We start from the raw sequence: 144179 nt of genomic DNA, 5'->3' as shown, positions 1-144179 counted from the left end.
GTGGTTGATTTTCTTTCCAATCTCAGAGGTTTTGCAACAAGAGTTTCATTGATTGCTTTTGTAAACAAGAAACAAACACAATTCAACATTTCCTGCCAAGTAAAAAAAAAAAAAAAACCCACAAAGATATTGAAAACCACTTTCTACAACAAATTGCCCCCTCTTGCATGGGTAACTGCTGTCTCCTGTTTGTTGTTTTTGTATGACCAGAAAACAAGTGTCTCCCAAGAAGTTGATTTAACATTGCCTGACATCTAAAGCCTTTGAGTGGGCCTGATCAAAGTTATATCTGCCTGACATTTAGAATTGTTTTCTGCAAGTAGGATTCACTCACTAAGTTTTTATGGCATCCTGAGTAGTGAAGAGGAAGTAGAGTTATTGCTATTGCATTTTTGAGACTAACTATTTCACCATCCATTCTCAAAAAAACTCTTTTCCCTTAACTTTAACCGGCAACAATCTTTGTTATTTCACTTATGATGTAAAAGGGGATTTAAAAAGTCTTCCTTCTTACCACCTTTTTCAATCAAACTAGAACTAGAAAAGTTTTTTACTGCCGTTATGAGAAAATGAGAAGCCATAGCCTTGGAGACTGTATTTTTTATTGCTGTAGACAGGCTTCCCATCACTCTTCTCAGTTTCTAAGCAACTCAATTAACACTGCAACAGCCATGTGCCTTTGGTGTCCCGCTTACTTGAGGTTCACCTTTACAGGCAGGCATTTAATAACCCTACTTACAGAGAAGGGTGTGCTTTTACCAACCTGAGAACATCTTGAAAACTTGGTAAGACTGGTAACAAAATAAAATGTAAAGAAAATTTTGATTATCAAATCATTCAAAGTGTGTACATCATTTCTTCTCGCGTGCATGTGATTGATTCAAACTGGTATCTATCTATAATGCAGGAAAGGTCTGCGTGCGTATGTTTGTGTGTTTGTGGAGCGAATGTCTCCCCGACACGGTGTCTGTTTGACCTGAAACTTTGTCAATGGCTTCAAAATACCCCAAGTGTGAGCATCCATTTCCGTTATTTTGGAGTAATTTGTTCATTTCAAAACGTTTATTTTAATTTTATTTTGCAGGGACGGCACATTCATGTTCACCTAGAAGTGAAACCTATTCAGATTTTGACCTCAGTGTGAGGGGCCGCTAGCACACCATCTTTATCTATTTCACTGCACAGCTAAAATGCACAAAAAGACAAGAGAAAGATACAAAAATACACAAAATGACTCCAAAAACATACATTACAGAAAAATACAGCAAACGAAAAAAATATAAAAATTAGTTAAAAAGAAAAAAACATTTATCATGCGCATGTTAGAATTAAACCAAGGAAATTGCACACTATTTTACTTTGCACTCACATATATACCTCTTTATAAACACTAGAGACAGGTCCGGAGTGGTTAATCGGGAGGACCGGGACAATTCCCGGTGGGCCGGTCTGATGATTGGTCTGCGAGGGCCGGTGTCACGGACTGAGTTTACCTAAGATCGATTATGAGCATATATGAGCATGCAACCCTAACTCTAACCCAGACCCTAACCTAATCCAATAAACAAATAAAACATTTGTCCGTTAACTTTGAAAACAAAAATAAACACAACTGAATTATTATTTTTTAGCAAAAAATCATTTTCCGGTAGTGTGCATATATGCTCATAATTGATTTCAGTACGAGGTAAACTCAGTCTGTGACACTGGTTTCACACAATCCTCAATCATAACACTGTAGATCACGCTAGTCACTTCTCCTCCACTGGCGGCTCTTTCCTTTTTTTGCTGACTCATTACATTCGTGCACTCTGTCAGTTTCAGGGGTGTCCAAACGCGGTCCTGGAGGGCCGGGGGTCCAACAGGTCATTAGCAAGGAAAGGTCATTAGGAAAGCGGCTTCAGGATATCAGAAGTGTTGGAGCACATTCACCCCTGGTATAGACATAAGTACTACAGATACACCCCTCCCATTTGCACGCCCACAGCCCATCAGCCTTGAATCCCTACTTAATTATGCTTAAAAAAAAAAGAATCTGATTCTTTTCTGAATCTTAATTCATCTGAACAATTTATTTTGAATAATTATTGCATTTTATATGATTTGCCATCTTGTTTTTAATAAATTAAGAAGGGGACCTAAGATCTCATGTTCATCCAGTCTAGTTCTCTTATAAGTGATGCTGAATTAAAATACATTTAATGAAGTGAAAAATAGAAAATATTTTTTCTTTGCAATGTATTTGAGCTGTATTACTGTTCTAAAATATGTGATTGCAAATTGTGCATTATTTTCTATGAGATTTGAAAAATAGTCCAATTGTTTTCAAAAAAAGGTTGCTTTTTTTTTTTAACCCTTTTTTTCTTTTTTAGCATTTTATCACAATGGGGGGCCCTGAGAGTTTTTCATTTTTCTAAGGGGGATACAGCAGAAAAGGTTTGTATTTGTAACCACTGCCTTCATTGATAAGTGTAGAATCTGCTATTGTTGAAAAGGACGTGTTGTAAAGACCAATGGTGGAGATGTGCGCTCATCTTGAAATATTTCTACATTTTGAAGCAACCCTTACCTGCACTGAATTGAAACACTTTAGAACAATCCACTGAAATACAAAACTTTACAGAACAGCATGCTATTGTAGACTCAACATGTAAAGTTAGAACACGTTTATTATAATATGTTTTGATCTAAAGTGGGCCGGTCTGAGGTACATTATGAAGCTCCAGGGCTGAAAATGAGTCCCACCTGACTACAGAATACAGAGTATGTACACCTCTTTGTACATCCAACCTCAAACACATACTCATTTGGCCATAATTGACAACTCTACTTAAACCCCCATTATATGAATACATACATACTTCCGACGGGCACTGTACTAATCAGAGGCAATTACATTTAGCTGACGCTTTCATCCAAAATGATGTACAGCACAAGCAGTTACGGTTAAAGGACTTCCCCAACATCCCACAGCGATGGCCCAGATTAGATTCGACCCAGTGACCCTCTGATTAATCATTACTCCACCACTGCCCTGGATCAATTGGACATTACAGGTACCAACTAGGTGATTAACAAGTCAACATAGGTGACATGATGCTTGTCAAGTCAATCTCAATTTTGTGCTGTTCCTGACTTGAAAATAACTTCTCTTCACAATTGTTTCCTAGACTAAAAAACCAGACCTTCAATTACTTCTTTCTTTTTATTCAAAGTATTGTCTGTAGGTAAGTACATCAGCTTATAGGTGCAGTACAAGAACAATTAGACAACCTTTCCTTCCTTGAAATCAAATTTAGCTTTTCTTTGTAACCTTTTCCAAGTATTTCATTTAGTTTTTACAGTTTTAAATCAGTACCATTTTTCTAAACAAGGTTTCCCCACTTTCAATCTTAATCAGTTAAAATAAATTATTGGTTTTTTTAACTTGCATTTTATCAACCAAATTTTAACAGTAATATCTAACATGTGTGTATGGTATTTATTTGCCCAGTCTTAAAGAATTAAATCAATATTTATAATCATTCTTTTTAACCACACGTTTTTAACAAAATCAGATTGTTAAAAGTAAGTAAACTTAATACTTTAATTCAGGTATTTTTAAACGTTTTCAAACCACAGCCTTTTTAAGCAATGCAGATCATTTTTAAACTTGCCTATGGGATTTAATCAACTACTTTTAACCATTTTATCTAAACTTATTTGTATTTCACATTAACCAAATCTAGTTTTAACTACACAGTAAACATGGCACCTGATAATAGCTTAAGCTTACAACTTTAAATTGAACAAGTATTAAACTCGATAAACATTCTTTGCACTACCTGTTAAACAATAAACAAGTTGTCAAACTTTACAAATAAATGAACAAAAAAATGCATTCAACTTAAGTTTCCATGCGAAACAATGTTTAAGTCTAAGTTTCCTGAATGCTTTTGAATGAATTGTCCTCGCAACAGAAGTTTATATGAAGCCTGTGATTATTTTGAGGTGCTTACCAGCTGTCCATCCAAACATGTAAAGAGTCTTTGCACATAAAAGTTCAATCCCAATTGAAGGTAAATAGCTCTTTCTTCTGTAGGCTGCTAAACATGCACTGCCATTGTCTCAGCTCACCCACAGTGACTGGTTTGTGTCATTAAAGGAATCAGGTGTGCACACTCACAAGTGGGAGGGGCTTCTATTTGGCCCCTTCCCTGCTAAGCAGGAGGGAGGGAGGCAGCTCACAGAACAATGCTGAAGCAGCTTTTATAGTTCATCATTTGATTTCACATAAGGAATTTGAAGGAGTCACAAATCCAGTTCAGAGACACTTCCATCCTGAGAATAGTCCATACATTATGTATTAAGAAAGAGGAGTGAAAAGAATCAGACCTCTGTAGCATCTGGAATCCTGTAAAAATGAAAAGATGGTCCAAATAAAAAGAACCAATTGAATGCCTTTATGTCTTGTCCTGCCCACGCCTCGCTCTGTCCCATCCTTCTCCTGCATGTACACTCGACAAGTGACTCTCGTTCCTGGAAAACACAAATAAGGCACATCGAGGGCCTGAAAAGTGATGCAGAGGTTGCTGTATTTCTGTTGGACAGATAGGTGCCAATTCCGTGGGTGCTTCGGGGTCTGAGCACCCACGTAGAGCATCGACATGTGCCATGCAGCCTACACGTTTTGCAAGTGACCACTCCAGGGACAGTGCTACACCGGGGCTAGGGGGCGCTGTAGCGCTGTCAGGAATTTGTGTAGCCCCAGCTAAGCTCCTTGAGCAATTTTACATTGGGGGGTAATTTATTTATTATTTTGGGTCCCTAGATAATGCTTATCCTGTGCGAATGGGTCTTTAAGCTGTCATTTTGTACACTGTATTCTTGTGTTGTCAGTGTGTGTGTGTGTGTGAATGCGCTGGTAGCTCTACCAGAGTGAGTGAGCATGTGTGACCGGAGCAGATCGATTAGATAAGCTGTAGCAGTTTCAGTGATTGGCAAAATAAATGTTGCAGGTGTTGACTTTTAAAACTGGAGTCCCGTGTCCTACTCAATGACTGCTGTGAAGCGAGGGAGTTAACCTCGAAGCTGAGAATAGCTTCGGCCACAGAGCAAAGTTAGTCTCCCCTGTGTCTCCATGGTCTGAAGACGGGTTTGCTATTGCAGGCCAAGAGTAAATTTGCCCATCGTGGGATGAAGGATTATCTTATTTTAAATAAACTTTGATGAATAGGCTTTAGGTCATCTACAAAACGATAAATCAGGCTGAGTAACATGTAGCCAGTTGCACTTTTAAAGGTTCTATTAACTGATGGTGAATATGATCACTCTTATAAACCCATATACAGGTATTAGTATATTCTGGGTCTGTCGGGAAAGGGAATGGGCGACACATCCACTCCTCTCTCCGCATGATTTTTTATATGCTTGTATACATTTGCAGTGTTACCACTGTTATCTTACAGACTTTTACACAACTTACACTTGAGCAACAGCACTGACAGACACAGACAGACAGGTTGCTCTTTGTTGAAACCAAAGCAGTCAGTGCGCACAGGAAAGAAAACGAAACTCGTGGCTCAATCTTACACCAGTGTCGGTCTATTCCCAACGTTAGTATCGATACTATCGATATTTTTGGACCGATCCACACACATCTAGTGAGCACACATAAGAGCAAACATAAATCGGCGCCCCTGGGACAGATCAATATTTGTTTTGCTTCAGGTGGAAGAAACAGTGAATCAGACACACCAACAGGCACATACCGGGTCAAGCTTTAGACTGTTCCAATGCACATGGGTTCATAAATCAAAGCACAACAAGGAGCTGTTCCCAAGTTGACCTCCACACATGGTAGAAGGTAGCGTATTTCTTTATAAATCAGAGTCCTATCCAGGTCCACCTGCTGCATTCTTCACCTTACACTAATAAATTACCTCTAGTCATTAAGATAAATATTGTAATATCCTGTCATAGGTATGACAATTGGTATTACATTTACAATAAACACAGGACTTATACCAGGTGTGTTTATATTTATACAGCTTTACAATAGTCTCATTCTATAATTACAAATGAGACTTATTCAGTAAGGGTCCTATTCTCTGGTCTGGACTTTTTTACGCGCCTGCAGTTACGCGCTTCTCTCCTGCGCGTATTCTCCAGTCCAGGCTCCTGACACGCCCACCGCGCATAAATCAACCAAAAGCGCGTAGTCTGTGAATGAAGGAGGTCTGAAGCAAAGGAGGTGCACTGGGCCATGATGTCATTTTTTTTGGGCTGTCTAGAAATCACGGAACATGGAGTTTTCCCAATGCTCGTAAATGTCATTGAAATCCTTAAAAATTATAAAGCCTGACCTGCCGATTCCGATTTTGGCCGATCCCATTTTTTTTTTTTTTTTTGTTTTTTAAAGAGCATACACCAATATTCCAATCTTATTTTATTGTAAAACATTTATCTCAAATATAAATTAAAAGTTTAGAACATTGCTGTCCAAAATACTAAATTATATCACTTTCTTTAGTCTCTGTCCAACAGGTTCCACTACAGACATTTTCAGCTCATTGCCAAAAATAAAGTGCACAGCGGTATTTTGGTTTAACAAATAAAGGAAATCACAGAATTTGGTGTAGATGATGAAATAATAATCTAGAGGACAAACTAAAAAAAACATCTTAAACCACCAATAAAATGTAGTGCAAAAATAAAAATAAAAAATGTCATCTAAAAATAATCTGCAACAGTTTACAAGATAAAAGTCAAACATTCTAAAAGATAATAAAGTGCATCATGTGTAACATTTTCATAAGTCAATGTGTAATGACAGAATGAACATGGCACAGGTTAGTTGTTCTCACACTTATTACAGTCACTTGTTCATTAATTAAGCTTTTTATTCATGTACAAAGCCATAAACGCCATCATTTTCTTCATCGTAGCTTTGCTCTTTTCACTGCTCATAAGCTCTAACAGCACTCGACTGGCTGTTTGCTCCGTTAGCTTTAGCATTAGCTTGATTTCTAGCTTCAAATGCTCCACACTCAGCTGTGTGGCGATGTCTTATAGTGAATAAGGTAGTGTTTTGTTTGCAGCTCCACCAGGAATTACAAATTGCGATCCTTTGCTCTCTTTTTTTGTGTACGACTTCCAAACTGCGGACATGCTAAGCTAATCGTGCCACCGATCCCCTGTGACTTTTGTTGTTAGCAGAGGCGCACGCACATGCACACATGAGCTGGTTGGCGGGTCTGTCAGTCATCTCACAGGAGAAGAGGACAATGGCTGACTTTATGATGAACTTTAAGACGTTTGCGGAGGTAGAAAAAATCAGTTTCATATGCAAGGATTTGTCAAACCCCAAAATAAGGGAAATCGACATGCCGATCGATTGGTGCATCCTTAGTTAAAATCTCTCTTTTCCCCTCATATTAATGCCAGATTAATGTTTGTTTGTGTGGAAAGCCTGATTTTATTAACTTCTTACATTCCTGCATTCAGAAATGATCAGCGCGCATTAGTTGTCATCATCTGTCATCATTGTTATTTACTCTTGTAGTGAATCAAACTGTGGCTTTACGCTGTACACAGTGTTGAAATAGTTAAGCATCAGTCTGACGTCTGACAGAGTTTCATTTACTGAGCTGCCGCAGCCGACACACCCCCTTCTAGGACAAGTGGACGGCAGTGGCACAGATAAAATATAATTAAATGTAACACATTTTGTCCCGTTTAGAACTGGTAAATGCGAACATATTAGAAATGCTGATGGTCAATCCTTTGGCATGCTTGTGTGAGTCCCCCCACCTCTGTGACAGCGTGACACTGTCAGTTTGGATAGATTATTTCTGGGAGTCTCTCCTGTAAACTACTCTATTGACTTCAAACACTTCCCCGATTCTGACACTAGTAAATTCTTAGAGAGCATTTGGTTCATTTTTTCAGCTTCTTCAACATGTGTTCTTGCATTTTTTTAAAAAAATTTTGGCCTTGTTTGATTTGGCGTTTTGGCTTTTTGGTTGTGCTTGAAACATTCTAAACCGATAGAAGACTTTGAATAATATCGGTGTGCCTGCATCATTTTGTCTTTTATTTCTTACAAGAAGTTCTCTTGCCAAGCCATGTAAATTTTGCTACCATAATGTGTTCTTGCACAATCTCTGTTTCAAGAAAACCCTGAAAGAATAGGTAACATGAGGTGTTCAATGTTTGTAAAAAAAAGTGAAATTTTAAAAGTAAAAACTTGATATTAAAGTTTTTTTTTTTTTTTTTTTTTTAGCATTTCTTACAGAGGTTTGTGTATATGATGGTTCCCTGTATGAATAATATTTTATGTCACATGATTACCATAATATAATACTGGTAATCCCAGAGGTTGGTAGTTTCCCCTTGATAGCTGTAAGAGGTATCAAAATTTGCCAAATGTACATGATTTCATTTTCTATTTCAATTATTTTTATATTTGTGTTGATTTCCCAGTTGTCAATTTTTTATTTAGCAGTATTATTTTACACTTGGCTTCACTGTTTGGCACAGCCCTGCACAAATTTAAAACAGTAAATTAATGCACCGACATGGTTGAACAATAAATCAGTTTCAAATACCATTAAAGCACCACCAGAACAACTGTTCGTCGTGCTGCACATCTATCTCTCCTTCCCACACACGAGAAGATACATTTGCAAATCCAGAACATATTAATGAGTCGCCTGCTTGTCTTTCTTATCAGTGTTTATGCTCCAAAGTGTGGATTCTCTAAGAATAAAACTCAATTAAATTTCATCTTTAGTTGTAGTTAATAAATTGTTAATTATTTTTAAATCCCACTTGTACCACACAAGGAAAATTCAAAAACATAATCCCAGTCAAGAACTTGCATTTATTTGAAGAAAAAAGTAGTTTTAGTTTCTTTTTGCATCTCTTAGAGCTGCTTTACTCTATTCCATACACAACCATATGGCGGTCAGGCTTGTTTTTTGTATTAAAGAATATTGTGACAATTTTATGATGCAACTTTAATGTCTATTTTCTTTTTAATTTAATTGTTGTTTTTATTGGGATTAATATAATATAAAATGTGTGTCCTTTTGTGTAATACATAGACCACTGACATCAGAATATAATACAAAATGTGTGATTTTGTTGAACTCCATGACCAAAGCAAAACCTCAAACAGGCACATCAGTGGTAAACACATCACACAACACAATCACAGGGAATGATCAAAGATTTTGATTTATAAATCAATCAACCACAGTTTCTGTTTGCACTTTACACTTTTTCATGACACACAGAGGAGGTAATAAAATGGCAGATGAATAAATGCACAGAAAATGAGTGATTGTCCCATACGGACAGCAGTGTCAGGGGCAGTGTTGAATCTATCCTGGCAATGAATCAAATGTTGTCATTGCTTTAAACTTTACCATTAATTTTTGATGTTTGTGCCACACTTTATGATAGATGATCTCATTCATCCACATGTACAACTGTATCCTTCCACAGCTTTATGTGCCGTTTTCTCCACAAAAAAAAAATAAAAAAATAAACATGCTTTTGTTATTCAGACAATGCTGTTAATTTAAAAGCATTGCCATGCACCTGCTTCATGAAAAGCATGTGCTTCCACAGATGTGCGCAGCAATATTTCTTCCTTATAGGTAAGTTCACCAAACCATTTTGGGAAGTGCTTTGTTCGTATAACCAATGAATTTTGTACTCCATCCATGAATGGGTTGTTCGTCAGCTCTGCAGCAGCCCGGTAATGACGTTTTTATTTGAATTGCAGCTACTCAGGATTATGATTTATTTGTTCTGGGTGCCATTTTTCATAAATTTTATTAGCGATGAAAGTGTTTTTTTTTTTTTTTTTTCAAGATTACATTTAATCAAAAATGATGTACAATAAAAGGGACTTTCTCAACATCCCCCATTGATGGCCCAGGTTGGTTTTCAACCCGTAACCCCCCAATTGACCTTTCGCAAAACGGGATGTCCGTCATTTTCCTGAGTTGATCTCGTCTGGAATGGCTGGAAAAAGTCTCCCGTTCCGTCATAGTAACTATTTTTGGAGCAATACCTGCACAATATCTTCCAGATCCAGGCAAAAGGGCTTACAATATGCTTTGGAGGGATACATTTAACATGTTAAAATAAACAACGAAGGGGACATTACAACTATTAAAGCAAACACATACCGGACCAGTCATGCTCCTGAAGTTCTGTGAATATATTTCTTATATCATATTGTTCGTATCCTCCTTAAGCTATAAGAGCTTTACCACAGCAAATGGGGATCCTAATAAAACAAATTGTTACATTGGCTAGCTGAAGCTACAGGTGACCCAAGGCTAATAAGATAGCAGCTATTAACGCTGCTAAGTGGTAACAAAGATTGGGAGACTTGTATGTTTCAGGAGGATGTCGACTGAAATATTGATAGCAATATGGTAATATGATAGTTGTTGTATAACTGCATACCCCAGTTGTCACTGTCGTGAATGTATAGTTATGTCACCTTATTTAATCAAAATCAGATCAAATCAAGCATTATTGTCATTTTGCTGAACATACACATTAGTGCAGACAAGATGAGATAATGTTAAAAACATACACATCTCCCATACAACACATACATGCATACTGACACACACATCCCTGAGACGTTTTTATAGTTTTATAATTCATTGTAGACACGCTCCAGTTGTGTTTTCGGCTTTGGGAAGGGAAAGAACGCGACTCCCCTAGCTAAACTCTTGGGGTACCTGGTATCTGACTTGCACATGGCTACACCGCTGTGCTTTGATATCTTAAAATATGTCTTAACAACTGTAACCAGTCAGAAACTTTTGAGAGGATCTGACTCTTTTCCAGCAACAATATTTTTTGCAATATGTGACCTAATAAGAGACTCTACCTTCTCATCTTAGTAGGTCAGTTTGCATTAGTTTACCAACTCAAGCAACAGCGGGTTTCAGATGAAGATAAGCCCTCCCTCAGCTCCCCCACCGTAAGTGTGGAAACTGTATTATTACATTGCGTTAGTGACTTTTTATTCATGTGTTTGGAAGTTCATTAACTGTAAGTTCTAAGACGTTAAGATATTTGGATTTCCCAATCTAGTACACTTGGGAACACATTAAGGTTGATTACAAGTTTGAAACCCTTGACCTAAGGCATTGCGCAATTGTGTGTTTGACAGTAACGTGCATAGTAAATGGTCCATGCTGCAAATAGTCAAAAGTCATTACAGTAGAAATGATGATTAATACATTAAAATAAATTAATATCAGAATCAGAATCAGAATCAGAAATGTTTTATTTGCCATGTACAGTTTTGAGGACAGTACAAGGAATTTGACTTGGTGGTTGGTGCACAAAAACAAGCAACAAAAAGAAATAAAAGAAATAAAAACAAAACAACAAAGAACAACGAACAACCCAGCAACAATAATAATAATAATAATGATAAATATAAAGGATGAGGGATAAATAAAGAATAGATAGAGAATAAAGGATAAAGGATAATATGTTCTAGAACTCTTACTCACTTGTGGTTGGGTTTTACAATTCCCATCTTTCTTGACACGTAATATTTTGTCGCAGCCAGTGCTCTCCCTCCATGGACTCAAAAGGTTGACGGCTTCGGCTGACTCAGCCAGGTTCTACAAATCTTCATTGTGCTAATTAGATCCTTTGCTGTCTGTTCGACTTTTATCTTTCCCACATCTCTGCGCCCATCTAATCCGGTCTTATCTGCAGGCTCCATCTCAAGGTGATTGCTGAGATAGTTTCTGCGATGAAGTTAAAAGAACACTGTTTCAGAGTAAGCAGAAATAGGATGTTGCTTTCCCTCAGTCAAAGTTGCGTAAATTATGAGTTTGCATATGGGTTCTTTTGAATGTGTGTGCATATAGCTGCAACCACCCAAGGGAAATACTGTCAATTGGTCTTAAATGTCATTCTGTCCCTCTAGGCCAGCGTGAAGAAACACAATTCTGATACTCACAAACAATAAAGTTGAATAAAAACACACAGTTTTACTCAAAACCTAGACATTTTATTTGTTGCTCTCTAAAGGTTTATCATTCTCACTTCCAGCGGTGTTGGTTTCATTTTCATTTTACTCAAACTGTTTTCTGTTCACATTTATTTTGTTACATTTAAAGCAGCTCAGGGACTTGAATAGCTACTTTTATGCTCTAGCAAACTTTGCTGTGAGAAAAGGTCCAGATGACTTGGATGAGGTGTTAGACTGTTACCACTGTAATGAGCATCCATTTTATGCTGCTAAACACAAGACCTACTCATAAGTGGTGGCCATAGACTTCCTTTTTGTGTGCAGGGGGAAAATGCCTGCAGCATTTATGTCAGCCAACAGTGTGGTTGGAGTAACTCAAAATATGTCTGCTTCCACATCTCTCCCACAACCAGAACTTCAAGCAGAAACTTTACAATCATGACATTACAGTAAAATTTTCCACCGTGGCAAAACTACGCATGTTCACTCTGATCTACAATCTCTATTTGAGTCGGTACTCAATGTGTTTTGCTTTTTTGGGACTACCAAGAAACAAAAGAAATCTGGCTGTTCACTCCTAGTTTTTAATTCTCATGCAGAATGGTGAAAAGAGATAAGCACACTAGTGAGAAAAAACTGGAGTCAGTTTATGCATAAGTTAAATGTGGAAAAACAACTATTGCATGGCTGGGAGAACCAGTCTCTGCCTGTAGAAGAGTGACAATGTTAATTTCAGGGGGATAACATGTTGACAGTTACGCCAAAAAGTTTAATTTTGAACACAAGTATTTTAAAGCTGTTGTGGGTAACAAGTTTCTCTGCCCTGAAATCAGCCTTGGAAAGATAGTTTTTTCAATCACCATGGCTATTTCATATTAAGTGCTGAACAATTGTATTGATTAGAAGCAGTATTACCAACCCACTGCCTCAAAGTGGTAAGCAAAGGGCAAACACATTTGAAAAGGAAAATCAATATTATGCATGCTAAGTTATTACATGTGTTTGATAGCTTCAGTCTGCATACAAATATCTACTACCAGCTGTATTCATATATCATCACATCTGTTTAAGAATCTCAATGATTGGTGACTGGTAAGGTTGCCATGGTGACATATCCAAAGACTAATGTGTTGAATAAGGGATAAAGGCTGAATCCATAATAATGACTTGATCACCTTTATTGTTTGATTTAGTTAGTTAGTTAGTTTATTTTTCAACAAACTTTATTTGAAATATTATAATAGCAAACACCAAATGCAACCTTAGTCACATTGTTTTACAGTACACTGCCATGGTGATTCATTTGGATTAATTATTGGAACGTTTTTATAAACTCATTGAATTGAGGTTATTGCTTAGAGAGCGACCTGGCAAATAAACGGCTGACAGTCGTACAATTTCAAACAAGACAAATACCATATAAAGCCAAAGAAATCCTGGAAGAAGAAAGTCAAGATAATCTGTCTATCTATCTATCTATCTATCTATCTGTCTACAGTACTGTATCTATCTAAAAATAGTTTAACAGGTCCCAGGTTCAATTCCTGGACAAGCCCCCGATATGTTACAACCCTCTCCAGTATCTAAGTCTAATGCTTCACACATGATGGAGTTTGCAACATATAAAAAATGCCAAAAACATATTGCATGTTTTCAGGTGATTTTACATGAAAAATAAGATCAGAAAATGAGCATAGCATTCGTTCAGGCAGGTCACGGACGTCAAGCCAGCCACACCTCCAATCAACCAGCTCCCTATTGGTCAAAGGATACAGGAAGCACTACTTAAAATGCGACAGCTGCCTCTTACCTCCTCAGCAAGTATCTTGCAACCCACCTCAGCCGCAACTCCTCCAGGTCAGTATATATCCAACTAACTGGGTGTAATTTTTTTGTCGTTAACATATGCTCTGATCTGTTCCAGGGAGTTTCTGCTAACCACTCTCCTTTAGCCAAGGCTCAGAGAAGGTCAGGGAGGAGTGCTCTCCCTACCTTCGGCTTTCCACATGAGATCACGGAAAGGGCAAGGAGGTCCTGGAACAGACCCATACCGCCAAATATACGATTGCATGCATATTCACGTAAAACTCTCAAAGCCACTATATAAATCCTAATACACATTTATCGTAAATCATTTTTTTTGACTGAAGTGGTCCTGACTGAAATATAATCAAATCAAAGAAACAAAAGAGAATGGGGACTCTGGCTGAACTAAAATAGGAATGATGCCGGGCCAGTTCACACACCCACAAACCAACCACTAAACTATATGAAAGTTGAGCAAGGGCAAGGGCAAGTTCTCTCTACATGTTGTAGATCGGCTACAACAAATCATGGTCTGCTGCTGCCTTTTTTAGGAACACCTTTCCCTATCGTTCTACCTGATTGCTGATCTGAATCAGGTGTTTAGCTGAGAGAGGAAGCAGGAAGGGAAAGCTGAGAGAATCAGCTCAGCCGTAACGCACCAATGTCTCGATCGTTGGGGTAGTCGTGGTGATCAGCCATACATCACAATCTCCTGATATTATACAATCATTAACCATTCTGGGTACTTTCTACAAAAAAAAATGGTTCAGAGTAATTCTTGTTCAGACATCACTACTTTGAATTAAAAAAAGAAAGCCTGCATCTTATTCCAAGTCTCTGCCTTCTGGGATTTCCTTCACAAATCAGTTACAAAAATAAGTTCCAGTCTCTAATGCAAAGAAAGACATGCAGCCTAAAATGATTCACTGTTGAAGATGTGCATCATGTATAGCAGTTTAATTATTTGATATGAGTTCATTAACACCCCTATTATACTCAAATATGACTAGCCCATTATAACCTTGGGGTCAATCTGACCCTAGGGATATTTGGCTCCAGAAAATGATTTTCAGAAACTAGTCGACCAAGCTTTTGTGTCAGGCACTTTGTTTATTTGTTGAAAACATAAATAACTCCTTGATAATGAAACCTTCACCTGTTCTCTAGCGCCGCCACCAGGCCAAACTTTTAAATCAGAATTAATTTATACTGACTAGTTTTCATCCAAATCTTTTCTAATTTGGGGTGCACATTCACTATGTCTACCCTGCTGTTGAAGTGAGGAAAGGGACCATTATATATTTGCATTTTTGGAAGGGATTGTGTCTGCTGGAGGGTCAACACACTCATCAGATGAGAAATCAGTCTTCTTCAATATAATCCGTCTCAGAACCATTCTCCTCTACGTCACTTTCACTGTGTAAACCTTTTCCTTGAGGACATTTTCAAGAGAAAGAGAAAGATCATGTGGATTGCAATACACGCAGAGTACAGTTAGGAATGATTTGGATAAAGGGCTGCCATGCAAGCTTTTATATGTTTGCTCCCTTCTTAGTTTGGATGAACTACCAATGTCCTTGCGGGAATATCCCATCCTCCACAGTGTGGGAAATATCAGTTCTACCTTGGCAGGTATGAATAGTAGGTCACAAATACACACACACACACATTCATGCCCATGGTGTGGTAAAGTTCTCATGAGAATGTTGTCCCCCTCCACCTCATGTCATGTATCAACTCAAAAGTGTAAACTCTGCCCCTGCAGGTGTGGGAATGTAAGGTCAGACAGACAAGTGTTAGACAGCTAAATCAGCTTGGGGTCAAACTGACCCCAGATGACCACCAATGTGTGCAATTTATGTTCAGCAGATTGAAAAAAAATCATAATGATCATTTAATGCTTAATCAGTTGTACCCATCAAAGTAGGCCATGAAATACAATGAATATATTGAATGATAAACATTAAATGGGGTCAAATTCACCCATGGATAATAGAGGGTAAAAATAATAATTTCCATTAGCGGCCAATCACTATTTTAGGGGTATATCTTTATATTCAGCAGAATCAAATGCATTGCATACAATAATGCAACACACTGACCAATCTTTTTTAATGTATTGTATTTAAATGACACACCATGATACAAAAGTCAAGCCTCTGGCACCTACAGAAAACAGTGTCTATACTTTATCAATAAGATTTAGACATTGACATAAAACAGAAAGACACAAGTCTACGTTTTCAGCACACAGCCTATAAAACATTCAAGGCTTGATTTAGAAAAAAACTTAAATATAAAATACTTTTATTAAAAATTCATTTTCACCACATGCAAACTCCCTTTTTAGAGATACAATACAAGAACATTTGGTTTTTCTTTTTTTTAAAAAGGATGCTTCATTTTTTATTACAAGATCTACTTTTAGATTTCTTGCAGTGTATCACCACATCAGAAATAAGCTGTGTGTGCAGTACCAGTCTGGTACTGCACACACTGCCAGCAAAAAAAAAAAAAAAAAAACATGAGTAGGAAATGCCTGAATCGCCCACTGGAAAGCAAAGAAATGCCTGTTTTAAATCTTGACTACAAGTCTGTCAATATATTTTCTTTGTAGTTGATGCAAAACACTGAACATATGATGCCTCAATATTGAAGATTTAGTCCTTTTTTGACAGTAGATGCAGAAATAAAAAGCTCCATCTCTTTTCTTCCTGTCCTTTATTCCTCCTTTTCAAATACAGGTAAAAGTCATTACATACAGGTTTGTAACATTTAAATTGACACAGAAACTTTGTATCTCTTTGAGTTGTCACCACCTTTTAAAACCAACAGTTTACCCATAACCCCTCCAAAATGGAAAAAAAAAAATCCTGATGATGCACAGCTCTTCTATGTATTTGTTTGTGTGACTTTTAACCAAAGCTCTTCGAAAAGTATCAATTATTTTCATTTTAACTGTTCCATCAATGTAGATGTAGTTGACTTACATTATTACCTTTGCCAAGGAAGTAATATTTTCACCGGCGATTACGGATTACTTCACTGTACAACATTTTATCCAAAGATAGACCTCAGATTTTGATGGGCATCCAGATCAATATAGTGATTCTAGATCAGTTTGAACAATCAAAACATCTAACTCTCATCACTGGCAAATACCTCGATACCTAATTCATTTATCAAATTTGACTCAGTTATGTCAGGTTGGGTCTTCATTTATCCAACCAAGTTTCACCTGGAACAATATAGTATGGCCATGAATTTGGACATACTATATTGTTAATCATGGCAAAATACATTTCTTGCAAGCCTTTAAAAGGGACATATTATGAAAAATCCACTTTTGCAGTTGTTTTGATCACATATGAGGTAACTTGAGTGTCCACTGGCACACAAAATGTGAACTAAGACCATCCAGTCGTTTGTTTGCGTTCTGTGTAAGTCTTACAACACAGAGAAAATGGCTCTGTTTCAAATTTTCTGAGTTTGTGACATCACAAGCGAAGAAAATACACTCCCCTCTGCTGGTAACTCCACCCATGGACTCCACCCCTAGTACTTGTTCTATTGCCTCGTATTGCTGGTCTGACGTGTTTGTGGCACAATTAACACAGTGGTTGAACAAAACAATTAATTATCACCTTAAATGCACTATTCCTGTAGTTAGAAAAGCAGAAGAGGAGGAGGAAAAAGTGAGTGTGTGCAAAACCGGGTGACAGGGAAGAGAGAGCTGATCACAACGCCGCTTTTTTTACGGTTTAAATGATCAACTTACGGAGTTACTAAAGGATGAGTTCACTCAGAATGTAGGCTTATTCACGGAGTTAACCGCTTAAATTTTGTCTTGGTAAGTTGCAGCTGCAGCCGTGTCACTATAGCGGAGCGGGAGGGAGAGGCTGGTGGCTCGGCTCTACACACTACACACAGTGAAGGACAGGGCAGGGAAGGGAGAGGTCTATGCAAATCCAAGGACACACCCCCCAGAACAGAGCGCTCTCACAGAACTAATTTTTACAAGGTTTTAAACCTCTTCTGTTGCTTAATTCGTGTCATGTTTTGACCAAACAACAGCATAGTAATGTCATTTAGACCACAGGGAACTGTTTTAAAAGGTGAACATTTTTCATAATATGTCCCCTTTAAAGTGTGAATAATTGTGGTACCATGATCAGGGTCACTGGTTCAGATAACTGCCAATATCTGGCAAAGAGGAGATTTTGCACTTGGTGGAGGTTTGCACCCTGAGGGGTGAATTCATTAAGATCTGAAATAAAGAGTGGTGAACCAGATGTGTCCCAAATCCTTTGGTGGTGATGTTTCCTCACCTGCTGTGGGGAATTCACTAACATTGCGGCACTAATAGGTGCACGTATAGACATGGTTGAGACCATCCTATTTAAATGAATGTTTTGCTCATTCAGCATGAAGAGGTGAGTACACAGAAACACAAAATTACATTTGAAGGAGTTCAATTAGAGGGTGGTGGACTTCTATGTCTGCTGCACAAACATTTAATAATGTAAAAAACTAAATAAACAAATACATGTTTTTTTCTTTTTTTAAACAGCTTTAATACCTAATGATTTTTCCCCCTAATTTAATGTGGCTGTTCTGTCAGGTCCTGTAACTGGCAGATTTGGACAGACACCGTCCTATTGACCTGTTACCATTGATAATAAGAATAATAATGCATTGGATTCTATATAGCGCTTTATCATAGACACTCAAAGCACTTTACAGAATTAAGACATTATTCTTTCATTCCACATTTAGTGGTGGTAAGCTACAATTATAGCCACAGCTGCCCTGAGGCAGACTGACGGAAGTGAGGCTGCCATAATGCACCATTGGTTCCTCCGTCCACTACCAACACTCACTCACACACTACATTGATACTAGGCAATGTGGGTGAAGTGTCCAAGGACACAATGACAGATACCACTGGAGCGACTGTCCCCCATTGTGGCACCTGGAATTCTCAGTGGTCTCCAATCCAACTACTAACCAGGCCCAGACCTGCTTAGCTTCAGAGATCTAATGAAATTGGGCAATGACAGGCTGGTATGACCACAAATTAATGCTAAAGATCTGAGTTAATGCAGCAACAGAGTCTGTCAATCAGTCGATCAGTACCATTTGAATATGATCCACTGAGCATCATTCAGCAGGTCTGAGCCCCTCAGCTGATTCTGGTCTGATGCTCCTGATATCAACGCCACACGAGAGATTTATGGTCAAAACATTGAGAGAAAGAGACAGGAACTCATTGGAGCGGTGCGTCCGGAGCGACAGCCATGAATCTCTGCGCACAACATCCTCTCTGCACCGCAGCCACACTGGACTCCACATGTGCCGCCTATTTTCTTATACTAGAACGGTTAACTGGAGTGTTTTTTTCCATCTCTGCTGTGTTTTGTGTCAACATTTACTGCAGCTGATCTCTGTGTGTGTGTTTGCACCTGCAAACCGGTCATATTATTTTCCGGTGCTAAAACAATCATCGCAAACAGTTCCAGGTTTGATGAATTGCATTGCATCTACAGCATTCAGTTATTTGCCTTTCCTCCTCCCATTTTTTGTGCCCATTATGAAATCTGCCTACTTCACATAGTCATCAGAGAGAAACAGGCTAAATGGATTGTGGGCACATAATGACGCGCAGAAATCGCGCAGTCCTGATTCCCTGGGGTTTGTACCCCTTATTAGCGCATAGAGTGACATTTGCACACGTTTTAATACCCCTAAACCTTTAGTGAATCCATCCCTGAATGCTCTTGTTGTGTTTTTACAGGTTTATTGACTTCAGTCAATAAAAATAACAAAACTAATTACAGTTATGATGCCAGACTCTCCCTTTTTAGTAAATTATTACCATCATATCACAAATTGACTGTAACTTTGTAAATTTATAATGTGTTTACATTCTGGAGGAACATGTGCCTCAATGGTTTTCTATCAGATATGAATACCTTCACTTTAAGAGGTCAAAGATTCATGGGCAAGTGACTCATCCTTTTGGCTCTTATTATAATTCCAGCTGCTAACTCAGCATGTCACTTTTTAATTAGTTAGTGTTTGTGGATATTGATGGTACTGAACTTGTGGTGTGCAGCATGCTTTTCATCAAACCTGATAACATTTTAAGCCTGAGAAACACTTGACGAATCAACTTGAGAATTAAAGTAAGTAAGATATACGATAATAAAATGTGATTCAGAGTTTCATTTTTGTTTTAAAGTTCAAGCAGTTATTTAAAAAAGAAAGCACAATTGAATCACTCTTGCATGCTCAACATGTACGCTATATACAGTTAAGTGTAGTAGTCCTACAGAGAGAGGAGACATTATGAAAGATCACATGAGACATTTATTGCTCATTATTCCCTTCAAAAGGCAGAGCCCCCACGAGCACAGCTATAGCTGCTTTGATAAGCCAGCGTGGTTAAAGCGTTCACTGGGCATGTGGTTAATGGCAGAACTACAGCCACGTTTGTGCCTGAATCAATGGTGCTACAGTAAATGTTTAACTGTGAGTACTGTTTAATACTCCGATTTCCATTAGTCACAAAAGGGCTGAGTTCAGCCGTCAGCGTTTCAGATGTTGTCGAGTTATCAGCAGTACACTAAAATGAAGCACTTCAGTCAATCAGACAGACTTTATTTAAAATTCAACAACGCTGCAGCAATTTGGATTTAAATAAAGAGAGCACCATTCTCTTAAATCCAAGCATACGACAATTAATGATAACCAGAACTGAGAAATGCTGACTGTAGAACTCTTTACTTACAAACGAGGAAATATATTGCTAAATCAGCCAAATTGTATGAAATCACTGCACTAGCATGACCTCCTCATTATCGTGGAATGAAGTCATTACAGTAATAACCCAGTGTGGCCATTGTGGCTCTCCTGGCCTCATGGTTTGTGCCGTAACAACGTTTCCTACCTGCTTTATTCAAGCTATTAAACAGACCTATTCTCACATTGATCTTCCTCCTCCTCATTAGCATCATCATTATCATTTGTTACACTTTAAGAAATTATTAAGTGCTTCAAGAACACGTATAATCTCAATGTGCATGCATATTACCCCCACATTACTACAGAATGTGATGATCAGCATTGAAAACATTAGCTCATAACAGCCGTTTCATTAAATTTATTGATCCTCTTTAGAGAGAAATAACCACACATGGCTTCCTCCCATAGGACTGAGGGAAGTAACCTGGAGAAAATGCACAATGAATTATTTTACTTCTTTTAAAATGTACTTAAGTACAAGTAAAATGATTGATTTAGAAGTACCCATAAAAGCAACTCAGTTACAGTAACATGAGTACTTTTAATCCGTTACTTTCACCTCTGCATACCAAATATACTAACTATATTTAAAAAAGCTTGAACCCAGGACCTTTAAATACTGAATTTATTTGACTTTGTTGCCCAAAGTCATTATGTTTCATTCTGACACGTTGATTTGCACTCGTGATTTTCTGTCTCCCTTCCTGTCCTCTGTTTCTCACCCTCTCCCTCTCTCTCTCTCTCTCTCTCTCTCTCCCACTTATACACAAACACACGTTCAGAAGGGTATGGGGCGTTAATTTTCAAACACTCAAATATGACACGACATCTTTGCCAACAACATGTCACTAAAACAAAACAGCTCTGAGGGGAGAAGGCTTTAGAAACTTTAGTGTTGCTCATAAAACAAACAACAGCACAACATGCATCTGGGGAACACATTGGGACCAATCTGATTTTTTTTTTCACATTTGGTGTCTACGTACAGCCAGACAGTCGGTGAAAAGGTGAAAACTCCCATAGTCGATACATGGCTGCAATCTAATTAGTGTTAACACTTAACTGAAATATTCAGGCTGCTTGCATAAACAGATTCAAAGCTTCAAAGCCAGACATCAGACCTAGAGCATTCATTTTTATTTCAAAGATGGAAATATATATTGGAACATGGCCGAGAGAGTCAGACAGCTACAAACCATTTAGAACTAATGACAAATATGGACTGGTTTATTTAGCCGTAAGGCTGCAATAAACAGCCAGTTATGCACTACTGGTTATAGTTTGTTTATAATGTGCAGTTGGTTTGTGTTACATTAAAGATAATGTTCTCATTCTTATGAACATGGCTGGGTTCCTATTCAGCAGGCGTCACCAACTTTTCTGAAAGTGTGAGCAATACAAAGCTAGTGAATAGTCCAAAGGGCTACCAGTTGAAAAAGCACTACATTTTCACATTTTCACTTTAAGTTTTAATTTAATTTATGCAATAGTTTATTGCTCTACAGGAAATCATCATGTTTCTGTTTTACTACCCACTAACAACTTTAAATAATAAAATATGTACATGTTTGTACAAGTTAACCATTAATGTAATATTTTACAAAAAACCTATATTATCAGAACATATATTATCACAACCCATATCCCAAATCTGTGACACCTAAAAACATTTTCCACAATGTTTTAATGAAAATAAACATACAACTAATAAAGTGCAGCAGTATGTCACTCTACCAAGGCACTGGCTACATCTGTCTTTTGCATTTATCTGTTTGGGTTTCAAGCCTGGCAAGTAAATCAGAGTTCCAGAACAGTCCTGAGAGCACCTCACATGGTCCGTGTGGGCTACCTGGGTTACAATGACTCTACAAACGAACACTAGAATTTGATCACAAGATATAAATGAGGTACAGCCATTGGATGCAAGGAGTTGGTAAAAGTAGTTTTGCAGAGTCTATTGTTAAGTGAGGGGCGGCCCATAATGTATTACAAGATAACATTATTTTAACTGTCTCTATTAACCACTGAAAAGCTTAATTTTTGCCTGTACTTATAAGCAAAGAGAACCGTAATTCACATAATTTGTAGCCACAGAGGATGAAGCAATAAAATCAGTGCCATTAAAAGAATTTTCAGAGATGAAATTCATTTTCATGCAATTATGAGTCTCAGATAATTCTTGACACTCAGGTACCAAGCATTAAGAGGGGGAAGTGCTACGCCTTCATGTACAAACACACATGCACATACACACACACACGCACACACACACATCTACCCACCCACTCACACACCTCCACATGTTCACAGATTCCCACACGAGTTGTACACACTTTCAAACCTCCACCTCTTCAGGCATGACTGAGTGTCGTCAGTCTTGTTAGTGCCTTGTCTTCACAGGAGAAGGTAGTTAATTAAAAGTGCATGTGATGTTTATTAAGATTGCTACCAAGTCATCCGCCTACGCTTCGCCAAATCTATTTTTTAACCTTTTTTGCACATTCCAACAATTTCAGCAGCACGAGCTGTAGATAATTCCTCTCTTATCACCCAAGTGTGCATTACTTAGTTTGAACTTAGCAAGGGAATTGAGAATGTATGAAAATGATCACACCTCTTCCATTACTTGAATTTTTGTATCCCATTAGCATCAGGGATTTTTGTAGTATATGTGTTTGAAGTGTGAGGATCCTTGTATTAAGGATGTCAGGGGTGGCCTCCCACGCAGCAATTAGAAGTGTTGGGAAGGTGTGCGTGTATTCATATGATATGACACATGATTGGTAGCGTAGAGGTGCATAGGCAAATGGCATGTATACTTGATGCAACGACAGGTCGCACATCTGAAATGATAAACTTTCTTTTGATGAAAAATTTGTAATGCCTCTAATTTTTCTCCACTGCTTCTTCACGCGTTGCCTTGATTATTACTTCAGCATATCCATGAATGACACGGGGCTCATAGCTGCTATGTAGCTCTTTAGTTTTTTCTTTAACTGCACAAAATCCTTATAAATAGACCCTCGGATCAAGCACACATTTCTTTAAAACACCCGACCTCAACCCACAATACATTCATCGATTTTAAGTATTGAGAATACCATTACTGCTTTAAAAAAAACTTGGGAAAACTTGAGAAATGTATGAGATTTCATCCAATCGCACCAGCCCACCCATCCATGTGCTCCACTTCCTTTCAGAGAAGATTGAAAAGTCTCTTAGAATCTTCCGCTCATTTTTACGCCTGTCACAGATCTCAATCATGGCAAAATAGCAAAAGTGTGCTAAGAAGGGTGAGTATAAATCAAACACTTTATAATTTAGTCCATTGACGTTGGGAACCCCAAACGCTATTACTTGCAATGACACGCTGGCAAATCACCATCAGAACCTTCCTGTCAGCTTTTAAAGAAATTGACTTCATCTTTTAGACAAAGGGAGGCTTTTGACAGTTGGGGTAAAGAGGAAGACAAGGACACGGCTGAGAAAGAGTGATGGGGTGGGGGAAAGCACAGAAAAAAAGGGGGAGTAGGAGAGAGGACTATGGATAAGATGAGAAGATGAGCAGTAATTGCCTCTATTATGTAAAAAGGAGAAACCGGAAGGGGGATGGTGCATGGAGGACTTGGCAGTGAGATATTATAGTCACACCTTCCGACTTTTCAAAAGTCACCTATGGTGTCAATGTAGTGCCTACCAGATGTGAATGCACACACAGCTGGACTTTATGATCAAACCATTAATTCCCTATAGAATATTTGGCATATATTTTATGGCCACTTAGTTCCTGTATATTCACAGACACTCCCAGCTCAATGCATTTGTTCAACCTGGTTTTTAAGTCTGAAGGATAGAAGTATCGTCATAATCTAACTAAAAAGCAAGGGAGGTCTGTGTGTGTGCGTGTGTGCATGTGGAGCAAATATCTCCCCCGACACACCCCGTGTGTGTATCTGTTATTTTGGAGTAATTTGGTCATTTCAAAATGTTTATTTTAACTTCATTTCACTTCTGGATGGCCCCGAAATGAAACCTATTAAACTTTTGACCTCAGGGTGTGAGGGGACGCTAGCGCACCATCTATATCTATTTCACTACACAGCTCCTCACCCGAGCAAGAGTCACGTGTGCGGCCAGAGCCAATCGCTGCGCACACAGCCAAGCAGACACAGACTGCACACACACGAGTGAGAGAGAGGTAGATAGTTTAGACCAAAACACAGGAGCTCTCTGAATAGATCATTTGAAACCGTCAGCCACTGGTGAGTCTTTTGCAGACACGTTTCCCATTGTTTAAACCATATAACTGTTGCTCAATAACGCGCTGTTTTACTAGAGTCGGTTTTGAACTCAAACTGTTCAATACTCACTCATGTAGTTTGGAGCTGTACGTTTTGTTTTGCGCAGTTTTGCTACATTTGTGATTGGCGCTACAATGTCTATGGAGTTGGTTATCAGCGTCTCAAACATTTCACGAAACACACACACAAGGTATTTATTTATTTAAATATAATAAATGAGTAAAATAAAACACAAAAAAATGCACAAAGACAACTGAAAGAATAAAAAATACACATACACTACATTACAGAAAAATACAACAAAAATATGAAAATGACTCAAAAAACACAAAACTAAATATTTATACAAAAAATACACAAATTGACAACACAATCACACTAAAATGGCAACAAATAACTATAATTATACAAAAAATGCACAAAAACACAACAGAAAGATACACAAGTACACATAATGACTCCAAAAAACATACATTACAGAAAAATACACCAAACAAAAAAATATAAAAGTGAGTAAAAAAAAACAACAAACACATTTATCATGTTCATGTCCCATAGAATTAAACCAGGGAAATCGCACACGCTGTTTTATTTTGCACCCGCAAATAAACCCCTTTATAACACTACAGAGTACAGAGTATGTACACCTCTTTGTACATCCAACCGTTGAACACATACTCATTTGGCCATAATTAACTCTACTTAAGCTTCCACATGAATGCATACTTCCGACGGCCACTGTACTAGTTATAATAAAAGCAAAAAATAGCTTCTGATAGGAAGATCTTATATCTCTGTTGCATCCCATCTTCACCTATATTTTGCGTGTTCAGCTGCCGCCTTCTTCCACCTCCTCTTGTCCTTTCACTCAGAGGACCCAAAGGAGATTTATCAGCATGTTGTTTCTCCTTTTCTCTCTCTTAACTTTCTGCTGCCTGGTAAACTCTGCTGCCATACAGTACCTTTGCTTTTCCTGCAGTAATCAGAGTTCCTCCATTACTTTCCTGTCGGCCTTTTCTTCTCTAAAACACGTTGGTGGGGTTATTCTTTTAAAACCTTTTTCCTATTTCACAAATCTTGTTTGCTATATGCATTCACTTGCATTTTTACTCCCTCATATGTTTTTGTTTCATCTGCCTATCTTGCATCATCTAATAATATTCACTTACAATCTTTATCTATATTCTTTACTGTGTCCCTTTTGCCTTTCTTATTCTCAAAGTTTCAGTTTATTTGTTTGTTTCAGTCTAACAAAAAAATATCCAAACATAAATATCACAATTTAAAATTATATAGCAGGACTGAAACAGGCAAAAGCAAAAATGCTAATATGCCCAACATAAATAACATTCAAGTTACCATTTCCAATAATACACACTGTCACAGCAAATTTACGGTTGTCCTCATTTGAAAACATGATTTGTGCTCTGGTTGAATGATGAAGTCCAGTAGAAGCATAATGATTTTATAAAAAAAGGATTTATTATAAACTAAATGAAAAGGGGTACAAAAAAAGGTCTTCCATCCTGTAGTAAGGGCAAGCGGCCGGCAACTAACGGAAAGTTTTCTGAGCACTCACTTTTACAGATAGGAGGAGCCCCACCATAAGATGAGAAGAAAAGATGGGGTGAAGGAAGGAACGAGTGGAAAATCACTGTTACAGAGTTCTGCTTATCAGAGTTTGTTGCTGGCACTGTGAATACAGCACAATCTGTCTGTACTGCGGGTAATCTAATCTAACATGACTCAGCAAAGGAGCAACGCCTGTTCAAAAGTACAACGATATAATGCAGTCATCATGTATAAACACATGACAAATTGTACACATGAACACACATGTGATGATTTGATGATTGATATAATATTTGTCCTAACAACACAAAATAAATGCAAGCATTCAAGAAGTAGATTTGAGTTGCCTTATTTCAAATAATGCATATATATATATATACACACACACATGCACTTTCTTTTATATACAACATTTAACATATAACACAAACATATTTCTGCTGCTTCACATTACTCTCTAAAGTATATTGTGACTTTTTTTGTTGAAATTAAATAGTGTGTCACTCGCTTTTATTTCTTTATCAACAGTATTCTACAATTTAACCCCAAGAACAGACAGAAATCTTCGTTTAACTTCTAATCTTGTTTTTGGTAAAATAAACATAAATTCATCTCGTAGGCTGCATTTACTGGTCTGTAGTGAGAAGTATTTTTGAATGCCTTCTGGAAGAGTATTTATTTTTGCTTTGAACATTATCTGTGTTATTTTATGATAAACAATATATTTAAATTAAAATTTAATATGTTTTGATTTAACAAAATTGGATGTGTGTGGAAAAGTGACATAGGCCTTACTTTTTTAATCTCATTCTCTTGATATTCCCTTGCATACATCCCCTACATATTTCTTGTTTACCTGCTGTGTTAGTGCCAGTGGGTCTGTCTGTCAGATAAGCAGCCTCGGTGTATAGCCCTCAGGTTCCTGACAAGATATGGCCCCATGCGTTCAGGGATGACCTACAGCCAGGAAGCCTTTGAACCTGTCAGAGGAATAGGCGGCTCAGAGCACAAGATGGCTGCCAGCGGACAATGTAAGATCTAAAAAAAAAGAACAGTTTAAAGTAAGATTGTTGCTTAGACACATTGGAGAGGTTTGACCTTGTCCACCTTGAGCATGTTGTCAAGAGATGTAGACTGGAAGAGGTTCACAAAGGGGCAGGCAGAGAAAGTGGTCGACATTGGCAAAGCACAATGATTGAATACAGCAAAAAAACATGCTTATAAATCAGCACAGGCGTGGAAAAAAACAAAACAAATCCTACTTAGTAAAACTATTTGACAGCAAATAGCCTACAACCACTGACACGCCAAGGCTCATGCACATGTACACAATAACTGTTCATACGTTTCATAATGGAGAGAGTCATCATTATTCTAGCAGGAACACATCCGCCCAAGCACATTCACTCAGAATACCCAAGCAGCCGCCCACCTATAGTAACACATACACACACACACCCACACACATCCACCCAAATGCGCGGGGGCACACACACACACACACACACACCCACGTACACACAGTCCCTGTGGGCCTCACGGTGCTACGTTAGTCTTGTAGTAGGGCCTGTGGCTCTTACCAATTAGCAGAGCAGAAGAGAGAGATTTAAAACATGATGACACCATGGTGTTTTTTTATCCCACAGGCCACAGAAGCCCCACAAGTACAGATCACAAGTGATCAAATCACATCAAAGCACTAACACAGGCCAGATGACAAACATAATGTACTTACCTCCACATTGATAACTCATCAACCCTTTAATTATCAAGGGTTGCAAATGCAGTAGGTGTTGAGGTGTTGAGAGCGGGCAGGTGGAACTGGATGGATGATGGTTATCAGAGTACATGTCACTGGGATTGCCTAATAGCAGTGAATGTACTTAAGTATGACATAATTTGTTTTACCTTGGACACTAACAAACCTCGCGTGATAAGAGGAAATTATTGGCAGTAATTGGCCACGTTCACATGAGAGCTTTAGTTCTCTAAAGTAGTACTTTAAAGCTGAATAATTTAATTCCAAATTAAACTTAAATCCGAACTAGGTGGCTGGTTTATTCCAATTTTAATTCTGAATTAAATAATTCCTTTATCCTGTAAACACTACATTCCCCTTTAAGTTAATTTTGGTCATTCTGCGCATGCGCGATGGTGAGGACATGGTGATGGCCGCCCGGACTCGAGCTGAGATTATATATTGACGAGCCTTAGAAGATATGGATATAATGAAAAGAGTGGATGGACGGAAGCATCAACATGCAGACTTTCACACAGACACACACGGACTTATTAAACACGCACGGACCTCGGTCCTCGGAACCGGCTTCACCAGACGTCTAGCACTAAGACCCGGAGACGGAGTAAATGCGTCCTTGTACTGCATGCACTGGCTGTAATATCAAAAATATATTATTGTACTGGTTGTTAGAGCTACTATCTTCTATCCAGGGCGCAAATATTTATTCCTGGTGATTTTTTTCCGGAGTTTTACTGATCTTTTTACCGGTGATTAGTTCCTATCTCCATTCCGCTCAGCGGACCAAACTGAAACCGTGAGTAGTGTCGACCTTTTGCTTCAAAACTATCATCAAAATAAAAGTGAAAACCATTCTCTTGTGTGATCTTCTGTGTTACAGCTGACAATAAAAGGTTTGTTGTGTTTTTCCTGATAGACATGATACTGTATGTCACGTTCGTCCGCTGTCCAATCAGAGCCTTCCCAATCCCCAGACCTAAAGCGGAATTGAATAAAGCGGTTTTCCATGTAAACCTCAATTCGGGACTTACTATTTCCATGTAAACACGAAGCAGAACACTTTAATTTCGAATGGTTTAATTCAGACTAATTTTAAATTCAAAAACATAATGTAATCGTGGCCAGTGATGCTTCCTGTGGTTCTGTAAGTGTCATAAGATGGTGAGGAGTTGGAGGACCCAGATGCAGAGAAAGAAGGCAGCAAGCAGGAGTAAAGCTTGTAATTTCAGTCCATTTAATAATTAACTCATTGAGTGCCAGCCATTGTCAGAATTTCTACCCCCCTCAGGGCTAGCCATTTTTGTGCATTTTGACTGATATTTAAAGACCCACAGAATATTTTGTCCTATGACAATCTGAATTCTGACACCAAAAGATAGATTAACGTTTCTACTTTAATCAGAAAAAAGAATTTTGTTTCTAGCTTGTTTTGTTCTTCTGTAATCCGCAGTTGAATAGAGGCAAGTTTTACACAAATTTACTTTAATTTTCTGTCTCGTAAACTTCTATCATCCAAAGGTGCGCTGCTGCCACCTTCAGGGCACAGTTGGTCATTACATGAACACAGAAGCCTTATATTCACAGTAGAACTCCGTCACAGTGTATCCTAGCAACTTCCATGAAAAAACGTAATTAACGTAATGTTACGTCTTTGGCACTGAGCATTTTGGATTTGAAATGACGTAATATTACGTCAATGGCACTAAATTAGTTAAACTCAAAATCACAAATTCTCAAGGACACAAAACCTTACCTGAAGATCTGGGCTGCTTCCGAATAGTCCCTCCTATCTCCTTTTCCACTTTTTCCAAACATTCCCTGTCAGAGTGAAGCTATCTTATGACAATCAATCACAACACGCTAATTTAAGTCAAGTGTTTTCAGCCTCGGTATGTGTACGTTCACATAAAAGGAGTGGAGATTGCAGCGTCTGACCAATCAATGGAGAACCTGGTAGAGCGAGTGTCTTAACAATGAATGGAGGAACAGCTTATGATCTTAAACAAATATAATAAATTTAAATCCATGATGATAGCGAAGAGCAACGGTGTTAGTGCAGCGCACCAGGAAGCGGAGCTTTTATACTTGCTCAGATCTGATCCACTTCATCACTTGGTCCCAACCAGGTTAGGTGTTGCTTAAGTTTAAAATGATGAATAATTGACATCCATAATAAAGACCAAAAACAACACTGTTGTTACAGAAAAGGCAGGAATTAAAGAACCCAGACAAGAAGCTGCTGACACTGTTAATGCGTAAAAGCGTGAGATTATTTATATTAATCCATTGAATAATAAACGGATAGTGCTCAGTTTCACACGCGTTTCAAGTATACCTATTTATCACACACAATGGGTTGAGAGCACATTGTTTCACAGACTGTAGTAATGTTCCTGCTAATACAGTCAGCTTCACTAGCGTATGAATAAACAAAAAAATTAATTATTGACTTCACCCGTCCGCCCAAACGGAGACACAGGCTTCATCAGCTGACTATAGATCAGTCCATCAGATATACTGTAAATCTATATCTTTCCTAAATGATGTCATCAGTAAATGAAAGGATTGCATCGATGTCTAAATATTCTCTCTCCTGTCAGCTGTCAGATCAGATCCACACAGTGACGTGTTCACACATCACCTTTTATTGGACAGCTCGCTTGCTAAGAGAACTGATTATTCAGGAGGCGGGACTTCAGCACTCACTAAGACCCTAGCCAGAACAATACCATGGTGATTTAGCTCCGTAAGACGTTAGCCAGCTTCGTAGTCCAGCACACACTGATTAAATCCTGGAAGTTAGCACGATAAGAGGTAATCTCGCTTCGTAAAATAGGCCCTCTGTGTCCAAACACTCAGCTAATTAGTGAGGGAGGCCGATTAGGATGGATGCACACCTGAGGGCAAAAAAGGAGGGAACCTAATCGCTCACACCACAGACACACTGACAAGACTCGGAGTGAAAACACAAGCAGGAACATACGAAAGCACAAAAAGACAAGAATTAACAAAGATCATAAAATGAAAATAAACAGGGACTGAAGAAAACAGATTGAGGAACCCACACAGGGTTTAAAAACAAAACCTTACAGAGACCATGACACTATGTTGGTCATGCAAGCACAGAACTTCCCTTGGCAACCCATTAGGTATTAGATGGGTCTGGGTAAGAACTGTTGGTACAGTATTGCTTAGGTTAAAGCTGCAATATGTAACTTTTTATGGTATCATTTGGTCAAAAATCCAAAATCCTCTTTGAGCATATTGTAATCAAAGTGATTGGAGTTGACAGTGAATATATTCTCCTTCTCCTGGCCCTGTAAAGTGACATTTGGAAATCCAGGAGTGTGAAGCTCCTAGAAGTTGATTCAGCGTTCACATTCACTGAATATTATTTGCTGATTTTGCTCATTCCTCACTTGCTGCTGGAGCGCAGGGAACAAACATAACTGCGTGCTTCAGTCAGGTCTGCGCTCCACGCACGGGCCGCCTGGTCTGGTCTACATACTGTAACGGACTGGGTTCTATGTTCTGATTATGTTCCACTTGTGCGTATTCAGTGGTGAACTGATGCTGAGATTTTCCATGGCCGAGAAGGCATCATGGTTACTTGTAGCTTTTTCTGCCAATGTGTGTCTTTGTTTACATGTGTTCTGATTGTTGATTGGCTGGGAGTCTGGGGAAAGGGCGGGCATAAGCGGGGAAAAGAGGGAACAATTCTGTTCCCACGGTGGTGTGAGTGTATGACGGTGTAGGACGGTTCTTTGTGTGTTTGTTTATCTTTGGCGTTACTACGACCTCCATTAAAGCCTGTAAAACTGTGATAACGGCTCGAGTCACATCATTACAATACCTTTTGGGCTGCGGTGAGTGTGTGCGCGCCCTCCCCCTCTCTCCCCCCTCGCTGTGCGAGGCACCGCGCTATTAATCTACCGGCTGCAATACGTTCAATAAAATAATATTTTACGTCGGGTTTGCTTCGAGCTCGGGCCTACAATTTAAGTTAATGTGTCGGGGCGGGTCGGGCTTTATGCCCGCGGGCTCGGGTCGGGCTAAATTTTTTGGGTCCAATCCAAACTCTAACGGACGTCACAATAAAAGTTTCCATAACAGCGCTAGACACAACAGTTACACGGCAAATCAAGAGGAAAAAGGCAGACCGAGGTGGAGAAACAACAGTTTAAAGGCACAAACATACTGAGGAGGAACGGATCGCTTTGTTTTCCCCATGGATCCTCCGTGACTGTGCAGGGTTGGACACACTAACACACAAACTGGTGTCAGAGAGAGAGTGATAACAGACGTGCGTGTAAACCAAGAGAATCTTATTCAAGGTGAATTAATTATATAGTCGGGATGCGGAGTGATAGTTACAGGAAGCTGTAATTATCAGGAAGCAGAGATCTGTGTCTGCTTGTGGCGGGGATGAGCAGACGGCAGCAGCCGCTGCTCAGGACAGTAACTACAGAGTGATACGGGCATTCATGTTAGAATCTCTAAAACACCAGAAAAATATCCAATAACACAAGATAAAGTCCATACACTTGTCACTAGTCCATATTGAGAAAAAAAGTTGCAAAGAGCATTCACAAAAGACGCCGGTAAGGGAGGTTGAGTTTCGGTTTTGGTTTGAAAACGGAGCAGAGACAGGATTCTGCAAACTGCAGCTTTAGGAGTGGAATTAGTTTAGTTGTAACAGCGGATAACATTAGAGCACTTCAATTCAATTCAACTTTATTTGTATATTGCAAATTACAACAAAGTAATCTCAATGCACTTATCAAAATGTAAAATTCATAATGAGAAAGAAAAAACCCAACAAGATCCACATGAACACACATTTAGTGACAGTGGGAAGAAACAATTCCCTTTTAACAAGAAGAAATCTCCAGCAGAACCAGGTTCAGAGGTGGCAGCATCTGCTTTGACTGGTTGGGGTTAGTGGACAGAATGACCAACAGAACAGGATAGAGAGATAGAACATCAGAGTGTCCTAGACTAGTTGAGCCGTGAACCACAGATCAGGAACTGCCATCATCAGCTTCGCGACACCTGAAAAAGAGCAGTTCGAGAAGGGCGAGGAGAAGGCACTGACTGCAGAAAAACATGATACATTATTATCAAGTCAGCCTGCCTTGGCCTTGAGCCTCACTCCCAGTGGCCTAGTCAATACTTATTATAAAAATGACAAATCTCTTCCCGTTTATTGGTAAGCTAACAGCGACTCCAAGGACTGTACATGCGACCGTTTACAGACAAGCCCATGTCCGCTCTAGCGGTTAGATTATGTTATGATCCAGTCCTGTTTATGCGGACTGTAAATCATAACCAGCTACATCAGAATTTGAATCTCTTCCTGGTTATTGAACCAGTAAATGTGACTATTTACAAACGAGCCCATGTCCGCTCTAACAGTTAGGTTATGATATGATGCAGTCCTGTTTATTGCACTGAAGGTCTAAGTTGGGCTTTGACTGATGTCTTTCGTTTCGTTCAGATTTGATTCACAAAGATATTTGTGACCCTGGCAACAGATGCCAACTAAATGATGAATGGATGAAAAAAAATCCTTTATAAATATACATTACCCAAGGCAGGAACAACCAGAGAAAAGGCTATGCGAAGAAATTATTCGAAAGCTTTAATAATAAATAATGGATTAAATCCTGATGTACAAACATAGGTCTTTAATTCTGAATGGTTTTAGGCCAACCGGCCTTACTGGCCTTGAGGACCCTTAATTAATCAAATGTGATCCAAGTATTTGTTTTTATAAATGATGGCTTGCTATTTGTATTTGATTAAAAGTTACCAGTCCATTTTCTGCTAATTTATACTTTGAAACAAGCTGCAGTGGCATCAGCAGGGGGTCTCAAAAATTGTCTTTGTTGTCACAAAAAATGTAGTCAAGAAATCTGGGCTTGAACTTTATCTTGATGTCTGTCTGCAGCGTGAAGATTTAAAGAATGAGCTTTTTTTTTAGTTCAAAGTAGTCATCAGAAATATGAAAGAAGACCCTGTTGGGACTTTGAATTATTTCCTGTTTATATAGCATTTAGATTGCATGACACCCATTTCCCCCTTCTGTCTCCCACACTCTCGCTCACTTCACACTGTCGTATTCATGTTTTCTTTTGGTTCCACTACGTTCTCAGCTTGGTATCTTCTCTCTGTAGGAATAGCCAGCTATAATAAAGATGACAGCCCCTTACTTCACTTGTCTGACCTTGTATAAACACAGTATGTGATCATGTTACATGTTAAAAGGATCCTGTTGAACTTCTGAACTTTATGTGTGTAGTTCTGAGTTCTGCTTAAAGGCAAAGTACCCTGAGGGTGTCACAGTGAAAACCACTCAGAGAAAGGATAAATAACCTTCATATCCAGGCATTACCTCTTTGTTGTCTTTTGCTACCTCGGTCTCCACAGGACTCTAGAGGGAAGGCTTTCTATTCATCAATTTTTCATGCCTCTTGTGTAGTTTTAATCTTTAGAAAGGGTGCAGTCTAAGCTCTTTACTGTCCTGCTTCCCCTAAAAATAAAACAGCCTTAATATCATCCACTACCTGCAACTCTCCATCAACCCTTTGCCTCAAGAGGGGGTTATTCATGTATGTACTGGTGTGCACGTGTGTGCGTGTATATGTGAGCTTTTAGCCTTCATTTTCTGCATGTGTATTTACACGTTTGTGTGTTCCTGTGTGCATATCGGAACACGAAATAAATAAATAAATACTCAACTCCTTTACTCATCTCTTCCCGGAACAAATGCTTCCTGGGTGAATTTTGCTTTCAGACACACAGTCCCCGTCAAACAACGGTGAGCACCATCGTCACGCATGTGAACAACAGGAAACACTCTCACAATAGATTCACAGAGGACAGAAACATTTGCACTAGTCGTCTGCTCGCCCTACTTTGGAAGACATGATGTTCATTGCTTCTAAACATGTGTGATGAGAATGAAACATTATTGGTATCATGTCAAGAATGAAGTGAAGTGAAAGGAGGGCAAAGAATGCAAGACATTGGTGGTGTAGGAGCTGAGGGGAGGGGTTTACGGGTGAGTGATTTTTCCCTTTGAATGGTGCTGAGCATATGTAATTCAGTCATGGGTATGTGGTGTTTTTATTGTAAGCTTTGAGCAGTTTACTTCATGTACAAGTGTGTGATATGCTATAGTGAACATATTAATATAATGCCAGTATAATGTCCAACAGTTATATCTTTATACGTAGCATCTTTCAGTCCCTCAAAATGACAAGAGGGTTAAAGGGACATTAGTGCATAATCTTATTAACGCCGATAATAAGGCCACCATGGTTTATCCGAGGCAGTTCCAGAGCTATAGTACATGGGCATTAGCGTGGTCCAACAATGCAAACTTTAAGCAGCTTTTTCTCCACAAATTTCATTTTGTTCTATGTCTGCCTACTAACATTTATGCCAATTTTCAGCTTGATTGGTGAATATTATCAGAAGCCACTTTATGTGCTGACTGATCAACAATTGACTATTTTTGCTGGAATTGCTTAAATAAAGCCACATCTGGGCCTTTTGTTGGTCTAAACAAGGCACGTAAAACACCGGAAAGCACTAAGTTCCATGGTATGATAGGAACAAGCAACCAACCAGCTCTAACCCAAGTGATCAATATGAATGCATGCACCATCATCCAACCATGTGTTACTCTCAGTGGTATCAAACTCTCGACCATGGATCTCGTATACCCCGCTCATCCAGTGTAGCTAAGCATGCTTAGCAGACAGCTGGTCAGTTCCTTTACCAAGCAGCCAAATTTAGCACTCCTTCTACTTTTGGCTGTTATAGTCTTGATCAATTAGCAGTTAGTTCTTTCACACGTCACACACTCCCACAATGCATCGCTCTCCCACGTCACAGTCACATGCATTTTCTCACATTCGCCACCAGGGGGGGAATTGCAACACGAAGGATTATAAACTACATAATGATAAAGTTTCGCAAGTCAGAACTGAAGTGCAAATTACATAATAAATGAAAACAATCTGTAGATTCCACACAGCTTTTTTGTTACTGAGATCAGCAAAAAGAACATCAAAGACTGTTTAAATAATCTTGTAATTTTAATATTGCATTTTTCTACAATAATCTTACATTTTAAGTGATAATCATTAGCAATAATAGTGTATTTATTATTTTACAGTAGCAATGTTTTTTGGACAATTTCTACCTAAATTGAAGTATGGGGCTAAATTGTGGGGCTTTGAGTGACCTCTAAACAGCTCTCAATCTGCTCCATTTTTGCACTGCATCTTTCTTTCATGACATAGAACATTTTGAAACTTGTGGAGCTGGGTTACAATACACTTTATTTTTTCCATTATATCATGGACCACCCAAATGAGCATATACAAGTACTTAACTGAGTTTCCATAGTCCTACCCGGAGGAATCTTTGAGGGCCTACAAACTCTGGAAGGGTACAAATGGACATCATCACCAGACACAGTGATAAACCGTTATTACTTGACAGAAAGTAACATGCAGACATCAGTAGAAAGCAGTAACAAAATGATTCGTTTTGGAATTGTTAAGATGAACTACAAATTTTAAATAAAATTCATTTTAAAGCAGTGAAACTTTGAATATTAATTTGTGCCAAAACAGACGGAATAATCAAATCAATTACAGACTGGTCTAGACAGTTTATTATTATTATTATTATTATTATTATTAGTAGTAGTAGTAGTAGTAGTAGCAGTAGTGGTAGTGGTAGAGGGAGGAAGAATATTAATTTATTTATATCGTGCCAAATACAACAATAAATGATCTCATGATACTTATAAAAATAGAAATGGTAATGATGAAAAAACCCAATATTTCCACATAAGCAAGAATCAATCATGGTGGAGAGAAAATACTTCCTTTAACAGGAAGAAACTTCTGGCATTAAGAATTATACTAGTATTGGTATTATTAGTAATAGTATTATAGTAAACTACCACTGTAACAGATATTGTTTTGGGCAGTGACGTGCAGTCAGGGTAGGCAAGGTAGGCAGTGCCTACCCAAGGGTGAATTGATATTTTGATTATTTGTTTTAATTATGATAATTATAAATGATTTATTTTTCCATTTCCAATAGCCTACAGTACCTATAAGTTTGAAAGTGTCCACATTTTGTGCGTTTCATAGCCCAAATTACTAAACATTTCCTGGAACGGCTGCCGTCTCACTCCGCTGTAAGGCAGGAGGAGGCCACGCCCCCTCCCAAAAGCACACGGCTGCTCTGCCTCTGTTCCCATAGCGTGTTTTTATGTGTTTGCGCATGCGCAGTCAGTTCCCCAAGATGACAACTATTTACGTCCAAAGGCAGCTCTCAACGCTGCCTTTGAACGTAACCGTGCTATGCTAAATGCTATACGTACGTTCACAGTACATTAGTGAATTGATCCCATGTGACCGATGCTGCTACGTTCTCTCTCGCTCTAGCAAGTGGACGGGATTACACTACAGGCAGGATGACAGCACTAGAGATGATAGAGAAACTTTTTTTTGAGGAAAAACAACAGCTTTTAAAAGATGGGAGACCAACACCTGAGCTACCAGAGCTTCAGCAAATGTAAGGTCAGAACATATTTCATACTTTTCACAGTGAATGGAACAAAAGGAAGGATTGGCTTTGTGGATGCTCCTCACTGAGGCTGTTCCGAGTTGTCATTTTCTCCGTGTGTCTGTGTTTCCAAAACAAACAACGAATGTGCTGCCGTGTCATGAGATATATTGAGTATGGCTGCTATTAAATAATTGTTTATGTTTCTTTAATGATGTTTTATTTTGTTAGATGGATAAATGCTTCTTCATGTGGATCTTGTTGGGTGTTTTCTTTATTATTACGAATTTTACATTTTGATGAGCCCATTGAGATTACTTTGTTGTAAATTAACACTTGCCAGCAGAAACATATGAAATTGTCATTTGTGGTCTCAATTTGCAACGTGCCTACCCAACCCTAGTGGTCACGGCACGTCACTGGTTTTGGGGGATCTCTGGTAAACAGAAATAAAACAGTAAACAATGTTGTAAATACGTTTATTTTGTCTGTAAACTAGATTGCCGGTTTCTGTGGGAGGTGAAATAATATTCTAATTTGGTGTAGTGCTTGGAGGATACAGATATGTGCAATGTTCTGTATGTTTTTAATCATTCGGATTTTTACAGCTGTAAATAAACTGCTGTACAAGTATGTGTCCTTGGTGTAACGGCCAAACTGCTATCCTGTGGAGTCTGCTCTTATTTTTCCAAAGCTGCACAGGTCACACCTTGCCTCTTTTTGTTAGTGTACGTGGATAACATCATGTAATGTATCCTTCATCTCAATATAACTACATGGCCTGGGGTTTTAGTAACATTTCTGATCTGTGTGCAGCAGTGCAGAGGCCATCCGCCATCCTAATTGAATTATAAGAGTGCAAAAACAGGCATCAGACGGGATTTTTGTCAGACTCGCCCCTAAGCATCCAGTACGCAGGCAGGCGGTCACTGGTTATTCAGGGAGAGTCAAGCAAGTTGCGTGTAAATGCAAGAGTCAAAGTGCAAACAGAATGCATGTGTGTGTGTTTTTCTGTGCACGAGTGCACATCCAAGCCATTGTGCATGTGTGTAAAAGTGTTTGCCACGAGGCTCCAAAGAGAGCGCTTTAAATTCCGTCTCAGTGGGAAGTGTGATTGAACACGAACCCTTTTGCCGGCGGTTCCAAAAGCTGCAACAACACAAGTGGCGATAAGAAGAAATGGCTTATTTTGCCCTTATTTTTTTCATAGCATTGACTAAATTATTCTGTTTTTCTTCGTTTTATTTTGTCTTTCGTCTTTGAATTGGCTTTTATTTTCTGGATTTCACCAAATAACCTTTTGAAGGTGTGTGCTGGTGTGAGCTTGGTTGAAGTATATTCCGTGCTACTGGACATCATTGTGTGTGTGTGTGTGTGTGTGTGTGTGTGTGCGTGCGTGCGTGCTTGTGTGTGTGTGCGTGCGTGTGCGCGTGCGTGCGTGTGTGTGTGTGCGTTATATGCACCATCTGGTTATAGACAGACTTGAGTATGGATACAATCACAACAGATTAGAATGAGGCGGATGGGGAAAGCTCCTCTTCTCTCCTTGATTTAACTTGTCCCTCGTTGTCTGCTCTGGTTCATTTACCCCGCTCTACTTCTTTTTGTGTTCGGGCAAGCGTGAGTGTGTTTTGTTTCCGAACGTTGAGCTTGTCCTTGTGCGTGTGTGTGTATGTGTGTGTGCCCAAATTTCTTTTCTGAAATGTCACAAGGAATGAGTATTTTGTATTGCCTGTAATTGAGAGCTAGTCACCTATTGGCTGCTAATGGGACATGTTTAGCTTCTGACACTGTGGCCAAAATCATGAGTGACCTGCGGTAATGGTATCTGATAGTAGTCCCCAATGGATCGGTATGCAATGAACAATGAACAATGATATAACGAGTGTAAACACTCTGCTGATTAGAAGATTAATAAGGCTAATGGGAGAAAACCAGTGTCAGTTTAGGCTGGGGCACTGAGACAACAAAAGGGAGATCGGGGAGAGTGGCACAAAGGGGAGAGGGAGATAGTGAGGTCAAAACCACAAGGGGGTTTGTGTTTGATTATTTATTTTTTTTTGGCATGATGAGGAATGTGTGTTTTAAAGCTGTGTTTCCATTACAGAGTTTCGCAAAATAAAAGCGCTGCTTCTAAATGTCGACAAAGTATAATTGCACTTTAAATGTGTTTCCGTTGAACGTTGTTTCAGGCAGGAGCCTCATAACTCCCGTGAAATCTCATCTGTGAGACTTTGCACGATGAACTTTCTCAGAACCTCCTTATAACACTCCGTATTCCTTTGTTGTATCACGTCTAATGTTGCAGTAATGATTTTTAAGTATAATGCTGACATGTCCCGGTCTCCTCTTCTGTTTACACATACGCGCCATGTTTTCTCCGAAAGAAGTGGTCATGTGACCATGTACATCACATTCTGTGATGTGTATTTGCCGAAAAAGTGTTTCTATAGCGCTTTTGCAACACATTTTGAAATTGATGTTTCCATTACCAGTTTTAATTGAGCTATTTAGATTTTGCAAATTTCCAAGGTTAATGGAGACACAGCTAGTGAGGTCAAAGCCACAAGTGGGGTTTGTTTTTGATTTTTGGCATGCTGAGTTAATTGTGTAAGTGACATGCAATACATGGGTGCATGACTTTTTGTTTGTGGGATCTTGTCAGTGTGAATGGTGTGTTTGAAATTGACGCTGTGTGAAAGAAGCTAAGTACAAGTCGCACAGTGTGAGTTTTCAGAGATTTGAAGCTCTAGAGTGACGCTGCTACTGCAGAGCTTTCTGTCCTCCGCTCTGGACTGCAGAGTGGGCGGGTCATAACAGCTGAGTGTATCTTGCTGACAGACTGATTCCCTGTTGTTAGAATGCGTATACACAAAATGTAGCTCACAGCGGACTTGAGGCTAGATGAGAAAGTGCTACAAATTGACTTTGATGGGATGTCATGGTGCGAGAAGTGGATTTAGGCTCTTTTTTAATCTTTTCCCCTGGAGAAGGTCTGGTCAAAGTCTTTCACACATATTGAAAGTTTTATTTATTGATGTTGCCAGACATTTTAATCGCTCATGTGTCACAAAGCTTTTTCTATTTGCTGGTTTGGGAAACTCAAACCACAGAGCAAAAAAGTTGAGACTTTGATATGATCCCAGTCTGGGATCATGTCACAGGGGTGGCTAAGTCTGTTTATTGTGCATCACAGACTTCTAATAACAAGGCCACCTCAACTGAAGGTGAGCGTTCACATCTGTGAAACATTAATATTCACTTTCTTCTTTTAAACCATCACTGCATGGAGATAATTCAACAGCTCTGTCTCCTGTGAGTACATGACAATTTTATTTTCAAGAGTGAAAACTGATCTGAATTAAATGATCTAAATTGGAAAACCCAAAGAAAAACTCAAATTTAGACTCGTTAAGATCAGAGGTAACAGAATCTCCTTCAACACAATTGCCACGTGTTTGTAAAATTAGTTTTGGATTAAGATCATTTGCCAGCGAATTAGATACATACACTCTGACAAAATAAACACAGATGTTCAACCAAAGATAGCCAAGATAACCAATATATAAATAACCCAATACTAGAAGTCACGATTTAAATAAAAAGAAAAAACAGAACTTGAATCAAAATCAAAGAAACAAAAAGGGACTAGAGATGCTGGAACAACATATGGCAGTTGCACCCTTCCAACTCTGTATTAAACTAATAAATGGCAAAACCTGAAACCTATATCAAAAGAAATCAGGAAAACAGGACTATACACCACAAATCTGAACTCCAAACTAAACCAACATCTACTATATGGTACTCAGCGTCCAGCAGGGAGAAGCAAAACCTCTCACCGTAAACCTGCTGGTGGTAGTGTGTGACTCTCCTCTTTTTCTTTCCTCAGCCTTTTTATTATCTACTTCCCTCTGCCTCTCTACTAGATAGCTGATTAGGCTCAGGTGTTCAGCTGACAGAGGAAAAGGAAGAGTAGTCTGAAAGGAGTAGAAGGTATCAACTATAACAGTTTCAAAATACAAGTGTTCAAATATCTGCATGTTCTGGTAGTGGTTAGGTCGACATGTCATTTTTCAAAGATGTGGTTAGGTTGAGTATGAAAGTGAAAGCACAAATAGAGAGCAGGGAGAGCCAAAGGGGAAGTAGCTGCCGCTGTGGTTGAAAATAAAGGCAGCAGAGGACTGTATACTCAAATGCATTCATCAAAGTAAGGGGAAATAATTACACATCAATGTGTGCAACCTAAAGTTTACCACAGCTCTTTTTACATTATGAATTTGGATAAAAGCATTATAAGATAACTAACTATGTTGAAGTTTGTGAGAAGAATTGTTAATTTGTTAAGATGACATAATGATACAACTGTTGGCAGAGCATAATCTGATGCAAAATGAGAAAGTTTGAAGTTTTATACATAAGGCTGACATTACGCTGTCATTAGCATGAATAAGGTGTCATTCATTACCCTAACCCCTAAATCTAACCCCTAACCATAACCTTTAATCCTAACCCTACATAACCCCACTAGATCCCTCCACCTAACCCCAAAAAATGCTTATGTATAAAACTTCAAGTGTTACTGATTTGCTTAACTGGACTTGCTGAGTGTGTACTTGTTGTTGTGCTCAAGATCTAAATATGTAAGATCAGGAACATTTTAATTTAAGTTGAGAGTCAAAAAGAGAGTCACTTATGGCTAAAAGTAACAAAGATCTACATATTTTGCATGGTATGGTAATAGTAATACCCTTTTTTTATAATAATATATATTTTTTATTGTCTTATGTAATTATAAGTACGGTTAGTGTGAGTGGATTAATAATTCCTGCTGTTCAACCTTCAATACTCAAATAGATCAATATGATTATGAATATTACTTTAATTACTCTTTGGAAACCTTTAAATCCACAAGAGCTGTCCAAGCTTTGGGCCAAGTATGTATTCATTAAAACCATTTAGCAAAGAAAGTAGCAATAACAGGAATTCATTTTGACATCTCATTTGGCAACACTTTGGTGTTTTTTTTTTTAAGAAGGTGCTCTTGAGCTTGTGATATGATTACTAATGTGCAATGTGATAAAACATCACCCATTCATTACATAAACAACCACAGGCTTTGATTAAAAGCTTTGTAACTACAATGTGCAAACCGTCTATGCTGCACTACACAATGTCCTGAGAATTTCTTCCTCTTAGTTTTAAAACTTTAACTTGCATTTAGACTTTGAATGTTAGCCTGCCTGATAATATGTAGTCAATTAAAGAAACATTTTCTAGTAAGGTGGCGGGGTGAAGATTGATGCTCCAAAAGTGTATGATTTGATAGACAATATTACAAACAGGCTTTTACAGTAATCAATGTTTCATGATTAAGCTATTCCAACACCAGCAGATTGATTTTTGATGGCATTGGTACTTGAACGAGTCAAACTGTCTTCCCTAGTTGTCATTTTTGTTTATGTTATTGTCAGTTGAACTGATCGCTGTTGCTGAGTCGTCCCGACACTGATGTGGGTTACACATTTAAGACATCAAAGAATCTTTTGCGCAGCATACAATTATTGTCTGCGGGGTAAAAAATGTACTACATTTGATTTGCTTCTGAAGTAACTACCTATTCCTGCCAAAACAGTTAGAGTTCAACATTTTTCCTCAAGGCTCTGTCTGTCTGAATCATCATGTACCTTATTCAAAGAGATTTTTTTTTCTTCTCATCTGCATTTAGTCATGTTTACAATCCAAGGGCACTAGTTTTATTTATTTTTACTTTTTTCGCTTTAGATAAAAGTTTCAGTAATGTTTGACTTTTAGTCTCTCTGATCACAAGCTTATTAACTGTTTGCTCGTCTTGACTTGTTTGTTTCTGTATGTCTTTGTTTCTACTCTGAGTTTTCAGATGAGTATCATTCATTCATTCACTTATCTGACTCACTTGTTCCTGTTAATGTTTCCATTACCCTTGGAAATGCGCAAAATCTAAATAGCGCAATAAAAACTGGTAATTGTAACACCTGAATTTCAAAAAAACATTCAAATATCGCAAAAAAATGTTATTTACACTTTCATGAGGAGGAATTTCATGAGGAGGAGTTTCAATATTAAAATTTGCCACAAAAGTGCTTTGGAAACACTTTTTTTACAAATACACATCACAGAATGGGACGTACAAGGTCAAATGACATAAAATACCTGGTCACATGATCACTTCTCTCTGAGAAAACATGGTGCGGTATGTGTATGTGTCTGCTTTTATTTTGCAAAAATCTGTAATGGAAACCTAGCTAAGGTTGCGGGGGTCTGCTGGTGCAATCAAAGGACACTAGGCGGGAGGTACACCCTGAACAGAGAGCCAGTCCAGTCCATCACAGGGCAAACAGATGTACAGTCTACCGGTAATTTGGAGAGTCCGTTTAACCTAACTCCTAACATATATGTTTCTAGATAGTAGGATGAGAACCAAGTTCCCTGAGAAAACCCATGCATGAGGTCAGGGAGCTAATGCAAACTCCAAACGGAAACCAAGACCCAGACTCAAGTGTCCACCACAATGTTTGAACCCAGGACCTTCTTAGTGTGTGGCAGACTTGCTGCCCAAGAGAAGTATAATATTTCATCATACGTTTCTCTTTAGTATGGTGTGGGCATGTGGCCATTATAATTTATTTTGATTTTTCTTCAGTTCCTCATTTGCATGCATCGATTTTATTAGTTTGCCATGATTTATTGCAGTTCTGTTGCATGTTTTGTTTGCTGTGTTTTAGTTGAAAACCTTTTTTTTAGTTAATTCGTGCAGGCCAACCCACTACTGCTACCTTTTGGACAATTGGCTAAGCGTGTCTGCTGGTAATCAGAGCAGCTGTGCAGGACCGGAAGTGGCTCACACCAACGAATAAAAGGAAAACGGGCAGTGTGTGAAAGATGGCAGCGGGACAAGACGAGACCAGCGTGTGGTGGGCAGCATCCATTGCTAGATGTGCTGTATCCGCTAGGGCCAGGTCTACGCGGTAACGGAGGGAGAGTGAGCAGCGCCAGGGCTGGAACCAGGTCGGGAGCCTGGAGCGCGGAGATGCGCTGAATGGTGTGACACTCAAGGCCTGTTTACTGTATACTGGGCGGTCAGGATTCGAGCATCGCCCAGATGTGGTGAGTCTCACACCTGGGGAGGGGCACGAGGAGCCAGAGCCACTTCTCCCAAACTGGCAGATGTGTCCACTCGGGCCGGCTCTACGCAGCAGCGGAGCAGGAGGAGCCCAAGGAGGGAACAGTGGAACATGGAGCAGCACAGTGGAGGCAGCGTCTCCCGGGTCGATCGGTGGACACTGCAGAGCTTCTTTCTCCATCCTGCCCAGGCTCAGCCTTCATCCTGCTTTTACCCTTCGCCCTTTAGACTCTTTTTCCTAGAGTTAGGTCTATTTTCAGCCAACCCCATGTTGTATTTTAATCATTTTGTTATAATAAATTAATCAAACTATCAATCTTGGTTTCACTGCTCACTCCCTTGGTACTTAACCTGTGTTTTATATAATCGGGTGCTAATCCATCCACTAGGTGGCGTTGTCGGCATTTAACAGTTTCTATTCATTAAACATCAACAAATTTTAATACACCACCCGGCCACAATAGCAGAATGTGTGATCTTAAAATATCGCAAGGCTAACAAGAGACACACAAGATGTGGAGACTTAAGCCCACACTATTTGCACTTAGGGGTGCTCACACTGTCAATCCAGGCCAGGCCTCTGCATGTTGAACTCCTTAGTGGGCCCTCAAAGTCTAATTGTTTGGCTTGTGTGAAAGTACCTGCACCCTAGGGGGGAACGGCTGCTTTGGCCTGGGTGGCCTGGTTTGAAGTGGTAGGGAGGTAGGCCAAACCATGGCTTGTTTGGACGCGCATACGCAAAGCAAAATGCAAAAAGTGGTGATGACCAGTGGTATGTAAACAATGACGGTACTCAAGTAAAAGCAGTGATGTGCCTTTAGCACTTGTGTAGGCAGGGCGTTGCAAATTGAGACCACCAATGTCGACACCAATGACAATTTCATATGTTTCGGCTGGCAAGTGTTAGTCAAACAAAATCAACATCGTAAAACACTATATAACAAGGTATTGTTTGTGTTGGAAACACAGGAACATGGCAAAAATGACAACAGCAACAGGTCAGAACAGCCTCAGTGAGGCGCATCCACAAAGCTAATCCTTCCTTTTGTACCATTCAGTGTGGAAAGTACAAACAATTTTCTGACCTTTGCTGAAGGTCTGGTAGCTCAGGTGTTGGTCTCCCATCTTTTAAAATCATTTTTCCTCAAAAGAAAGTATTTTTTATCGTCTTTAGCGCTGTCGCTGTGACTAAACATTCCTGTCAAATAGCGATGTTTAGTCATCTGGGCTATGAAAAGCACAAAATGCTGATACTTTCAAACTTATAGGTACTGTAGGCTATCGGAAATTTAAAAATAAATCATTTATAATTATTTTATAATTAAAACAATCAAAATATCAATTCACCCTTAAGTAGGCACTGCCTACCTTGCCTACCCTGACTGCACATCACTGAGTAAAAGTACTGTTACTTCATTTTATAATTGTAAAAATAAGTACTTGAGTAAGAGTAAAAAAGTACCTAGTTAAAAAACTAGTCAGGTAACTTCAGATGCAATTTATTACTACCAAAACAAACCATCAATTCCTGAATGACACGCTTGGATATATTCATAAAACAAAGAGGTCTGCTTAAGAAAACATAATCAACATAATTGATTGATTGAGTGTTTGTGTGTGTGTGTATATACTGTATATATATATATATATATATATATATATATATATATATGGTCAAATAGCTGAACCTTCCCAACCTGCATGCTTTGCAAAGCTGTGTGCTTCAACACATTTGTTCTGAAATATCCTCATTAACATCAAGGAAAAACACAGTAATTTAGCCCCACTTACTTCATCCCGTTGCTGATAAGCTAGAGTAATATTCTAATATGTGTTTAATCCTTAGGTTCTCTAGTTTTATTTGATATATGTATTCCTTACATTGCATTAGCCCTGGTCCCGCAACACCCGCTAAAAGGCGGTATATAGTTAACTTACTCCATATTAGCTAGTTTGCATTGTTATCATGAGGAACATTTCCAGCCTATCACGTTTTCTGAAATTTTATTTGGAATTCATAAAAGCCGAGATTTCCATCGTTATGTAATGACAAAGGATTAAGCGCATTGTATGACGTTTGAAATGCAAACAGGGTCTGAATGTGGGGCTGTGGATGTACCACCTACATATTTTCTGTGAGATACACCGGCATTTCTTTTTCTACCATGTTTTTGAACTACAGTGAGGCGAAGGGGGGCCGTGGAGGGGCGGGGCCACACCTCCGTCCTGCCGCGGTGCTGCTGCTGTGATTGGTTAATGATGTTTCGGTCAGCCAATTGATGTAACGACATGCATGTAGGCAAAGTAACAAAGTATAAGTTCATACATATTATCTCAAAAATATACTCGAGTAAGAGTAAAAGTATTATGCAAAATAACAACTGTTAAAAGTACAAATCATTAAAAAAAATACTCAAGTACATTTAATGGCGTGAGTGTAATCACCATTGGTGATGACATCTACAACTCAAACACATTAGCAACGCCAGTTTTAAAGGGAGTACGATGGTCCATTGAAGAGGCAGAGTGTTTGCTTGAAGTGAGGGCAGAGCACGGTATCAAGCAGCAACTTGACCTGACTCACATACAGTATATTCTGAAATATTTGGCAAAATCAGCCTTTTTCTCTGCAGTCACTGATTTATTCGCTGATGTTACTACATTCAGTCACTTAATGATGAAGTTCCACCCTGCGTAAGTCGAATATTAACGTGACGTCGTGTTTGTCGTCGGGAACTATGCTGGCCTGAGGGCGATGAGAGTGCACCCTCAGGCCAGGCCATTGGGGGGGAAGGGGGTGCTCTCCTGCTTTGACCCAGCGTGGCAAAGACATTTATGTTTACCAGTGAGCCACAATACCAGCCACAAAACTACTGCCAATTTTACATTCTTGTGATATATACATAATGAAAGGGAATAGAACTGGGCACTCAAAGAGGAAAAGCTAATTAAAGGCCTTTATATTGTAATTAATTAGAAATAAAGTAGTTATAAAGCACCTGCGGACCTAATGTAGTTGTACTATTTTCTTGGAGGCAAAATTAATCTCGCCGTTCAGGTACAGGTTAAATAAAGCAGTGGTTACGGGGCTGCACAACAACACTGCATATGAAGTCCTAAATGGAGACGAGCACGTGGAGTTGGTGTGATTCAAGTGCTTTGCTTGCAGTAAGTTTCTGATGACTGTGATAAAAAACCACATCGCCATCTAGTGTTGACTGACAGATCTACAGGCCTGAAAGCTTGCATTTCAACTTTCATCAGCCTCTTGTGCAGCACTGTGTTGACCTTGTGTATGTCATTGAGGATCCAAACACCTATTCAGTTATTCAATACACAGAAAATGTTGAGAAAAAAAAAAAAAGTACAAGTCACACATTCACAATCCACATGCACACGCACACATGTGCATATACACTTGAAAGTGCTTTGAACACAAAGGGATAAGTGCAGTCCTTGTCCATAAAATCCCTCTCACACAAAGATAATACTCCAAACCTACTTTCAGAGTCAGATAGAGTATTGATAATAATCCTCAGCCTTCAAAAAGTTCCAAATCTGACTCGTGATATAAAAAACAACATTAAAAGCATGCACTGACTGAACTAGGATCGCGTACTTTCACAAGGTGGATTTGTACTATTTTGGACTTTTATTACTATGATGCCTTTCTAAAAAGCATTGCCCTAACCACTAGGAATAAAGCCCTAAACAATGCAGGCAGACCTGCTAATACTGCATCATGTTTTTCTGCAGTCAGTGCCTTCTCCTCGCCCTTCTCTCACTTCTCTATTTCAGGTGTCGTAAAGCTGATGATGGTAGTTCCTGATCTGTGGTTCACGGCTCAACTAGTCTGGGACACTGATGTTCTATCTCTCTGTTGGTCCTTCTGTCTACTAACCCCAACCAGTCTAAGCAGATGGCTGCCACCTCTGAACCTGGTTCTGCTGGAGATTTCTACCCATTAAAAAGAAGTTTTTTGTTGCTAATGCTTGTTTGTGTGGATCTTGTTGGGTTTTTTCCTTCTTTTTACGTATTTTATATTTTGATAGCGCTATGAGATGACATTTGTTCTAATTTGCGCTTTATAAAAATCATAATGCAGAAAATTGTTTTTTGATTGGATTGATTTAAAAATCTATGTGGCCATATTTAATCCCCTTTCTATATAAGTACACCCAATGCCAGCACACTGCCATGCATACATGGTTTTGTTCTTTTAATTTCAGAGCTCTATGTTCTGTTTGTTTGTACCAAGGAATCCATTGAAGATTTTAATGTACTTTGTTTAAGGCAGACCATTTTTATTGAATTAGTAGATTCATTTTGATTCTCAAATGCATTAAAGTACATTGCATGCTACTTATCTTTTATAAAAATGTGAAATCTAATAAGATGTTTTTTTTATTTAACCCTCAATGATACCATACAGTAATTTTATCAAAAAGAAGGTCAGATAAAATGAGTAAACAAATTATATCATTGCATTAACATAACACTCATTTTTAGTTGTGCAAACATTTGCAAGAAACACCAGCCAGGTTTAAAGTGATGTTAGAGGAAATGCTTGAAACCACACACACACAAACACACACGCTTATATAGGTTGACCGACCAGTTGTGGTTTTTGCAGACCTTTGCATTTTGCATCATGCGGCAGAGGAGCTCAAGCTGAAACCTGCAATACGCACACACACTTTTTTTTTAGTACACCCAACTAAACCTGAGCAAGAATTGGATTGGAAGCATTAATGATATGTTCTGTAATCCTGCTGTCTTGCTTTGTGTTGATTCTTGCCCAAGGTACTTTAAAAACCTTTATAAACACTAATATACCTTATTGTCATAGACTATTTTTAACTGCTACACTTTTTGAATGGCAGTTTCTATCTAAAAGCTTGGAAATAGATAAAGCAAAGTATTGCACGTCTGATTTTGCTTCATGAAAATCATTAGCTGTTACTCAATAAATAGCATCATCAAAAATGGGTTTTTGTGCTTGCACTGATACTCCACTACAATGACTATAAAACAAAGCTACACTGTTTATTTATTTGAATTTGGGGTCTCATTTCTGGCACATTCAATTTGCTTAGATAGCTAATGCACTAGTGCATATGCTCATTTTGTCTTTTGTGACACAAATTATTGAATGGTAGCCAACAGTAACATCTGTGTGTCCCAGTTTTGTCCAGCGGATGTATTTGAATCCGAGCCACATTGGTGGATCACAGGATCAAAGCCGACTGTATGCATGGAAGGATTTTGGATTTAAAATTTAAGCAAAGGGGAAAAAGATACCTGAGGGGGAGCACTAAAGTCCTTTAAAACTCCAATTATCATCTGAAAGGTAAATAAAAAATATATGAGGAATGTAATATAACCTTCATTAGATAAAAGAGATTATTACACTGCACACAATTCACCTTTGCTATGATAAAGTGTGAGGTCGTCAATGTTTTTTCTCATTTAATAATCAAAGGTTTCAGAGGCATCCGAGCATCTATCAATCCATTGCAGTGTGAACACATGTAAAGTGTTACAGAGCAGGGGTTTAAAAGCTTTATCACTTCAAGACCCGACACGGAAATGTGTCATATACTAAGGAAAGTATATTAAACTACTGCCAAAGAACATTTTAATATGTATATGTAGTCAACAAAAGGCAAAAGCAGAGCAGTTTTGTTTAATAGAGGAACATGAAAAAAAAAAAAAAGTGGATTTGAGCGTCAAAAAAAAAATTCATCATCACCTTCTGAGAGTTAGTGTTTGAACTACTCATACCACAAACAACAACAACTCCTATGTGGTTGACATTTCTCTCTCTTTACCTTAGGCTCTTCAGCTATATGTCACATTTTATTGGTTGTTGGCTTTACTAGACATTGGCTTTTCAAGCTTAAAAATGTCCCTGATACATGAAAGCCACAAGTGACAGTTTGACACTGAAAAAAAAAAGATATATATATATATATGTTGCAATAAACATTACCACCTATGAAACTGTGGTAAAAGACTTGGCAGGAAATAAGGCCACATGTTTCTCATGAACACTAAAACCTGTTTGTTGAGAGTGTTCAGCAATGAGATCTCCTTGAAATGAGAATTATTCCACTGACCTTCACCTCGAGAAGTATTACAAAATTAACGGTGTGCAAATATTTTTAACGTGGAATGTTATGCACTATGTGTACCAACTGTGTGATTACTTCCACCAAGGAGATAATATTTTCCCCAGAGTTTATTTGTTTGACTGTTGACTGTTAGCAGGATTACTTTAAGAGTACTTCACTGATTTTGACAAACTTTTTTTTCCCAACGATAGACCTTACGCCATGGAAGATTCCATTACATTTTGGAGGGCTCATGATCAGGATCAATGTACTGATCTGGATCAGTTAAATAAAAAAAAAAATTTTAAATTATTATTATTAAACTCCATCTCTCATCATTGGCAAAATTTCCAAAAAAAATCACATTTATGTTTGACCGATATTCATAACATACTAGTACAGTGCCCGTCGGAAGTATGCATTCATACTGTGGGAGCTTAAGTAGAGTTAATTATGGCCAAATGAGTATGTGTTTGAAAGTTGGATGTACAAAGAGGTGTACATACTCTGTACTCTGTAGTGTTATAAAGGGGTATATTTGTGGGTGCAAAGTAAAATAGTGTGTGTGATTTCCCTGGTTTAATTCTATGAGACATGAACATGATAAATGTTGTTGTTGTTTTGTTTTTTTTACTCACTTTTATATTTTTTTGTTTGGTGTATTTTTCTGTAATGTATGTTTTTTTGGAGTCATCGTGTATTTTCGCATCCTTCTGTTGTGTTTTTGTAAAATTTTTTGTGTAAGTGTTTTTGGTTGCCATTATAGAGACTGTGATTTGTGTATCTTTCTGTTGTGTTTTTGTGCATTTTTCTGTATATTTATAGTTATTTGTTGCCATTTTAGTATGATTCTGTTGTCATTTTGTGTATTTTTTGTATAAATATTTAGTTTTGAGTATTTTTTGTATAAATATTTAGTTTTGAGTATTTTTTGTATAAATATTTAGTTTTGTGTATTTGAGTCATTTTCATATTTTTGTTGTATTTTTCTGTAATGTATGTTTTTTGGAGTCGTGTATTTTTTATTCTTTCAGTTGTCTTTTTGTGCATTTGTTGTGTTTTATTTTACTCATTTAGTATTAGTATATTTAAATAAATACCATGTGTGTGTGTTCCGTGAAATGTTTGAGATGCTGATAACCAAACTCCATAGTGATTGTAGCGCCAATCAGAAAAACAACCAAACTGCGCAAAAGAAAACGTAAATTGAGTAAGTAAATTAAAGTATTACCTACAATTTGGCTGTCTTTTTTTAAAAAAACAAAAATCATTTTTTACCTTCAAACCGAGTGGTCAGAGCTTAGCTTCCATGCATTGAACGGGTTGAGGTCAAAACCGACTCCAGTGAAACAGCGCGTTATTGAGCAACAGTTATATGGTTTAAACAATGGGAAACGTGTCTGCAAAAGACTCACCAGTGGCTGACGGTTTCAAATGATCTATTCAGAGAGCTCCCGTGTTTGAGAAGCTAACGATAACATGGTACAGGAGGAAGTGGAGGAGGAGTGGCCGCACACGTGACTCTTGCTCGTGTGAGGAGCTGTGCAGTGTAATAGAGATAGATGGTGCGCTAGCGCCCCCTCACACCCTGAGGTCAAAAGTTGAATAGGTTTCATTTTGGGGCCGTCCAGAAGTGAAATAAAATTAAAATAAACATTTTGAAATGACCAAATTACTCCAAAATAACAGACACACACTTGGGGTATTTGGAACCCATTGACCGAGTTTCAGGTCGAACTCGCACCACGTCGGGGAGATATTTGCTCCACACACACACTCACGCACACACATACACACACACACAGACCATCCTTGCTTTTATAGGTAGATGTCAAAAAATAAATAAATCTAAATATCCTCCCAAAGAATATTTTGCAGGTGGAGACTGGTGTGATGAAAAGCTCTGTGTTTTGTCAGGTAAACACGAGCAATAGGGTTGCAGAAGTGTAAATAACCGAGGACCTGTTGGCAAAAATGAACCAATTGCATTCGTTACTGAAAAAAATATTCGATTTAAATGACCCAAGAATCTGCTGAGAGAATATCTTGTTCCATCAGGCAAAACCATCACTACGACAACGTTTGAGGGCCACAACGATGAAATTGTTTTTCAAGACTCAGAGAAAAAAATTCATCAAACCAGAATAAAATCCTAGGTTATTATTACAAGAATAAACTCTGCAGGTTGAGACCACATGAAAATGACACATTTTCATAGTTTCTTATATTGATGATAAATGTGATGCTGATGGGTCAAAAGATGAAGAAATTCCTTATTTGTGAAACCGAAGCAGAACTTTACACAGTGCTCCACAGACCTCGTTGTTTTTGTTTTTTCTGAAGACAAAATTGTTGCGTAAAACACGTTTCGCTGAATGAGCAGATATTCAATCCATCTTCTCAAGCCTTGCCTGCGACATTACCAGACAAACACACAGGTAGCATCAGGATAGAACACATAAAGTAATCTATTATCCTTCAGGGCTCAATTTAAACTGATGCATTTATGTTTTTATACCTGGTTATCCTTTACAGCAGTGGTTCTCAAACTTTTTTGGTTCAAGAATCCCCTTTCTCTTATTTCAGAATCCAAATACACCTTATGTCCGACCACAACATTTTGCTTAGAAAACTATTTAAAAACATCTATAGAGCATAATGATGGAATGAATGAGTGATAACACATTTTAAAGAATCTCATTTTGTAAATAAGTGGAAAGAAACAGTATTTAGTGCAGTGGTTCCCAACCTTTGAAATTACTTTTTGATTGGTGTAGCCCAGATATTTATCTGATAGCAGATATTTTTTTTTACTGCATTTTAGTTGAACTAGATTTATATTTCATAAAGTGAAAGTATAGAAAGTTGTTTATGATTGTGTGTTGTTTTAATTAAAAAAATTTAAAAAACAGAATAAGAATAATTAAAAAAATTCTGAAATCTATTTTAATTTTTCAGAACCTTCATGCGACCACACATGGGGTCCCGACCCCAAGGTTGAAAAACACTGATTTAGTGGCTCCTGAATGTAATTATTTCTATCGTTGTTAGTTTTTTTCAAATAATACAACACATGTAAAGTTGAGTATGGAGTAGGTTGGGTAATCCATTCATCCATCCATCCATTTTCTGGTTCCTGTTTTCCTGCTCTCATTGGGTGTTTGGTGGGGGTACACCCTGGACAAGGAGCCAGTCCATGTTAGGTAACCCAGTAATGTAATTATGTGACTGTTTGTTAATCCATTTGCCTCTAAAGAACATCAGATGGTTGCATGGTAACGTTTTGTTAATTGGAATTTAATTTATTATATTAATGCTTAGTTTTGAAATCAGAGGTGGTACAGCCATAAAGCTGCTTTTCCAGCATTTAGTATTTGCATTGAGAGAGAGATAACTAATGCACTCTGGTAGAAAATGTAAATTCTAGAATGCATAAAAAGTTGGGATTGCATTCAGCACTTTTCTTTTTACCTGAGAGATTAGAGCCTGGGTTTCATCTTATTTTCTTTTATTTAGCAAACGGTTTTTACTGTGATATTGTGGATAATGTCATATTCAAACAGCAACGCAATTTCATTCGATACATTTTACAAGTAACCAAAATTGTGGATCCGAAAGTGAAAACCACAAGATAAACTTGCATTTTTCACAAAGTAAAGAATACCATTGATCAATGGCTTAAGGGATGTGATAATCATCAGGTAAAACAGCAGATTGCTGTCAAAATGTTATCATCTTTGCATACTGTGCAGCCCAAATATCTCCTAACATCAATTTACAGACCAGTCTACTGTACTGTCAGCCAGGTTCTCAGTGAATGCTCTGCATTTTTATCATGTGAAGGAAAAAAATGTTTCATCATTCTTCATAGCAACATGAACAAAGAAAAATAACCACATGTTCCTCTACGCTGTCAAAGGACCGCCTATATTTCCTTTAATGAAAAGATTCAAAAGGCCGTCTCAAAAGTCTGGGTGGCATTTGTTCCCTTCCTTTCAACTCTGGGACATCATCACACATGGACGGCTTACATGTTTTTTTGATCGTACTCTTAGGTAATTATTCTTGGAAATTTCTACTTAAATAAAACATTTTAAAGTATAAATTTTGGCATTGATTTTAAATATATCCCGTGTAGTATTTAGCACAGTCCTATGTTGATTTGAATTGAAAGTAATCAAACATTTTGTGCATTTTCTTCTGTGTTTTATTTGTGTTTGAACGCTATAGGAGTCACTTCTGGTCATCAGTTGTGGATTTCTCATTCAGTGACGGCAGGAGACAACATCACTCTCTACTGTGACTGCAAAATATCAACTGGATTAATAATCCTGTGGTACAGAAACTGTTCCCACCAGAACCAGCCAACACTTGTTTTAGATAGTTATTATGAAACACGTGAAAGTCTTTATACAAACATCCCCCCTCGTTTTAAAATGATGAGAAATCATTCCTCTAACTCGTATGACCTGGAGATTTCAAACGTCACAGCTTCTGATGAGGGACTCTACTACTGTGGGACTAAAGAGACTAAAGTCGAAGAAATACAATTCATTTCAAGAATTTTTGTTTATAAATATGGAAATGTCACCACAAATGTCACAGTAGGTAAGTACAATGTGATTTTCCATCACAGCTGAAGAAGTGACTTCAGGTATTTCACTAAAGTAATGAATGTTGTTTCTGTTTCTTGTATTCTTCCTCCATTGGATCTGAGTTACTTTCTGAAAACTTTGTGTTTGATACAGGCTCCAGTGACCCTCATCCAGCTCAAAACTGTGACAAATGCTGGACGCTGCTGTTTTCTGTGTGTCCAGTTGTTGCTGTTGTCTCCTCTCTTCTCTCTTCTCTTCTGGTTTACCATGCCTGTAGGAATAAAGGTAACTACTGCAATCAAAATACTTTAAATTTCAAATGTTCAGGAGAATGAATGTATTTTTGTAAATATTTCAAGTCCTTTTTTACTCTTCTGTGTACCTTTTACTCTGATTATGCTAAGGATGTGTTAATATTGTTTATTTTCTGTCGTAGGTGTGAAAAACGATCAGATCATTTCTGACCTTGGCTCCAAAATAGTAATAAAACAGGTAATTCAATCATATAGTTTTTAAGAATATAAGAAACTAAATCATGGACTCACAATACTGTGAATATTCTAACCGTGTCTCATCTTAGGGAGAAGACGTATGTTATGCTGCCCTGAATATTCACCTTCAACAAGACCAAGGAAGAAAATGTACCACTTTGACCTTCTGTACGTATTCTGCCATCAAAATGTCAAGGATGTGATTTGCTCTAAAATCAAAGGATTGACTTTGATTGATTTTCAAACTGTCATACACAGTTTTAATTCCCTTGTTTTTAGAAAGTTGTTCATATATATGGCCACAATATTTGAGATTGAATAGTTTATTTATTGTAGTTTCATAAGCAATTTAAAATTGGTATATTTTTGGAATATGGGTGGGTGAAGGTGTTTACCAATGCGCTTTTGCGACCCCAATTTTCTTCATAGCAAACTTTGTTGTGTAAGATTTGGGGTTACTTTGGCAATGTAATAAAACTATATTATCTAATGTGGTTTGAAACCACTTAAACATTGTGCTTTGTAAAATTCTGTAAATAAGCAAGACAAGCTACTTACCTTCACGTAACACTGTGTTCATTTCACTCAGGTTTTTTTTGCCACATGTAGATTATTCAAACAAGCACATTACAAAACATCAGTGGTTGTACCGATTTAGACTTTTCTTGTGTAAATATGCTTAATGGTGTTTTAAAATCCCACGTGGGATGCGTCGTAAAACAAGAAAAAATTATTTCATTCATTCCTTCTTTCAGTCTGGAACAAACTCTCCACTGAATAGTATATTTTCACGGCCTCTTCAAATCAAAAATTAAAATACATTTATTTAGAATGTCTTTTAATACCCAGTTGGCCGACAACATTTTTTCATTTTATTTGATTTTGTTCTTAGTTTTTATGCTTCTGTTTTTATTCATGTAATTTGTCTATATGCTTTGTAGTTTTATTGTTGCTTGACCATTTGTAAAGCACTTGGGCTGCTTTAAAGTATATAAATACAAATTTCGTTACTTCTATGCTTGCTGTTGGCAATGCTGAAAACCAAATACTGTAATGCATTTGTGTTTTTTCCAGCCACCTGCCCATACATTAAATCAAAGAGGGGTTTTATGCTATAGCAGGTAAGATAATATAGGCTGTGTCAAATACAAACCATGTCCACCTATGATGTAGGCTTACTGATAATTGTTTGTGCTGTTAATAAAGTGAAACTGTATGATCAAAGTGTGTCCGTTTATATTGTACATTCTCACAAGTTTACGCGTGAACAGAATCGGTAATTCTTTTTCAGCATTTCTTCCTTTTCTGGCTTTTGCTGCGGCAACAGTTGGTGGGAATTTTGGATTTTAATTGTTCATAGATTTTTTTTTTAAAGAATTATTGTCTCTTCTTCCTTGTAACGGAAACTGCACTGCAGGGTTTTTATATGTTTGTGATTGGTCAGATGCTGCAAACACCGCACCCCCCTTCTTTTATGTAACTGCACACTGATCAAGATCGGAAACCCCTGTGTTAAATCACCCAAGTCATAACCAGCTTTGTGGTACAGCTGATCTGTATTGTGAATGTCTGGTTGAATCAAAACAGCTAACAGACAGAAGTAAACCAAACTTCTTTGTACAGGCCTCTGGTTGGGACACTGATTGTAAAGTATGATTTCTTATACTAAAAGTGTAACATGTAAAGTAGGGTGACCATGTTTTGATTTCCAAAAAAGTGAAGACTTGGCCTGGTGAAAGGAAGAAAAAGATGTGCAAGAAAAAAGTGTACAACAATAGAGATAACTGCATCCTGGAGAGGATTGTGAAACAAAGCCCATTCAAAAATGTGAGGGAGATTCACAAAGAGTGGACTGCAGCTGGAGTCAGTGCTTCAAGAACCAAAACGCACAGACGTATGCAAGACATGGGTTTCAGCTGTCACATTCCTTGTGTCGAGCCACTCTTTAACAAGAGACAGCGTCAGAAGCGTCTCACCTGGGCTAAAGACAAAAAGGACTGGACTGCTGCTGAGTGGTCCAAACTTATGTTCTCTGATGAAAGTACATTTTGCATGTCCTTTGGAAATCAAGGTCCCAGAATCTGGATGAAGAGAGGAGATGCACAGAATCCACATTGCTTGGGGTCCAGTGTAAAGTTTCCACAGTCAGTGATGGTTTGGGGTGCCATGTCATGTGCTGGTGTTGGTCCACTGTGTTTCCTTAGGTCCAAGGTCAACGCTGCTGTCTACCAGAAAGTTTTAGAGCACTTCATGCTTCCTGCTGCTGACCAACTTTATGGAGATGCAGATTTCATTTTCCAATAGGACTTGGCACATGCACACAGTGCCAAAGCTACCAGTACCTGGTTTAAGGACCATAGTATCACTGCTCTTGATTGGCCAGCAAACTCACCTGACCTTAACCCCATAGACAATCTATGGGGTATTGTGAAGAGGAAGATGTGAGACACCAGACCCAACAATGCTGAAGGCCACCATCAGAACAACCTGGGCTCTCATAACACCTGAGCAGTGCTACAGACTGATGGACTCCATGCCACGCCGCATTGCTGCAGTAATTCAGGCAAAAGGAGCCCCAACTAAGTATTGAGTGCTGTACATGCTCATACTTCTCAGTTGGTCAACATTTCTAGAAATCGTTCGGTCTTAAGAATAATTCTAATTTTCTGAGATATTGAATTTGAGATTTTCATTAGTTGTCAGTTATAATCATCAAAATTAAAATAAACAAACATTTGAAATATATCTGTCTGTGTGTAATGAATGAATATAATACGCAAGTTTCACTTTTTGAATAGAATTACTGAAATAAATCAACCTTTTCATGATATTCAAATTCTATGACCAGCACCTGTAAATGTCCCAGCCCTGAACTGAGGTAAAGCCTCCCCATTTAAATACAGAGCATTTAATTGCAGCTGGTGCCCAATCACCAGCAGCTGGTGCCAAGCAGGAGAACGCTGCTGGAAAGGAAGCCAAGAGTTCCTGCCTGCCCTACAAAATAAAACCCTATCCTGACAGTTATAGGTTTAGAAATTAATTTCTCTCTTTATGACAAAGACTTAAAAAAGATCCGAAATCAGTGGTGACTCAAGGCAGTCAGCTTTATTATGCATTATAATGTTCTGTCCTTCATATATATATATTATATACACCTTCTTAAAACCTCTCAATCATTGAAACAATATGAAAAACATTGGCTCCTAGAATTCAAACTATGACCAAAACAAACTCAAGGCTTAAAGAACATTAGATAATCAATAAATATACACAAGTTTACCAGTTTAAACTAACAAACTCTATATATGAAGTCAACAGAAGAAGAGAACAGAGCAGTTTGGTTGTAAAGAAGAAAATGAATCATGTGGATTTAACCATGATCACATTTCTCATTGTTGTTTTCTGATGGTTACTGTTTGAAATATCACACCACAAAAAATGATTCTTATGTGGTTGACATGTTTTTCTCTTAATCTAAGGCTCTTCATTTATAAACCTACGTCACATTTTATTGGATGTTGAGTTTACAAGACATTGGTTTTCAAGCTTAAAGATTTATCCGATACATGAAAGCATGAATACCATGAGTGACTGTTTGAGACTGTGGTTCTGCAGTTACAAAAAAAGACTTCTGGTATATTTAAACCAGGAAGTATTTACATCTTTGAAGGTGTGAAAAAAGCCTAAACAGGAAATACGACCACATGTCTGTCATGAGCGTTCAGTCCTGATATACACTACAGGTCAAAAGTTTTAGAACAACCTCATTTTTCCAGTTATTTGTTGCAATTCAAGTCGTGCAAGCCGAATGAATAGCTTGAAATGGTACAAAGGTAAGTCAGAGTTTAAGAAAAAGGTTTGGTGATCCAAAACTGAAAAAAAAATTGTACATTTCAGAATTATACTAATAGGCCTTTTTCAGGAAACATGAAGAACATGAAATGTAAAGCTGTTCTACAGCAATGAAGGTTGAATCAGCTTTAAAAGCTGGTGCTACTAATTCTTACAGGTGTTTCAACTTTTCTTGGTTATTTAAAACCTCCTATGTCTGCATAAAAGCAGTATTGGAACAAGCTTTGGTACCAGACCCTCTCGAGCATCAGTTAAACAGCATTGTTCATAGATTCCATTACTTTTTTTTTCAACTCAAACTGCTTATTTGTTCTGTTTTCATTTCAGTGTGCAATGACACAATAAACTGAATTATTTTCAGGAAAAAGAAACTAGAAAAAGTTTTTGACCGGTAGTGTATCTTACAATGTGAAATCATTTCACTGACCTTCACCTCTGAAAGCATTAAAGAATTGAACCTCTTATCTGTTAATTCTTCAATGTGGAAATTTCCTGAATACAAAAAAATATTGAAATTATTTTTTTTGCTGTAGCACTACAGATTGTGTTATTTGCCTTACTTACTATATCTCATTGTGTTGTTTACACTTTAAGTATAGCGGACTCAGACTAAAGCATCGCCTCCAACCAAATCTGAGTTGTTTTTTTTCTTTTTGTTTTTTTTTTGTTTTTTTCTGGAAACAAAATTTGTAAAAAAGAAGAAAAAAATGATTGAACACTGTTTAGACCAACATGAACAAAGAAAAATAACCACATGTTCCTCTACGCTGTCAAAGGACCGCCTATATTTCCTTTAATGAAATGATTTAAAAGGCCATCTCAAAAGTCTGTGTGAGACATTTGTTCCCTTCCTTTCAACTCTGGGACATCATCACACATGGACGGCTTACATGTTTTTTTGATCGTACTCTTAGGTAATTATTCTTGGAAATTTCTACTTAAATAAAACGTTTTAAAGTATAAATTTTGGCATTGATTTTAAATATATCCCTTGTAGTATTTACCACAGTCCTATGTTGATTTAAATTGAAAGTAATCAAACATTTTGTGCATTTTCTTCTGTGTTTTATTTGTGTTTGAACGCTATAGGAGTCACTTCTGGTCATCAGTTGTGGATTTCTCATTCAGTGACGGCAGGAGACAACATCACTCTCTACTGTGACTGCAAAATATCAACTGGATTATTAATCCTGTGGTACAGAAACTGTTCCCACCAGAACCAGCCAACACTTGTTTTAGATAATTATGATCAAACACGTGGAAGTTTTTATACAAACATCCCCCCTCGTTTTAAAATGATGAGAAATGATTCCTCCAACTCGTATGACCTGGAGATTTCAAACGTCACAGCTTCTGATGAGGGACTCTACTACTGTGGGACTAAAGAGGCTAAAGTCGAAGAGAAACACTACATTTCAAGAAATGTTGTTTATAAATATGGAAATGTCACCACAAATGTCACAGTAGGTAAGTACAATGTGATTTTCCATCACAGCTGAAGAAGTGACTTCAGGTATTTCACTAAAGTAATGAATGTTGTTTCTGTTTCTTGTATTCTTCCTCCATTGGATCTGAGTTACTTTCTGAAAACTTTGTGTTTGATACAGGCTCCAGTGACCCTCATCCAGCTCAAAACTGTGACAAATGCTGGACGCTGCTGTTTTCTGTGTGTCCAGTTGTTGCTGTTGTCTCCTCTCTTCTCTCTTCTCTTCTGGTTTACCATGCCTGTAGGAATAAAGGTAACTACTGCAATCAAAATACTTCATATTTCAAATGTTCAGGAGAATATGTTTTTTGTCAATACATCATATTGTTTTTTTCTCTTTTTATCTCTGCACCTTTTGCTGTGTCTATGCTAAGAATGTATTGTAACTAAATTCTAATACTATTTTTAGTTGTAGGAGTGCAAAATGAACAGAATATTTCGGACCTTGGTTCCATAACAAGAATAAACCAGGTAATTACATCATATAGTGTGAAATATCCTTAAGAATATGACCAATGAGCAAGTAATGTGAATATTCTAACCATGTCTAATCTTAGGAGGAAGATGTGAGTTATGCTGCACTGAATTTTCGCAAACACAGAGACCAAAGAAGACAACATACCAGTTCAGCTTTCTGTACATATTCTGCCGTCAAAACGTCAAGGAAGTAATTTGCACTGAAATGAAAGGAGAATTTTTAATTTATTGTCAAACTGTCACTCAGTTCTAGTTTCTTTGTATTTAGAAAGTTGGTCATATTAAATGGTCACACAACATTTTGTTCTTTAGACCAATCAAATGTGGATGTGTCTTGTTTCTTTATTATAGTGTAATATTTGAAAAGTATGTTTACTAATGCTGTTTAGGCTAAGATGTTCATTAGGCCTTCATAGCAAACTTTTTTGTGTGTGATAATGGGATTATTTTTACTTCTTTTCTAATCTTGGGGGTTGTCATCTTTCAAAATAAGTTGCAAAGTGCTTAAGGAATTACCCTTCAAAGATCATTTTTTAATGAAATCCAAATGAGGACCCAGAAATTTGGTCTTGGGGTCCCAAGACCCCGAAAATGCTGGTATAACTGGCTAGCAGTAGCATTTAGCTCAGGTCTGCTTTTCTTTAGATATGTCTTCCTGTTTTCACAGAGCATATGTAGTTTAAATGTAAAAATGTCTGGCCAAGAACATAAACATGTCTGTATTTTAATGCTTTTTAATAATAGGTCTGATGAAAGACACATTTTAACAGACCAGTAGCTTACTCTTAAGAGTGGACTTGCTCTTAGGGTTAAAAACTTCAACAGTTTGTGCCTTAAATCATCAACGTGGTGAGAATAGGGTTTAAGTCCTTCTTGGAACTTATTGTAAAATAAAATTGAGATTTTTTTTACATAAAAAGGTAAAGGTAAAGTTCTAAAACTCTTTAAAGGCATCAGGCTTTTAGAGAAAGTGGAAATGTATGCACACGTATGGCCTCATTTGCAGACAAGAACAAAAAACAGAGTATTTGCTAAACTTTAGATATCATTTTAGCATTTCTAGCCTCTTTTATGTCCTCTTTTTTCACAAGTCAAAATTTGGATTTCCCAAACCCATTTTCTCATGTTGAAGAAAGCCGTTTAAGATTATTTGATCTTAGTTCCATGGTGTGTTGTCTTACCTGCAGCCATCAGATTACAAAGATAAGTGTGCGGTTTTCTAAAGACCATCTTTCTTGCATGAGAACTGATCTTATCACTGACCTATATCTCTCAATGCATCAAAGAAAAACAACTCTTTACTGTGTGAAAATCTGTTTTTGTAAACGTGTCATATAGATACTTTTTCTGTTGCACCCAAAATTGAGTTTGATCATATTTGTTTCACTTAATTATATTATGTGGTCAGCACCAAAACTCAAGGGGAGAAGCCATGTTCTCAGTCAAGTTTCAAGTAACTCTAATACAATGCTTCCCAAACTGTTCACAGTCCCATACACCTTCAGACATTTGACCTGAAGCCGTGTACCCCCTACTCCTGCACTCTAAAAAAAAACATGTAATATAATGTCATATACAAAGTAGCCGTACAGTGAAATATGTCTCTGAATTTTACCAATCTTGTTGAGGAATATTACATAATAAAAACAAATAATAATAATAATAATAATAATAATAATAATAATAATAATAATAATAATAATAATAATAATAATAATAATAATAATCTGTAAGCACACAAGAACATATCTTATTCAGAATTATCACCTCATTTTATTTTTTTAAATTAATGTACCAAACATTTGTTGATTGAACATATAGCAGTAATACACATTCTTTTCTCTGAAACTGTGAAATACGACTTACTACTACTTTAATGAGAAAGGTGAGGGTGAGAGGATGCACATCACTCTGTAATGTTCGGGTGAATTTTAGTCTTTAATCGTTCTCCACACAAAGCCTTTTTTCTGTTTTTTACTTCACTTTTACACAAGTAGGGCCCTACATGGTTTGGCTAGCGCAAAGCAATGTAGCTCTCATCATATTTGTGTTTTTTTGATAAGATTGTTTCTCTATCCCCACTAGAGGGCAGTCTTACAGAGGCCAACGTGTAATTTCTGGCAATGCATCGAGGGTCCTGACTGCTGGTCTATTTATATTTTAGTTTCCAAAGTTGTCTGGCTGTTTTTCAATTCTATTCGCGTACCCCCGTGACAATTTGTGTACCCCTGGGGGTACCCGTACCCCACTTTGGGAACCTAGTCTCTGATGCATGCTGAGTAATTTTAGATTAACAACTTTATTTTTTTTAAAAACACACAACTAAACAGGCCATGAAGGAGACAGAATGTTACATTGCTGAGCAGTTACTTATTGCCAGTGGGTGCTTGACAACATCTAAAAAACAATGTTTCTGGACTCTAGTACCACACACAATATTTTGATAAGGCTTGATATTTTAGTTCACCACAGGTGCCTTTTAAAGGGCCCATGTTAAGCTAAATAGTCTTTCCTGTGCTTTAAATATCATAAAGTACTATTTAAGCTTCATACACATGCCCAAAGTGTTTTTTTCATTGATTCCCTCAGTCATTAGTTAGAGGGTAATTTGCTCCTTTCTGACTGGAGGGTGAGCCCAAACACCTCGCTCCAATTTGATGACGCGTTCCCACTTTGATGACAAATTGAATCAGCTGAGCTGGAGAAGCCGCGCCTCCGGGAAGCTCTCTGCTGTGATTGACATGTAAACAGACACGCCCACAAAGGTGAGCAATTCAGCGTCCTTCGCGCAGTGCTATGTATGTATTTTCTACAGTCTATGTATGTACCGGTGAACGCCCCGCCCCCACGCTCTGTCTCGTGTTTATAAAGCAGCATGAGCTCGGCTACGGAGTGGGTGGGGGGAGGGCGGGCCGTCCTCTGGCCCTACGTTACCGTGCGAAGAGGAGGAAGTTAGTGTCCTGTCTGTAGACACGCCCACTCATGAATATTTATAAGTGGGCCGCAAATCAGCCTGTTTGTGTAGAGTTGCCCAGAAAGTGACTTTTCAGAGGCTAAAACCCAGAAAAACAGGCGAGTTTGGGAAAATAAACCTATAAATACTATGTTTTTGGGGATAGGTAAAAAAATAGCGTGATATGGGACTTTTAAAGACAATAGTGCAGTTTGATGTGGTTAAGCAACACTCAGAAATTTAGGCTCAGCACCAAATAGAGAAGATAAATGTATTTTAAAGTTTCTTTGAAGTTTGATTGGGTTTTTTGATAGACCAAAGTCATCAATGAAGCAAACTGTGACACAAGTGTGCTTGATTTATACAGCAGCAAGTCTCTTCATCACATCTCTACGTCTTTGGTCTGGGGTTTTCTTTGTAAACTGCCTTTTTCTGTTTTCTTGTCTGTTCCTGTCTAATATTTTCTACCTTTTCATCCATCACTGTCAGGGGATGGGTGACGCCTTCCTAAGTTTCTTTCATCCAGCTGACAGCTTGTGTCGTTTTGCTTGACTATACAACAATTGAATGTTTGAGAAATCCAGAGAAAGTTGTTTTGTTTTGGGGTATTTTAATGAAAGGCTATTAAGTGAAAATAATTAGTTGCAACCAAAGCCTGCATCATGTAAGTGTTTTTTAATTGACAGTATTGTAACATATGTTGTTTTCTTTACGGGATTCAAATAGATTACGAATGTGCTTCTTAGCGAGTAAGAAAGCAAGATGCCCAATTAAATGGAGATTTAGGCTATTTGGTGATCAATTCCTTAAATTGAATTCTGTGTCACTCAGACACTTTTTCCTTGTGAGAAGGAGCATATAGTCACTCTGAATGTGAACACTGTCAACAAATGGTCCATGCCCCAGAAACACCGTCATGAATGGCAGGACACATCGATTCTCCAGCAGAACACGAGTGAAGCAGCTCAATGCCTCCTTCAGCTCATATTCTTTCATCTATATGTGAGTTTATGACACAGAACGTGATTCATCACATCACACCACCATCTTCTTTTGCAACTTAAATTCTTTTCTGATATGTATGCCCTCATTTTTGTGCTTTTCCATATCGTGAAAAGGGGTCAGCATGGGTTGTCAACAAACCTATGTTTGGCTGGCCTCAAAGAAACTGTGATTCAGAGAGGAATTTGACATCTTTCTGCCAGAAGTAACTTATGCTATCAATGGGCATGGTATGCTTGGTGAACAATATGTTACAACTGACAGGTGCAATAAATACTTCCTGAAAATTTACAAGGCATTACAAAGAGCAAAGAAGACGAAAGTCCTGAGTTCAAATCCAATTTTAACCCTGAACAAAAAAACAGAGAGCCAATTACTCCAGCTTTAAGGTCTCAACACTGCTGTATATTTATATATATATATATATATGTGTGTGAATGGGTTTAGTCCAGAATACATCAATAATATGTTAGTCAGGTACAAGTTTTTCCCACATAGATTTGGGAATCCTCTGCCATTCCTCCTTGCAGATCCTCTCCAGTTCTGTCAGGTTGGATGGTGAACGTTGGTGGACAGTTATTTTCAGGTCTCTCCAGAAATGCTCAACTGGGTTTAGGTCAGGGTTCTGGCTGGGCCAGTAAAGTTGTTCCGAAGCCACTCCTTTGTTATTTTAGCTGTGTGCTTAGGGTAATTGTCTTGTTGGAAGGTGAACCTTCGGCCCACTCTGAGGTCCTGAGCACTCTGGAAGAGGTTTTCTTCCAGGATATCTCTGTACTTGGCAGCATTCATCTTTCCTTCAATTGCAACCAGTCGTCCTGTCCCTGCAGCTGAAAAACACCCCCATAGCATGATGCTGCCACCACCATGTTTCACTGTTGGGATTGTATTGGGCAGGTGATGAGCAGTGCCTGGTTTTCTCTATACTTATCGCTTAGAATTAACGCCAAAAAGTAAAATCTTGGTCTCAAAAGACCAGAGAATCTTATTTCTCATAGTGTGGGAGTCCTTCATGTGTTTTCCTTTCATATGTCTTGCGCTGAGGCCTGACTGATGGAGGGCTGCAGTGATAGTTGATTTTGTGGGACTTTCTCCCATCTCCCTACTGCATCTCTGGAGCTCAGCCACGGTGATCTTTGGGTTCTTCTTTACCTCTTTCACCAAGACTCTTCTCCCACGATTGCTCACTTTGGCTGGACGGCCAGGTCTAGGAAGAGTTCTGGTCGTCCCAAACTTCTTCCATTTAAGGATTATGGAGGCCACTGTGCTCTTAGGAACCTTCCTTGAGTGCTGCAGAAATTCTTTTGTAACCTTTGCCAGATCTTTGCCTTGGAACCAATTTTGTCTCTGATTTCCTTGGGCAGTTCCTTCGACCTCATGATTCTCATTTGCTCTGACATGCACTGAGAGCTGTTATGTCTTATATATTTAAGACGTGTGTGCCTTTCCTAATCAAGTTTAATCAGTTTAATTAAACACAGCTGGACTTAAATGAAGGAGCAGAACCATCAGGAGTATCAGAAGAAATGGACAGCATGTGAGTTAAATATGAGTGTCACAGCAAAGGGTCTGAATACTTATGACCATGTGATATTTCAGTTTTTCTTTTTAATACATTTGCAAAAAATTCTACATTTCTGTTTTTTTCTGTCAAGATGGGGTGCTGAGTGTACATTAATAATAAATAAAATTAAGTTTTTTGATTTTATCAAATGGCTGCTATGAAACAAAGAGTGAAAAATTTAAAGGGGTCTGAATACTTTCCGTACCCATTGTATGGACACATGTCACATAGTGGAGCTCAGAGTTCACAGTATATGGGACAAACTACCAGCAAAGCAGAAGTCAGCATTGATTGAGAACATTGCTTAATCTATTTCAAAAGCTTTCCTTTGCTCTAATATTTATGACTGAGTTTCGTTTTTTTGGGTTTTTTGTTTTTTAAACCATAATGTCATACTTTATTTTCAACTTTGTTAATTGTTTTTAATGCTTTTATTGCACTTTTTTTTTTAACTCTGTAATGATTTATAAATGTTGCACATTTAATCGTGAAAAGCACGTTGAATTGTCTTGTGTGCACTATAGGAATATATTTTCCTTGCCTCTCTTTCAATTGTCAGCAGCCCCTCAGCAATCGATGTTCTACACCTTATGAGCCCAAACCTCTGGGGCAACATTGCTGGAGCCTGTTTTATTTTTAGCGGTGATTGTTTTGGAAAGTTAATATAAAACTTTTTTTTTTTTTTTTATGTGTCCCATAGAAAGTGGAGAAAAGTGATTTGTAGTTGTGGGCTTCCTAAGTCATCACAGAAAAGTAACAAAATGCCTGTACATTTCCCGAATATTATAATAAGTATATCCAAATTAATTCAGGGCTCACAACTGGACAGGTTGGCAATCCTTTGCAGGGCCACCACCACCAAACAGAAACATCATTTCAGTCAACTGAAGGAACATTTTGTACTGGTAAAGTAAATTTGTGCACCCAGAGAAAACTATTTGCAAATGTGGGGAAAACGTGCAAACTCCACATTAATTTGTCACTACCAAGAGTAGAAAACTAGTCCTTTGTGATGTGAGGTGAAAAGGGCTGCTGACACCAAACCTAAAGGCATATCCATGTATTCAATTTCCTGACTTTAGTCTCATTTACTTTCTTGCAACTAGATGGAAGAAATACATAACTAAAACAAGTCCATTTATATTTTATCAATGTATTATTGTATGGTACTTTTAATAATTGTGTAACACAACATTGTAAGTGAGAGGGTGAAAGTGACCAACACAAATATATATATATATATATATATATATATATATATATATATATTAACTTTAAATCGAGATAAAAGGTAAATATACTAATCTGTTGGAGTAGAGTTTATCAAAACAATACAACTCAGACAAAAAGTTAAAATATATTCCTGTGTTCTTCTGGCTCTGTGATGTTATCCAACTCTCTAAAAACATATTACAATGAAGACCCACCAAATGATCAAAAGATTGGAAATTAAGACAAACGCATGCTATGTACATTTACCTTAACTATATATGTTTTCACTATGGAGAGAAAAGCTGGAGCAAAGCTGTTTGAATATCACATTCAGTGTTATAACTCTTTGAATAAATTCACTTTAAGTTTAATTTACTCATCACGACCGATCCTCTTTTCGTGTTTAGTAGAGTAATACATTTCACTCTAGAAGGAGCTTTCCAAAGTTTGCTGACATCAATAGGATTACCTTGTTTTCAACAAGAGATTTAGGGGTTTCAACAGAAAGCCTATTCTTCAAACTGAAGGCATATATCAAAGCCAAACTGAACTTTATTTTCATTCACGACCATGCAGGGGAGCAATCTGCAAAATTGGATCCCTCCTTCTGCTGCACTCAGGCAGTGCTGGCATAAAAGGCCGAAGCAGGATGAACACGACGTATTCCTATTTGATGGCATTAATCCAGAGTCATTAGCCTTTGTGCCTGCATTGCAATAACACCAGGAGACCTGAACTAATTACTTTTTGTAAGGTTACACATTTGTTACAGTTCAAGAGAAAAGGGAAGTCATTTCAACCAATAATTCTCTCATAAATGAGCCAAAAAATGATTTGTTGCAGCTGCCATTTGGGATGTGCAGTAATTTTGCAGAGTTGATAATTATACGCGATTGAAAATGACTTTCATATAAGGCTCAAGGTCACATCACAATGGAGTCAAGGCAAGCTAAATAAGATGAGCTAGATAAATATAAGACTATATAAAGGTTATAAACACAGATAGCAACAGAGTTGTGATGTATGGGACTAATCCAACATTCAGAGCGACTTGGAGTTCAGGGTCTTGCCTAAAAACACAATGACACTCAAACAAATCAGTGTTATAAAATATGTGATGAGTGAATCTAAAAAGGCCACTAATGAGGAATTGCAGGTCAGATTCTGTAAGATCTATACTACACATGTTCTACGGCCATGTTTCTCACTGTTAAAATAAGCAGTACGTACTAACACTTTTCCATGATGTTAATTTAATAATTTTTTACCTTAAAGTTTTTCCCCTCCGTAATATAAACATTCGTCAATAAAGATAAACATTTATCAAGGTTGAGGAAATCTCCAGATAGAATATTTGTAGCTGGTAAAAAATTCTGCTTGAAGTTCCCATCTTTGATTGAAATGTTTCTGATACACAAGCTGGTGAACTTATAATGGGACAACGTTTGTTTCCTATTAGTCTTTATTATTGGTTTATCTATATTAAAGGAGGATATAAATCTGACTGAAAAACACAACTGTGTTGAATAGAAAAATCAGTTATCTCCAATTTGAACAAAGCCTAGATCTAGCTTTAGCTTTTTCCAATTCCCAATCATGTTATATGGACAAATGAACCAATAAATTCCCAGTGTCTGCCTCTGCTTGTTGGAAATACAAATATTCATACAAGATGGTTGATTTGTATATGCAGAACACACTATATATGAAAAGTAAATTTCAGGTTTTAAAACCCAATTATTCCTATTTGGTTTTACCTTATTAGTACTGGTAACAGTCTGTGACCCAATGGTTGGGGAACACTGCTCTAAAAAAAGAGTCTTAGTCTTTTTCACAATGCACAGATACAGCTACTCTTGTGTTTTCGTCTAATTGAATAGGGAAGGTTGTCACAGATGTGCTCGACCATGCACTTTGATTCATTAATAATTTTCTGAACAGAATGAACAATTCTTTCCATACAAAAGATTAAAGGGCTCATGTTAAGCTAAATGGATTTCACTGTGCTTTAAACATCATAAAAGTGCTATTTAAGCTTCATACACATGCCCAAAGTGTTTTTTTCATTGATTCTCTCAATCATTAGTTAGAGGGTGATTTGCTCCTTTCTTACTGCAGGGTGAGCCCAAACACCTCGCTCCAATTTGATGACGCGTTCCCACTTTGATGACAAATTTGACGCGGCACTGAGCTGGAGAAGCCGCGCCCCCAGGAAGCTCTCTGCTGTGATTGACATGTAAACAGACACACCCACGAAGGTGAGCATTTCAGCATCCTTCGCGCAGTGCTATGTATGTATTTTCTACAGTCTATGTATGTACCGGCGAACGCCCCGCCCCCACGCTTTGTCTCGTGTTTATAAAGCAGCATGAGCTCGGCTACGGAGTGGGTGGGAGGAGGGCGGTCCATCCTCTGGCCCTACATCACCATGCGAGGAGGAGGAAGTCATTGTCCCGTCTATAGACACGCCCACTCACGAATATGCATTAGTAGGATGTGTAGAGTTGCCCAGAAAGTAACTTTTCAGAGGCTAAAACTCTGGAAAACAGGCGAGTTTGGGAAAATAAACCTCAAATACTATGTTTTTGGGGTTCTTAGAACAAATGGAGATGGGTGATAAATGGCATGATATGGGGCCTTTATGAAACCATAATCTGTTTTTCTTGCTTGAAATTTTCCAATCAATTGTGTTCATTTATGTAAAAAAACAAGTAAGAAATGTCCATATTTTATTTGTGTGATGCGGAAACTATAACAAAAGCAAAAGAATGAGTGGTTGAAAGATGTCTCAGTCTCCCTCCCGGTGTTTTCTCTTATTTACTTTATAAATGTGACCAAACTGAATGAGTGTGAGCCTGCAGTTGTTTTTCTGACTTTGTGCTGGCCCTGCGGCTAAGTGCTGACTTACCCAGCGGGCTTTCGTGCTTTTCATCCAGAGAAAGGCTCCAACCCTGATAGAAGGCACCAGAATTATAGCAACCTCAGCTATGGATGTACAGATATGATAAATTGGCCGGTGGCTGCAAATACTGCAGCAGTAAGTTGTTATTTATAAATTGGTAGATTGAAGTTAATTCTGTTATTTGTCTGATATAGAATATATTGTAGAAAAGAAGAAAGAATACCCAGCATGCCTTAACAAAGTGTTTGAGCTTTCTCAGCCACAAAATAACATGTCAAGTTGGAATCAAATTGTGTCAACGATAGAAGTTTTGCTTCAGGCTGCAGAGGGATATCAGTGCCAGGAAGAGGAACTACAGCAGAGTCAGCACTTTTATTCCCTAGAAGCTACAGAAAGCTTTTTTTAAGCCAGGAGCCCAGGCCTGTGCAGGAGCTTTCCCCTAATTGGACGAGAGTACTTTTAGAGACTCGTTCAGAACAGCAGCAACATCCAACATTTTAAACTTCCTTTTCTTAATCCTACAAACATCTGGATGGACTCTTGCTTTGTTACTCCACGTGACTCATTTGCTAATTTCATTTAACATGAACTGCTGACCTCGTTTGCTTTGAATCTTTGAAAGACTGCAAAAAGGTCACGAAGGGTTGTTCAGTTGAATATAACTGAGATGAGATGCTTTATCTTGTTTGTTACCAAAGACGTTGACTTTACATTTTAAATTAAATTAAATTTGTTTTCATATGTTTTGCTTTGCTTCCATTTACACCTGCTTTTCTTTTGCATGCAATTCCTTTTGGCTGTGAGGTCAAAATAATAATTCACAAGTGATAAATTAATATTTGAACAATGGTTTAAAAAATTTGAAAATAAATGTTTTGACTGGCTTAGAAAAAACAAATCAACCTATTTAGCTTTTTAAAGACAAAGAAAGTGTAATAATTAAGCTTCATTTTTCTCAGTTGATTTGAAGATAATTTAGGAAAATGTATTATTAAAAAATAAATAATAAATAGGCAATGATAGTACTGACCTCTAGTGGAAATATAAGGCAACAGCAAAACAGAATGACAGCGATTATGATAACTTTTTGTGGCCGATTTTATGGAATAACAACAACGATGACATCAATAACAATAAAACAAATATACACTTGCCATTTGAGCTGATCCATCATCCTTAACCCATATAATAGAAATAATATGCTCTCTCTGACTGACATTTTTTTATTACAGAATAATGCTTTAATTATACATTTCAAAAGATTCCATCTTTGTGTCTTCATTTTATTAGTTGTATCTATTTGAAATCCAATAGTCTACATCAGACACAAATATTTTAGTAATGACATACATGTGTAACGATGACATCATTCCAAAAAATAATAATTAAAAGAATGAATTGTCAAACCAATCAAACAAAGTAAGAACTGCAGGATATGACACATTTCAAAACACATAGAACCCTGATTTGATGCATGTAAACATTGTTTAAAATCAATCAACAACTGAATTTACTTATTGGTAGTATTAAGTTTACCTTGATTTTTTTTTTTAACAACAAAGCATTTTGATGATTTTAAAATTTGAAGAAAAAAAAGAGAAAGAAATTTCAATTTCATTTTGTAGTCAAAATTGAGCCACAGTTAAAAACAGCAGCAACTCTGTCACAACATTGTTACATAAAAAAGCATTTAAATTTCATCCACCAAAAGTTTACTATAAAATCAAATCTGATTAAAAAAAATGTCCTTTAGACAGGACCTAAAGACAATATGAGCCCTTTTAAAATGATTTTTCATATACAAAAAATATTGCATCTACTCTTACAAACACGTGTTTCTTCATCATACATCTGATGCATGATGAGTTTTAAATGAAAACCTGTTTGCTTGTCTAATTTATATTAAAATGTCGCAAATTCCACAAGTTTTAACGTTGATGCACTAAAATGTGTTTTTGTGACTGTGTATTAAAAAGAAATACATACTGGTAAGAGACCAATTTTGTACTGTTTCACATTTGGATGGGAATATTGAGCAGGGTCCTACTCAATGCCATTTACTTTCACCAATATCTTACTGTGACATTATTTTCAAAAGTTTAAGTTTTGTTTAACAGAAATCAAGCTTTGTACCATTCAAATAAAAGAGCAGCATACATTCATTCTAGAGTTTCTGAGCCAAAAGAAAAGCAATAAAGTGACTTGGCTTCAAATCAATCAATAGGGCTATCTAAGTCTTTAAGACATAGTAAAAGAGTAAACACAGCTTCAAATACCATAACACTTTAGTACTTCAATCTTCTGGGTAAGAAAATGAAAAAGGTTTTCGTTGGGTTTTTTGCATTGCTTCTTTAAGAGTGCTTCTTCATCAGCTGCCATCCAACAGTCTCAGATGTCCAACAGGTTTAACCACTTGTCCACAGTGATGAGATCAAACAGGATTGTTAAAGTTTCTGAAGTCCACTTTGAGTCTTCTCAGGATGAGACTCTTTCTTTTTGAAAAGATTTTTGATTTTCATGGATTTCTTGCTCTTCTCCTTGTTTTTCTCATCAGTGATTTCGGTGTGTGTTACAGCCAAAGGGGGGATAGCCCTAGGTGGTCCTGTTGGAGCATCCCTCTCTAGTGACCGCTTGCTCTGGGGCAGGTTAGGTGTTGATGCAGAGAGGCTGGTTGGGGCTAAATTAATGGGATTACATGACTTTTCAAGGATTCCATCATAGACAAGTTGGCTTAATGGGCCGGCGTTGATGAGATCTGAAGAAGACCTCCAAGGCACCTGAGAGGTAAGCATCAGGTCTGGCTGGCCAATTCGAGCAGGTAGTGAACCTGATTCAAATGATCCAAACTCCTGCCTCAAAAGAGCTTTCTGTAGTTCCACTTCATCAGTTTTATCTCGTGATATTTTACCAGTGGGATTTTCAAAAGAAACATCAAGGTCATCTTTTGGCAGTCGTGGCATTCTTTTTTTGAGAGCAGGAGCGGACACATCAGCTTCATTTCTTAAAATCATTCTTGCTGCTGAAGGCTCAAAACCATACTCGTGCTTCTCAGTTAGGGATGAGGCATCTATGAGCTCTTCAACCCTGTCTCTTGGAATCTTCATACCCGTAGCAGTATCCAAGCAGCACTCAAGTTCATCTCTTGATATTTTTCGTGGTGGTGTTCGAGCCATTTCAACCATTGGATCCTTTGCCAATACCCTTACAGAAGCGTCATGCCGGTATTCTCCTGGATTCCACAGAATTTTATTAGATCCAGCATCTTGTGATATTCCAACTGAATCTCTAGTTAGCCTCCTGGAGTCAAATGGACGCTCATTATCATCTCTTTTAATCTTTCTGGAAGCCATGTCCACAGACGCTCCCAATATATCTCTGGATATTTTTCTTGACGCATCTGTTGATGCCTCTACTTCATTCCAAATGATCTTCCTTACATCCATGGGTAAATCAGATCTATCTCTGTAAATATTTCTTAACTGTATCTCTAAACGATCTCCAACTGTATCCTCTGTATCACCAACTGTATCTTCTACATTACTTAGTGAAAACTCAGGGTCCAACTCATTTGCAACTCCTTTTCTAAGTACAACATCCGAAGGGACTTCATTTCTTTCTCGAGTTAACTTCCTTAACGTAGAGTCTAGGACAGAGTCTTCCATCGGCATCCTTGAGGAATTTGTTACCAGCAAAGGATCCAATACTTTGTCTTTTGCTATCTTCCTGTAGGCGATATCAGCAGAACCTTCTAGGTCTTCAAAAGAAATCTTACAAACTGGAGATTCAACAACAGCTTCTGACTCTTTATTCAAGGATTTTGCGACTTCATCTCTGTGCAACTCAGTTTCATCAAGATAGAGCTTTCTTGCAGTAACATCCGGAGTAGAACTCTGGAATAGTTGTTTGTGAGGAGGGGCAGCGATACATTCTGAATCAGAGAACCTTTCTTGAGAGTCTCTGTCAAGGAGAAATTGGAATGAAAGATAATGATGAGTAGAAAAACCACTGTTGTTTTAGCAGAGATGTTTGAAATTACAAGTCAGCCATCTAAAATGTATTTGTGCAACAACCGTACATACTGTTTTTTGAGAGTTTTTAGAAAGAAGACTTCTTGATTTTCATTGCCATGGTAAGGAGCTCGAATAGGGATAAGAAGGTCGGGTTCGGGGGAAATTATAGAGGTGGGTGCTTGAGTAATGACTCCAGTACGACGAGAGCGACATATGGTTGATCCCAGAGCCCGAGGAGAACGCTTTAGTGGTGGAACTGAAAAGAGACAAAAAGGTTTGAAAAATGGTCAAAGTAGTAATAGTAGTAGTAGTAGTAATAATAGTGGTAGTATAATATTATATTTGGAACTCTTTATAATAAAGAGAACAGTTTGACCTCAGTGCATCAAACACTTTGATTTGTTACAAAACCTGAATTTGTTATATATTGCAACATTACAGTCACAGAAGTAGTGGAAAACATGATTATGTGTTTGTTTTTCTGTCATGATGTCACATATTTTGACAACCAATGATAGATCTTATGCCATGGAAAAGACCAATAAATATTGGAGGGGATTTGGATCAATATACTGATTCTGGATTAATTTGGAGAAATTTAAAAAATTAATATCTCTCTTAATTATTATTATTAATAATAATAATAATAATAATAATAATAATAATAATAATAATAATAATAATAATAATAATAATAATAATAATAATAATATACAGCCCTTGATCAACATTATAGATTCTAAATAACTCCATATTCATTGTGTTAGTTTGTTAAATAAGTCAGTTTATATTCTTCATGGTTAAATACTCATTTTGTGCCATTGACACTGAGAGAAAAGCCACCAAATATTACCTGACTTCTGTGGTAGAAATGGAGGCGCAGACTCCTCGAACAGATCCTCTATGGATCCGTGAATGGAGCTGTGACAAGAGCAGGATGCTTGAGGCACTCGAGGTAGCCCCAGTGACACTGAGTCAGAGTACAGCTGAGCAGTGAGGTTAGCCAGACCTGGGTTCCTGATGACGGGGAAGCCACAGAGGAGCTCGATCTTCTGCCAGCGATGAAGGCGCTCTCGAAGGCAGGCTGTTACCTCAGACAAAGCATTTCTGCGACAGACATAAACAATTCAGACTCCGTTTAACACAAGCACATTTTATAAATGTAAGTGAGAAACCCACTTTGCTGTCAGGATTTTGTGGTCAACCTGGTCCAGAGATGAACTGTGAGCCACATGAAGTGTCCCCAGCAATGAGCTCCTCTTTTTCTTGATCCTCTCTGCCTGAAGAAAGCATATGCAAGTAATTTATCAGATTTTAGGTAAAATACTTAATTGACCATTTACAGCATAATTTCCCACAATTAGTGGCTGTATGGAATGATTACATATTGGTTTGTTTGCCTCATTGTTGATAATCTCTATAAATATTTACTAACACATCACATACTATTAAATGATGTGGATAAACCCTTTAACATCCATTACCTCTTCCTTGGCAGTGGCAAGCTGTAACTCTGCACTCTGCTTTTTCACATTGTAGTATTGTACTTCCACCTCATGGGTTAGCTGCAGCCACAGCTGAAGAGCTTCTGAGAAGGTCCAACTGGCCTGCATGTCCTTCTCCGCCTGCTTTAGAGCTCCACGCACCTGAGGAAGGTGCCCCAGACTGAATTATACAGAACTCAACCATTCATCCATCCATCTGTTCATTCTACAAAGAAAATATGTTATCACTTGTATCCAGGAAACATTTCTATTTTCTATCACTGTTAATATTTTATTAGTCTTTTAACACTGACACATAATTTTAAATGCCAATATTTTATAAGGAAATGTAAATGTTTTATACATTTTGTTTCCAATTTAAGTTGACGTGGCTTGCAGTCCATCAAAAAAGTAGAGGAAAAAACAAGGAATCTTTGGTCTCCTATTGTTGTTTTTTTTTTGGTTTTTCACCATCATGTGGTACACTGGGTTTCCTTGCTGCACTGTGTGCCCCAGGTTGTGAATTCAATGTTCATTTTCACCTGTAATACTTTTGCTGCTTAAGGGTTTTGTTTGTACTTTGTTTGATTTTTATTGAAGACTTATGCTGGGGCAGCCTTTCAACCTAACCTTTCACAGCAATTCCACTGTTTAATGCAGCCATAACAATAGTGCATGTTGTAAACCTGAGTGTGGTTTACCCAGACTGGATATTCTATTCTTAATTTTCTTTTTACATCAATGAATAGAATAGCATACACCTTCATTGATCCCAAGAGGGGAAATTCACATTGCAGCAACACAATATAGGAGCAGAGAGTAAGAGTAAGAACAAAAATAAATATGCAAATAAAATATATATAATAACATATGCAAATGAAAATTGAGGAATTGGGGTGGGAAAGTTGTTAGTGGGAACAAATGACTGAGAAAGAGAGAGACAAGAGAGCATTTTAAATGCAGATTTTGTCCCAGTTCAAATCTAACTTTTTGTTATCACCACAGATTCTCTGCTGTTAAAGTTTATTTTTATTTCATTGCATTACAAATGATATAGTGATACAATATCATTCAACTCAGTGAAGGTGTCTGTGGAGGAGTACCCAGAGGCTGCATGCCCCCACGCGAGTGGATATCCTTTCCCCATCTCCGCCCTGCCCCCGCCCCCAACATCCCTCCCCACAGAACTACACCCCCCCACCTCACCATACCACGTGCTATGTTATCGTGACTGTGTTTTCTTTGACTGTGTTTTGCTTAATAATTTCTGAGAAACGTCTCGATGTCCCGTCCTAAACAGCCGCACTTCCTCCCACTGCCTCTACCAATCTACCAGTTGCCACGCCTCTACTTGTCTGCACGCAAATCGCGGAACATAACAAGGTTGCATCGGGTCACACTGATATAGGTCTATGGGTCAGATAAGAGCCAAAATTATATTTACCTGTTTTCTGTTGTGACGCGCGGCCTTGTTTCCTTGCACAGTTCTGCATTCACTTTGATTGACAGTCTCAAAAACAAAGTCGAAGCCTATTGGCTGGGCGATCAAGGCGCTAGTTTCCATTTGTATAGGGGTCCATAGGACGAAGGCGGGACTTATATACATTATTGTACTGTATATGAATGTCCATTGGCAGTAGACCATAGTAAAAGACTAGTTAGGTATTTTTTGGCATTTCAAAAGAATGATACAAAAACATAGATTTCTCAGGAACTCTAGATATCAGTTTTAATGCATGTATGCTGAGAGGTTTTTTCTTAGTTCTCTACTTTGCACTTCATTAAGGAATTCAGTTCAAAACCTGCCTTTTCCCGTCACCTCTCCTCATGTTGTTATCCCATTTCTCATCTAAATAAGGGGCGCCGCCCTTGTGGAGAACCCCAGTTCTCCCGCTCTTGTACTCCCATGTTCTAAGTGTTATGTGTGATTGTCTTTTCATGATTTTGTGGACGGGATGAAACTGACATGAATTTTGTTGCTCTGTAACATGTGCAATGCCAATGACAAATAAAATTGATTCTGATTGTGATTCTTGTGAAATAGTCTACCTGCTCCAGCTCTTCCTCTGCATATCGGAGGCGGCTCAGCTCACAGACAGCTCCCTGCCTCAGCTCATGCAGACGGTAAGCTTCCTCCTGCGCTCCCATAATCTCATCTCTCATTTTCTCTTCCAGGTTCTGCTTCTCCTCTGCCACGTTCCGTTTTTCCTCCTGAGCTCTTTCCAGCCTGAGTAAATTAAAAGTATTCTTATTTAAATCACACTGAGCACAGTCAACTCAATAAAGCATCCCATGCAAAAGCACAACCAGGAAAAATAATACTTACTGCTCCTGAAGGTCTATGAGGCTTTGCTCAGCCCTCTGAAGGCTTTCTAAATCTTTCATCATCTTGGAAATGTGGACTTTGCTGGTTTTGTTCTGAACCTGAGCAAACCAACAGCCTCCAACTCCCATCACCACAGACACAATTAGCAGAAGATCTTTCATGTAGTTATGAGGGGGGCCTGTGGAGTAAAAGGTGTCAGCGCAAAAAAGAATGAGTGTATTTTACAAACAAATATGATTATAATTGGTTGTAAATGCATGATCTGTAAAGGCAAATAAGTTTTGTGTTTGGATTTAAGGTTTCACAAAGAAAAATTGGGTTTTATTGGGTGAATAAAAACCCAAAATGTGTTTAAAAAAATGGTATATGGTGAGTATTTGCTCTCACGTGTAGGGGGTCCAAACAAAACTACATCCAGCGCTTTGATATTGAGCTTCTGTTTATCTCTCTGGTCCTGAACTCTCAGCTGCATGCTCAGGAATGATGGTTCATTAGCTGCAATCCTACAAACAGAACAGCAACCAGGCTCAGTTTGGATATGAGGCATATCCAGCAATAGCAAGTCGGAAGATAACGCATTCAAATTACTCTCACCTAGGAAGTGTGTTTCCATTGACTTTAAAGTCCTTAAAGTTCCTCTCATACTGTGGTAACTCCACAAACTCCTTCAGCCAGCGGAGCACGTCTTCTTGGGTCCAGTTGTGCACTGAAACATCAATACAACTGGAAAACTTGACCTTCACAAAGGCACATGAAAGTTGAACACATACACGTAAACACAAGCGTGCACACATGCGCAAACAGACCTTCAGATGATTTCCAGCCCCTCCAGAGTTCCTCGACTGTGATGTGCTGATCTTCCCGATGAAGGTGGTTGTGTTTGTTGGTCTGCTGTTGCTTCATGTCTTCAATAATGAACTGAAAAATAAAAGATAAGTGAGAATTAAATGGTTTCTAATAGCTTAAGTGTATAAAGGGCAAAGGGAGCATGGGATTATTTTTGTTCATTATAAATTAGGCGGGTGTTGCAGTGTGCCATGTTCTCAGGTTTCAGTCTAGGAATAAGACGTGGTTGTTTTGAAATTGTGTTTATCTTAAAGGGATGTAGAAGTGTGTGTGTGTGTGTGTGTGTGTGTGTCTTTGAATGTCCTCTTGGCTGTAAATAATGATGGCAAGTGGAATTTTAGGACTTTGATGGACTTGAATTCCTCTCTTGACATCTCTATGGCAACTGCAACCTGAGCCACTGGATTATGTATCCATGAGCCACATTTTGTAAGGGAAGCAAATCTATAATCTTGGGTTCAGTACCAGTCTCACATAATGGTACTAACAACACACAAACGGATGACATGTATTCATATTATTTGCGGAAAGCAGAAAATCACCCACAAAATACAAATTCATCTGTTAACCTTAACGCAAATTTACCACCTATTCATTTCATACATTTATCATGTTGTGCAACACTCACACACTTTCATTATCAGTGTTGATGCTAAATGTATGTTTCTTTGAGAAAAGTAAAAGTCTTAATTCGAGCCATGAAAGGTCACTACAGTGATTTAGTGTTCTATTAGTGCAAACCAGTTTTGTCAGTAGGCCAAAAAACAAAATTACACTGTTGCTGTCCTTGAAGGAGCATTTGACTCAACTACGAGCCAGCTGGACACCTGTTGGTCACTGCCAGTCTCTTCCATGCAAAATCATGCACCAACAGGACATTACATTATTATTTGTATGAAGAACTGAATGTTGTACCTCCACACTCTCCTCCACCTCAATCCCACCATCTTGATCATCATCCATCATCTGATGGATGCTCCGCAGGGCCTCCAGGCTGTAGCGGTCAGCTTCACTCATACATGGTGGAAACACCACCATGCAAGGGTCTATAAACATATTAAAACACTTGTCATTTTAAGAGGACAACATGACAAATACAGGTGATCCAGGGTTCATCCAACAAAATGTTGATTTTTTTATTTTTATTTTTTTAATTCACTTTTTCTAAGCTGTATCAGATCTGTCTGTCTTGCAGAAAATCGATTGGTAATTTCTCACCTTCTCACCAATCTACTTTAGCAGTGATGCTGTTGCTAATTTGTTTTGTATATATATACTGTATAAATCTGTTGAGCTTCTTTAGCTACTGTGAAAATAAAATATTTATAGCTACAAAAATACCACACAAACTTTGTTACACAAACGTCACATATCCAAGTGACACCACTGTCCTCCTCGATTGTAAATATTTGTTGAAATTTTACATTGGCACAAGTTTTTTTCCTCCATCATGTTAGCATTATTTTAAAACACTGTCTAAGTTTAACTCCTTGAGCACCCGACGTCTCAAAACGTTTTCAGATACAGTCACCAACCATGGATCCATTATTTCCCTTCAAAACCATTCAATTCCTTCTGACATAAATGAATCAATGTACTACAGCCTCAATCAGAGCTAACAGAGATGTTTGCTTCTATAACATAGTGTAAATGCCCATTACAGGACTGATATTTGGTGACTATTGAATTTTAATAATTAACTTTGAGCTTTGCAGCATAAATCCCTCACATTCAAGATGGTGGAGTCTGGTCCTGGAGAGCCCTTGCCCCGCATGTGTTGACGTCTCCCTGCTCAGCACACCTTCTAATGATGGTGTCAACATGCAGGTCTACAGAAAGTCTGGATAACAAGCTATCTACAGTCAGTTGTGGTGGACCAGTGTAACGTCTTAAGCATGCTGGACGGGGACTGTGCAGGACCAGAACTGGGCCCCCCTGCCTCACACCTTCAGAACAGCACCAGGCATTGATAGAAGGCAGGGTGAATTTATGCGTTCACGCTTCAAATTCTGACATTTCAATCTAAATCCTTCAATCAGACGACGTAGAGAATCATTAGATTAGAGCGTTTGTGTAAACCTTGACACACAATTAAACGACAATTCTTTCCTATTCTGATTTCAACTTCAGCAGAACATCTTAAACCAATTCTACATGTTGGAATACTTTGTGTACCTGCTAAGAAACTACTATGTTTTTTTTTTATTATTCAAACATTGAATCAATAGGAATAGCAAGAATAGAATAGCAAACCCTTACCCATGCTGCACTGTTTTACTTTACAAAACAAGGCGAAGAATGTCCCATTAAACCTAAACAGCTCACATTACATGGTCATATTTTTATCTTGTCATCACGGTTCACACTGCTACAATGCTCTATATTTAGACTTTAAATTACACTGTGTTATGGTAAATAGTGCATGGAGTGGTGACGCACAGCTTCCCAACATTTCTGTGGTAACTGAGTCAGGGACAATTTTTGTCTCTCTGATGCTTTGCTGTCAAAGGTCCAGTCAGAAAGACTAATTGAAAGTTAGGAGTTATCAGACTGGAGTAGAGAAGGGCTCTTCTCCAGTCTGATAACTCCTAACTTTCAATTAGTCTTCTATTTACATTTATAATGCCAATAAAAAAGTTTGTCAAAAATAAATGTTAACAGTAGCTACAATGAATTTGCATTACAATACAGGTACTGTGTTTACAGGTGCTGGTCAAATAATTACAATATCATGAAAAAGTGTATTTATTTCAGTAATTTCATTCAAAAAGTGAAACTTGTATATTATATTCATTCATTACACACAAAGATATATTTCCAATGTTTATTTCTTTTAATTTTGATGATGATACCTGACAACTAATAAAAACCCCACATTCAATATCTCAGAAAATTAGAATATTACTTCAGACTGATACAAAAAAAAAAAAAAAACTAGAAATGTTTGTATGAACATGAAAAGTATGAGCATGTACAGCACTCAGTACTTATTTGGGGCTCCTTTTGCCTGAATTACTGCACTAATGCGGCGTGGCATGGAGTCAATCAGTCTGTGGCACTGCTCAGGTGTTATGAGACCCCAGGTTGTTCTGATGGTGGCCTTCTGCATTGTTGGGTCTGGTGTCTCACATCTTCCTCTTCACAATACCCCATAGATTGTCTATGGGGTTAAGGTCAGGTGAGTTTGCTGGCCAATAAAGAGCAGTGATACTATGGTCCTTAAACCAGGTACTGGTAGCTTTGGCACTGTGTGCATGTGTCAAGTCCTGTTGGAAAATGAAGTCTGCATCTCCATAAAGTTGGTCAGCAACAGGAAGCATGAAGTGCTCTAAAACTTACTGGTAGACAGCTGTGTTGACCTTGGACCTAAGGAAACACAGTGGACCAACACCAGCACATGACATGGCACCCCAAACCATCACTGACTGTGGAAACTTTACACTGGACCAAGCAACGTGGATTCTGTGCCTCTCTTCATCCAGATTCTGGGACCTTGATTTCCAAAGGACATGCAAAATGTACTTTCATCAGAGAACATAAGTTTGGACCACTCAGCAGCAGTCCAGTCCTTTTTGTCTTTAGCCCAGGTGAGACGCTTCTGACGCTGTCTCTTGTTCAGGAGTGGCTCGACACAAGGAATGTGACAGCTGAAACCCATGTCTTGCATACGTCTGTGCGTTTTGGTTCTTGAAGCACTGACTCCAGCTGCAGTCCACTCTTTGTGAATCTCCCTCACATTTTTGAATGGGCTTTGTTTCACAATCCTCTCCATGGTGCAGTTATCTCTATTGTTGTACACTTTTTTCTACCACATCTTTTCCTTCCCTGCCTCTCTATTAATGTGCTTGGACACAGAGCTCTGTGAACAGCCAGCCTCTTTAGCAATGACTTTTTTGTGTCTTGTCCTCCTTGTGCAAGGTGTCAATGGTTGTCTTTTAGAGAACTGTCAGATTAGCAGTCTTCTACGGTGGCTGGGAAGTGTCAGGTGAATGCATTTACAGAAGCGAACACAAATGCACACCGGCCACAACGGAAGTGTTTTCGACAAACGGGTATTATGATATGATAGCCTGATATGAAAAATATAAGAGTATCCTAATCAACTTTCACTTACTTTCATACGTGTTTTGATGTCTTCTTCTTGTTCTTCTCTGTTCTGGCGGGTTAAAAATATTAGCCAGAAACGTGTCTGTCTGTAATACCGGTCCGTCGGAAACACTTCCGTTGTGACCTTTTTGCATTTGTGTTCATTTCTTTAAATGCATTCACCTGACACTTCCCAGCCACCGGGTTTCCGCAACGGAAGTGTTGCCAGAACAGAGAAGAACAAGAAGAAGACGTCGAAACACGTATGAAAGTAAATGAAAGTTGATTAGAATACTCTTATATTTTTCATATCAGGCTATCATATCATAATACCCGTCTGTCGAAAACACTTCCGTTGCGGAAATACTTCCGTTGTGGCCGGTTTGCATTCATGTTTTGACCTGTTTGCATTTGTGTTCGTTTCTGTAAATGCATTCACCTGACACTTCCCAGCCACCGTAGTCTTCCTCATGACTGTGTAGCCTACAGAACTAAACGAAACCATTTAAAGGCCTTTGCAGGTGTTTTGAGTTCATTAGCTGACTAGAGTGGGGCACCAGGTGTCTTCAATATTGATCCTCTCCACAGTATTCTGTTTTTTTGAGATACTCAGTTTGAGGTTTTTCATTAGTAGTCAGTTATAATCAACATTAAAAGAAATAAACACTTGAAATATCAGTCTGTGTGAAATGAATGTAGACATTATACAAGTTTCACTTTTTGAATGGAATTACTGAAATAAATCAATTTTATCATGATATTCTAATTATACGACCAGCACCTGTAGTTGTATCAAAAGTGTCACCAAGTAAGGAAGAATCAACATAAATGTAAAAATAATTGCAATAATTTAAATCTATTTAATGACCTGTGACTTTAAGAAGCATTAAAATAAAAAACAAATACCCAACATTGTTGTTGAAAGCTTCGTTATTGTATTCTAATTTTCATTCTAACTTGACTATGTTTCAGCTATTGAATCATTCAGAAAGGCAAAATATGGGAACGAAAAAGTGCATTCGTGAGTGTATGTTTGTGTCTGTATTTGTGTCCCAATTGGACCTTCTAATGTGACCTCAGTTTAACCCTATTCACTGTAAAGTCTGTTTATAGTGTTTCATAATCAGTTATTCACAAAAGGAAGAAGAACAAATAAAAAAATAGGAACACATTCCTCAAAATAAAGTTTTTAATCTGAATTCCAAAATTCCCAAGTTTTAATTACATACGGTCATAATCAAACAGGGAACCATTCCATGATTATGCTTCAAAAGAGGAAAGCACACATTTTTAAGGGAAATGTGTGCTTATAGCTGGGATTCTCAACTTGTGGTTTGCGGTCAGAATTCAGAGGGTTTCTGGCGTTTTACCTTATAGAAATGGAGAGAGACCTTGTGCTTTTAGTTTCAAAGAGATTCATACCAAATCTGCATTAGAATGTTGTTTCTAATATTCATATTTCGAACAATAGTTGGCAATATTGTGCTTTTTTTTAAAATTTAGTTTAATCTTTTCCATATATACTGTATGTGGGACCTACTGTATATGATAACAAGTGCAGTTAATTGAAAATAAAATGTACTTGTTTTCATGAGGCAAGTTAACTTTTATAGGCATATAAATTTAAACTTTTCTTTCTACCTTGTATCCTAAAATGCATTTAGTTTATCATAAACAGATCATTTTTTTCATATTTCAGTATTCTTGTATGTTCAAATGGTACAATATTTTATTCATTTGCATAGTTCAAAAATAACAGTCATAACAGCGCTTTGAGATGACTTTGAATTGAATTGAACAGGTGGTGGTGGAGTAACGGTTAAGGAAGTGGGATGTATTAAGAGGGTTGCTGGTTCGAATTCAACCTGGGTTATCTTTATGTTGAGCAAGTCCCTTAACCCTAACTGCTCATGTTGTATGTCGCTTTCTGCTAAATGAAATAGTAATCTTGTAATACAACATTTAGTCATCTCATTAGACTATGTTTTCAAACTGGGGTCCGAGAACCCCCAGGGGTCCACAAGGTGTAGCTTGGGGGTCTGAGAAATTTTCTTTAAAAAAAAAAAAAAAAACAATGTGTGTCATCATCACAAAAATGTATGACTCCATGCATTTTCTATATGACTTGTGTTTCTGTTTTGGTAACTGTTGGCTTGTTTAGTGGTTTACATACCTGCCTGCTCAAACCCGGGACCCCCGCCAGGAAATGTAAATCCGTGGAGATCTCCGACGCCATGCGCCGCCAGGAAGAGCGCGGCGGGGAAAAGCAGGAATAACGGAGACAGAGGCAACATTTCAAATAGTGCCTGATGATTTGATCAAAAGTTGAGAAAGTGATCAAAACAGATGCAGAAAAAAATATATATATATATAAAGACCACGAAGACAGTCACGGATGTCCGTCAGCATAAAGTGTTAAACGATCTGTGTTTCTATTAGTGGTGCAGCCAGAGTCGAGATGTGATACGGATGTTCGCTTGAGAAATCAAGCGAACATGACCACTGTGTTCTTCTAAGTGTGTTTCTGTGCTCCAGACGCATCCAAAGGCTTTGGGAAAGTTTGGTGTGACGGTGCGTAAAATGATCCGAAACATCAGCCCGCAGTGAATATCCAAAGACAAAAAGCTCAAATCAGATTTTCTTTCTTCCTTTTTCTTAGAAATGCAAGAGATTATCCACAGGAATCATCTAGCCCATGTTGAAAAAAAAAATAATAATCCAGTGGTTGGATAAAAAGTTTCGAAGTTGGATGTTGAAAACTCAGACCGTGACTGGTCTGTTTGGCTCTGAAATCTATCTTTTCCCCTCTCCAGACGAATGAAGTGACTATGTCCTGTCGCTCACTACTTTACTGTCACTCTTTGCCAACAGACATTCAGAGACGTGACGCCTCCCTCTGCTCCCAAAGGAGCCTGTTTCCTTAACCCGCTCTAAATATAGACATATATGAAACAAACTAGGTAAACACACAAAAGTATGCCTGAAGGGGACACAATGAAGTCAAAACTGTCATTGTAAAGTGTTTAAAATGTTTTACCATGATGCATTCTGATCACATTTAAAAACAAAAGCAGTATAACAAGACTGTTGACACCAAATTGTGCAAAACATGTTCAACAATGAATCTATTTACCTATTTGTTGCTGTCTTTTTTAACCAAAGAGAGAGTTTAGACCTTTGTCAACATATTTTACAATTGTAAATTTATTTAAATAGTTTATTAGCTTACTTTATATTTTATTTGATAATTACATACTTAACTCTATAAAAAAAACTTCAAACCCTTCTATGAAATTATAGGTTATAGACATATACTGAAGTGAGTCTATTATTTTTGAAAAAACACATTAAATGCAATTAAAAAAAAATAATAAAATCTTATTCTATCATCAAAGGTGTTTAACATTTATTTACATACAGTAAGTGTTTGATTGAACACTAGCGCGTATCAAACTGACACTAAGCAGTGGTTGAGTATACATTTAAGTTTGACATTTTAAAACAGCAATGAAGGTTTTTTTTCCCCTTACATTCTCTCTCCAAATACTGGCCCTGACATCTAATTATGTCATCATAATTCATGTTATTTAGCGACTGATGTGAAAATGCTTATAGGAGACCAGATAAAATGAATTAACACTACAAAAGCTAAACTTGAGCACATTCGTGTAGATGTCTGATGCTTAGAAGAGGCAAGTATGTCCTGTGAGAGACAGTGTCATCTACTTATTTAATGACGGTTGGTCTGCAGCTGTATTCTCATCTGCAAATGTTCAAAGTACGTGAAAGGAAATGTTTGCACACCTTTTTTTTTTTTTTACTGGTTTTTTGTTTCTTTTACGCGCAGCACTCAGTGCTTTTTGTCCAATTGAAACTGTTAGTAAAAAGAAACATTGAGAGTGAGTGGGCCACACAGGACAAGAAATTCATCCAGTATCACGTTTCATCCTCCTGCCAACTGGGTCCCATTTTTTTTTTTTTTTTATAAATAGCAGAGCACACATGATCTGTAGCCGGTGGAGCATGCGCAGAACGAAGAAGTCCAAGAAGAACTTTATGGCAGGATTCAGTCCGTGTAGCTAATATAATCATCTCTGTCGGTAGGGTGTGAGATCAAAGACCAGTCAGTAAGTTTAATACTTTAACATGCATGATTCTATGAGTAGAAGATGATTCACCTCAGGGATCACTTTCTTCACTACCACTTGCTCAGACTATTTTAAATTAACATTGTATCCCCGCTTGGCCCATGCCAACACCGGCAGGTTTTTATATCTATAATTAGAGATGTTTGATTATAGCTTTTGCCGATATCCGATATTGTCCAATAATCAATTACCGATTTACAATATTACCAGATAGTGATAGAAATGTAAAAAAAAAAAAGATGAAATAAAGAATACCAATATATACATACTGTATATACCCACCTCCCCTCAACTTAAATGTAGGTAACATTATATATATCTTAATGGAAATAACAGGTTTGGCCTACTGTTAATTTGAGGCCCCGTAGGTCGTATTCCACAAATATACATCTGTGAAAAATAAGAATTCTTATTCATCTTCAGTAAAGGAGAATATATTTGTTTTAAACATGTTACAAGCACCAGCATGTATTGGTTTTTCAAATTCTGTGGAAAAAACAATACCGGTCAACAGATATTACACTTTCTAGCTAATATCAGCCGGTGATAGCGCCCTAAATGTCACGTGCAGGTGTAGGTGTAGACCCAAATGCAGGGATGGAGGCGGAGCTCAGGTGCATTAAACCAATATTTATTGTTTTTTGAGGCATGGTCAGGCAATCAGCACACAGGTGGTCAGTACATGGAGGCAGAAATAATCAAAAAGGCAAACGAGAAGAATGTCCAAAAGCAGGGAAGAAACACTTGTTGTAGAATTTAGGAATTACTGGCATGAAACCCAGCTCAGAAACCATAGTGGAAAATATCCCAGCACTAAAATGAAGCAAAGATTCCCCATTTATACCCAGCAGTTAATTGCAGCTGGTGTCCAATCACCAGCAGCTGGTGCCCAGCAGGAGAACGCTGCTGGAAGAGAGGTCAACAGTTCCTGCCCGCCCTCCAAAATAAAACCCCATCCTGACATTATATATATATATATATATATATATATATATATATATATATATATATATATATTAGTCATAATTCATTAAAGTCATAATTATGAGATAGAAAGTCATAATTATGACTGTCTATCTCATAATTATGACTTTACTAACTCATAATTATGACTTTCTTTCTCATAATTATGACTGTCTATCTCATAATTATGACTTTCTTTCTCATAATTATGACTGTCTATCTCATAATTATGACTTTCTATCTCGTAATTATGACTTTACTAACTCATAATTATGATACCCAGCAGTTAATTGCAGCTGGTGTCCAATCACCAGCAGCTGGTGCCCAGCAGGAGAACGCTGCTGGAAGAGAGGTCAACAGTTCCTGCCCGCCCTCCAAAATAAAACCCCATCCTGACATTATATATATATATATATATATATATATATATATATATATATATATATATATATATATATATATATATATATATATTAGTCATAATTCATTAAAGTCATAATTATGAGATAGAAAGTCATAATTATGACTGTCTATCTCATAATTATGACTTTACTAACTCATAATTATGACTTTCTTTCTCATAATTATGACTGTCTATCTCATAATTATGACTTTCTTTCTCATAATTATGACTGTCTATCTCATAATTATGACTTTCTATCTCGTAATTATGACTTTACTAACTCATAATTATGATACCCAGCAGTTAATTGCAGCTGGTGTCCAATCACCAGCAGCTGGTGCCCAGCAGGAGAACGCTGCTGGAAGAGAGGTCAACAGTTCCTGCCCGCCCTCCAAAATAAAACCCCATCCTGACATTATATATATATATATATATATATATATATATTAGTCATAATTCATTAAAGTCATAATTATGAGATAGAAAGTCATAATTATGACTGTCTATCTCATAATTATGACTTTACTAACTCATAATTATGACTTTCTTTCTCATAATTATGACTTTCTATCTTATAATTATGACTTTACTAACTCAATTATGACTTTACTATCTCATAATTATGACTTTGTTTCTCATAATTATGACTTTCCTTGGTGAATTTTTTTTTAGTGGTGGAAACGCGCTTCCATAGGGAGGAGTGCACAAAGTGTTCAAAAAGCATGATTAATGGGTCAGGCCTGTGTAGTTTCTTCACAATAAGATCACTCATCCATGGCATTTTCTCATGCAGAATTGTGTTTTAAAGGACGTCCCTAACTGATTATAATTAGATTAAAAATATTATAATCTGAGCCCTACAATGTTTAGCATGAAACTATCCAAAATGTGTTTTTACAGTAAGATTTTTACTAGAAGTGAAAACCCAATCCTACTTCACTAAATATTATTCCATGCACAACACAGTCACTCACTTTACTGGTCAGTTTGTGAGGAAAGTGTAATCAATTACTCCAAGTAGGGCTGGGTGATATGGACCAAAACTCAGATTTTGATATTTTTTCTCAAATGGGCGATATACAATATAAATCTCAATAATTTCAGTTCAAATTAAGTCTGACCAGAAAAAAATTCTGGGTTAGCTATACAATATGTGCTTTGTTGAGTAGTAGTGGAAGCAGCGACTCCTAAAACAAGTTTTTTGATACAAAATAAGCTATAAAAAAATATGTATATCAACATAGGCGATATTGTAATTTTCAATATCGCCAAAATAGAAAACCTTATATATCTTGAATATCTTTATATCAACCAGCCAATTTTATATTTTGTGACAAGTGCTAAGAGATGACTCATTTTTCTATATGGCACTATATAAACAAAGTTGAATGGAACTCCATTGAAAGTGGTGACATGCTATAGCCATCGCTTTGCTTTGCTTTTTATGATCAAAGTCTTGGATCAAAGGACCAGTGTATTTACACACAAGTTTGATGATCTGTGGAATTCAACATGCCCCTGGACTTTCTGTGGAGAGTTAATAAATTGTTCCCGACTGTTTGTTTGGTCACACTGACCTGCTGAGCGTGACCATTGCTTTTAAAGATGTTTGAAGCAGCAAACTGCACCCATCATAGCATGATTGAATCCACCTGTGGCCATGAGCATGATTGGAACACCTGAATCTAATAATCTAAATAATAGCGTATGACGCAATCGAACAACGTGCAGTGATTTAGAGTCGGAAAAGTGTGTGCGCGTTGCTGCAGGAGCACAGCAGCTCCTCCTTTTCACACATTAACACAGCCAGACTCTCTCCTTTCCGCTTACCGCTCTCCGTTTGCCCGTCACCGAGTCCGTTGTTAGCGCTGTGAACCACAAATCCGTAAACGTCTTCTTCTTTTAGTTTAATGGCGGATTACAAACTAGGTGCATACCGCCACCTACTGAATTATCCACAAATGTCCCCATCGTTTCCTCCTTACACTACACCGGGTCTCGCTGCACAGGCTGGTGTAGCATTAGCATGGAATGCTAACAGCTTGGGGCTCCAAGCAGTGACTCCCAACATGATCGGCAGCAGAAAAAGTAGTGCCGTTTGGGCGTCCAGTAGTGCAGTTGGCATTTACATATATGGCAATAAAGTATAATATATATTCTATATTAAACTGCAGTGTTTGTTTTATCTGTTAGATAGTTGGAGAGGGAGGAGCTCACATTCTGGGAGGCGTGTCAGGTGACGTCACCTGCCAACGTGGCCAAAATCCAACTCGCCCGTTTAAAACTGACTTTTTACAAAATATGGAACAACAAGGGAGGGAGGAAACAGAACTTTTTCAACTTTGGCCCTCTGAATGAGGCTCAAGGGATGTATATCATTGTAGTACAACCATTATAAAGTGATCTTTTTCATCATACCTCCCCTTTAATGCACTTTAGGTTTTTTTTTGGAATGCATGTTTTGTTTTATTTGAAGGTCTAATAAAAATGAAAAAAAAAAATATTCTAGGCTATTTCTGCACTATTAAAAAAAATTGTGAAAAACTTAACCACATTCGATATTCGGCCAAGTGTTTACATTTTATTCGGCTTCGGCCACTTCGGTGCATCCCTATTCATTACTGTTTAATTTACGTCCTCTTATATCAACTATAAAAAAAAGTCAAAGTGAAGATTTATACAGAGAAAATTAACTATTATGATGAAACAAATAATATTCCTCCACTGTTGGCAAATCACAATCAAATACATAACTGAAGAGTTTCTCTTAATATCAAGTCCTTATGATCAGTCATACAACTTGGGCATATTTTGTTTATTTAAAGTGCCTCATTAAAAAGTTGGCATTAATTTATTTTCTGTACTATGCTATAAAGATCATTATCAATATTTGGTAATGGTTGGTAGTGATGATGAGAAAGTCAAACACACAAAAAGGTGAAAAATCCTTTACATTTATTTGTATTTTTTTTTTACAACCGTCTCCAAGTAAAAACTTCGCCTCAAAAGTGGTTTCGACTGAACCAAGCTTTGCAGCTAAAGAAAAGAGAACTTTTTATGTAGTATTAAATAAAAGTCAAAATGTACCTTCAAAAAAGCTTTCAAAATATAGTATTATTGAATCATTAGAATGTTCCTTGGTCCATAAAAACAATGTAACTCCCTTGCTCATAACACTTAAATGAACATAGTTCACAGTAAAACAATAACCTTGGTTGTTAACAAACCTTCAAAAGTTTCCTAAAAAGCATAAAATGTTATTATAAAATCTTAGAAAAATGTATTCCTCTCCTTTCAGGTGAAGAGCTTGAATATTTAGGTTGTTGAGTTGCATTTTCACATCAATCCATAAGATGGCAGTAGAAGACAGTTAGTTAGAAGAAGTCTGTGTGGAACTCTTCAGTATTTTTTCCTCTTCAGTTTTCATTTGTTAAAGGGCTTCTCTGCAGTTCTTCACAGGTAACTGAGCCTCTTTGGAGAACAAGTTCACAAACATTTTCAGGGCACGCTAACAGAGTGGAGACAGGGTCCATATCAGCTCCACATCCACTTCCAAAGCTGTCCCTTTGCTGTGTGGATGCTGGTCATGATGAAGTGCTGTTTGACCGTAGAATGTCCCCTGCTGCACTGCAGTGAGGTCTGGGCCCTGGTTCGGGGGTGTACGTGAAGGTTAGGGGCGTGGCATAGATGATCCCGTCGTTGCGGACAAGAGTCACAGGCACCTGAACCGGCTGTCTCACCCAGCGCCATCCTTCTCTGAAGGCTGAGATATCTGGCACCACACACAGCACACTCTCTCCACATCTAAAAAAAAATACAAAAAGACAAGGCTGGGCTACTTACTGCATCATCAAATCTAACACCTTTACATAATAATATAATAATAATAGGGCTGTCACTTTAAGAAATTAATTGTGATTAATTAAATACAGGAAAAAATTACGCGCTAAAAAAATAATGCCTTTTTTTAAGCACTCCAAACAGCGCGGAACCTTCTCATTTCAAGAGTTCCTGGTATAGACATATTATTGATGCACAGGCTACAATACAAGACGGGAGATTGCCAAGCTGCTCAGCTTTGTTTGCGTTAATTTTGTCTTATAAAAACACCAGATGGAAAACGAGCCTAGTTGTGTGCAAATCAAGCAAGAAAAAGTTTGTTGAACACCGGAGATTTGCAGCACCCATTAGCACCTCAATGCTAAACATGTAGCAGCTAGCATGGACAGCTAGAACAGACATTCGGACAGTGCTAACTGCAACAAGCTCCGAGTACGCCGTGTTGCCAAAACTAGACAAGATGACAGGGTTCAGAGCCAAAATGAATAATTCCTGATGTTTTATTTCATTTGTATTTTCTATTATTTGGAGATTCACTAAAGTACACATCAATATGACACATAGCCCTTAGAACTAATCTCAAAAACAGCAGAATGTAAATGGCTACTCCTGTATCTGTTCAAGTCAGTTAAAAACAATAAATTTAAATAAAAAATTAAAAAGAAAAAAAAATAAATAAATAAATTACTTTATAAAGCCACTTTGTTATATACCAATCTTTTGATCTGCCACAATAATGTGATTTAAATGAAAATACCTGAAGTTGAGAACAATTCTCAGCAATTTTTATGTGCGATTAAAAATAGATTAATTACATTATTTCATTACAGAGCATAATTAATTAATCGCGCCATTTTTTTTAATCTCTTGACAGCACTAAATAATAATACATTTTTATCTCTATAGCACTTTTCAAAACACGTTACAAAGTGCTTTCCAAAGGCAGCTATACATTAGAAAATAAAAGACATAGTTTAGGCCAGAGATGAAAACAGTTTAAAAATGCAGAAACATAAAGTTAATAAAAATCAGGGCAGATCATTCCAGAATGTTGGGGTCCAGACTGAAAAGGCTCTATAGTCCTTTTTAGTTTTCAGATGGGCCCGTGGAACACAGAGCAGACCCTTGCCCATGGATCTTAAGGTACGCGCTGGTGTATATGGTAATAAAAGCTCTGTGAGGTAAGTTGGGGCCATTTAGGGCCTTAAAAGTGATCAATAAAATCAATCCTAAAACATACTGGGAGCCAGTGTAAAAATGCTAAAACAGGGGTAAGATGGTCATATATCATATATTTTTTTGCTAAAAAGAGCATAGGCCAGGGTTGGGGTCAATTATAATTTTAATTGCGTAATTAATTAAAATTATGTTAAAATTGAAATGAAAATTGAAAAATATCTTGCTATGTTGCGTTTTCGCTTATTCAGACTGCCAGTCTTTGTCGGTTGACAGTTGAAACATGTCGGGAGATAAAAATTTGCCTGAAAATGGTGTCTGAATAAACGAAAGCTCAACCTAACATACTATTCTAAAAGAAGACAAATGGAATCTAGCTGGAACTCAAATATTTGCTATTGTAATTGTAATTAAGTTGAGAAACTTGACTTTGTAATTGACACGAACATTTTATAAAAACTGTTGAACGTTAATGTTAGGCTAATGCTAGGTTATTGTTATTGCTAGGCTAATACTAGGTTAATGCTAATGCTAGGTCAATGTTAATTTTAGGCTAATGCTATTGCAAGGCTAATTCTATTTCTATGTTAATGTTAGGCTAATGCTATTGCAAGGCTAATTCTATCTCTATGTTAATGTTATTGCTAGGTTATTGCTATTGCTGGGCTAATGCTAGGTCAATGTTAGGGTGAGCCCTATTGTGAGGCTAATTCTATTGCTATGTTGATGTTAATGCTAGGTCAATGCTATTACTAGGTCATTGCTATTGCTAGGTTAATGTTAGGCTAATGCTATTTCTAGGTTAACGCTATTCCTAGGCTAATGCTAATGTTAGATAATTCTAATGCCAATGATTAGCTAATGTAGTGCGACACAAGTCAGCACCTGCTTCCTTATTTGCATTTTCTTCAGGAAATGCAAATATTATAGTTAATATATATTATTCCTCAACAGGATAGGTAAAATTCACAGTTGGGCTACATTGTATATGACATTACAATACTATGTTTTAAGTGTGCAGGAGTAGGGGGTACAGGGCTTCAGGTTAAATGTCTGAAGGGGTACATGGCTGTGAAAGGTTTGGGAACCACTGTAGTAAACCATTGTTAAAATATGTTTCATGTCAAATTCACCCATTAGTTCTCCCGAGGATCACTGTACCATTTAAAAAAAAAAAGATTAACTGACAGAGAAAAGGCTCAGACGCCAACATCAAAAACATTAAAACTAAAGTTTTAATGGATTATGACGCGTTCACACCAAACGTGTCAAAAGCGGCATGGGTACATTCGCAATATATGGTGGACGCGCTTCTAGGGAGTGTCGGAGGTCCCGCTGTGAGTCCCGTGCCTCCTGCACGGCGCGTTTTGAAGCTTTTGGAGCAGCGGACGCTTTTGATGTGCGTCCGGCGCCTCCAACGCGCCTGATGCTGGAGTTGGGATTGTTGAACTTTTGGGGCATATCGCGGTGCATCGACCAATCAGGAGCGTTCCCCATCCGTGATGTATTCAGAATAATGAGTAAAAAAAACACTAACCGGAGGTGGAGACAGATGGACAGGCGCTATTCTGCTGGAATAGAACGCCTGTAGTTGGTGTCCTGGTAGGAGATGCGAGCGCCGATGCAGGTCAGCAGGTCATCAAACTGGGCACGGGAGAGATGGAAGGAGCGCTGAAAGCGACTCCCGTCCGGGCACGGCTCTGGTGAATCCAGAAACGGCGCCGAGGTGCAAATAAAGCCAAGCCACTCTCTCGATAATGTAGAGCCGATGAACGGGAGTCGGAGGCGGCGTGTTCAGCAAGGAACTCCAAACTTTATTCTCCATTCAACCACACTTCTCTAAAGCCCTCTAACATCACAGTGCACACACTGAGTCACACCAAAATACATCCGACCGGAAACACAGCCTTCTCAACACATGTGAACGTAACTGATCGCCATAATATCATCCATTGTATGAACACCACCGGCAACAGAGAAGCCCCTCCCCTCGACACGCGTACTGAGCATCTTCAACGATGGTGACAAGCATCTGTATTCAATGAGCACACGCGTCCAACTATGCGTGTGAGGCACGATTTTGATGCCCAAAGCGCGTTTGGTGTGAACGTACCATAAGGAAGCCTAACAAGGTAACCAAGAGATGAAAAACTAATTAGACTATATATAATATTTCTTTGTGTATTTTAAAGCTGATTTAAGACATGAGTAAAAAATGGCCCGTTATCATAAGAGATGCTAACACAAGAGGAAGGTTAGGTTTTATGGGCTTTTTTTTTAATTAAACGCTCAGTAATTGGGATTACTTGTAATTGAACTTTAGTAATAAACAATGGTATTGTAATTGATTTCAGGGGGAATATTATAATTGTAATTGGAAAAATGCTGGTCAAAGTAATGGTAATTGAATATGGATAATTAAATACGTAATCGTAATTTTAAAACGTAACTCTGGCACAGGCATCCGCATGTACCTGTACATCGTGTCTGCTTCCACGTCTCCAAACCACACTCGGAGTTTTGGTGTGAAGTTGTGTCCAGTCAGCTCCAACATGGCCACATCTCCTCCACCATTTAACTGAACACAGGCCAATTGTGGGGAGAAAAATATAGCTTTTACATTGTTCATAATACAAATTATAATTGAAAGAACAATTGGTAGTTAATGAATGAATCAGGTTTATTCTTGAGCCTGTTTTTGTTAGTACCTGCAGAGTTTCCACCACAGGGACCGGTGTGACGGCTGTGGAGACGGGGCCCATGCCTTCATAAAAAGTGTACTCAGCCTTGTCAGTGCTAATGATTGTCCACGAAGCACCATCGTTAATAGTATCCTTGTTCATTTCTTTGGAGCATGTTGTGGCCTAAAAGGAAAAAAAATGTTTAAAATGGTTTCCATCCCTCACATTAACAAGATGATGAACCTTCTAAAAGCCTAGTTACAATCAGACATTTGAAATCAGAATAAATGTAGAAGAAAAAATTAAGGCCGTTTCGATCCGATATTGATATCAGTACGATATCAGCAAAAGTGTTTGTATCTGAATATATATTACAGAGTTTAAACCTGTCAGCTTTTTTATTCTCATATATATCTGTATTATATTTGTACATTTTATCATTATTTTTGTTATTTTTTCTATTGTAATGTGTGCACTTGTATTTCATTAACAGTCTTACTTAATTACGTACTTTTTCTTTTCTTTGTTTTGAGATTCTTTTTGAACATCTTCTCATTTATTTTTTATTTTAATCAATTGTGAAATATCATTATGTTTGAGGTTAAAATAAATGTAAGCCATTGTTAACAATAAATGGGTCAGTTTTTTTTCTCATACCTACTGTTTCTGTTGTTCTCTGTTTGAGTGATATCCTGAATTTGTGTGTGTGTGTGTGTGTGTGTGTGTGTGTGTGTGTGTGTCCACCTGGTACTGAATAATCCTCTCCTGAGATAGGCAGAGGTACATCTTGTCTGTATCTTTCAGGTAGAAGGCACACTTGTGAAGCTGTGACACCGGGTCATTAGCTTCCATTAATGCTGCTTGCTTATCCACTTTACGAATAACCTGAGGAAATAAGGCAAAAATATTCATAACAAAGAACTAAAAATAAAGAAAACTAACTATATTAAAAAAAAATAAAAAAAAACACACTCATACATGTGCATTTAGGAAGACAAAGAAATGGTAAAAGGTAAATCCACCATTTACAGGGATGGACTGGCCATCTGGCATACCAGGCATCGTCCCGGTGGGCCGGTCTGGTCCGCTACATTTTGGGGGGTTTTTTTGACAAACGAGTGGAGGCAGACATGTAACAGGTGGCCAAAAATGGTTCAAAAATTGCAAGAAATGAGTGAAAAGTGACTAAAATGGGCCAAAAGCAGTAAAGAATGGCCCCCAAAAATGGGCAAACAAAGAGGAACCAGTTGGAATGTAATGGAAAAGGGTAGCTAAAATGGGCAAAATGTGGTAAACAAATAATGAGAAAGGGCAAAATGTGGTAAACAATAGTAAGAAAGGGCAAAATGTGGTAAACAATAGTGAAAAAGGGCAAAAGGTGGTAAAAAATAAGGTCAAAGATGTGGAACATATAGAGGCAAAATGTAGGGGAAAAAGGAAACAAGTGGTATTTATTGGGAAATAGTTAGCCTATTTAAATGAAAAGTGGCCAAAACAATTTTAAGAAAGGACAAAAATTGGATAAAAGTGTCAGAAAAACTTGAAAAAATTGACAAAAAATTTAAAAAAAATTGATATTTATTAGCAAAAGGAAGCTAAAAACAAAACAAAAAAAATGTCAGAACTTTTTGAAAATGGGCAAAAATGGGACAAAGGAAGTTGCAAAATGGTCAAAGGAAATAGGTAAAAAGGGGTTAAAAAGTGTCCCCTATTTAAGGTTTTCTGGGGGAATAATAATTAAAATTAAGACATAAAAATCCACACGTTGAGCATTACTGACTTAATAACAGCTTATACGTGGTGTAGCTGATAACGTAGTGGACTGGTCTGAATAGAAAATGCCAGTGATTAATTTAGGTCCCAGTCCACCCCTGCCATTTATAAAGAAGTATAAGAAGTCAGCTAATGCTTGAGAGATAAGTTGGACACGTACGAGCCTGGGCAGGGCCATGCCAGTCACTGAACAGACCAATTTGACAGTCTGACCGTAGTGAATGTAGCCGTCTCTGACCGCAAACTCTTCCCCCTCAGACTCTTCGTCATCCACTGAAAATACAAAGTGTCACCACATCGTTTTAGTATTTTAAAAATAAGAATAAAAAAAAACAAGTACATTTACATAAAAACATGAAGGAACTGACAAAGGTGGATGAAGAAGGCACCCCACTGTTGAGAGCTAGCGTGAAAGTTTCCTCCTTCCACGTGAAGATATCGAGTACTAACGGTCTGCGATCGCAAACGATTAAACAAAGCCACCTTAGTCCCAGACGCTATACACACTGCAGAAAGAGAAACACAGTTAAACAAGCATTTCAACTCACAAACAACTCAAAGAGTCACACTGGTTTTTATTTTGTGTTGTTGACATTAATATCTGTGACTCACAATCAGCATTTTTCAGGGACTGCTTCTTCTTGGAGGGCTTGGAGATGACCTTGATCCTTTTACTGAGGAAGACTCCAATGTTGGAGCTGTTTCCATAGAGCATCTTCACCGACAGCATGAAGTGCTTCCTTTTGTCTGAGTCGCTGATATACAGAGTCTTTGCTGTGCAGAAGTGCTGTCGCAAAATGATAGTTTCAGGTTGTTGTTTTTTGTTTCACTGTTTATTAAGTTACATCAGCATCAGTTCATTGGAGCAAGTCGTGCAGAATCAATTCAGGAATAAGCAAATGCAATATTTGTTATAGCGAAAGGACAAAATAATGCAATACTAATGATGATTTAAGGATTTTTATTTGTATTGATCTATTGTAAAGATCAGTAGCAGGCAAAAAACGCTGCTTAAGGCAAGAGATCTCAACCTTGGGGTTGGAACATACTAAGAGGGGGTCACCAGATGCCTTCAAGAAACTGAGATTATATTTTGAACAATTCATCCCATTTTGCTTATTTTTACCCTTTTTCTGCAACTACACCAAATTTGCCATATTTTAACCTATTTTCATCACTTTTTCTTGCCATATTTTTTACTCCTTTTAATGCATTTTTGCTACATTATTCCCATTTCTGCCACTTCTCCATCAAATTTCAAGGCCTTTTCTGCACATCTCTTCTTCTTAAAGACATTTTCAGCACTTATAAACCCTTTCCACTACTTTTCCCACCAAATGTTGCATATGATGATCCATTATTGTCACTTTTAACCTCTTTCCACCATTTTTCATGCTTATTTTTGCCAATTTAACCATACTCACGATTTGTCATGCCCATTATTTGCCAGATTAAACTAATTGTTCCTAATTTTGTCTGCAACTTACAAGCCAATATTAACACTTTGAAACCTTTTTATCTGTTTTTGGCCACAATTTGCAACTTTTAACCAATTTCTGTAGTTTTTAAAACCTCATTTCACTGTCCTTTCCACCATTTTTTGGTCACTTTTAACCCATTTCATTTCTGATTAAAACAAGAATTTACATCTTTAAGATGACTATATAGTATGGAGTAAATAATACACTTCCAGGATAACAGTGGATATTATTCAGATAAATAAATAAATGTGGTTATCACAGATTCATAGAACAATAGATCATCATTTATGAAAAGGCCCCAAAATTCAATTCAACTTTATTTATATAGTGCTAATTACAACAAAATTCATCTCAAAGCTCTAACAAAATATAAAATTTGTAATAAAAAGGAAAAAGGAAAAAACCCAACATATCCACATGAACAAGCAAAAGCGACAGTGGGAAAAACAAACTCCCTTTTAACAGTTTGTGCTCCCCTTTATTCCCCTTATAAATGGCCCTGTCACCACATGACTGTTCTTCAATCCAGAGTTCCTACAGCTTTAGTGAAATTAAATCCAAAACATTTGAAGACTTTTTATTGAAATTAAATTTGGACCAATTTCACAGAAAACATAATTGGGGGGGGGAAAAAAATGCCACATCAATTACATAGGGTTAGGGTAATTTTTGTCTAGTGTCTAGTGCAGACGGGCAACTGGCGGCCGCCAAAATAAACACACAAAAATACACAGAGCGTTAAATACATAAAAAAACAGACTAAAATAATCAAAGTCACTCAAAAAACACAAGATGAGTACAAAAATAGCCAGAAATCTATAAAACAACAACAATACAAAAAATAAAAACCGTTTAGAAAAGCCATTTAGGAAAATATCTTAAATTTACATTTTATCCATGTTGTGTATATATTTTCTTAAAAACTAATGTTACCATTTTATTTTTTTTAAAGATTGATTTAAGACATTTTAATGATAATTAAGGCTTTATTTTTAGATTGATGAATTGAGTGCCTTTTAAGACTTTTTAAGGATCTGCAGGAACCCTGTGAATATTCATGTCTGTGTTAAACCACCTACATTTACAGTGGGGGACCCTGGTCTCTGGCGCCTGTATTTTGAGGGTCGTGGGCTGAAAGGAATCACTGGCTTAAGGGCCTTAGTCAGTTGTGTTCCACTTTCTCATTTACCTTTCCCTCCAGATTGAGTTGCTGCATCTCCTGCTCACTGCTGCCAATCCCAATGAACGCACAGGGCTGAGCCTCCTGCTCAGTGCAGCCATCTTTCTCCATACTTTCTAACTTGCTCTGCCAGCCACTGCCCATCAGATACACACACGGAGGAGGACAGAAGAACCTGATGGAGAAAAATCAACCACAGATCATATAGTTAACACACACATAAACCAGATCTACAGCTTTTACCAGTGACACACAAACCTTTTTTCATTGCCGTATGACTTTTGTGCAACTTTTGCGTGGAGTATAAGCACAGTTTGATCATCTTTCTCCTTCAAGTAATTCCTCATCGCCTCCCTGAAAATTGGGATAAATACATGAAACTGTAAGAGAGTTGTACAACACTGCTGCACTACTTAGATCAAGATCAGATGGTTCTGCACTGAAGAATTTTTTTTTCTTCTTCTACCTTGTCAAACGCTGAGCTTGTGGTTGCTCGCCAAACTTCCTGCAAAACAAAAAGTTTCACAATGTAAAGTGATTTCACCCCATGATTCAATAATAGTCTAGCACAGGGAAAATAGAAAAAGATTAACAGGTAGTGCAAAATGTGAGGTGCTGCAATAAAATAAAATCCAAAAAAACAGATGAGAGCTGTAGAATAGAAACAGTCAGCAGGCATTTCTTTATTTCTCAGAGATGTTTAAAAAACAAAGAAAAAGCAATGTTCCGTGGTCTCGTACTGAGTTTACCTCCGTATAGGTCGAATGATATGGGATTTTCAAAGGCCGATGCCAACACCGATTTAAAAAATAAATAAAAATAAAAAATTCAGCCGATGGCTGATATCTAAATCCGATTTTGGAAGCCGATATTTGAGTCCGATATACTTTTTATTGATTATGAAAAACTGAAAAGTAAATGGTGAATTCTTCACAGTATTCTAATTTTTTTAATTCCTGTTTTCGTGTGTTTTATGAGCTGGAAGCCCAAATTATGTAAAAATAAACAAATACTTGAAATTGTTTAAATTGTGGGCCCTGGATCTATAATCTTTGAAAGTTTAACTTTTGATTGGAATTATGGAAACTAAACAACTTTTCCATGATATTCTAATTTTTTGGAAAAGGTCTGTACAAAGTGCATTGTGCAAGTAGTCGGTTTAAACTAAACACCTGTTTTTAGGTATAACCACTCACTCCTTCCCTCTGTTCACAGCCACCACCATTATACCTAAGCTTTCACATCACATCTCACTCTCACTTTAAAATGACCAACTCTTCCCCACCCTTTCCATTTCCTACCTCGAGTCTCTCCTCCCTGTTCCCTTCCCCCTCACCTAGGTGTAACACTGCCCTCTAATTTTATATCCTAGCTAATGAAGTGTTTCTTATCCTTCCTTAGGGAGGGCTGGTAATGGTATATCTATAGATATATATTTTTTTTTTTTGGGCCGATGACCAATCTTGAAAAAAGTCCATATATCAGTCGACCTCTACTCCGTACTGAGATTATAACCCTAACCCAATCCAGTAAACAAATAAAACACGTGTCCTTTCACTTTGAAAAAATGAAATAAAAAATGTATTATACATTTTTTAGCAAAAATTAGTTTTCCAGTAGTGCGCATGTGTGCGCATGCACATATACAATCTCAGTACAATGTGAACTCAGTACATGACACTGGCTTCTATAAAAAGTGAAAAAAAAATGAAAACAGCACTTTTCTTTATTATTAACTAGGAAAAAAATCTAAGTTGTCTATCCCTTTTGAGAAAGTTGCTCAGTATTTCTCATACAGAAACTTGCTGTATGATAAATAATAGTTTTTCACGCCACATCATCAACCCGGAAGTCGCTATATTGGAGATACTCAACAGGTAAACAAGGTGCACGCACATAAACAAATCCCAAACTTCGAGAGTAAATGGTGAATTATTGCCGTGTTTTTGGCTGTTCCAATCGGTCAGACCGTGAAAAACATTTAGAGTTTTATAGACTGCCAAAAGTTATAACAAACGAGGGACAACGATGTCAAAACTTATCAAGAGAAAAGGAGGTGCTTGTGGTTAGTGAAGCTAAACCAGGATCTACAAGAAAAATCTGAACAACCGAATTTTTTCGATCCATTTCTTGTCAGGTAAGTGAATTGTTTATAGCAGCGGCTCTTAACTCGTTTTCTAGTTTGATGATAAAAATATAATTCATATCAAGCATGTGACATTATTGACTTAATATAATCACATTTAATAGCCTGCTACTGTAGCAACACAGTTGTTAACATGTAGAGCTAAAAATGTGCTGTATTTCTCATTGTATTCCAGGTAAAAAGTCTGACCTTATACCATTATTATTGCATTACTTACTTTAGTGTTCACAACACATCTGTCATTGATGACTTTGATACTGCATCTCCCTCACCCATACACACACCATCTGGTTATAAGCCTCCAAACTTTTATAAGATTGAAGGTCTTTCGCAGTGTATGCGCTTGGTGAGAAAACCAGGTAGTTGACGATATCAGGATAAATAATAGACGGAAGAATCTCCGCGTTGTCAATGATCTAAGACGAAGGAACCGACTCGTATGGATCTGCACCACCAATAAAGCGTGACTTTTTTAAATATTTTACCCTTTCCTGTGGACCAAGTCCTTCCCTGTATGCCTTAGCATCTATAACGCATTTTAAGGAGCTTTTCTGTAGTTTCGGACATTTATCCATCGCAGTGTTAACCTCCGAGTGCCTCCAATATGGCTGCGCATCCAGAACGTGATGTCGGTGAAAACCGTCTATAGATCAAATCAATGGAGAAGTAGACTTTGTATTGCAATACACACACTTCTGCTTTAATAACTTCCCCTAAAAAAGCTCTAAATCTAAGCTGTCCACTTTATATTATCAACAGATAGCTTCATGTCCTGTTTACTGTCATCATATCATAAAATAGCTTACACTTACTGATTTGGTTTACAGGATTGTTGGAAAAGCTGAATGCATGTTATCAAATTGTAATAAGCTGTTAAAAAAAAAAATCAAAGAATTACACGTTTTACATTTTTCAATTTCTCAAAGTTGTTTAAAATATACGATTAAACTTCCACAAAAGACAGCGTGATTTATAGTATACCTGTACGTTTATAATGAATGTAGCTATGATCATTTTTAAAGTAATTTTTGGGATCTTGTTATAATTAGTTGAACAAAAATAAGTAACGTTAGTGTGTAAATTTGATAAATAACATGAAAGAAACCATTGCAGCAAACTGCATTTTATACGGAACAGAAAGGCAATAAATACAAATCAATATTGTTTCCATGTGGTACATGGCAATACTGCAATTTATTCTTTATAGATTAATTATTGCGGAAGATTATTGGATTCACAGAAAAACAAGGTTTTGGTTTTTCTGACTTGAAGAGATAAAAATCAGTAAATTTAAAAATTGAGTTGATGAAATAAAAATATATTTTTTTTTTTTTTTTTTTTTTAAATGGCCCAGTTTTTCTGTTTTTATAGGAAATATGTTTCTGTTTTTCTGAAGTGAGAATTTTCTAAGGAACATATTTTTTGGTTTTTCTGAGTAGATGAGATAAAAAAAAATACATAAATTTTAAAAATGGCTCAGTTTTTCTGTATTTATAGGAAATATTTTTCTGTTATTCTGAAATGAGATCATTTTTATAGAACATATTTTCTGGTTTTTCTGAGTAGATGAGATAAAAAATTAACTAAATAAAAAAAAAAAATTGCCCTGTTTTTCTGTATTTATAGGAAATGTCTTTCTGTTTTTCTGAAATTATATATTTTTTTACATAACATATTTTTAGTTTTTTCTGAGTTGATGAGATAAAAATAGGTACGTTAAAAAAATGGCTCTGTTTTTCTGTTTTTATAGGAAATATTTTGCGGTTATTCTGAGTTGATGAGATAAAAAATAACTAAATTTTCAAAAAAAAAGTTGCCCTGTTTTTCCTGTATTAATAGGTATTATTATTCGGTTTTTCTGAATTGATGAGATGGCATAGTATTAATTGGCTTTATTTCAGACTCAGGGTCCATAAAATCCATACAAACACAAAAACACATCAAAAACGAAAAACATTTCCTATAAAATCAGAAAAACAGGGCCAATTTATTTATTTTTTTACTTGTTTTTCTGTCATCAATTCAGAAATAAAATTAAACTTTTTTTTTTTTTTTAAATCTGTGAATACAATAAGCTTTCATAAGTATTAAACACGTGAAATAGAATGCTATAAACGTGGCTTTACAAAAAATAATAATACAAATAAAAATTAAAGTGGGACAGGTAAATAAAAAGTAGGAAATCCTACAGAGACTAGTTCTAACTGCTGGCCACACACGGACTGTGCAGCTGCTGCTGCTCCAAGAAGTGAAGCTACAACAGAGCAAAGCAGTGCCTTAAACACTGAAAACATCCATAGAATGATTTAAAAATCCGACCAACAAGCACACAACTACACTAGAACTTGTTTTCCTAACAATGTGCTTCAAATTTCGGCACTTACCCCGTAACAACGGGCGCCATCTTCAACGATAACGCCCCCCCTCCTCATCAAAAAAAAAGTCCAAAAATCGCAAGATTCTTCTCCTAGCCCCTCATTTAGCATATCAGGAGACGGAGGTTAGAGTAAAAACAAGGGGGTAGAAGTAGATGACGGGGCAAAAATGGTGAGAAATAAACGGGGAGGGGGACAGGCAGAGGGCAGACGCCAAAACATCAAGCGTGGGAAAGTTGTGAAGTAACGCGAGAACTGGAAAACTCTCACAATATACATGAATGTAGTAGGACTGAGTTCTCGCGAGAATGACGAGGCTCCACAACGGCGGGTTTGCTCACGTTGTAACCTGATTCCCACGCCTTATTAAGCAATCACACAGACTGCACCTTCTTCACAGGACTTAAAACCAGTCTTACACCAGCAATCCCCGTTTCGTTTCCACGATATTCACCAGATCCTTCTAGAAAAATTACATTTTATTACCAATCCCATGTATTTTTTGGGTTATTTACCTCTCTTTTTTTAACCACTTAAAATACAATTTTTTAAACTACCAAATGCTCCCTATTAAGAATCACTTTTGGTTTTGGATCATGACCCCATTTTTATATCCCAACTTTTTAGCAATCCCAAATACATTTTTGTTTGTAAACTTTGATTTTAATCATGTTTGTTACTGTTACAAAATACAGAGTAGCCAGGATTAATGCACAAAGTCACTAGATGTGTCAGCTCAGACATTTTCATACTGTACTTTATTTTTTCCTCACCTTATACCGCATTTTATTGAAACTAAATTTATATTTGAGAATGTGAAAGAACAGAGTAAAGTTGCTGTGTTTTATTTTAATTTGAAAAATAATAATAAATTCTGTCATATATATATATATATATATATATATATATATATATATATATATATATATATATATTAATCAGTAATTAATTAAATCAAAAACATTTCAGGCGACCCCCCCATGGCTGGCTATTGTTTGCTCAGTTACTGTACCCCTAATAAAGTAATAAATTAAATGTAAAAGCATTATCATCACAAATACCCACTTTGGATTTGAAGGTATTTCCAGTGCATGAGAGTGCTCATGTTGTGTGAAAAACACTGGTAAAGAAGTTTGGCTCAAGTTAGAATCAAGCAATAATATATAGAAAAATGGAATTTGAATGAGTATTAAAGTTGGCTTTGAAATGAAGGTCTTGGGGTGACTATGGCATTTAAGACTCAGATTCCCACAAAAAAATAGACTCAAATAATCTACAGTGGAAAGAAAAATGTCCCATTTTTTCAGTGGTTCTTCATAGAATAACAAAAAAAATATTTTAAATAAAACAGGCTGTAGCTACTTAAAAGAGCCTGCTTTACAGCGAAAATAGTGTAGTCGGAATTTACCTGAACTAATAATATGGGATATTACCATATTAGGATGACAGAATATAAACAGTTCAATTATTCAGAAGCTAAATAACAAAATAATGACAGTTATCTGAAAATGTGCCTGATGTCAGGAGACTGGAATGGGAGAAAGTCATTTAGGTGTTCATGTAACGTCAAGCACTAGCTTCATTGTTCTATTGCACAAATACAAAATGATGCTGGTTTGAAAACGATACAAAGTAATAACACTAAAATAGTATAAACTCCCAGCAAGTATTTGCATACAAAATGTGCAAGAAATAAATAAAAATGATTACTCTACTAGCATCCAAAACCATACATACTGGGCAGAATGTCAGTTACTGCATGTAAGACAAATTTATACCTGAACCAGATTTATTTCAAATTCTGTCCTTTGTTACCATCTTTGTATGCAAAATAAAATGTGTACATGTGAAAAATAAATACTACAAACTGTAACATATCTCCTCAAACTTCCTTTACTGAGTGAAAGTCAGGTTAAAACAATGACGGTATTTTTTTTTTCAACTTTATTTGAATTAAAAGAACATGTGCACAAGTAGTGATACATACAATTGATAATGCAAGTGTACAAAATGTCAAATGTTCAAATCACAAATGACTTTCAAGATAATGCGTTTCTGGAATTACAAAAGACTCCTGTACGCATTGACATTATTTAAACAAAACGTTCAATGTGTAACAGTACTTGAAAATAGCTACAATATTTCTTTTTTTAAACTGTACATATTAAATGGTATCGGCATCGACCAAAGCGAAGGAAAACCAAAATCATTGTATTGGATTGTGATGAGTAAAAGGTAAGAACTTTTTGTAAACAAATGTCGAGCACTGTCACTTCATTACCAAAACTCCTTAGAAAGAAATCGTAATTTAATCTACATTGCCATTGTTAAGTGAATTACTTCTGTACAATAACAGTCTGATTGTAAAAAGTGGAAGAAAAGAAATCTGCACCAACGAATAATATTTAATGTAGAATAGGCATCAATTTCCACAAATTGTTTGGTTTGATGATATTTCCAGCAGCTTGATATAAAAAACCTCCTCTGTTTTCACAACCCAGTGAAAACTCCATGTTCAAATTTTCCAGAAAATCTTTTTTCTGTACAACACGTAGGAGATAAGAACCCAACAGGAAGTGGCCACAAGATTCTGGGTGAGGTGCTCAGCGTGCGATTGGCTGTTTTTCATGCGCCAGTGGAAAGGGAAGTAGTTTTCAAACACTTCATGGCCCACGTAGACAAGAATGGAGTTCATACCTAAAACAAAAAGAACAAGTCATACATCAAAGATAAGACCACGATTACAAAATAACAAATTCGTTACAAAAAAAAAAAAAAAAAAAAAAAAAACGCATTTAATCTGCACTTTTAGAAGCTGAATTATTACATTTTGAATTGAATTTCTGCTCACCAGGGTAGAAAAACGGAGCACCTGACCACCACTTCTTCACATCCACTATGTAGTAGATCAGCGCCAGCAGCACAAAGGCAAAGCAGGCCAGAGTTGTAACAAACGACAGAGACCTAGCGGGGAAATCAACAAACAGCAACATTGTTAAAGATATTTGACACACACATCCATCCCCATAACGAGGATTTCCACGTTTTTTTTTTTAAAGTGCATGTTTATTATCAAGTATTACCATAAATTTTTATTGATAGGAATGAAGCCCTGGTTTGTCGAGCACAAGGTCAAAATTGCAGAGATGACTCCCTGTGAAATAGCAGATTTCATGTACAGTTACACAGCATAATTACATAGCAAAAACATAGCTAGTGACAAGTACTACACAAATAAAGATTGGAAGCTGGTTTCCTTACCAGTACGAGACCCCAAATGAAGAACCTCAACATAATACTTGTGGGAAAATCTCTGTAATGCAGGATTATCTTTCCTGCCTGCAAAAAAAAAAGGAATAAATTAAAAACAATCTACCGTAGTATAACAGTTGACCATTTTCATAATGGTCCAAAACCATTATGACATTAATAATGAATAACACAACAAACCTGTAATCCAAGAAAAGCTATTAAGATGGAGTTGATGCTGCCAAGAATGCCCTCTGGATCCAAAGGCGTATCTGTTTCGTAAACCACCTGAAATTGAAAATTCAAAGAAAAAAAATCACAACAATTTGTATTCATTATCTTTCAGTAGCTGCTGTAATGTTAGCATAAAATGATATGACCCACAAGCTGAACCTTAGCACAGGTGCTACATCCTGGGAATATTTCTTGTGGATACAAACCCGTGATGAAGGAAACTGGTAAACGTGGTCTTCACCAAGCAGCCACCGGTCGATGAAGGCAGCAGCTCCACCAGTGCAGTTTGAATACAGGCCCATGTCACCAATCCCACCTGGACCCAGATAACCTCTGTTCAAAAGAACCAGATCAAAGCAGTGTTACAGCGCTATACCACAAATATTTTGGGATCATTGACAAAACAAAAAAACATTCAAACTAATATTTTAGCATGAGAAACCTGCATCTCAAACAGTTTATTAAACGACTGCATTAATCAATCAATGTTTATTTATAAAAAGCACTTTTCATACAAATAAATTCAGCTCAAAGTGCTTTTACATAGTTAAAAATACACCCACTCCGTACAAACCCCATCCATCACACACAGACACACTAGTTCAAATAAGGACAAAGCACATGGCTGGGTACAGACGAAACACTGGGATAGTAATCCTAAAATATAACAACTATAAAAGATAACAATCCTAAAACTATAAGAACAACATAAAATAACTCAATCCTGAAACCATAAAAACATGAACAATAACAATCCTAAAATGAATAATTAGTTAAAAGCTCATTTGAAAAGGTGGGTCGAGCCTGTTCTTTTCAAGCATCTCAGCATCAACCAGAACAAAACTGTCCAGGGTTTCCTCAGGTAAAGATAGACACTCAGGACTGTTAAAAACCATGGTACGATTAGATTAAATATTACATCTGATAGTGTCGATCTCTGCTCTGAAGTGGTCTGTAAACTGTTGACAAAAAGACTCAGAGGGAGTGATCTGTGAACTATTACAATAAGGGTTAAATAAACGATCAATGGTGGAAAATAAAACTTTTGGGTTATTGTTGTGCTTGGTTATAATATTGGTGAAGTAATAATAATAATAATGCATCAATTTTATATAGCGCTTTATCATAGACACTCAAAGTCACTTTACAGAATTAAGGCATTACTCTTTCACTCCACACTTAGTGGTGGTAAGCAACTATTGTAGCCACAGCTGCCCTGGGGCAGACTGACGGAAGCGAGGCTGCCATAGTGCGCCATCGGCCCCTCCGACCACCACCAACACTCACTCACACTGCATTCATACTAGGCAATGTAGGTGAAGTGCCTTGCCCAAGGACACAATGACAGATACCACTGGGGTGACTGCCACCCCACTGTGGCACAAAATTACAAAGTACAAAATTCTTGTATTCTTGCACAGTATGTGTGGAACTAGGGCTGCACAATTAATCAAATTTTAATTGTGATCATGATTTTGGTTGCCACGATTAAATTAACCTGGTCGTTGGCAATATTTACATTTTAAATAAGGGATCTGCACTCTATAATAGTGACTGTATTTATTCAGTTGGCCTTTGGTACATTATAAATTCTCAGGTTAATTTTTTTATTTTTATTTATTTTAGTATAATTCAATTTTGAACTGTAAACTGTACACATAGTGTGTTCAAAAATAGTGTAATAACACAAATTTTTACCTAAGATTATAAATAATTGTGATTATATCGTGATTACAATATTGATCAAAAATAATCACGATTATCATTTTGGCTATAAATGTGCAGCCTTATATGGAACAAGTCAAATATTAAACTACAACATCAGAATTATGTTTATTTAAAAAAGTCACCCATCAGCAACCTTTCTTCTAAATACATTCCTTTGTAATCAGTTCTAACAATGATCACATGCACATTTCAGTGCATGTCTACATTTCCACTCACGTTGGACACCCTGGCACAGGAAGTAAAAAAGTGAAGCAAAGCCAGACAACCTCCAGGACTAGTACACACAGCCAGGCAGGCCAGTAGAGCAGGATGTCCAGGCCCCGAGACCACCAAACCTCCTAGGAAACACCAACATGCACTTTTAAACAAAAACTAAAAAATTGGCTCTACACGTGAAGAGAAAAATTGCAATCATGAAATGAACATTTTACAGCACAGACCATTGTGAGCATGTCCAGGTGACCTCTTGCCACCAATAAATCCAAAGAGGCAACAACCAAGTAAGACCAGCCTAAGCGCTGTAAAACACCTGGGATTCGCAAGTCGCCCCACGTCACTGAGGAGAAGAGCGTAGCGTGAGCCACAACACAGCCATTACTATGTGAACTAAATATTTAAAAACATGAAACACATGCAGAGGTCGGATGTGTCACAAATAGGGTTGGGCATCGTTTGGATTTTAACAATTCTGATTCCTGTTCTAAACGATTCTGGATTCCGATTCTTTGAGATTCTTTGAGTTTCACAGGATAATTTTTTTTTAATTTGAAAAAGCCTTTACACAGGTAATTTTTATCAATTCACTGAGTTGATACAGTTTAATTTGGTTGCTGTACTATAACTAGAGTATTAAAATACAAAGGTCCCCAACTATAACTGTAAAACTGAAACTTGCTGAAATAACACCACAAACTCAAACCCTGGAGTGATCATGTGACAAATCAATCAACAGTTCTAGTTGAGGGAGATTATTATTATTCTGGATACAGTGGAAACAGAAACGCAAAAAAAAAAAAGTTATATTTTGAACTTGTTTATATTGTTGGGAAGATATTATATACATAAATGTAATTAGAGTCTAAAGCCACAAAAATGGCACCACTAGACTAATATAAGACCTCTTTACATGGAGTATAAGACAAAAGAGTAGTGGAAACTTTGGACATTTTTGAATCCTTAAATCTTTTTATTAAAGTAAAAGTACCCCAAGTATTTTTTTTTTTATGTAAATTGTATATGACTGTAAATAATTCATATGTTTTATATAAACGGGTAAATGTGTGAATTGTATATATTATAATAGTTGTATGGAGTACACGTATCAATAAAAAAATTTAAAAAAAACAACAACGGGCACTGTCTGTAATTCCAAGGAAGCAGCCCCTCCCCCCCTACAGAGAGACAGCAGCAGCAGAGGACTGTCCTACACTTCCTCATTTAGCGGGGCTAAATTAAACCTGGCAACTTCTTGAATACGCCTACATTCTGGGTGATCCCATCCTTTAGCAACTCCCTAAGTTGATAATTTAAGTCGTAGAAGCGACGCTGTCTATGATATGACCGGAGAAGAAGTGATCAGCACTCTCTCCCCTGTCAGCCTATGATCAGCGGCTCCACAAGCAGACGCACGCGCTACAGTCGCATTCTGAACGCATCTTAAACAAACCCCACGTAAAACAAACAGAGCAAGCCGCGAACACAAACTTGTGCGGGCATTTAGGAATCCAAAAAAAAGAACTGAAATGCAAACATCTTCGTAACGATTTCAGAACCGAACGTTAAAAACCGGTTCCTATTTGGAACCGGTTCTTGGTGCCCAACCCTAATCATAACGCAATCTATAGCATTTCTGTCATTGTTAATATGCATACAACGAGTATAAACAATGCCTACATGCTCCCTGGCAGTAATTTGGGTTGATGATGAAAACTCCAATGATGAAGAGCTGCACGCTTCTCCACACCACCTTTTTAAGCAATGAGCTGCGGGTGAATCCAGCACGCAGCAAGGAGTTGATGGATAATGCGATGGATGTTCCCATTATGAAAACAAACCTGTTGGAGAGAGAGAGACAATGCAATGTGCAAGTGAGTTGAGACATAACACAATGGTTGACCATCAAACTCGTTGAAGAATTGAATTACTAGGTTTTGTAGAAATTTTAACAAAGTCAGATTCTAGAAGTTTTGACCTAAATAATAATAATACATTCCATTTAAAAACACCTTTCAAAACACCCAATGACACTGTACAGTAGACTAGAGTCATAAAAACAATAAAAACAGGAGCAAGAGAATAAAGCAATACAGCATTGAGATGGTGAGTGCGTGACTGTCTGAACAGGTGATTTAAGTCTGGATTTGAAGAGTGGCAGGGAGGACAATATATTTGCTTAAAGCCTATTGTTACAACATAATGAATCAAAATGAGAAATACATTAAAAAAAAAAAGTGATGATACATTTCTAAACTTTCAGCTATATGGACTTCAGAGTCTGAAGTCCATATAACTGAAAGTTTAGACAAAAGAAGATATATTTAAAAATGACATACCATGGAAAAACCAGATCTGCAACAGTTAGGCCTGTGACAAAAACAGAGGGAAACATTAACATCCAATGACATACTGTACAGTATTGCAAAATCTAACGGGGAAGCACTCCATGCAAATGCAAAAATAAATAGCACACTGAGCTGAATCGAAGCCCAAGGCACATACACACACACACTGTTGGTTGGGGGCCCATGACAACTGTGTTAAAACTCATTAAAAATGGTCAAAAACTATCTTCAGCACAAAGTGGTGGCACAGTGTGGCTAAATCTGTCATATCACCATACAAGTTAAAAATAGGATCTCATCAATACACATGTAATAGCAGACATCCCAATACTTCTAGAAATATAGACCATTTGAATCAGTGAAATACCATTATAGGAAAATATTTAAGAAGGCAGAGCTCACCATTCCAACTTGCATGTCTGAAGAACCAGTATCGCCCTCCTCCGTAATTCACAAACACCATAATAACTAAGGCGATCCTAGTACACACAGAAAATGTACCTCTTAAGTCAAAAGCTATAGTAACTGAAATACCTGAGCTTCATTTTATTCCCCTGCTTAATTCCTGGGGGACGATAGACCAGCAAAATATGTGCTACAATACACAATATCCATGAAGACATTACCTGCTGCACTGTATATATATATATATATTTATATTTATCCTCTGTCTATCCATATTTATCCCTCATCCTTTATATTTATCATTATTATCATTATTGTTGCTGGGTTTTTTCTTTGTTTTTAGTTTTCTTTGTTTTTTGTTTCACGCACCGACTACCAAGTCAAATTCCTTGTACTGTCCTAAAAGACTGTACTTAGCCATTAAAACATTTCTGATTCTGATGAATCTAAACAGATGTCATCGCCTAGCAATGCACAAGGCCTGAAAATGTGCATCTCATAGCCATCAGGTGTTTAAAAGCAAAACATGCAGGACTGCAGCCCTTTAATTAATTTCATTGTTACATGAAACACCAAGTTGAGCAGATACCTAGTTGGAGTTTTCAAATTAGAGCAAAAAGGAAAACATTGGATCGTCAAAGCACCTGATTAATATCAATACTGTCACCTCCATCGGCCTTAGACAAACTAATTTACACTCTTAAATCACATGTTACACTGTAATGACAAGTCGTAGTGACAAACTGGTGGAGCTGGGAGCTCTTACCCTCTAAATGTGTCCAGAGATCGAAGCCTTCTGATGGCACTGGGTGGAGGGGGGAGGATGTTGTCAGTGACGGGGGCTGCTGCACGTGGTGAGCCCAGCTCCTGGTCGTGAGTGGAGGAGATAATGAGGGGGAAATTAAGTCTAAAAGTACTGGAGAATATTAAGGAGACACTGATTATTTAAAACAACGCACATTGCTAATAATTCACTCATGGTACAAATTATTCATTAAAGTGTCACTAAACCTCAAACCCACTTTTTCTGCTGAATACATATGTATTTGGGTATTAAGTAGTGCTGTTGATTGATCCTAGTCCAACTTTTAAAATTTTAGTAAAAGTATTTAAATTTTGCGTATTAAGTTGTAAAATGCAAAATATCCTGGCCTCTAAGGGTTGAACGCCAGCTGTTACAATTAAATTTTGCCATTGGCTGAGACAGATTCTTCGTATTGCCCTGCGTCACCAATTTTCACTGTTGGCCCCGCCCCTCCTCTAAAAGCTGAGTGGAGGGAGGAGGGTTTCCTTCAATCACAGCCCTCAGTGAGCATTGATTGACAGCCATAATGAGGAACTCCTCTCTTCAGTGGTGATGTTTTTTTACTTCTATAAAGAGCAGATTATGCACTAATCAAGCGAACTGTGTAGCCACATCATGTGTGTATTCCCGTCTGTCCCTGCATTTGCCCAGACGTTGTGTTCGTCTTTCGGTGTGTGCGTAAGCAGCGTTCCAGCTTCTCCTCAGCCATGAACAGAGGCTTGAAAGCCAGTGATAGTGTCCCTAGTGTTGTGTGCGCGTGTGATTGTTGTATTTCATCACAGTTGTTACTGCAGCACAGTGCTGCCTGACTGGGCGTCTTACTGCTTCAGTAGTAATGCCTATAATCAAGGCAGTTTCTTAATTTCCCCTCTAATGGCAGGTCAGCAGAAAGCAGGGGTTTTGTTACTCTTTAAGAAACACTCACAGAGTTGATGAGCCTCTCGGTCTCCATGGAGCCACCAATTCGGTGGACCAGTCCCTTTACTGCATCAAGTCTGAAATATGATCAACACAACAGATTGTGTAGTTTGTAACATACACACATCACAGCACATTCTTTGTATCCAAGCAGCAAAAAAAAAAAACTCTGGGCTTGTGACGCGTGTATCCTTTGTTTATTTACAAAGGACTGTGTAGCTTGTCTAATCAATACAAAACATTCTGCTGCCCAACTTAACAAAACAAATAAACTGAGCTTACTCAAATATTCTTCTTCCAACGTCAAACACCAAGGCCAGTCCAGCATAGATAAGAAAAGCAGCCAAGATGGCTGTGTGGAGAGAGCACAATGATAAATAAACACAACAAGTCCTTCAGAAATTCACTGAAAACACTTCATGTATCATTGTATCATTGAGACTCACGTATGTAACTATTGACAGGGTCTGCGTCTGTCACTATTGAACAGTTGACAGCTGAGGGACTCAGGCTTTTCAGCCATAAAGAGTAATTACCATGCTCACCGAAGTGAAAAGGAACCCTGGGCAAAGAAAGGTAGAAAATGTTACCACCAAACGTAAAAGACTGATATGTTTTGGGAAATTCCCACTTGTGTGAATAATTATATCAAGATAGTTAACATATTGACATGGGACTACAGCAAAGTAACCTACTTGCAGAGTTCCAGGTTGGACTGGGAGGTATTGACTTGCAGAGTAAGCTCATACTGTGTGCTTACTACAAAGTCCACAGATCCAGGCTGACCAGGGCTGTCTTGTGCAGACACATCTCCCAGCTTCTGATACAGACACTAGCACAAAAAAACATGGAACAGAAAAGATCACACTCACAGGACCAGTAGTCCCTATTTATAAAAAATATGTAACAAGTTAACGGTAAGTCTCTGAGCCTACCTGGTAGCAGCGATCTGATGTCCAAAACACTGACACATCAGTGTCCAGCTCATTGTTCACAGTCAGAAGCGCCTCATCCATTTTCAATGGCAGGGGACGCCTGGAGTCAGCTGCAGATAGTAATAGTGTCAACATTAGGTTTTATTTAGATGTAGTTCATTGATTTTTTTGGGGTAATCTTTCTCATGGGGTGATGAATCATTTAAATTCAAGCCACATATTTAAGACCAAATTAATCTATTAAGTGTGCCTGAAAAATAGAAATAAATAAGGAGAAACATTGTGGTGGAATTATAAATTTCATGAGGTTTACCATTTAAGAGTGGTGTGGGAGGTGTGTTTCAGATATGGGAAGGATGTAAATGACGCATCATCAGTATATATTGAATCAGAGGGTGTTTCGGCCTTTATAACACTTCCTTTTATTTATGTACAGTTCTCTCTGTACACTGTGGTGACAGTCCTTATAAAACACAATGGATCTTATTTTTCCTGATATTAATACTTAAGACATTTTCTGAGATGTTTAATGCCTGTCAGATTTCTCTAAACGACCGAGTGATGATTTATTATGAGGACGAAGTCAGTAAATGTTTGAGTCCGAGGAGCCAAACAATCATCCCATTCACACCCATCCATCCATACATCCATCCGTCCGTCAGTGAAGTGAGCAATTGTTAGCTTAATAAACAACCTAAACAGACCTAAGTGAATCAGAACCGACTCACTTCATGTTGGCTGCTTTTTATTAATAATCTAAGTAGGAACTACAACATGTTAGCTAAATAAGTAGCACTCAAGAGTAGGAAAAATCAAAACAACTAACAAGTGTAACCTAAATGGAACTAACTTTAACCAACCTACCTGGTATCAGTGGTCGACACAGAGACAGGAACACAGTCCACAGTGGGTGTTCGGCTGCTACAGACTGCTTTTATTGAGCCCCTCCATGCATGTAGCTAGCGTTAGCATCTGAGACAGGAAACCATGTGAGAGCCCGACGGTCACATGCTAAACTAATCCTGAATAAACCCTCACGGAGGGAAGTTCAAACTCTACTGTTTACACAGTCAGCTGTTTTCTTCCGATAGATAATACAGGTGACTGGTTAGACGGAGAGCTTCCGCAGTACTTTTGCTGGGTAGCTACTAGCCCAGAGGCTGGCTGAGCCAAGGAGGGTTTTGTAGTGAGTTAGTACTGCTAACCTATAGTTATAAACACTTCACTTACCCGCAGATGTTAGAGCTGTGAGTGGAGACAAGAAGAGAGCTGCAGCTGCAACTAAAGCACTGAGGGTAAACATGGGCACGGTCTGTGTCTGTGTCTGTCCTGTCTGTACTAGTGATCTCTCTGTAGAACCGGAGTACTTGAGGCATTTCTCCAGAGTCCTTTTTTCCATAGTAATCATCACTTCCGCTGCATCCCGTGTTTGGGCTTTGTAGTGGGAGCGAGGAGGGACAAATCACCTTAATCTGCTCTATGAAAGTACCATCAGGATGTGAAACACTTTGATGGAAGGGGTTTTACATGTGAGTTAGTGACACATTTATTTATTTTGTCCATTAATATGTTTAAAAGCAAAGCAAAAAACAAACAAACAAACAAAACAAAAAACACAGATGAAATATATTACATTTTTTAAACTCCCGCTTTCTTCCATTTTGGCAACATTGACATACTTGTAAACATATATCCTAAGGTAAGAGATCACGATATAGTCAAAGTCACAAGGTGTATCATCAATTGTACGCGTGTTGTTTTGATATTGCAAAGGACGAGTTAGGGGTGAAGCCTACCTTTCCATCACTGCTACATTTGTCCCAATTGTGAATCTTTTCAACTCCAGGAGACATGGTCTGTGTATGTAATATATTCTCGTGAGACGTTTTAAAAAATAAAAAATAAAAAATAAAAATTGCTACGCAAAGTTCATGCAGATGTGATTTGGTTTTAATTTTAGACTGGCTTTAATTTTCAGTCTAGTTTTTTCTTCCTATATGAGGTTTAGACTGGAGGAAACACATTGATTTTTCCATTTTGCTGACTTATCATTGCGTAACAATGTTTTTTTTTTTTTTTTTTATCCTTGCTGATAATAGTCTTTTCTTGTAATGATTTTATCCAGAATCAACAGGTGTTTAAAGGCCTTGGTTGTCAATATGTCTGGGAATGTACGTGTACTAGTCATTCAGCTCAACACTTCTTAGTTCTGAACTGACTTAAACAAAGATGTATGCTATAATTTATGTCTAATACTGTCAAGAACACACGAATCTGTATGTTATGCAAACCAAAAAACAACAATATCAGCCTTGGACACGGAGTGAGCTTGGAAAATGATTCATTGCTAAATTTAAATTGTGAATATCATGCCGCATTTGCGCATGCCCAACTTTATTGCCGCAGGATTTCTAGTCGATGACCGAATCACCGACGCCATCAGACTTCATCTTTTATTATGGCAGAGAAACAAAATTCACAGAAAAGGTATCTCAAACATTACGTCACATGCGACTTATTTTGGTTAGGATTAAAATGAGCAATACAGTATTTGTGAAATAAAATACTATGTTGACTTAAAAGCTTGAGTTGCCAAGTCGACTCACTTAGCGTATTAGCATGCTAACCACGTCAGCTAACTAATAATTGTTCTTTCTTTTCTTACATTTCTTTGACGCAGTGTCAAAATAGCCGCCGGAGCCGTGGTGTGCGTAGAAAGTGAAATCAAAGGAGATGTGACCATCGGTAAGATTATTATTGTTATTCTTTTCCGAGGCCATAAATATGTAAACACTCTTCGGCCGATGTAAAAAAATAAACAAACAGCCATGACAGTGCAGAATGGGTGTTTAATGGATCAATTTTAGGAAAAAGAGAACCGAAGAAGTCCCAAACTAAAACAACATAGGTTTTATTTTAACTTCACGTAAAATGACTGTTAAGTCTTGGGATCATGCTTCAAATGATCGAGTCGGTTCCACTCTTTTGGTTCCATAAAGTGTGTGAAAGAGACAAGTTTATTGTCCCTTTCAAATCAAACTGATTATGTGGAAAAAAGATCTAAAATCATGCATATTTCTCACAGTAAAATTATCATTTTTAGGAGGCTTGACAAGGCTATTTGTAACATTTTATATTTAAGTAGCAGTTTTAATGTTGATTTCATATTTTATGTCATTCGCATTTGTAAAAATGTAGTCTTATGAATCATTGGAGTCTTTTGTGTGTAAATTTACAATCTGACCATATTTTCTGATATGTTAACATTGATGTAATGTTTTAGTTTTAAATCCCCATACTGAGGCATTATTTTTGTCATGTTGTGCCACCCCTGGATGGAAAAAGTAATTCTAATTTTGAGCTATGCAGGAATCTGCTCCAATTCTTTGTTTTTGAATAACGATGACACACTGCACAGATAAATGGTTTAAGTTGGAACTTTTTAGAGGAACTTCTTTCTCTTGAACGAGATACAAACTCAACCTGTTTTTTTTTATTTTCCTTAGGCCCCAGGACTGTGGTCCATCCGAAAGCTCGCATCATTGCAGAAGCTGGACCCATTGTGATCGGCGAGGGCAATTTGATTGAGGAACAAGCTCTCATTATAAACAGGTGTGTCAGCAATACGTGTTGCAGTTTTGTCTCCAAGTCTTCATGGATGTCCCTCTTTCATCCACCGACCATGCTTTGCCCCACAGTTACCCTGAGAACATCACACCAGACTCAGAGGTGGAACCGAAGACAATGACTATTGGTGTCAACAACGTATTTGAAGTTGGCTGTGGTATCCTTTTGACTTGCCTGATAAACAGCATTTTAACATGAACACTTCTATAGTTTTGTCTTCTTAACAATAATCAGTATCCCAAGCCTTGAAAATTGGTGACAACAACGTCATAGAATCTAAAGGTAGAATGCTGGCTTTTTTGTTTGTTCACATAAAACACACTAGTAATAAACCTTAGAGTGGGAACAGTTAAAGGTGAAGATACTCACTGTATTCATTGCCTAATTTGTTGTGCAGCGGATGTTGGTAGGAATGTGATTCTTACCAGTGGCTGCATCATTGGAGCCTTCTGTCAGGTGAACACCTGTGAGGTCATACCTGAGAACACCGTCATCTACAGCTCTGGATGTATGAGGCGGGTTCAGACTGAGAGACCACAGGTATGAATGCATATTATGCTGTGAGTTGTGGTGCTTTAGTTATTTTGAACCTCAGAGTTCAATTTAAATTTTAAGTAAAATATCAGAAAACAAATATCGGATATGATCGGACCGCACCTATAATCTCCTATACATTCACTCCGATTAAGTTTTTGTTGTTTTTGTCCCCGCCCTCAGTTGTTCTCCAAAAAATAACTGAAGTGAACTTGAATTGCTGACTATTGTTCTCTGAGTAACATCACTTGTTCAAGCCTTTTCTAACATTCCACACTACAAAATAAGTAATAAAAGTATGTATGATTCGTGCTGATAACGTATCGATATCGGCCAATACTCAAGGCTGCAATATCGGTATCGAAAGTGAAAAAGTTGTATTGGGACATCCCTACAATTTACTTGAAGTTTTATACGTAAGGCTGACATTACACTGTCATTAGCATGAATAAAGTGTCATGAAGGATGTCATTAAGTGTCGTTTGCTAAATTATGACACCTTTGGAGATATATTGGCATTTTTTGGGTTAGATGGAAGGATCTAGTGGGATTAGGGTAACAAAAGACACCTCAATCACGCTGAAGGATGTCATGACAATGACAGCGTAATGTATAAAACTTAAGTAAAGTGTTACCAATTAAACTACTTTAAAGTCAGATAGATTTAACTAATAATCCCTGGTTGTATATTTAAACAATATCTGTCGATTTCACCAAAAATTGTACTCTTCCTTATGTCTTCTAATCTCTTCAAAAAGAGTTACAAATGTGAATAGTTATGCATCTAATGTCTAAATTATGTCTTAAGTCCATTACAAGTGTTTGTGTATGTGTGGTTTTTTTTTTTTACTGGAGATGCAGTATTTTTAATGTGACTAGATGTTTAGGAAATACAGCTTTTACACTCTAACTTTTTTGTTTTGTTTTTTTAATTCTAGCCTCAGACTCTTCAGCTTGACTTCTTGATGAAGATTTTGCCAAACTACCATCATTTAAAGAAAACTATTAAAGCTGGCCACACTGCTAGTTAATCTCAAACTGTATTAAATATATCATTTAATTATTAACCTCTCTTCCAACAGACACAAAGCCTGAATGTAGTTATATATAAAATGTATGTTGGCTGTTGTTTCTTTTTCTGTACTAAGTTGCAAACGCTGTTATAACCCCACAGCTTTATTCTGCTGTATTCTTTCTATGAATCATTAAAGACATGTTTTAAAGACAATGTATTTGATGCAGTATATTTTACATGAATTTTAAAAAGAAGTCATTCATAAAACATAAGAATTCCCCACATTAGGTAACAAAGTAATTTATTAAAATAAGTTCAAAATAATTGTACTTTTTTTTTTAAATTGTAATGCTGTGCAGCAAAGACAGCAATTACATGTGCTGCCCCTTTGTAACAGTAGTCCCTAAATAGTTGGAGCTGGGAGGAATGGAAGGATATTAAATAGCTACTGCTTGGATCAGATGTTAAAGGTGTTTTGCTTATTAACACAAGACTTTTCATTTTTATATCCTTTAAAATTTATCAAAGAGTGGGAACAGATTCCATGTCTTAGCAGTACGGCAAATAAAACTGAGAAGAAAAAAATATTTACACACTTAAGCATTACTTCTATTTGCATTTGACTCTTCTGATGTTTCCTTTGACATTACTCCTGTTATGGGCACTCGTGGTCTTTAATAGGTTTGGTGTTTGTTGTTTTCAACTTCACCACATAGTTGTCAATGTCTCCCTGTAATGCAGTCAGAGCTCTCAGAGGAATGTACAGGGAAGTAAGGACAACATTCTGGGACCCAAACGGTCTTTATACCACTTTCTGGCTCTCCAGCCTTCAGTTTGAGTTCTAGGCTTAAGTGAATGAATAGACTTCACTTCTTTGCAGGAACACCGTCTGAATAATCCTCCAGTACTCCTGCCAAATGGTTGTTGTGAGTCTTGAACTGTCTCTTCCTCTGGCCACTTTGCTTCTTTCTTTTTTGAACTGGTAACTAAAACAGAGCATACAGACAGAATCAATAGGGAATATTTGATCATTTACAATGTTCATCATCATCACTGAGTTATTGCGTTGCTCTGAGGAGCACGATACAGTTTTTCTAAAAGAGTTAAGACTTTTCATTTACTCAAGAATAAGAATTATATAGTTCAACTACGTATTGAGTGCTGAATCATGATATGTAATGTATGGCATAATTTTATACCTAAATATTTTGCCAAAAGATAGTTTTTTTTTTTTTAAATCAATCATTAGTTTACTTTAATTCTTGTATTTCTATGTATTGTATTTTGTGCTTCAGTTATTGCATTTTATTTTAGTTATATTTTCTTTTCTGTGTGAATGTTGAACATCTAATCTGTTTGTTATACTGTCATGCATATATAGTCTGTGATGTAGACCCCAGGAAAAATAGCTACTGCTTTTGCAGTATAGCTAATGAGGATCTAATTAAAACAAACAGTTGGTATTAAGACCAATTCATAAGAATAAAAATGAAGAGATGTAAAACACTGACCACTTTCTTTGGACCTGTCTCCTGCATAGAAGAGATGCCCTGTTTCTTAAGGTAGTCTTCAATCTTTTCCTCATCCATGGAGTCAATGGGGACACTCCTCCACAATTTCTGAAATTCTGCAAATAAGGTTCAAGGTGACATGTACGTAAAGTAAAAGAAAATCAACTGATAAGAGATGACTAACCAAAGGACATAAAACATTAACATCTGGACACTATTCAACAATTCAAGATTAGGCCGTTTAAGCAACACATCTAGTCTTCAATATTGATTTATTTTCAACCTTTAACTTTCTATTCCTAAAAGAAATAACAAAAACTCTAGTAGAGACATTAAAGATGCACACAAACAATTCCAAATATCAGATAAATGAAAGTTCACCTTCATCCACCACAAACTGGCAGTGCTTGTCATTGTAGAAAAGGATCTTTTTCTTGTCAGGTCTTGTGATAAAGATGATCTGATCTCCCAAAGCCTGTCAATGCACAATACAGCATTCAACTAGTGTGTGCGCGCACGCACGCACACGCACGCACACACACACACGCACGCACGATTTGTATTTGGCATCACCTTAATGGCTTTGGCCGAGTTGGGCAGACCCTCCTCGACGTCGTCCAGTAACACTCCCCCCAGGCCCAGCTGGTCATGTTTATCCAGCAGCCTCAGCAGAGCTTTCTTGTCCTTCAGGTTATACTTTGGTTTAAAGCCATACGTTGCATCCCTCACATCAATTTTTGGGTTGTTGACCAAGGCCTAGGGATTTCAAAGAGGTTACTAATCTCACGTGCATGTTTTCTCAAGTCTTTGTATATAATTTATTGATAATCACATATACACCTATAGATAAAGCAAGGAACCACTGTCTGTCTGTGTGTGTGTCTGTTCCTCAAATATCTCTGCGAATCAGGCTCAGATTGACCTGAGACTTTCAACATGGCTGCTGCTTGGTTCAAGGGTGTGCAATGTCGGATTTGTTTGGACTGCAATGATACCGTTAATGAATTATTTCATAAAATTGTCTTAAATGCAGCTTTGCAGAACAGCTCAATTTTTTTGGACTGCAATACCGTTCATAAATTATTTCATAAAAGTTTTGTCACCCTCATAACAAGAGAATTGAAAATTGACGCCAAACTTGTTTATTTATTTTAAAATACCTTTTTAATATTTGATTTTTAAAATGTATTTATTTTTCATTATTTTTTTGTAATATAAATCCATGAGTTAGGAATAAAATCTCAAAATGGCTAAAAAAGGAGTTAGTTTTAGATTAGATTATTATTATTTATTATTATATAGATTATTATTGCTTTATTTTATCCCACAGTGGGGAAATGTTACTGCAGCCGAAGACACAAAGAGCAAGCAAGCAAAATATACAGTAATTACAGAAAAAAAAAATAAGGGGGACTTTTTAAAAAGTAAAATAAAATAAATAATATAAAATAAAATAATAGATATTGGTAAAATAGGTACTTTGGTTATGAGGGTAAGGATTTGCAATGCCCTCCAGTAAAGATTGTTGTAATGTGTGATTGTATTAAGGTATTTAGTATTTACAAATCATCATGGTTCTAAATCGTAGTTGACCCATGAATATCAATCAACTTAAAATTGGTTGCATCCTCTTTACCAAACATACAGAACAAGTGTCATTACTGACTTGATTTATCTATTGAAATTACTTTCAATGAAATCAAAACAGTTTCAAGTATGTTACTGAAGATCTTAATTTTTACATCAAAGTTTGAACTTGCACTAATGTCATAATGTTCCAAGGAAGAGTGCACCAATAAAATAAAATGATGAGAGAGACGTATTGAACCTCAGTCATCAGCCATTGTTTCTGTTTCATGCTGATGTCGAGCAGTTTGGTCTCATCCAGAATCTCATCCAGGGTCAAAAAGTGAGTGTCCCCATTCTGATGCCTTGTCTGAGAGAAAGAACAAAAAAAAGACTAGTTTACACTGTTTAAGCCCCCTGTATTCAACAGATGGCAATAAGAGGGTTCTTCCAAAGATATCATCTGTAGATTTAAGGGCAAAATCTGCAGATAAAGATGAGTCAAGATTGTATGACAAAGCTGGGCTGCCCTTCTGCACAGCCTGGCATGACAAACAGCAAGGTTTTACACACACCACAAATAGTAAGGACCAAATGTTGCAAAGGGAAACACAACTAATGTCTCTCGAGTAATATCTTTAGCTTCACCTTGAATCCTAATATGACAGCAAATACCAAACAATGGAAGAAACTTCTTCACTGTCATCCAAGTCATGTTGATTCCGTTAGCTCAGTTGAGACAATTGGACTTGAATAAAAGTCAGTTTGTCTCAACTAAGCTACCAGAATCAATGGCGTAAACTATTGATAAGAGGATCCGACGGGTATTGCATAAAGCGGGTTATGTTCAAACTCTGAGTATGTTTGGACTCTGAGTATCCCATTCCTGAAGGTGAGGTATGTTCTTCTCCGAGTATGTCACGATGGTAACATTCTCCATGAACTGAACCTGCTACCTGGCTCTACCCACATGAATACCGCTTCTCAAGGAACACTTTAATGTACCATGACACTCTTCTCTGACACACATTAGTAACATTACACACCACAGACATGCTCTCACATCATAACAAATGTTGTGCCACTATACATTTTTGCAAACAGTTGTTTTCTTGATAACATTGGCGTAGCGGGTAAGGAGGTGTGTTTGAGAGCGTAGGGTTGGGTGTTCAAACCCAAGCTCAGCCATAATTTTTTTTTAATGTCTTTTTTGGACGTCCAGACGACTCTGGCAACTAAAAACATTAAAAATGAATATAAATGATGCAACGCCATTGATCGTCGCTGTCTTTATAGCCACTGTAGCGGGAAGGCTGTACACTTCCCCCACTTACTGGGGCCAAATGAAAGTAGAATACTCCTTGAATACACCTTTTAAATTATAATTACATTTTGAGTGAACAAATCCTCTAGAAACTCCATAAGTTGAGCATTTCAACCATAAGTAGAAGTAGAGGTGTCTATGATAAATGCTGTAAACCTAAGGCTGTAGAAGAAGTGCTCACCCCTCTCTATGCAGCAGCCCTCCCAATATGCTGCTGCACATTATTCCCTGGTCGTCACGTCAGAAAAGCGCAAATAATCACAGGCGATTTAAACCACTATAGTCACTGCAGTGGCGTTCTGTGTGAAGGCACCTTTAAAACTGGCTAATATTCCACAAATGCCCGGCTTATTTCACCCATCTGGATGAAATAATCACTCTCTTCCGGGTGGTTGCCATGGTAGTTTGTGTGATCTTTGCTCAATTGATGATGGCTTTTTATCACGCTCATGCATGCAAGTAACCCAAGGTTTACATAGTCAGAGTTGATTGACCTACTACATACCAGCTGTAATGGAATCAGATACCCAGAGTTTATGGATAGACTCAGGATTTGTTGAAAATCCTTTCTGGAATACACCTCTGAACTGCCTAACAGAAAACACATCTGAACAAATGACAACACAATATGTATTACCTTCATGTAATTGACTATTTTAGCCAGGCAGCCAAATTTGTATCCAGAGCTGGCTTTGATGTTGATCTTGCCATTGCTGGATTCTGTGGAGAACACAAATATCACAGTAATGTCACAGCTCAGTTATGATTAATGCAATAAGTGTGATAAGCCTTTACTCTAACAGACCTTACATGTACACAACAAATATAAATCTGTGAGGTCCCAAAGCCTCACGCTTTAATTGATCTATACATACATAATCAATGCTTTTTAATAGGAATGCACCAATACCACTTTTCACCAAATCAATACAATACTGAGGCTGTGTTCGAAATGGCATACTCTGTACTATGCACTACAAACCCAATGAGTATATGCTGTCTACTATATACTATAAGTATGATTAGGATGATGACTGTTGCCACTGAAGTATACTTCCAAGTTTCCCGAGATGCATTATGCATCTATAACTCACGGAAACACATTTCATGCCGACATTTCGAAGATTTTCGGAGATCCTCCATTGTGCTACTGACAAAACTTCTGGTGAACTTCAAAACAAGAGCCCTATTTACAAAAGTGTTAAAGAAAATCCCAGAAAGATTTTACATTCGGCTCGCAATGCATCATGGGGCGGTTGAGTATGACTCGTGTGCCCATCGTGCATACTTCAAAAATGTCCAGATATAGTATACATCCAAGTATTTCTTGTAAACTCAATCTTTCCATACTATTTAATGTGAACGCACTACATACTAAATTTGATGTCAGACTTTATTACTAGAATTACTAGAGTAGCACGTTAGTATGCAATTTCGAACACAGCCTGATACTTGGGTACGTGTACTTGTCGATCCTGAGTACCGATACTTATGCTGGTTACAACAAATGTTTATTAATTGGATAAAAATAATTTAGAAATTGACCATAAAACTGACAAGTAAAACATTTTCCCACCCTGACCATCCCAAACTGCAATTGTTTGTGTTTCTGTCTTTTAAAAAAAATCATAATGTATCGTATTGCGAGCCCCTTATCGTCTATCGTATCGTATTGTTTTCAACTCTCGACAATAAAAAAGATCAAACCAAATAACTTATAAGCCACATCATCTTCCAAAAATGTTGGTTCTTTTTTTAATTCATCCACCTGCTTGTCCTTTGATTAATTTTTCCATCTTCTAAACAGGGAGGCTCAACAAGGCACATCAAGAGAACATCTTTTTAAAAAAGAAAGAAAACAGGTCTCTCAGTTTCTCAACTATTGGCCATATATAGAAGCACACACACACTTGGAAAGGACATGGCCATTCACAACATAAACAGGAACTATGAACTGTTTAAAAATATATATATATTTTACAATAATTGACTCACTCCTGTTCTAAACCTCATTTATACTGTATAGAGTCATGCCATCCAGTTCTGCCTAAGTCAATCACAGTGCATAATAGTGGTGTGCACAGCTATTACGCACTGGCACCTTTAACTGTGATTTTATTTGTTTACATTTCATTTGCAGAGATAATACAGAAGCTATGACACTCCAATGTGATAACACTAAGAAGCGTCCAGTCATGCTGCTGCCCCCTGGAGACTGTCTGGAGTTTTGTTTTCAGCATTCACCAATCACAATTAAAAAAAGGATGCAGATTTATGAATGATTCATGATGTGGGATGGAGCTTCCTGTTCTAAGAGCAGCACAGTGGCTGGACAGTGAGAATGTGACAGGTCGGGGAACAAATGGTGCAGAGGCAGGGCTAAAACACCAGACCAATGATGAGGCTTGTACTGGTTGAGATGAGACCTGGGAAGCTGCTGAGAGTGGGAGGGAGAGTGAATGCACAATCAGTGGCTGAAAGTCTTTGAGAGCATTAGGGAGGAAAGCAGGTCGGGGAGAGAACGAAGAGGCGGAGGGCTGTGGAGTATCAGACAGAGGAGAGGGCAGCATTTTCTCTCGTACGTCTTATTAAAACGGAGCCACACGCCACGGTAAGTCTGTGCGTTTTGTTTTTTTTTTTAAAAACAGCATGCTGAATACAATGTGTGTGTTTGACATCAACAAATTGTAGGTTGTAGCAGCCCACCATATGAATTTAAGCCTTAGGCTGTCAGCTGCTCTTATGTTGCCTGTCACATCTACATGCAATTCTGCAATTTCTTTCCCATTATTATTTTAACAATATTGCACATCCACTCCAAGAAAAAAAATCTATGCGCTATTTTTAGTCATGAATATGAAATTGGAGCCAAGGCAGTGCAGGTATGCAGTAGTTTGAATAAAACATGCATCTATGTGTCTGCACTCTGCTACTGCCTCAACAACAAGCAGCAGAAACTGAAAGGATGTTGTGTCCGTGCCTACTCAAGCGCATCATGTCTGCTAATGTGGAAAAGCTCAAGTTGATAAAAAAGAGCAGCTCTACGGACTAATCAATAATTGCCTGAAAGCTACAAGAAGGTTGAGAGGGGCATTAAGGGTGTACAATTGAGTTTATTTATGACTGTACCAAGTAAAATATGTAATCCCATTACCTTGTGGGGGCTTTTGGGTGGGGCTCAATTAGGGTGAGATAACAGATGCTGCAGTGAGTCCAAATGTGTGCTACTACTCCGACATAAGAGTGGAGCAGAGAGACCACTGGGGGTGGGAGATGGGACTAATTATCTAAAAAGAGTTGTTGTCATGGCAATGAGCTGCACTGAAATTACCATTATTGGCTGGAGCTGTAGCAATATGAAGGAGCATCAGCTGAAAAGAGTCTCGGAATCCGTTGGCGAAGTAAACGAGTAAATAAAATCTATGGATGGGTAACCAATGAATCTTTAGCTTGTGTACTACACACCAAGAGTTGAAAATCAGCCACATCTCGCTGCTGTTTCAACTGGTCTGATAAAAACAATGCAACATTAAGTGAAATTACAGTAAATTATCCACATTAATTTATATAGTTTTCAGTTTATAAAAGTTTTCATGCAACAATGAGAGGCACTTTTTTATTAAAATCGTTTGCTATGGGTTGTATCTAAGACAAAACCCACTAAGACTGTAGCTTCAGAAATATACATATATAAATATATATGAAAAGGACCCATGTCAATTCTTCTAATACAATAAATGGCAAACGGGTCACATTGCAATGGCACGTGCACACACACACACAGCTTCTTATAAATATCCTAGAAGTAATTTAACCCGACAGGTCAGGTTTTAGTCAAGTCGAGCACTCTTCCTGGACTTTTTGTGCACCAACGTAATCTGGGTCAGATACATCTGAATGAGATATCCCACTCTTGTTGACCGTGTGCATAGGAGAGTGTGTTAAGTGCATGGATGTGGGCAGAGATACTGGCACACCGTTCCCCGAGGACATTAAACGCTAGGCGTAGGCTCAATATCGAAAGGATAGCTATTAGGTTTGAGGTCACTTAATAAAATTAACAGGACTAAACAATTAATAACCTTATTAATCTGAGTTAAAATGGAAGGAACTGACGTTGACAGCTAATCGTGGTGACTCAAGATAAGTTAGAACAGCTCTGTTAGTAGTTGGTGGTCATGGTACTATGTTCTCTGAATGGATCGTTTTGGATATTAGTTGTACAATATTTTATCTGACATGAAAACAGACTTAGTGCATCTTTTAGTATCCAAAAATATTCAAATATAATGGTGCTACAATCAGGGTTGGGGTCAATTATAATCTAATTGCGCATTTGACAATTCATTACAATTATGGCGTAATTGTAATTAAAAAAACTATTGCCGTCGTAAACGTAATTAAATTGTAATTGAGTTTAGATAATTTACTTTGTAATTGCCATGAACGCTTTATAAGAAATGTCAGTTATATTTTCACGTAAAACTGGGGAACCATGTTACAGTTTTATGTACAGTTCTACACATACGTAGTTAACAATGATTAAAATGTGTTTCATATCAATCTTTCTTACATTTTACCATTTAAAAAAATTTAAATCGAGGGGTACACAGACACAAAAAAGGCTCAGACCTAAACCTATATTTTCATTGATTAGGAAGCCAAAAAAGGTAACCAATAGATAGGAAAGAAATTAGATGATTGTTGTTAGTATCCAAAACATATTCAAATATAATTGTGCTACAATACATGAAAAACAAATACACTGCAGAGCTTTTTTCATAAGGCTTTGTAATTTATGAATGAACATTAAGCAGTCGTCCAACACTTGAAGTTTGTTCTTAAGCAGAACTTGACACTGATAATAATTTCCTCCTCTTCCTCTGTTGTTTCCATCCAGAAACCATGGCCAACATCACAGATCTCACACCACCTAATTCCTTCCCTGAGGCCGTCCCTCTGTCCCACGTCTCCCTGCAGGTCCAGGAAGTCTACCCATTCCACGACGGCTGGAATGTGGCCTGTTTCGTCATCCTGCTGCTTTTCATCCTCACTGTCTTGTCCCTAGCAGCCTTGGCTGTACTCTATGAGCTGCTGGACTGTGGCTGCTGCGCCAAAGGGAAAACACACCACCAGCTAGAGGAAGAAGGACCGGGAAGCTGCGGCAAACTTATGACTGGCATATGTAAGGAGCCTGAATCGCACACTGAGGTGGTGTAACAGCCACCAGCAGCGAATCTGATCGCATGGAAAAAAGACCTTCAAATACTTAAGAAAAAGTTGAAGCTGCTATAAATACATAGGGGAAATAAAATCACTAGAACACTGTAAACAAACGAAGAAAAAAACCACTTTATTTCAGCTGTGAAGAAATATTACCAAAACCACAGCAAACCCTGGAAGCCATAGTTTTCACCAGATAAAAAAAGAGCACATGACAGCATTAACAGCGTGACCGAAAGAATCCTATACAATAAGCACTGTGTTGCAAATAATATTAACTTCATGTCCAAAGAGGAAAAACAAATGAGTAATTTACCTATTTATATAAATAAAACACAATTTAAAATCCACGGATATTCCCAAGTGTGAAATGTGTGTATTTGTGACCTGTTAAGTACATCTGAGCTTCTAAAAAGGTCAAACATGTTTACATTTACCTTGATTAAACTTGGTGGAACATCGTTTCTGTTTTAAATAAAAAGTGTGTTTTCTTCTTATTTATCTAATAATGAAAATGTCTTCATTATTGCAAAACTGTTAAGTGACAAATATGGTTGCTAGTAGGGGTGTGTATTGCCTGGCATTGGCGATAAGATTCGTATCCCAATGCATAGGTCACGAAACGATACGACATATCCCGATATTAAAGTATAAGGTGATTATTGCAAATTTTTTTTTATTAAATATGACTTAAGAAATAACTAATCTGTAAATGTGTACACCTTCATGAGAACATTATGTATTAAATATATTTTATTGACATCTTTTACACTCAAAACATTGGCTTTAGCATACCATGTGCCAACAACTTAAAATAAAAAAATAACATACAATCTACCTGTGGCTTTTAAACCAACTTTGACTTTGGTGTAACTTAACTGAGGTATATGCCTAGAACAACAAATAAATGCCGAAAGTTATTATTTTCTTTTTAAATTTTATTGAAAAACCACAAGCTGGTTAACATGCCCAGGTTTCAGCACACTTCTTTGAGCAGTTACAATGTCTCCTGCAGTGGAAAAGACTTTTCTGGTTCAATAAAGGTTTTTTTTTTTTTTTTTTAATTAAAAAAAACTTAACATCGCGATATATTGCCTAATCAATTTTTTCCAACACCCTTAGTTGCTAGTGCTACACAATGATGTTTTTTGCTGTGTAGTCAGCACAATGTGTAAATATATTTCAGAAAATCAACATTCCAAAGCATTTGTCACCTGATATTAATTTTCCAGCTGGTGTTTTCGGTTAAACTCCTGTGCAGATATTCAAATAAAACTCTTTTGCTTGTCTTCAAATCAGACTCCTGTTTGGTTTTTGTCTTCTTCAACCCAAAACCCAACACTTTGGTATGAATTGTAATTGGTTGATTAACGTTCTTTGTGGACCTTTGCATGTTTTTTTTCCCAATTCTGCGTACCGCCTTCATGAATACCGCCTTCATGAAGGCGGTAGAATTTTTTTCTTCTCCCGCTCTCCTCCCTATCTGCCCTTGCTGCCAGCAGCCTGCTTGCTTTTGTCTGCTGCTATTAAGAGACTCTCTCCGTATTCATCCAAAAACTATGGAATTGGTCAGCTGGTGACTGAATGCTATTGATCAGATTTTTTCAACACAAACACCGGGCTGAGGTGAGCCTGCGTGCCTTGATGGAACGTTTTCAGCCGGATACACACACTTGCCCATGTGCTATATGTTATCGTGACTGTGTTCTTCTTGTTTTGCTTAATGCATGTACTATATACTGAGTTTTTTTCCTAGTTTTTCTACTTTTTACTCCCAACTCGGGAATTCAGTACAAAACCCGCCTTTTTTTAACCTGTCCTTGTGTTGTGATCCCATTTCTCATTTAAAATGATATCTCGTTGCTCTGTAACATGTGCAATGACAAATAAAGCTATTCATTCATTCACTGATGTAACAAAGTATGTAATGAAGTAACCTGACCGACTTACAAACTGCAATAAACACTTTGCTTTACTCACCAGAGGAGTGTTTAGAGGCAGAGGAACCCTCTTTTTCCAACTTGGGCTTTTTCTTCTTGTGTGAGTCTGATGTTGCTGCTCGTTTCTCTACAGCAGGCGTAGAAAGAGCTCTTTTCTTAAAAAGCTCCCTCTCCCTCAGCAGAGCAGGATCCATCCTGGTCACAAAGACAAACAAGTGTATTAGATTGACTGTCTTTTTTTTTTTTTTTTTTTTACACATGAATCATTTTGGTCAATTAAAAAAAAAAATATTTGGAAAAAAAAACAAATCTTTACTAGTACGTATATTCTTCCATTGTAGCATACACAAATCCTAATGTGATTTGTAACACTCACCTTCTAGGTCAAGTAATGTGTTGTTACATTGTTGGCTAATGGCTAATTACAGCTATCACCATTGCTAAAATGTCAGATAAGAATACCTTAAAAAAAGACTTCAATAAGTTATGGTCAGATTGGAAAAACACATAGTTAAACAAAATCCCATTTATTGATGTCAAATGAAAAATCTTTACCAATAGTCTATAAAGATTGGCAGAGGCTATCCGTACAGTAGCCGTATCAATATGCCGACATTCTATCCGTACGATGGCCAGTTTAGGTCACGTGACTTAGACTAAACCTAACCCTACAAATTGTTGCAAAATAGGGTTATAACCTGACCCTAAACCTAAGACGCTACGCACTTGTACTTTGGTAAATGTACCAAAAGCACCGGGGGTCTTTTTCATACAGTGTATCTTAATGCCTTGTGGTAAATGTTGTTAAACCAAAACAGAGAAGTTAGTTCATGGCGCTGGCCTCATTTCTGATGCTCACGTGTACAGAGCTGACCTTCCTGACAATAAAGAGGGAAGGTATTCGTGATGGTACGTGGCCACAGATGTATCTTCTACCATCCTAGATAAATTATTTTCCACTCACTAAATTAACCTGTTTTCCAATAGTACCACCTTACCAAAAACCTTTCAATAAAGGAATAACCTAACTATTAAATAGTTAAAGATTTTAGAAGTTGAGGAGGGGAAAAAGAAAGTGTCTGGAGGTACGTTAAACGTAGCTCCAGCCCCCGGGACTATAGGTACATTTCCGGAACTTTTCTACATCAGCGCAATGTGCCTGTGTTTATCACCACTAAAGTGGGTTCAAATCCCACATTTGACATTTTTTTTTCTTTCATTTTAACATATTTATCAACTCAAAATATACATTTCAGGGTTAGGGATAGGGTTAAAGTTACCGTTAGGGTCAGAGTTACAGTTAGGACTAAAATAAAAGGGTTAGCTAAAAATAGATAAAAGCTAAAATACAAATTCCGGAAGTCACGTGGTGCACAAATCAAGTAACCTAAACAGGCCAATAAGGGGCGCTGCGTATCCATAGAGTGGCAGTCTACGGATACGTTTAACGTACCCGTAGCCACGGCCAAAAAACAAAACAAAAAACTCTTCATTCAAACTCAAAGCTATCATTGCAAAGGTTGAGCACACTGACATAGTATTTTACAATGTCCAAAAGTAACCTGAAGGTTGGAGTTAATGCTATTTATTTAGGATTACACAGTGTTAAACGAATGCTTGAAAAGCCGTAATTTCGTTTGGTTTTGACATTTTGTACATTTAGTTTTCAGTCAGACATTTAGTTGTGGTGCTTCTTTACTTTGTAGTTTAAATTAAAGTGCATGTCGCGTTAAGTTATCCACACATCTCTATATTATAATCTGTTCCTCCATACAACGACCCCAGCTGCTCCCATGAACACCCCTGCTTTAGCTTTACACATATATTATAATATACAGGCAATGTCTTTACATATCAGACAGTAAGAGTGATTCATCCTACTACTTTCAAAATAAGATACAATTGCCTTGGCTGGAAGATTATACTCTGATCACTCTTTAGTCAAACTCTTTGTAGCGTTTTAAATTGGCCTTAGGCTCTACCATGTTAAATTAGCGATATGAATAGTAGATTCCTGTCCCATTATTCCATCGCTGGCTTCCAAATACATACAAAAATTAAATAGAAGTGTCAGACATTAATGTTTAACCTCATGTAAACACACTAGAATGTTTAGGCTTAAGTGTTCAACCTAGCTTTAGCATCCGAGTGATTCAATAGTATATAATAGTCACCTGACAATGTGCTCCTCTTCACGTTGTGTCACTCCAAAATATAAAGTACAACGATATTTTCACCCAATAGTTGAAATGCTTTCTACGTTTGATGATATTATAAGCTAACGGTAGCTAACTAACTTCATACGATTTCTTTCTCATGCGGCACTTCCGTTCCGTGATCGATGCATCGGCTATCTGAAGCGAGACCTTGATTTACGTCATTACGTAGTTACGTAAAACGTCCTGACCTAAACAAAAAGGCTGTCCGAAATGGCGCACGACGCACTACAAGTCAGTGACGTCATCGTATGTCTAGCCATAAAAAGGATAGGTTTTGATTACATTGATTTTGATTTTAGATAGAATAAATGTATTAACTTTTTTCAGAATTTTTTTTGGCGGGAATTCCTCAAATATAATCAAGATAAGCAAGTGTTAATCGTTTTTTCTAAAATGCAATTTCATAATTCGTTTGTTCAGTAATTAGAGTAATTATGAAGCTAAAACAGTTACACAATATTAACAGCTCCTATCTTTTACATAAACAAAATTAAACAAAAATAATCCATTCTTCAAACACCTGAAAATTTCTTCATTGACAAAATAATATTAATTAAACAATTTTTGATGTTCAGAAAAAACCTTTTCGTTATCCTCAATTCCCTTCAAAATACAATAATGTGTTATTCTCGAGAAAATTGATATCTTGAATGAATTTATTTAATATGATAGAATTCAACCTAAAATATTTTATGTTATGAAGCTTAATGAACAAAATCTGTTTTTGCAATTCATCACAAAACTTGTAATGGTGCCCTAACAACCTCCTAACTAACGAACCAAAAATAGTTTATTTTTATTGTATACTTGTTGTTTATACAAGAACAAAAAATTCAAATTTGCCTGACTTAATGTTGACCTACACTTTATTTGTTTTTTTATTAACACATTTTTGTCACAAGATCAATTTGCCAAAGAATGGTGTCAGTTTTTGGCTTATTGTGAATGAATCTGGCCTAAATTAAGATGAGGGGTGGGGGGAAATCTGGCTGTCATGGCTAATTGTAATTCTGACATTTTTTTTTTATTAAAACTGTGGCTTTTTCAGATTGCAATTGTTACTTGGAATAAAAATAAACAAATAAATAAACAGAAACTTTGTTACAACTAAAGTGACTAAATGCTGGCATTCAGTGGTTTACCTGAGGTACTGCAACATAATTCTCTCCTCACTTTCACTTCCACCCATCTGCTTTTATCCTATACATTTCTCTGTGTGTGTGTGTGTGTGTGTGTGTGTGTGTGTGTGTGTGTGTGTGTGTGTGTTTGTGTGTGTGTGTGTGTGTGTGTGTGTGTGTGTGTGTGTGTGTGTGTGTGTGTTTGTGTGTGTGTGTGTGTGTGTGTGTGTTTGTGTGTGTGTGTGTGTGTGTGTGTGTGTGTGTGTGTATGTGTGTGTGTGTGTGTGTGTGTTTGTGTGTGTGTGTGTGTGTGCGTGTGTTTGTGTGTGTGTGTGTGTGTGCGTGTGTGTGTGTGTGTGTGTGTGTGTGTGTGTGTGTGTGTTTGTGTGTGTGTGTGTGTGTGTTTGTGTGTGTGTGTGTGTGTGTGTGTGTGTGTGTGTGTCGCATATCTCTAAAAAAAAAAAAAAAAAAAATTAAAGCCTCGAGAGGATTTCAGAATGTCCTAAGATTTCATAAATCATATAGTCCAAGTTTTTTCTTTTTTTCACAAGACCAATAAAGTTTTATTCCACAGAGGTGGAGAACTTCATAAAGTATTATTGTAAATATTTTAGACATATAACACTGAGTATGAGAGATGAGAGAAGGTCATGGTCTCTAAGGGCAATAGTAGTACCACTGCAGCTCATAAAATGCTTTCCACAGGCACAGGGCAGAGTGTATTCTCGCTCTATCTCCAAAGTTGGCTCATGTGGGGGTTGAATTTCTAAATCTTGACCACATATGTGCTGAGAAAGATCAGTTCATGGGTTTAGTTTAGCTTTAAAGACGCCTTTAGAAATTTACGTAACCGATTGATTCCACTGAATCCGGACTCACTGAACTATAAAGATGACTCAACTATTGGGTAATCACTTGAGTGAAGAGGTGTTCCAACAAGTGACTAAAGAAAATAGAGGAGCTCAGTACTCAGGAGCAGCAAAGTAAGTTAACTTCACTTTAAAGCTGCAATATGTATTATTTTATTTGGTCAAAGGTCATTAATCATCTTATCATATTGCATTGCATATTGCGATCCAAAGTGTTCTGAGTGGACAATGAATCTGTTCTCCTTCTCCTGGCTCTGTAAATGAGCTTTAGAAATACAAGAGTGTGACGCTGGACTTCAGCCAATCAGAGATATTTCTACCAACACGGCGATCCCATGATTGGCTGCTCGAGCTGCTCGTCAAAAGTCAATGCGCATTCCCGATCTGAGAGTAGGGACAGTCCCATGGTTCTATATTCAAGATGAAGTCTCTAACTTCTCTCTTTTGGCACAGTGGTTACATGGCAAACCAAGAGGAAAAAGGAAGACTGAGGTGGAGAAGCCACAGAATAAAGGCACACACGTGTTCAGGAGGAACGGAGGTCTCTCTGACTCGGTATGCAGCGGAATGCACGCAATCCGCTTTCAGTTTGTGTGCTGTCTGCCTCGAGTCAGTGAAAGAGAGAGAGTGATAACAGATGAAATAAATAGCTTATTAAAAATGATCTAAGTTGGAAAAACTTTATTTACAGTGTGGACGGAGTCTGTTTGCTCTGATCATCTTGGCTCGGCTGCAGCTGCTTGTGTGAGAAGAGCGGTTCTGAGCCTCTGACTGTCCTCACAGCAGAGACCAATATGTGCTTTCATGTCTCTAGATCATCAGATAAAGTCCCTCCATTTGTTTACTGTCTTCATGGAGAAAACAGTCACAAAGAGTTCCACAGCTGTGCGCGTGCACGCAAGCGTTCCCAAGAAGACCAGATCATTTTTCAGGAGGGAAAGGGGGAGTGTGGCGCGTCTCACGATTCTACATATTGCAGCTTTAAGTTCAACAGCAGGATGCTGTTTCAGTTTTCAAATTGCTACTCAGTTGCAGCTTTTGATTTTTTCAATGTTCACTCCTGGACAAAATTTTCATTCCTACAGAAAAATGTAATTGGACTTTGTGCTGGTGGATCGTAACAGCCTACCACCCTATATTTTTCAAAGGTGGGCCCTTTGTTGAAAGTAATGGTAGGTCTAAAGCTAAAAAAATAGGTTCCATACATGCCTTCCAGCTGAAAAATGAAGACACCTTGACACAGTCAGTATGGACGCATCTACTGCAACATTGAATTCCTCTAATAAAAAACTATTTAAGTTACGTGAATGAAACACTTCCTTGAGTAATCATTACGTCATAGTTCGTAAACCATGTCGACCTTTACAAGCATGCGTTTAAAGATTTTTTTGTTGCATATGTCTGATGTTAGTGTGTAGATATGTGAGGGGTCGAGGGCAGGTTTTTGCTTTCACACTACTTTGAACCAATGCAAGAAACTCAGAATGATTAAGAAAATTCCAATTGTGTGCCACTTTTCAACCACAGTAAATCAGTATAAAGAGGTTAGATTAGTTTAGATGTCATGATCACAGTGATGTGGTAAGACTGTAATGTCTAATCAGAATCAGAATCTATTATTGTCATCATGCATACACTTGCATACACACAACAACACATATTACAGTTGAAAGTCTTGGCTTTTAGCAAAAAGAAAAATGACAATAACACATAAAACAGCTTTAATTGTCTTTGAATATAGTATAAGTAGAGTATAAGCACAAATGAGAAAGTATAAACAGAAAATTATTCAAATATAAATATCAACATTAAAGCCATGTTCAGGCTGTGTGAGGTAGCTGGTCATCTGTGTGCTGAGTCAGCACTCTCTCTTAAAAGCCTCTGGGTTTGTGAATCCTTCCATTGAACACATTGTTTATTAAAGCAGCTGTGGAAGGTTATTTAGGTTCAATAATGTGCATGTGCAAGATTAAATACATTGGCTGCTTTATAGTTCAGGTCAAACGCATATTCTATCGCATTCCTCTGCTATTTGCTATGTTCCTATTGTGTTTGTGTGATTTAAAGTCAGGTTAAATGTATTGATCACATTTTTTGGGAATTTTTAACAAACAATTGATTGTTCCCATTTAAATTTTCATATATTCACACTTTGAATTAGAGGAAATAATTAATTATTTAGTGGGCAAGTCCAAGAAGTGAGTCCACATGAATGATTAAATATGTACCAACCTAATTTGGGCCTTCATCAATAATTAACGAATTACACTGTTAAGTCACAGAAGAGAGTGTGGAGGAGAGAGGGAGGAGATTTGGACAACAAAGAATATGAAATTATGAGCCGACTGCACTAACTCTCAATTAAACCATAACAAGCCAATAGGATCAAAACGGTCATAGCTGAATATGAGTTTGATTAACTTATGATTAAATTTGCTTCATCAACCTGTGAGAGTAGATTCAGATTTTTAACAGACAAGAGTTAAAGATGAAGAAATGTGTTGTGTGCAAGTGTATGCATTAGGGTGGTTCACAACATTTTGCCAGATTACTTTTTTGCCTTGTTCCAATTGACGTTGTAAACATCTGCACCAATAATGGAGTCAATTGCTGCACATTTAAGGGAGACACACTTTTCGATTTTCAGGAATAGTGTTTGAACTGTTCTTTTTTTTTCTTCTTTTTTTAACTGTTCTAACGTTCTTACTCATTTAGAGTAAATACAGGGAGAGACTATTAATGTCCATACTTACCTTTATATCGTTCAAATTTCTGATATCTGTGAAAGTTGCGCATTCTTCGGTTGAGCAATAAAAATAGAGAAAAAGTGTGCCTGAGTGTAACTGACGTTAGATTAGCAAACATTTTAGTACAGGTGTTCAAAATGTCAAATGGGGACAAGGAAAAATGTGAATTGGCAGAATGTGGAAATCCTTTACTGATAGCCTCATATTGTGAACCACCCTAGTATGCATGCGTGCAGAAAGGTGTGGAGGGGGAAAAGTGAGGTGGGATTAAGGTGGTTGTGCATTATGTACAACACGATGAACAGGAAGAGAAAGAGACAGAGCGTCTAGAAGTGAAGGGCAGTATTAGAAAAATGAAGTGAGTGAAATCCTGGAGCAGTAGCAGTGATGTGCAAATCCCCAAGGTAGAGGACATCTCAAACTGACAGCTCTCAATTACAATGTGTGTGTGTGTGTGTGTGTGTGTGTGTGTGTGTGTGTGTGTGTGTGTGTGTGTGTGTGTGTGTGTGTGTGTGTGTGTGTGTGTGTGTGTGTGTCTGAACTTCAGTGACAGTTTGATGTCATAGCTTCTGAAATGAAAGTAACACACACACACACACACACACACCTAGACACCTGCACACTCAGTTGCTTCGTTGTCTTGTCTGATGTTTGTCACTGCTGTATTCTCAGGTGAAGGGTTCTCGCTCATTCTGTTCCCTGTGGATACAAAGGAAATAGATATAGATATACTGACATTTAATATACGGTCCCTGTGTCAATGGTTTTGTGCTTTTTTAACACAGTGACTATATGAGATATTTACACATGTGAATGAGTGGTTTATTAAGTGGCATCCGCAAGGCTGAGTAGATGTAAAAATGTATGAGGGGGATATTTTGCTGTTTGTTGCGAGAGAAAACCCGAACATTGCCAATGTGTGTGTGACGCTAACAGCAGGAAGCAGAAGCAGATTGTGGAACTTCTTTGTTTGTCGAACAGGCAATAGGGGAGAAAATGATGCAATTACAATAAGAAATTCCTCTTAAAAAGCAGAAGAACAATCAGAAGTGCATCAACAAACGGAAAAGTAAATACCAAAAAAGGAAACACCTGAATGAAACACACACACATGAATGTGCAAATCAATAATGTCTAATTTTGGACCTTTTTTCATCGTAAAACTGAAGAGATTAGCTTCCACTCAGCAGCTGTAATGTCACTAGATAAGAACTGCCTTCCAGCTGTCTTAAATGTTTCACATGGAGTGAGGTTATGATTCTGTGCTAACGATGTGGATTTCTCTTTTCCTTTCTTCACAGTGTTATCTTAAGAGTTGGCTTTTTAAAAACCTTAACTGAAGTACAATAAGACAAAGAAGCACACTTTTTTTTTATTGTTTACTTACGAAGCCAGACTTTACGTCCAAAAAAGCTAAATTCAAACGTAGACTTGTTAGCCTCGATAGCAGGGGTCATCAACACCATGTGTCCTCAGGGCTGTTCTTAACAGGACAATGAACTCCATCTGAAATTAAATTAATTAAATTAAAATTAAATTAAATCGGGGCTTTCGCCTTTATTTGGCCATGTAATGTTAGTACATTAATGGAATTCCTCCTCTGCATTTAACCCATCCGTGAGGAGCAGTGGGCAGCCATTTTTGCGGCGCCTGGGGAGCAGTTCGGGGTTAAGGGACTTGCTCAACATCCCACAGTGACGGCCCAGGTGAGGCTTGAACCGGCAACCCTCCGATTACAAATCTGATTAATTTACAGGATTTAAACCCACAAAGATGATGACGGATGTAGCCGGTGCCTATACTGCTGCACATGATTAGTTTTGGTATTTATTTAATCTTTAAATGTTTATTTTCACCAAAACATCTGTGACAAATGTCTTCAAGTGTCACAGAAAGGATTCTGTTGAAGATGCTGCAAATTTGATATTTGGATCATTTTTAAAAAAAACAACATTGATTTCACAAAAATGATTTTTGTAAATTATTACACAAAATATTAGTTAAAAGTTGTTAAGTTGCTAAGTGGTCATTCGAAAATCAAACAATTGCATGTAGAAACTAAAGTTTATCCTTCATAAGTTTCGATTAGTCATATTCTCTTCTAATCAAAGTGAAACCATAACATTTTTTTTTTCAGTCCTGTATATTAAACTTTTAGCCCCAACTTTGTATGGGTTGCCAAATGTAAAAACTCGGTCACTGTTTCATAGCCACATATTTTGAACTTTTAGCTCACATTCCTCACATTTAGCTTATTTTTCTTTCATTTCAGACAAATTCTTGTAAAACAGCATGTTTTGTATCATTGTTAAAAATGTGTATGCATGAAAAATAAATATAAATGTTAAATGTTAAATGTTAAATGGTAATGTTAATGTTAATGTTAATGTTAAATGTTAAATATTAAATGTTAATGTTAAATGTAAATGTTAATGTTGAATGTAAATGTTAAATCGAAATCAAAATATCAAAGCAAAATCAAAATGTTAAATCGAAATCAAAATGTTAAATCGAAATCAAAATGTTAAATCGAAATCAAAATGTTAAATCACTTGCCATGTGTAAACATTTAACAGTTAGATTTAGATTCAACATTTAGATTTAGATTCAACATTTACATTTATATTTATTTTTCATGTGTACACATTTTTAACAATGATATAGAACATACTGTTTTACAAGAATTTCTGTCTCAAATGAAAGAAAGTGAGGTAAATGTGAGGAAAGTAAGGAAAATATTCAAAATATGTCAGACAGTGACAGAGTTTTTCCATTTGGCAACCCATATACCTTTGAAGTAGTTTGAATCAATCAATTAATCAGATCAATTTTATTTATAGAGCATTTCTCATATATACAATATAATTCAAAGTGATTAACATCATTAGAAACCTTACATACAATAAAAAAAAAAAATTTGAATAAAAAATACCCCACGCAAACAATCCACAGGAAACTCCACAATAAAATGCAGCTCAAAGAGCTCTCACACAGGCAACAACAAACAGAACATCCACCCCGTACGAACCCCGTCCACCACACACAGACACAGAGGTAAAATAAGGACAATGGCACATGGCTGGGTAC

At 37.4% G+C, this 144179-nt stretch overlaps 7 protein-coding genes across 9 annotated transcripts; 3 read left to right on the top strand and 4 right to left on the bottom strand.

Moving 5' to 3' along the window:
- The first annotated feature begins 55099 nt into the window (after positions 1–55099).
- Positions 55100–56496, top strand: LOC114472337 (uncharacterized). Its single transcript, XM_028461563.1, has 5 exons — positions 55100–55170; positions 55346–55723; positions 55864–55995; positions 56147–56202; positions 56291–56496. The coding sequence occupies exons 1-5, from the start codon at positions 55134–55136 to the stop codon at positions 56402–56404; spliced, it is 717 nt and encodes a 238-aa protein (XP_028317364.1). The 5' UTR covers positions 55100–55133; the 3' UTR covers positions 56405–56496.
- Positions 56497–60896: 4400 nt separating this feature from the next.
- On the top strand, positions 60897–62210 carry LOC114457356 (uncharacterized). Its single transcript, XM_028439130.1, has 5 exons — positions 60897–60967; positions 61143–61520; positions 61661–61792; positions 61949–62010; positions 62097–62210. Exons 1-5 carry the CDS (start codon positions 60931–60933, stop codon positions 62208–62210), a joined length of 723 nt encoding a protein of 240 aa, XP_028294931.1. The 5' UTR covers positions 60897–60930.
- A 10512-nt stretch (positions 62211–72722) lies between these two features.
- On the bottom strand, positions 72723–87271 carry LOC114466036 (stromal interaction molecule 2-like). Its single transcript, XM_028451473.1, has 12 exons — positions 86572–87271; positions 81228–81358; positions 80273–80384; positions 80061–80172; positions 79854–79969; positions 79467–79644; positions 79190–79367; positions 77141–77302; positions 76836–76936; positions 76510–76763; positions 75726–75912; positions 72723–75603 (listed from the first exon to the last, which is right to left on the bottom strand). The coding sequence occupies exons 1-12, from the start codon at positions 86690–86692 to the stop codon at positions 74091–74093; spliced, it is 3165 nt and encodes a 1054-aa protein (XP_028307274.1). The 5' UTR covers positions 86693–87271; the 3' UTR covers positions 72723–74090.
- A 5581-nt stretch (positions 87272–92852) lies between these two features.
- LOC114469907 (suppressor of hairless protein homolog) lies at positions 92853–106822 on the bottom strand. The gene is made up of 11 exons (XM_028457806.1): positions 106574–106822; positions 102510–102548; positions 102302–102397; positions 102053–102218; positions 99995–100169; positions 99751–99888; positions 99543–99655; positions 98354–98494; positions 97637–97792; positions 97403–97506; positions 92853–93716 (listed from the first exon to the last, which is right to left on the bottom strand). Exons 1-11 carry the CDS (start codon positions 106591–106593, stop codon positions 93497–93499), a joined length of 1368 nt encoding a protein of 455 aa, XP_028313607.1. The 5' UTR covers positions 106594–106822; the 3' UTR covers positions 92853–93496.
- A 1663-nt stretch (positions 106823–108485) lies between these two features.
- On the bottom strand, positions 108486–118835 carry hgsnat (heparan-alpha-glucosaminide N-acetyltransferase). Of its 2 annotated transcripts, XM_028458875.1 has the most exons (18): positions 118630–118835; positions 117400–117509; positions 117160–117296; positions 116911–117026; positions 116747–116816; positions 116472–116541; positions 115508–115608; positions 114739–114815; positions 114328–114358; positions 113669–113829; positions 112216–112331; positions 111992–112113; positions 110254–110380; positions 110015–110101; positions 109826–109903; positions 109648–109718; positions 109416–109528; positions 108486–109261 (listed from the first exon to the last, which is right to left on the bottom strand). In XM_028458875.1, exons 1-18 carry the CDS (start codon positions 118805–118807, stop codon positions 109080–109082), a joined length of 1947 nt encoding a protein of 648 aa, XP_028314676.1. In that variant the 5' UTR covers positions 118808–118835; the 3' UTR covers positions 108486–109079. The 2 variants fall into 2 exon arrangements, with proteins under 2 accessions (XP_028314676.1, XP_028314685.1); XM_028458884.1 differs by lacking the exons at positions 114739–114815; positions 116472–116541; positions 116747–116816; ... (2 more) ...; positions 117400–117509; positions 118630–118835 and having other exon boundaries at positions 115508–115592.
- Positions 118836–119784: 949 nt separating this feature from the next.
- On the top strand, positions 119785–132184 carry LOC114465671 (dynactin subunit 6-like). Of its 2 annotated transcripts, none has more exons than XM_028450831.1 (7): positions 119785–119886; positions 120080–120144; positions 120906–121011; positions 121098–121183; positions 121261–121308; positions 121424–121566; positions 131877–132184. In XM_028450831.1, the coding sequence occupies exons 1-7, from the start codon at positions 119858–119860 to the stop codon at positions 132042–132044; spliced, it is 645 nt and encodes a 214-aa protein (XP_028306632.1). In that variant the 5' UTR covers positions 119785–119857; the 3' UTR covers positions 132045–132184. The 2 variants fall into 2 exon arrangements, with proteins under 2 accessions (XP_028306632.1, XP_028306640.1); XM_028450839.1 differs by lacking the exon at positions 131877–132184 and adding an exon at positions 122499–122788 and having other exon boundaries at positions 119787–119886.
- gtf2e2 (general transcription factor IIE, polypeptide 2, beta) lies at positions 122860–136514 on the bottom strand. The gene is made up of 8 exons (XM_028450820.1): positions 136314–136514; positions 134180–134334; positions 127614–127696; positions 125915–126022; positions 124660–124842; positions 124468–124561; positions 124087–124202; positions 122860–123561 (listed from the first exon to the last, which is right to left on the bottom strand). Exons 2-8 carry the CDS (start codon positions 134331–134333, stop codon positions 123442–123444), a joined length of 858 nt encoding a protein of 285 aa, XP_028306621.1. The 5' UTR covers position 134334; positions 136314–136514; the 3' UTR covers positions 122860–123441.
- Between the last annotated feature and the right edge of the window lie 7665 nt (positions 136515–144179).

Source organism: Gouania willdenowi, chromosome 1, assembly GCF_900634775.1.
Source record: "Gouania willdenowi chromosome 1, fGouWil2.1, whole genome shotgun sequence".
NCBI lineage: Eukaryota > Metazoa > Chordata > Actinopteri > Blenniiformes > Gobiesocidae > Gouania > Gouania willdenowi.
This window is presented reverse-complemented; position numbering and strand designations above follow the sequence as displayed.

Coding starts and splice junctions, on each gene's coding strand:
- LOC114472337 (XM_028461563.1), top strand. CDS start 55,134: ATGGACGGCTTACATGTTTTTTTGATCGTACTCTTAG. Junction 55,996..56,146: donor CCATGCCTGTAGGAATAAAG/GTAACTACTGCA, acceptor TTTCTGTCGTAG/GTGTGAAAAACGATCAGATC. Junction 56,203..56,290: donor CCAAAATAGTAATAAAACAG/GTAATTCAATCA, acceptor GTCTCATCTTAG/GGAGAAGACGTATGTTATGC.
- LOC114457356 (XM_028439130.1), top strand. CDS start 60,931: ATGGACGGCTTACATGTTTTTTTGATCGTACTCTTAG. Junction 60,968..61,142: donor TTTTTTGATCGTACTCTTAG/GTAATTATTCTT, acceptor TGAACGCTATAG/GAGTCACTTCTGGTCATCAG. Junction 62,011..62,096: donor CCATAACAAGAATAAACCAG/GTAATTACATCA, acceptor GTCTAATCTTAG/GAGGAAGATGTGAGTTATGC.
- LOC114466036 (XM_028451473.1), bottom strand. CDS start 86,692: ATGTTGCCTCTGTCTCCGTTATTCCTGCTTTTCCCCGCCGCGCTCTTC. Junction 80,173..80,272: donor GGGCTGGAAATCATCTGAAG/GTCTGTTTGCGC, acceptor TTGATGTTTCAG/TGCACAACTGGACCCAAGAA. Junction 76,764..76,835: donor CACAAAATCCTGACAGCAAA/GTGGGTTTCTCA, acceptor TGTCTGTCGCAG/AAATGCTTTGTCTGAGGTAA.
- LOC114469907 (XM_028457806.1), bottom strand. CDS start 106,593: ATGGCGCCCGTTGTTACGGG. Junction 98,495..99,542: donor GCATGGCCCTGCCCAGGCTC/GTACGTGTCCAA, acceptor TTATTTCCTCAG/GTTATTCGTAAAGTGGATAA. Junction 97,507..97,636: donor CTGTGGTGGAAACTCTGCAG/GTACTAACAAAA, acceptor GCCTGTGTTCAG/TTAAATGGTGGAGGAGATGT.
- hgsnat (XM_028458875.1), bottom strand. CDS start 118,807: ATGATTACTATGGAAAAAAGGACTCTGGAGAAATGCCTCAAGTACTCC. Junction 112,332..113,668: donor AAATTACTGCCAGGGAGCAT/GTAGGCATTGTT, acceptor TCTTCTCCTCAG/TGACGTGGGGCGACTTGCGA. Junction 109,904..110,014: donor TAGCTTTTCTTGGATTACAG/GTTTGTTGTGTT, acceptor TTTTTTTTGCAG/GCAGGAAAGATAATCCTGCA.
- LOC114465671 (XM_028450831.1), top strand. CDS start 119,858: ATGGCAGAGAAACAAAATTCACAGAAAAG. Junction 121,309..121,423: donor CAACGTCATAGAATCTAAAG/GTAGAATGCTGG, acceptor TTTGTTGTGCAG/CGGATGTTGGTAGGAATGTG. Junction 121,567..131,876: donor TTCAGACTGAGAGACCACAG/GTATGAATGCAT, acceptor GTTTCCATCCAG/AAACCATGGCCAACATCACA.
- gtf2e2 (XM_028450820.1), bottom strand. CDS start 134,333: ATGGATCCTGCTCTGCTGAGGGAGAGGGAGCTTTTTAAGAAAAGAGCT. Junction 124,562..124,659: donor ACTCGGCCAAAGCCATTAAG/GTGATGCCAAAT, acceptor GTGCATTGACAG/GCTTTGGGAGATCAGATCAT. Junction 123,562..124,086: donor AGACAGGTCCAAAGAAAGTG/GTCAGTGTTTTA, acceptor GCTCTGTTTTAG/TTACCAGTTCAAAAAAGAAA.